Genomic DNA, 135,050 nt, shown 5'->3' with positions numbered 1-135,050 from the left:
AGGGTTTGGATATATTCCTAAGAAAGGGAAGAAGGCTTTTGTGCAAACCAAAACTACTTTTGTGAAGAGTAGTGACAAGCCATATTGTGAAAAATGCAAGAAGGTTGGTCATGTTGAGAAGAATTGCACCAACAAGAAAGTCATATCTTTTGATTCAAGTTACATGCTTATGAAAAATTCAAATGGCAATGTTAGTGCAAAATTTGTTGGGATACCTATAAATGGTGCTAAAAAGAATGCCATTTGGGTACCAAAAGTCTTGGTCACTAATGTGGTCACTAACGTTCAAGGACCCAAGAAAGTTTGGGTACCTAAAAGAGTTACTTCCTCTTTGTAGGTGAATTACAAGTCCGGAGGAAGACATTGGGTGCTTGATAGTGGATGCACTCAACATATGACCGGAGATCCAATGATGTTTTTCTCTCTAGATGAGAATGTGGGTGGCTATAGTGACATCATCTTTGGTGACAATAGTCGGGGCAAAGTCAAAAGAGTTGGTACAATTCCTATCTCAAGCGATCATTCTCTCTCAAAAGTATTGTTGGTTGATTCTCTTAAGTTTAATCTCTTAGCGGTCACTCAACTTTGTGATTTTGGATATAAGTGTAGTTTCACTAAAGATGATGTTGTAGTGATTAGCTTGGATGGAAAAGATCACATCTTTACGGGATTTAGACATGAGGATGTATATCTTGTGGATTTTGCTACTAAAGAGGCAAACTTGTCCACTTGCTTATTCACTCAATCATCCTTGGGTTGGTTATGGCATAGAAGGCTTGGTCATGTTGGCATGAAGCAACTCAACCGACTTTTGAAGCATGATTTAGTAGTTGGCTTGAAGAATGTGAAGTTTGATAAAGATAAGCTTTGTAGTGCATGTCAAGCCGGAAAGCAAGTTGCAAATACTCATCCCACTAAGAGTGTCATGTCAACCGAGAGACCATTGGAATTATTGCATATGGATTTATTTGGTCCTACAACATATAGAAGTATTGGTGGAAATTGCTATTGTCTTGTGGTAGTAGATGATTACTCAAGATATACATGGGTTTTCTTTCTTCATGACAAGGCCGATACATATGACAGATTCAAGAAATTCTTTACAAGGGCCGAAAATGAATTTGAACTCAAGGTGAAGTGAGGAGTGACAATGGAAGTGAGTTTAGAAACACAAGAGTTGAGGAATGGTGTGATGTGAAAGGAATCAAGCATGAATTCTCAACCAAGTACACTCCGGAACAAAATGGTCTTGTTGAGAGGAAAAATAGAACCTTGATTGATATGGCAAGATCAATGCTCTCCGAGTACAATGTTTCGGATAGCTTTTGGGCCGAAGCAATCAACACGGCTTGTCATGCCTCAAATAGATTGTATTGCCATAGATTTCATAACAAGACCCCATATGAATTGCTCATTGGAAGGAAGCCAAATATATCATATTTTAAAGTGTTTGGTTGCAAATGCTATATTCTCAAGAAGGGAACTCGGTTATCAAAGTTTCAAAGCAAATGTGATGAGGGTTTTCTTCTTGGATATTCATCTAATAGCAAGGCTTATCGGGTCTACAACAAAACTCATGGCATTGTTGAAGAAGCATATGATGTTGAGTTTGATGAAACAAATGGTTCTCATAATGAACAAGAAAATCTTGATGATGTGAGAAGTGATGGTTTGAGAAATACAATGAAAAACATGTCAATTGGTGATGTTAGACCAAGAGAAGAAGATGAAGATGAAGATGGTCCTTCTATCTCTATTAGAGTTAATCCTTCAACTTCTATCTCAAATGATCAAGCACAACAAATTGTACAAGATTCAAGTAATGATGATTCTCAAGTACAAGATCAAATTGGTTCATCTAGTGCACCTTCTTCATCAACTCAAGAACCCATTGTTCCTCAAAGAATTCATCATGTTCTTGCAAAGGATCATCCGGTGGATCAAATCATGGGTGATATTAGTAAGGGTGTCCAAACTCGATCTCGCATTGCTTCATTTTGTGAACATTATTCTTTTGTATCTTTTCTTGAACCTAACCGTGTAGATGAAGCATTGAGAGATCCGGATTGGGTGAATGCTATGCATGAAGAATTAAATAATTTCACCCGGAATCAAGTTTGGGATCTAGTTGAGAGGCCCAAGAATTATAATGTTATTGGCACTAAATGGGTCTTTAGAAACAAGCAAAATGAAGATGGAATGGCTGTGAGAAACAAGGCAAGATTGGTAGCTCAAGGCTTCACTCAAGTCGAAGGTTTAGATTTCGGTTAAACTTTCGCTCCCGTTGCTAGATTAGAAGCTATTAGAATTTTATTAGCTTATGCTTGCTCTCATAACATAAAACTTTTTCAAATGGATGTGAAAAGTGTTTTCTTGAATGTCAAGATTAGTGAACTTGTTTTTGTTGAGCAACCTCCCGGTTTTGAAGATCCAAAGAAGCCAAATCATGTATACAAACTCTCTAAAGCTCTTTATGGTCTTAAGCAAGCTCCACGAGCTTGGTATGAAAGATTGAGGGACTTTCTTATATCTAAGGGCTTCAAAATTGGTAAGGTTGATACTACATTGTTCACTAAAGATATTGGTAAAGATTTGTTTGTTTGTCAAATTTATGTTGATGATATTATCTTTGGTTCAACTAACCCAAGTTTTTGTGAGGAATTTGGTGAAATGATGTCTAGGGAATTTGAGATGTCCATGATTGGTGAATTGAGTTTCTTTCTTGGACTTCAAATCAAGCAACTCAAAGAAGGCACCTTTGTGTGTCAATCAAAATATGTAAAGAATATCTGGAAGAAATTTGGTATGGAAGATGCAAAACCAATCAAGACTCCTATGGCCACAAATGGGCATCTCGACCTAGATGAGGGAGATAACCCGGTTGACCAAAAGCTTTACCGTTCTATGATTGGTAGTTTGCTTTATTTGACCGCATCTAGGCCCGACATCATGTTTAGTGTTTGCATGTGTGCACGATTTCAAGCCGCACCTAGAGAATGTCATTTGACCGCCGTCAAAAGGATCTTGAGATAATTGAAATATTCTCCTAATACTGGTTTATGGTATCCCAAGGGTGCTCATTTTGATTTGGTTGGATTCTCGGATTCGGATTATGCGGGATGCAAAGTTGATAGGAAAAGCACCTCCGGTGGTTGTCAATTTCTTGGAAGATCTCTTGTATCATGGTCATCAAAGAAGCAAAATTCTGTGGCTCTTTCAACCGCCGAAGCGGAATATATCTCGGCTGGAAGTTGTTGTGCACAATTATTATGGATGAAGCAAACTCTTCTAGATTATGGTGTGAAATTTGATGAAATTCTCTTGTTGTGTGATAATGAAAGTGCCGTGAAGATTGCTTCTAATCCGGTTCAACATTCAAGAACCAAGCATATTGATATCCGCCATCATTTTCTTAGAGATCATGTGAACAAGGGTGATATCAAGATTGATGGTATTGGCACGGATGATCAATTAGCCGATATATTTACCAAGCCTTTGGATGAATCTCGGTTTTGCAAGCTAAGAAATGAGTTAAACATCATTGACATCTCAAATGTGGCTTGAAAACTAGCACATGTGGCATATGGTTCTTTCATGCACTCTTTGTTTCAATTTTCTGAATTTTTGAGGTATTTTTGAGCCATTTATGAGTTTTCATGATTCTACTCGATTTATTTTTGAATTCTTGTTGAAACTTGCTCATATGAGTCTTTTGAAGGTTTTCATGCAAGATTTGAGATTTTTGGATTTTTATATGAGCAATGATCCCAAAATTGGAGTTGGAATTGAGAAAATTGGAAAATTTCTGGGCTGTCTGAATTTTGGTACTGCGGACAGTCCGCAAGTAAAGGGTGGACAGTCCGTCGTTCATGGGACTTGTTCACCAGAGGCTCTGCAGAGTAGTTCTCAACCTCAGAAATACTTTGCGGACAGTCCGCCAAAGGACCGCGGACGGTCCGCCTGTGCTGGGCAGGATTTACCAGAGGCAGTGTCAGTCGGGTTGAAGTGTAAAAAATTCAAAGGCGGACAGTCCGCCAGTATATCGCGGACAGTCCACGAATTGACAGAAAGGTGGGGTCGGCCAGACTTGATTTATAAGGGGTGTCCCTCTCACATCTCTCCCCCAAACCGCACACATAGTCAAAAAGCTCTCTCTCTTTCTCTCTCAAGCACGTGGGGGAGACGACAAGGTCAAGGCTTTTTGGCGTGATTCCCGGACGGTCCGAGAACATCCCCGGACTCTTCTCAAGATTGTGCATCATGTCCTCTCGGTATTTTGACGAATCCCTAACTCTTGTTCTTGGAATTCTTTATTGGAAAGAGTTAGGGTTAGATGCTCTGATCTGTTTTTGGACCATGGATTCTTGAAAATACTTGGGGGATCTTGTTCCTAGTGATGAGGAGATGCTATGGTTAAAATTTGGTTGGTGGATTTGAATTGAAACTCAAAATATGGGTGAATCAAAGATGAGGGCGATTTTGTGTTCCTGCGCAGAACAGATGGGTCGCGGACAGTCCGCCTGCTACAGTCCGCCTGCTGGACGCGGACGGTCCGCAGTGGTAGTTCAGGAACCCGCGGACAGTCCGCGTTCAGAAGAGCGGACGGTCCGCCAGTGTCAGTTTTTTCTTCAGATAAATGCTGAATTGACTTATATCATTATGGTTTGATCCTATTGCTCTAGTAATTGTTCTTATGGTTAAATCTTGATCTCAGACCACCCCGGAAGATCATCAAGGTCACTGCTTCTAAAATCAAGAAGGCACTGACTTCCAAAAGACAAAGAGACAGTGATGACTCCGATGATGTGGACTATGCTCCAAATGTCAGTGAGATGGCTGCAGCTTCTTCAGTAGGAGATGCAGGTGATGAGTCTTCAGAGGAAGATACTGAGGGGGTTGATAATGATACTACAGATTTGATGGGGCTAGATCTACCTAGCCAACAGTGGACTGCAGAAAGCTATGCAAATGCAAGAGCAGTGGATCAGTTCAGCTTGCCTCGTGACACCAATATTCTCTTCTTCAAAACCGAGGTACAAAAAGATGTTTACTTTGGTCATTTAGTTAAGAAAAATGTATTCAAACATCAGACCATTGACCTAGGCTATTTGAGACAACAACAAGTCATGACTGATCTAGTAGATAGATTTCAGCAAATGGGATTAGCAAACTTTTTGCAGCATAGGTGTGATTGGAATGAAACTGTGATACGCCAGTTCTATGCCACTCTAGAGATCAACATGGTTGAGGAAACATTTAGGTGGACAACTGGCAAAAGAACCTATGGTGCTACATTTGCACAGTTTGCTGAGGCAAATCAATTAGATTATAATTTCATCACTGGTGAGCAAAGTATGAATATTGTGTTAGAAAACCCTCTAGATGAGAATGACTACCCCTTGTTTTATGAGCCTGCACATCTTGGAATTGCTAGAACCTTTGGGGCACTCAGGGTCTGAGGCATCATCCTGCAGTGATCAATAAGATTGTCAGAGTCACATTCATGCCTAAGAGTGGCAACAAGGATAAGATTAGAGGGCACTATTGGAATGTGATATCTCATATCATGAACGGAAATAGAATAAATATCATTGCTCTTATCATGGATCAGCTTGCAGATTTGAGGCTTAACATGGAGATGAACCTATATTTTGCTCCATACATTATGTCCATCATCAAGGTTAAGACTAGCTTCAGAGGGTTATGTGAATGCAAGCACACACCTTTCAGGCCATTTAAGAATGACAATGCTTTTCTTTTGAGGCCTCTGACTCCTTTCCCTGGAGATGATATGGATGCTGATGCACAGGGGAATGATGATGATAGTGATGATGATGCTCACATGGGAGCAGCTGCAGCTCAGCATGCCATGCCACCACCGCACCCTTCAGCACAGTAGCAGTGGGCTCCTCCAGCTGGCTATTTTGACCCATACTTTGCATCCATGCAGGAGAGCATGTCCTCTCAGATTGCGGGGTTGGCTAATCAGATGCAGAATCAGATGAACCTCAACTTTCAGAACATGCAGCAGCAGATGCTCCAGCCCATGATGGCTCAGATGCAAGGGTTTCAGGAGAGTTTACATTCAGATATATCAGCTCTTGACTCACGTTTTGAGGATTTGCCCTCTTCTGAGCAGTTTGAGCAGCTTGAGCAGAGGCAGGAGCAGCTAGAGCAGAGATTTGATTCTTTCAGCACAGCCTTCACAGGGTTCTCAGACCACTTCTACTCGGTATTTCCGGCTCTAGTGCCGCCTCCAGAGTTCTACCCGCACCAGCCGTTCTACCCACCGCCACCTCCTCCACCGTCGATGGATTGACTTTCTTGGCAATTGATGCCAAAGGGGGAGAAGGAGCTTTGGAGTGCTTGGATCTAGGGGAGCTCATGGATTTCTCATGGAGATCATTCGCTTTCGGCTTCCGCTTGCCACTCATGCTTATTTGTGTTGAACTATTGCTTTACATATTTATGTTTGATCGGTTTGAGACTTGTGTTTGGATTTGAACATTTGGTTTGTAATGTGTGATGAACTATGTTAGTTTGTGCTACTCTTATCTTTTTATGTTCATCTTGTGGTTGTGAGGTTGTGCTAACCAAGCAAAATTTCATATCATATATATATTGTATCTTGTATGCCTCGATTTCCACTTGTAGGGAAAACTCTGTCAAAATTCTCAAATATATATATGTGCTCTTGGTATTCATGAAAATTCATATGCACATATCAAGGGGGAGTTCTCTCTACTCATCGAACTTGGTGAATTTATTCATACCATATTCTGAAATTTTCATGAAAATGAGTAAGTTCGTCCAAAGTTCAATTCCAATTCCACCTTATGCCTAGTGTATAAAGTTGACTTGAAAACTTTTATCACTCCAAAATTAAGTGTTGTCATCAATTACCAAAAAGGGGGAGATTGAAAGCATCTAGGCCCCTAATTCGAGTTTTGGTAATTAATGACAACGGTTTGTGGATTAACGATTTCATTTGAGATGATGAGTATAGGTTAATCCACGGATGAAAGACATTTAGTTGTGAACGTATGGAGTTTTGGAGATGATGAGCAAAGCTCGGGCTCAAGGCAAAGGTATAAAATAGGGCTTTTGCATTTTACCGGTCACAAGGTGTTTAGTGGATGAAAAGTGACCGGATTTGTTGGATTGATAGCCATACTATTAAGAGGGGTTGTATACTCATGCTTGACGGGTCTTTAATGCCATTTTGCTCAAAATGTCTAGTTGCATGCATGAGGGCTAACGGCGTTTTGAAAAGATTTGAAAAAGACTAAGGTTGAGAGCTGACTGAGTAACGGCGGACAGTCCGCACCCGATGGGCGGACAGTCCGCTCCCGATGGGCGGACAGTCCGCTATCGTTCCAAAGAGCTTGCAAAGTCTCTGGTGGGCTCGCGGACAGTCCGGCCCAGGTGGGCGGACGGTCCGCCGGCTAATCTCAGTTTTGTACCATAGAGGTTGTTTCTCTGGTTTGAGCTGAAAAGTGAACTGCGGACGGTCCGCTCCTGAGGCGCGGACGGTCCGCTCCTGAGGCGCGGACGGTCCGCTCCTGAGGCGCGGACGGTCCGCAGGCTAATCTCAAAGTTGTTCCAGAGACGATGTTAGTCTCTGGTGGTGTGGAACTCTTAACTGCGGACGGTCCGCCCATGGGGCGCGGACGGTCCGCCAGGGCTTAACGGCTAGTTCTGACACGCATTAAATGCACTCTGACTCTCTGGTTTATAACGGCGGACAGTCCGGTTTTTGAACCGCGGACGGTCCGTGATTTCGCAGAAAAGAGTGTAACGGCTAGTTTTTGAAGGGGTGTCTATATATACCCAATGCCCGGCCATTGGGTGGGTCTCTTGGCCATTTGGATAGCATTCTTGACACATTAGAGCTAAGGCATCCCTCTCACACACACTTGCTTAGAGATTGCATTCTTGAGAGTGTGAGAGCTTCCTAGTGCATTGCATCAAGAGTTTGAGCTTTGTGGCATTAAGGATACTTCAAGCAAGCGTCATCAACTTGTTACTCTTGGGAGTTGCCGCTCCCTAGACGGCTTGGAGAAGTGGATTTCGTGGAGCTCCTCCAAGGAGATTGTTGAGGAGCCCCGATTTCGGTTGTGAGAGGTCTTGTGCTCACCTCACCGGAGGGGTGAAGATCAACTCTAGTGGAATCGAGGTATGGAGCGGTTCCTTGATTCAAGCTGGCTCAAGATCAAGAGGTTCTTGATAGAGGAGCGGTTGATTCTTGGAATCCACCTCAATGTGGATTAGGGGTGACCGGCAAGTCATCGACACCACGGGATATATTCTTGTGTCAAGCTTGGTTACTTCTCTTGCTCACTTTTATTCTTGTCTTTACTTTGAGCATTTTACTTTACTAGAGCTTGATTCGTGTCTTGTCACCCTAGGTTGCAAACACATCTAGAGATTGTAATAGCATGACATAGAGTTTCCTTTGTTACTAATTAAATTTCTCTAGTGTTGTTGGCTTTAGATTTTAAACCGCCTATTCACCCCCCCTCTAGTCGGTGTTCTTGATCCTACACCTATCTCCTGAGTCTAGGTTTCGAAGTCTGGGAGATTTGCGAGGACCCGGACTACATGAATCTTGCGGTCCGCACGACCGAACTTCAGGTCAGGAAACATGAGGTCAATAGCAAGGCGTGCAATGCTCTTATCGCCTGTCTCGCTCGTCCTGAGTTCGATCGCGTCAGTGACCTTCTCACAGCACGGGAGATTTGGGCACGGTTGGCCAGTTTCCATGAGGGAACCAACCATATCAAGTCTAGGTTGTATGAGACTCACCGGCGGGAATATGAGAACTTTACTCAGTTGCCGGGTGATAGCATCGACACCATATTCAGTCGTTTTCAATCGATTGTGAACAAGGTGTGGATGAACAAGCCACGGGGCATCCAGACCTACTCCGATCATGAGAAGGCTATGAAGCTTCTCTATGCTATTGATCGCAAGGTCTGGGAGGTGAAGGTCCAGACTATCATAGAGTCTGCTGGCTATGAGACCCTCACCGTGGATGAGCTTTTCAGCAAGCTCAAGGCTTCAGAGGTGGAGAATCTCTCTCGTGCTAAGATGGAAGGCAATCATGCTGATGCCTCCGCCTCCAAGTATATGGCCTTGGTAGGCAACTCTGGAGCTAACTCTGACCCTTCCCTTGGAGGTTTTTGCTTGTCTTCTCTTGTGTCTATGACATATGAGCAGTTGGAGGTGCTGGGAAATGAGGAGCTCGCACTGATCATCCACAAGTTCCAGCGCGCCTTCAACAACAGACAAGCACGAGTGAAGACCTGCTTCAACTGTGGCAAGACCGGTCACTTCACCGCCGAGTGTCCCAAGAAGAAGAGTTCCAGGGGGAGGACGACCGCTCTAGGCATGAAGAGTACCGCGAGCACCACCACAAGCACAAGAGTGGGCACTCCCACAAGAAGAATGGCGGACGCTCCAAGCGGCACCACGAGCGGAAAAAGAATGTCGACAAGTACAAGAGCAAGCAGGCGTTCATCACCCAGAGTGAGGATTCTTCCTCCACCAGCCAGCACTCGACGTCCTCATCTTCATCCAGCTCCAGTGACTCCGACTCACACCACCGCGGCGAGAAGAAGCGGAGCACCAAGAAGAAGGCCACGGAGGGCTTCACTGGCCTTTGCCTCCATGCTGGGAAGGTGGCCGGTTTCTGCACCATGGCCATCGACTCCGACGCCGACGGGACTCCTTCCACCACGGCAAAGCCTGCACTTCAGCCAGAGCCAAGCTCTGAGGTACGTCCTGAGCACCCCACTCCTCAGGATTTGGAGGATCTTTACACTGCTCTAGATAATCAGGACTTGATCATAGAGGATGCTAAGAGGCAGTTTAGAGCTTTGAGAAAGGAGCTGAAGGAAGTTAAGCTAGCTCTAGAGGTTGCTCAGTCTGCCCCTATAGTGGAGGATTGTAAGGAGGAGGATGAGTGCTGTCAGTGCATCGGTTTGATGTCTGACTTTGCCAAGCTTAGGAGCAAGTATGATGAGAACTTGCTCAAGCTCGAGGAGGGCAAGAAGGCCTTGGACGAGCTCAAGTCCCGGCCTACCCTCTTGGATGCTTGTAAGGAGTGCCCAGCGCTTAGAGAAGAGCTTAAGGAGAAGAATGCTGCTTTGAGAAAGTTAGAGAAATCTGCAGTCCCTAGCTCTTTCTCTGCTGATTATACTGTGTGCCCAAGCTTGATTTCTGAGCTTGAGGAGGCACGGATGGACAAGACCCGGATGGTGGAGGAGAACTCCCACCTCGGGAGATTCTCAGTTCGGTGTCCGCCCGCGAGCCTCAGTTGGGCATGATGGTTCAGCAGTTTAAGCGTGCTGATGGTGTTGGGGTTGGTTTTGCTTTTACTCCTGCTGACTTTGTCCACCCCTATGGCAAGATTGGTGAGATGCTTGAGCTTAGTGTGAGTGCACTTTCTTCCTCCACAGCTCCACCAGTCCCTAAGCCAGCACCAGTTAAGGATGGAATTTTCTCTGAGCCACCCAAAGCTCCACCTAAGAAACCAGTGTGGTTTCCCAAGCCTAACCACCTCAAGAATCCACTGGATACACTCCCTCCTAGTGGTAAGCCTACTCCTAAGCCCAAGGTGAGGACTCAGCCCCCTAGAGTGCCTCAGAGAGCCCCAGCTCCTACACCACAGCCTACACACAAGAGAGAGCCTTACCAGTGTGAGTGGTGCCTTAGGAGTGGTCACTTGGCAGAGTTCTGCTTTCGGAGGTTGAGGTCTGAGCGCAGGCAGCCTGAGAGGCGCGCTCCGGAGGTGTCCCACCAGCCTACAGGAGGACACGATCCAGCTCGACGTGGGCAGAGGCGGGATGCCAGGTCACGTCGTGTAGGTGGAGGAGGTGGAGGCGGTGGTGGATACCGCGCTCCTGGTGGTGGTTTCGCTGGCCCCTTTCCACACCGTGCTTTCGGTGGTGGTCAGCGTGGTCGAGGCTTTGGTGGTGGAGGCGCACCACGTTTTCCTCAGCGTGGTGGTCGCCAGCCACAGTTTTCGTTTGAGGATACTTACCCTGCTTTCGAGTAGATGGCACGACACTGGTTTGCTTCCTTCTGTGCTAACCCCAGTGTCGGGCCATTTGCCCGCTCTTTTTCTTCTTACTGAGCAGGACACTCGAGGCCTGGAGAACATATGGCTCAAGGACTCCGGTTGTTCGTGCCACATGACTGGGAGTCACAGATGGTTCTCCAGCCTCACCCCGACGAAGGACAAGGAGTACATCGTCTTCGGGGATAACAACAGAGGAAAGGTACGTGGAGTTGGCGCTGTTCGAATTTTTGACTATTTCGCCCTGAGAGAGGTTGCTCTTGTTGATAAATTTGGTTTTAATCTGCTTTCTGTTTCGCAACTTCTTGATGATGGGTATGAGGTAAGTTTCAAGAGAGGTTGCTCGCGGGTTCTTGATTCCAGAGGGGAATTTGTTTGCAGCATTGTTCCTCTTGGTCGTGTGTTTCGCATTGACTTTTCTGAATCTTCCTCTAGCACCTCTCATTGTCTGGTGACGGGTCAGTCCTCTGAGCTCTGAAAGTGGCATAGGAGACTTGGTCACTTGAGCTTTGATCTACTAGTTAGGCTCAGCTCACTTGATTTGATCCGAGGATTGCCCAAGCTCAAGTTGGACAAGGACCTTGTCTGTCACCCCTGTCGTCACGGGAAGATGGTTTCCCTTCCGCACCCACCTGTGAATCAGGTGATGACATCGCACCCAGGCGAGCTTCTTCATATGGACACTGTTGGTCCTGCTCGTGTGCGCTCTGTTGGTGGGAAGTGGTACATTCTTGTGATCGTGGACGACTTCTCTCGGTACTCTTGGGTTTTCTTCTTGGAGACTAAGGATGAGGCCTTTCAGTACTTTCGAGACCTTGCCTTGAGGTTACAGAATGAGCTTCCACATGCCATGAGAGCTATTCGCAGTGACAATGGCTCTGAATTTAAGAATGCACATTTTGATGACTTCTGTCGTGACTTTGGTCTTGATCACCAGTACTCTTCTCCTATTGTTTCTCCACAGAATGGCATGGTTGAACGCAAAAATTGATCTCTTGTGGAGATGGCCAGGACGATGTTCGATGAGCATAGGACTCCTAGGTGTTTTTGGGCTGAGGCGATCAACACCGCTTGTTATATTGCCAACCGCATCTTCCTTCGCTCATTCATGAAGAAGACTTCGTATGAGTTGCGGTTTGGTCGGCAGCCCAAGGTGTCCCACCTGCGTGCTTTTGGTTGCAGATGCTTTGTTCTGAAGGAGGGAAATCTTGATAAGTTCGAGTCTAGGAGCTCTGATGGCATTCTTCTTAGTTATGCTCTTCAATCTAGAGGCTATCGCGTTCTTATTCTTGAGACTAACCGGATCATCGAAACTTGTAATGTAACCTTCGACGAGTCCGCTCCTTCTTCGTCTGCTTCTGTTGAGTGTGCAGGTGACAATGAGCTTGGCCAGGACATCTTCGAGGATGAGGATGAGCCTGAGGCCTTTGAGGGTGATGGTGGTGTCCCTGCGCCGGCTGCAGGCCCACTTCATGCCCCCACGAGCTCGGATGATGATGACGGCCCCGACCCGACTACGTCCATCTCCTGGGGACGGATCGAGCAGGTGACTCAGCCTACACCGGTTACACCTGAGGAGACACCAACAGTGGTCGAGGGGGGGGCGACTTCGACAAGAGAAGCACCGCGACACATTCAGCGTCGTCATCCACCTCAACAAATGATAGGTGACCTCAACCAACGTGTCACAAGGTCCAAGGTAACATGTATCACTGGTTTTGCTCATTCTGCTTTTGTAGCCACCTTTGAGCCCAAAGATGTTGGACATGCTTTATCTGATTCTAACTGGGTCAATGCCATGCATGAGGAGCTAGAAAACTTTGAGCAAAACCAAGTCTGGGTTCTTGTAGAGCCTCCATCAGATTGTCATCCTATAGGTACCAAATGGGTTTTCAAGAACAAACAGGGTGAGGATGGGATGGTTGTGAGGAACAAGGCTAGGTTAGTAGCTCAGGGTTACAGCCAGCAGGAGGGGATAGATTATGAGGAGACCTTTGCTCCTGTAGCTCGTTTAGAGGCCATCCGGATCTTCTTAGCTTTTGCAGCTTCGAAGGGCTTTAAGTTATACCAGATGGATGTTAAGAGTGCCTTTTTGAACGGGTTTATAGAGGAGGAGGTTTATGAGAAGCAGCCTGTTGGCTTTGAGAGTCCCAAGTTTCCAGACCGAGTCTTCAAGCTTCAGAAGGCTTTGTATGGTCTGAGACAAGCCCCTAGAGCCTGGTATGCGAGGTTGAAAGCCTTTTTGCTTAAACAGGGGTTTGTCATGGGATCGGTAGATAAGATGTTGTTTCTCCTCAGGCGTGGCACTGATTTTCTATTGGTTCAGATTTACGTGGATGATATTATCTTTAGTGGCTCCTCTCACTCTCTTGTTTCTAGCTTTTCTGATGATATGAGCAGGGAGTTTGAGATGCCGATAATGGGTGAGTTTCAGTTCTTCCTCGGGTTGCACATCAAGCAAACCCGGGATGACACCTTCGTCCACCAGGCCAAGTACACCAAGGATATGCTCAAGAAGTTTGACTTTGGGGATCTCAGTCCCATGCCGACTCCTATGGGTACCTCTACGGCGCTGGATGAGGACAATGAAGGTGTTGCTGTGGACCAGAAGGAATACAGGAGCATGATCGGTTCGCTCCTGTACTTGACGACCACCAGACCCGACATTCAGTTCGCGGTCTGTCTCTGCGTGAGGTTCCAGGCATCTCCGCGCATTTCTCACAGGAACGCTGTGAAGAGGATTTTCAGGTACCTCCGCTACACTCCTGAGTTTGGCCTTTGGTACTCTTCTTCCTCTTCTCTTGCGTTGGTTGGCTTTTCTGATGCTGACCATGGTGGGTGATGGATTGATCGCAAGTTGACTTCAGGCACCTGCCAGTTTCTTGGAACTTCTCTTATGTCCTGGTCTGCCCGCAAGTAAACTAGCATAGCTCTTTCCACCACAGAAGCCGAATACATCGCTGCTGCTCCCAGATCCTTTGGATGAGACACACTCTCAGTGATTATGGCCTAACCTATGGCAGAGTTCCTATTTTCATTGACAGCACCTCAGCCATAAGCTTAGCCAAGAACCCCATCCTACACTCTCGCTCCAAGCATATAGACGTGAGGTTCCACTTTCTGAGAGACCATTATGAGAAGGGTGATGTCGAGCTGACCCATGTATCCACTGACAATCAAGTAGCCGACATCTTGACCAAGCCCCTAGAACAAGCCACCTATGCTCGCTTGCGGGGAGAGCTTGGCGTGTGCTACCCATTTTGAGTTGGGTAGTTGTTTCTGTAGTTTAGGTTTGGTTTTCCTTTCTTCTTTGCTTTTTCTTGCATTTTTGTACATACCATTTTGCATAGCATCTGTTCATATGCATTGCACTAGCACTTGTCTTCCTGTACAATATCTGCATTTGATTGTGCCTTGTGCTATGCTATGAGTTGTATATATACTTTGACCATGTGTAGCTAGCTCCTTTGAATATGGTGTATATTGGCTCTGAGCTTAGCTATTTTATTCTTTGAAAATCATGAAACATGGTCACCTTCAGGATGTGCTACTAGCATGTGTAGGCTTGTTTGCTTATGCTATCTTGTTTCATGCTTAGTGGCTAAGTCCTTTGCTCTCTTCATGCAACAAGATGCCCTCTTTTGCTTCATGATTGTTTTGAAATTCAAACAGTTGGTGTGTTATAATTGGTATCTAATTTCAAAAGTCCAACAATTGGTATATCATGTTTTGCTTTGAGTGAAAAGATCCAGGTGGGATTGCTTGCACCACTGATCTTGTTCCGAGACTGCTCCTCTGGAGAACTTGGACAAAGCTGTGGATGACTGAAAGTGTTGTCTTAAGCTTCTGATGGTCCTTGACCTAGACTTGACACATTCGCTAAGTTAAGCACTTGCAAGTTTTCAACCCCTGGCACCACTTTTTCTTGTTAAGAAATTAAGAGCTTTCAGTTGGTATCACACGTTAATCTTGACAAGTTTTCAGTTGCTTGAGTGGCAGTTGCTGTGATTTGCTTTGGATAGCTCACCTGTATGTTCTTGCTAGCACTAGCATACTTGTTTACCTTCTAGTATGCTAGGTCCTTTATGGTGATGCTTTTCTTTTACAAATGACAAATGCTTGCTCATGATCTGTATAGACATATTCTTATGAGTTTCTTCATGCATTGTCTTTGTATATGCACCCTCATATGCTGTGCTGTTTCGACCCTTGCAAATGCTCTTGTTATGTACCTGGAAGCTTTTAGGCACGCATGCATTGCACTTCATGTCATATTTCCAGGGGGAGCATCTAGACAGGGGGAGGTTCTTTGATGTGTGCTTTGTCAACAAGGGGGAGAAATTGGTATCAGATTGGTATCAGTTAGTGGACCTTTGCTCTAAGGGGGAGAGATTGTTGTATAATGTCTCTTGTACCCTCGGGGGAGAGTTGCATAGTGAGGGGGAGCTGCATTTCAGGGGGAGCTTTTCGAGCTTTTTCATGCTCATTGTTGGTTGTGTTGAGCTTTGCCTCTTTCTGGAGGGACCAGCTTTGCACATGCTTGGCTGTGTTGAGCCTTGCCTCTTTCTTGAGGGGTCAAACATGTTTTGGAGTCAGTGCGTCGAGCCGTTGCCCTTGTCTTGGGGGCTGACTCTTTTGGCCTTGCTATCTCAGAGTGATCTTGTCTGGCTTTCATTTGCTTTTGATCACTCGAGTTAGCTCTTTGATTTTCCCTTTTCTTTTTCGGTAATCTTATTCTTTCACCAGTGCCCGTGTGGGGTGTGGTGTTGACAATGCACTCATTAAGGGGGAGATTGAGAGGCAGAGGAGACCTGCTCCTCAGGGTGATGAGTGATTGCCAACACGTGGAGTGGACTGACAGTGGTTTAGTCGCGACTCTGTGAAGATTGCGCCGGTTCTTGGTCTGTGGTGTGCAGGTACACGGATGGCGCGGTGGCAGCGAGATGGTTTGGACAAGAGCGAGGCGCGTGCCGATGCACCATGCGGCGGCGTTGCGGTGGCAGGGAGCTCGACGACCATGCGGAGGCAAGGGACCTTGCGGTGGCATTGGAGGCCCGACCGGATGACCGTGCGGTGGAGAAGGGCGGCCCAGATGCTTGGGCCACTGCTGGGCCGCGTTGCTATCCACTCCTGGCGCCAAGGCGGGACGGTGTGGAGTTTGTTGGTAGCTCGGGAAAAACCAACAGCTGGGATGCGTCGACGTCGGCCAAGTCGGAGAGGGACGGCGATGGCGTCTGGATGACGAAGGCACTAGGGCTCCGGCGGGAGGTCGGACACGTGGCGACATCGGGCTTGGCGGATGTGCCGGAAACATCGCGCGGGAAAGGTTTGGCGGTTCCTCCAAAACCGCCCCCGACTCGGTTTCGGCAGTTTTCCAAAAACTGCCCCCTCTGAAGATTCCAGAAGGATGCGTGGCGACATCAGAGTAATTGCGTCGGGTCGAAGCAAATATCTCCAAGTTGTCACGGCCGTCGGATGGTCTTCAATGTATGTTTTCCGGTTTTGCCCCTACGGGCCTTCTAGTTTAATTTCAGCTCTAGGGGTAGTTTAGTCTTTTCGCGTTTAGAGTTAGTGGGAGATATTTAGGGAGGCAAATCACCCTCTCTCTTTCGGCTCTCTCACTTTCGGTTGCCCAGGCGCCCAGGAACGCTTGTCCCTCTCTCCCTGGCGCATGGCTGGCTGCTGTCTCCTCTCTTCCTCCCTCTTCCTCTCCCTAGAGTATGATTTTTTAGATAGATTTTTGAGACCATGTATTGAATTTGATTGGGAAAGGAGGCCCTATCCTCCTTGTGCCCTCGGGGCTTTTCGATTTCGTATCAATTCAAAACTCCATGCACTCTTGTTTGTGTTGAATTTCAATCCCGCTTTGATTCTTTGTGTGCACGAGATCGTGGTGGTTCTTAGAGCTCTTTGTGGTGAATCCATGCCCTCTTGCCTAGTGCAAAACTCCTAGGATTCACGAGCTCCTTAGGATCGACGTTCTTGAGCGTTTCACGTTTTGAGAAAACCCCGTTCTTGCTCGGGAATTCCTCGATTCCTCCCAAACCATGGAGTGATTCGTCGATTCCTTTGGTGGGTATGTTCACAAGGTCTTTGTGATCGTGTCTGCAAAATTTGGTGAGATTTGGGCTTATTTTGATCCTCCAATCGTCAAGTCTTGTATCGAACCGAGAGCAAAAACAGAGTTTCTGCGTCGGGCTGAATTTTTCCTATCACCGATTGAACCGGCGTTGCCAATGATTCAACCGGTGTTCAATTGGGGTTTTCGACCTAGGTTTTTTGTTGCACCGGTGCATTAGTATCTACCTGCATCGGATCAACCGGCGTTACCACGGTGCTTGTTGTTTTGCCCGTTCAACCGACATGTAGAGTTTCCTTAACGTCGGTTTAACCGGTGCTCAGCACTTTTTGATTTGGTGTTCCTCTGGACAACTGTACCGGTGCTCGTGAACAATCTTGTCGGTTCATCCGGTGTTCTGTTTGTCCATTTTGGGGTCGCTCTGGACAACTGCACCGACGTTGCATTTGGAATTTGTCGGATCATCCGGTGCAGTATCTCCGGTTGAACCGACGGTGTTCAAACCTGAACGTCGGATCAACCGGTGATCGTTTTTCACTGCTGCCGGCTCTGACTCATCGGTTCAACCGACGTACTCAGACTCATATACGACGGATCAACCGGTGAGTTATACCGTGATGTTTCTTGTGCTGTTTTTCGTGCTTGCTTCCACGATTGTTCTCGCTTGTTCCTAGGGCTGTTTTGTGTTGGTGTAGCTCATCCATAGCTACTCCACACTTCACCTAGGATTCTAGGGTTGGGTGTGTACTTAGGATCTTAAGCCGAGCTTCCAATTGCGATAATTTTTTATCGGCTCCCATTCACCCTCATTTGTTCGTCTTTCTCGGTCCTACAATGTTTAATCGAACCCGTCGTCTTCGACGAGGCCACTGCTTGGCGTGCGGCCGGGCGCTGCATGGATGGATGCGCAGCGCACCATGGCGTCGGCGTCGGCGTCGGCGTCGGCGTCGGCACCAACACAACAACTGGATGTGCAGATATTGACCTGAGGAAAGGGAAAGGCGAGTTGCTGCAGTGCGTGTGATTCAGGGCCAGATCAGCCGGCGTTGTGGAGCGTACGATGCTTCCTCCTCATCATGCTAGCCGCATTGCACCAACACAAAACACCGGCTGGATTGACATGTTGCCTGCTAGTGCCGGCCAGTATGGTGTGCGGGTGCAGAAGAAGGCAGGTGCATGTATTTTGGCCTCGATCTCCTTTTCAAGGCGCCGCGACGGCGACAGGAGCCAAAAGGGGAGGACGAATGGACGATACGGCGTGCCGCCGAAGACAAACTAACCCACGATTGCATCGAACTGCAAACGGTCCGACGTGGCAAAGAGTCAGACTTCCGGTAGTCAGTGAACGGTCAGGGTCCATGTCCAGGGGGTTTCCAAGCCACTCATGCACACCACAGGTAGAGAACGAGTTGCTGTTTAATCCAAAATTCTTTTTTAACCACCTGCTTAATCAGCTGCGGCCTAACCACCTGTCTTGTCTCAGGAGAGATTAGCCTGCTGCTAGTGTCAACAGTACCAAGTAATGTACTGATCTTGGAAATCAATAAAAACTTTCTTTTTCGGATTCCCTTCCTGCTTGTTCAATGTAAACAGTAAGCTTGGCGCAATGTCAGCTACCTATATCTTTCAGATCAGTGACTGATCTAGGGGCATCTAGGTAGCTACTGCTCTGCTCCCAAGTGGTGTCCCCTCCCCGGAACAAAGGACACCGTCGTCCAATGTGTAAACCACTGCGCAGATGGTACGGCATCATCAGCAATGTCGCGACTCGCGCGCGCGCGGCCTTTTTCCGCGGCGCGCATGCAATTCTATTCTATAATGGGTGCCCAAATCCCTCTTGACTTGTGCGGTTGTGCCGGCCAGCCGCGCAACTTGCTGCCCTCCATCACAACCTGCGGTCGAACTGGACGGCATGAAACGAAACGAGAGGAGAACTGAAGCCGCCGCCGCGCGCGCGGCGACGCGGGAGCGATTCCTTGGCCGATCGCTCCGCGCTCCATCGAGGTGACGAGGCGCTGCTCGATCGTGTTCCCGGCCGGTCTACTCCTATCGGACGCTTCCTCCCATCTTTTGCATCGCCTTTCGCACGCGCGTGCTCGTGCAGATGGGTATCCAGGCAAGGCATGCACCTGCTGGGTGGCCAGGCCAGGGTGAGGTGGGCACCATCGCACTCGTCAACCCGAGGGGCGCCCGGATATATTCCGCGCTCGCTCCCGGCCTATCCAGTGTACGCCACTGACGCATGCCTCATCGGGGAGGAGTTTTTAACCAAACCGGAGGCGAGGTAATTGGGCATTTGGGCGGGTAACTTTAGGAGGAGGGTTTTCTGTGGGAGGAGGAGGAGGAGGAGGACGACGACGACGACGACGACGACGGGGGCGATGGGAATCCTAACAGGAGCGCACCACGCCCAGCCCGCACGGGAGCCCGCACCAGGGCGAATCCGCGAATGCATCAGCAAGCACTACTGGCCAGCCAGCAGCTGGCGAGCAGGACGGGAGCGCTCTCCGTGCCCTGATTGCCTCCATTAGCGAGCGAGCGAGGTGGAGGTGGATGCCGTCTCTCTCTCGCGTGGTCACTTGCGAAAAGGCGCGGCGCCACCGCGATGCCGATGTGTGCTCTCCGCCCTAGCTAGCTATCTCCTCTCTCTTGGACGGATCGAGGAGGAGGGGGCACGACGACGGACTGATGATGTCTGACACTATAACGCCGCCTTTTTCATTCTTCTCTGAGTGTGGGAGTTGCGTGTCCGCGACTAATGTCTTTTTCGCTGACCCATGGACAGGCTGCACTTGTTGAACTCATGGGTGTGCGTGTGGCTCAATCAACGGTTAAGATCGTCGACTGATCGATGGATGCTGGATGCAGCAAAGGTCGATCGTAGGGCCAAATAATGGTACGAAAATCTGTATTTGAGCCAGCATTGGCATAGCCTAACGCCTACATGTATGATGTTTGAAAGCAAAAGCCCTACTAGCTAATAAGGCATCTCCTCGCAATAATGGTTCACCTGATCAGCCATCTCTTCCGATCGATTCCGTGGCTGGTTGAAACACAACCATGAAGGAAGGGGAGAGAGTGCTGCTACTAACTATATATGGATTAGTATCTGACAATCTACTCAATCTTCCTTTAACTCGATCTCTCTCCTCCACGCAAGATAAATAATGACGTGAATCTCTCTATAACTAGGTGATCCTACCTTGTTGAAGATACCCAAGAGACGTCTGCATCTCGAAAACCATGACAACGACACGCCTAGTGTTGGAACAGGAGTTGGTCAACTTTTAAGATGTAAGTACCGTCGAATATGGAAAACGAGAAATAATGTTTATGGTAATGACTTAATTATGGCCGTACTTTTGTACTATTGCAGGGCAGGCTAAAACTATAATCCACCCCCACGTGCCGTAGCACATGTAACCAATTTCAAAATTTAAAAAAGTTATAATTTTTAAACCATCAATCAGATTCAAATTCCGATTGCATAGTTATATCTCTTTCGAAGAGACCTTCAAAACAAGGCCCTCTTGTATATGTTTTGATGATATTTTTCGAAGACACCTAAATTGTTTTATGAATAATGAAAAAATACCAAAATAAATTAGTTAAAATGCTCAATTAATCTACTAAAGTTGCCTATTATTAATCATGTTATATACCTTCACCTACTACCCAACAAAGTTGTTTACCCACGTGTACTAATAACACCAAACAATCTATATTATCTTCATGATATGAACATCAATATCCACTTAATTGAAATAAGATGAGTGAAGCAATTTTTTAAAACATCATGAGCAACTACTTTAAAAGTCATGAGCAAATTAGAATATAATAAAAATCATTTTCTTAGTAAGAAAAAATATCACTAAAACATATTGATGTGGGGTCTAGTTTTGAAGCTCTTGTTGACACGAACACTATGGTGCAATCAGATTTTGATTTGGACGCTCGATTGTGAGGCTATGGCTTTTTAAAATTTTAAAATCACTTATGTGCGCCGATGTCATCCAAAATTCGTTTTTCCCTCTCATATGCATGCTTTGTTCATTTCTATCCTGTGTCACATGCATGCAAGTGCATCGGAATCCAAGCAAAAACCAATTTCTTTGCTAGGAAAGGAAAAATAATCCCGTACAATTGGTTGTCTTTCTATAAAAGAGTAGGCCGTATAGGTGGATTAAATTACGGCCCGCCGTAAGTTAGCTATGTCTAATGTTTATTCGTCCAAAATATAGGTAACCTTCTGGGTTGTTTTAGGATTCCTATCGGTGAAACTTTTTTTAACCAACCGTCAGTATAAAATTTTTACAAGGAGTGGTAAAATAATATAGATTTTACTAGATTTACCATGACAAATACTTTCGATCTGTCAATTACTATCATCGAAGACATCATATTTTCATATAGATTGTTGGTGAAAGTCTCACTTGGTAGACTTTGCCGATGTCTAAAATGACCTATATTTTGAATTGGAGAGAGTAGTATTTTTCAATATATATTGCAAGTCAAAGTGTCCATATTGATCCGTGCTTATATTTGGGTTTGAAGCTAGGGAGTATGTTCAAGAGGTGGTTTTATGAAATTGATGTCGACTTGACAAGGACCACCAGGGTGGTTATTGGAGCGATGATTATGATGAGTAGAACACTGACGGTGACCGATCACGATCGATCTGGTAGAAAGCTACATATGCAAATTAAACCAAATAAAACTCAACGAATTAATCTAGCTTAATAACCCTACCACTGGCTAGCTGCTTCGAGAAGGAAAGCCAGCAGAGATCGAGATAGAGTGTGCTTGGCTACTGGAGTCAACGAGGCATCGTTTAGTGGATGGTGAGAGTGGGGGTCAGAGCAAAAGCCTTCTAATTCGTTCTGTCATAGACGATTTGGAAAGAAAAAAAATGGAAACAACACAAGAACGACGATAAAAGCCAAATTGCCAGCCCTCACTTGAGAACTGTTGGTTCTCTCTGCCTTCTTTTCGGCGTAGCGTTCGGCTTTCGATCGAGTTAACCTGACGACGATCGAAGAGAATAACATGTCATTTGTCTGCTGGCAGCCCAGTATCGATGCCACATCTTATCAGCTGATTAATAACATGCTCCATAATCCACACAGCTCTCCCTATTATCGGCCACGATGTTGTCGACAAGCACTACTAGCCAACTGGGGCCGCCGTCAGATCTGAGAGACTGAGACCTCTACCCAGGCAGGTCCAGCTATCTCCCACAGGGCTTGACCTGACGGCTCTGACGACAGTTAGTTCCTCCTCCCTGAAGCTAGCCGCAAGTATTCGATCCGATCAACCTCCTCTTCGACAAGGCAGCTGCAAACTAAAGGATGCCTAGCTAACCCGTAGCCTCTACGGCTCAACGTGCGCCTGGCATTTTACAGGGAAAAGGTCACGCGGGGAAAGCTGGAACAGGGCGGAGGGGAGAGGAGACGAGGCCGGTGGGCTCCTCCTTTCGCCGGAAGTGGAATATTAAACAAGGAACAATTAGCTAAGCCAGCACTGCAACAGACAGCCGGGTGCCGGTGACTCGGATCCATCAATGGCTGCACTTGGCATCTCGGCTCATCCAACTTCGATAGCTACTGCTGCTGTCCTGCGCCCGCACAGCCACAGTGTGACGAGGGCGCGCGCGGCTATATAAATGGTTCGGTGAGCTCGCTGCCTCCTCACTCCGAGATCGAGCTGCTTCTCATCATCGTCTTCAGAGGAGCTCGAGAGGTAGTAGTAGCCAAAAGCTCGTAGGAGTGAGAGTGATCGAGGAGAAGAAGAGAAGAGGCTTATATTAATTAGCTTGGAGTTGTGAGAGAGATTAATTAGCATTCGATCATCAGGCAGAACAGAATGGGTGTGGGGAATGTTCTGAACGATGTGAAGCCGTACCTGGCCATGATCCTGCTGCAGGTAGGGTTCGCCGGGATGTACATCGTCGCCGTCGCATCCCTCAAGCGCGGGATGAGCCACTTCGTCCTCGTCGTGTACCGGAACCTCGTCGCCACCGCCGTCATGGCGCCCTTCGCGCTCTGGTTCGAGAGGTAATTAAACATGCATGCATGATGCATGTCCTCTCTCTCTCTCTCTCTCCATGTCATGCATGCATCCATACTCGATCCATCGTTGTCTAGCTTTTCCACTTCGTACGTGCTTCGTTCATAGACACGCATGATGATAGATGCTGCTGCATGCAGAATCATAATCGTCAGCGTTTCATGTCATGCAAGAGCATACACCAGGAGAAAAAAAAAAGAGATTTGACATTATATTCATGCACTCGCATTCATGCGTGTTCTGATGTTCATCCAGCATCACACAGGAGGGTATCCAACTTGTTAGCCACGCATATGATCTATAAGAGTAGTTAGCTCATCCATTCTGTCTGATGCAGAGCCAACGACGTAGCACTTCACTGGTCGCTTTCCAGATGGTGCAATGATCCACGACCAGCACTTCCACATTCTAAAATCGGCAACATAAAGCAGCACGTCTATTCTATATTCGCATCCTGAACAAAAAGTACATTCTCTAGCGGCCATCGCTGTCATCAAGTGTTGTTAAATCAGAATACGTGCACACTGCACAGAAGATTTTAAAAAAAATTTGCGGCCTAAAATCATAGTACACGATATACTATATTGGACCACCGTGGCCCAGATGTCAGTAATAGACAGTAGTCCATTCAGGGTGATACGATGATGGTGCATGACCTGCGTGCACAGTTGACCGTGCAGTAGCTAGTTCTGTCTTTGGGATATTGTGGATTGCATGCATGCCAGATCAGCCGCTGAACTTGCCACATGCCCTGTAGTGCCCTGTTTTACTATTTCTATTTGCATCTTTGTTTGTCCGCACCGTGATGCATGATCGATAATAATCCACACAACTATCTCTCTAGCTAGCTACTTATTTGCTCTCCGTTGCAACGTGATGCAGGAGCGTGAGGCCTAAGATGACACTCACCATCTTCCTCAAGATCATGGGGCTCGTCTTTCTCGAGTACGTGCAAATCATCTGCCACTAACTGCAGCATTACAGATAGAGCTGTACAAGTAGATCTCAATAATTAAGCACGTGCGTGGTGCACGCAGGCCGGTGCTCGATCAGAACCTGTACTTCATGGGGGCGAACCTGACCTCCGCCGGCTTCGCGTCGGCGCTGATCAACGTCCTCCCCGCCGTCACATTCGTCATGGCGCTCATCCTGCGGATGGAGAGGGTGCGGCTGCGGAGCGTGCACAGCCAGGCCAAGATCGTGGGCACGGCGCTCACCGTCGCCGGCGCGGTGCTCATGATCCTGTACCACGGCCCCGTGGTGCAGTTCCCGTGGACCAAGGGCCAGCACCACGACGCCGCCGCCGCCGCCGCCGCCGGCCAGGCCGCCGGCCGCGGCTTCCTCGCGGGGACGCTGTACGTCATCGCCGCCTGCGTCGCGTGGTCGGGCTTCTTCGTCCTCCAGGCCAACACGCTGCAGAGCTACCCCGCGGAGCTGTCGCTGACGGCGCTCATCTGCCTCATGGGCTCGCTCATGAGCGGCGCCGTCGCGCTCGTCGCCGAGCGGGGCAACATGCAGGCGTGGGTCATCGGCTTCGACACCCGCCTCTTCACCGTCGTCTACGCCGTAAGCTAGCGAGCTAGTCGCGATCTCATCCCGGCACGAGTTCTTACTGAATGATGCGCGTGCATTGTAAGTGTCGTCGTCCCCTGACAGCATCAGCCATGGACTGTGTGATTGATCCTTCCAGGGCATTGTGTGCTCCGGCGTGGCCTACTACGTGCAAGGTCTCGTGTCGAGGCAACGAGGCCCGGTGTTCGTCACGGCCTTCAACCCTCTCTGCATGATCGTAACCTCCGTCCTGGGCTCCATCATACTCAAGGAACAAATCACACTTGGAAGGTACTATAAAATTAAACGTGCAGTCCACGTGTATGCATGCTTAATTTATATCATATATATCCAGATATTTCTGAAGATTGACATGTATATATAGAAAAATTGTAGTAGTACTAGTATATACTCCTAGCTAGTGCTGATGCCACCGTCACCTTCGGCATGCCCTTTGTTCTTTCAGTGTGATTGGCGCAGTGATCATCGTGCTAGGCCTGTACGCGCTCATCTGGGGCAAGAGCAAGGACCACGAGAACCAGGTCGCCGACGTCTCCAAGGGCGGCGCAGCCGCCGGCGAGCTGCCCATCACCTTGGCGCAGCCCAACGGCAACGGCAAGCACGAGCAGCTCGGCAACACCCGCGGCCACGTCTTCGACGTCGAGACCCCGGCGGCGACCAACGGCCACTACTAGTACTCCTATATATACTCCTAAAAGCATCAACGACTCGACCGATCCATAGACCATAGATCGGCTGAGTTGGAGCATACATGTGGTGCCATTTTTCCTTCTTCCGTTCTGTTAATTCCTCCTGAAATTCCTGTGAGAGAGTGCAAGAGAGACAGACCCTTACCTGATGTAATGGAGATAAGGCCAGGACGTGACCCGGCTGCTTAATCAGTCAGCAAAGATCAGCTCTTCTGCTTACGCAGAGCTGGAATTAATTAACTACTCCACCAGTGCTTATTAATGCCCTTCCTTTAATCTGCTTAATGACGATCGATCAGCTTCGCATTTGCTTGCTCCCTTGGTGCATCCACTACTTGCGGGCTTTTTCTTATTAATTGCTGCTTGAATCCCCCCAAATGTGCTTGCTTTGAGGATGTCACACGTTGATTCCTGTCATTCTCTGCTTTAATTCTCTATGGTTACTGGTTAGTAGTGGCTGTCAAAGATTGCTTTAAAAAATGCAAGTGGAGATGCGTATCTGCTGACACTCTTATCATCTGGGGACTGTGCCTCGTGCATGGATTCAACAACCGGCGCTGTCCTCTCATGTTCTGTATTCTTCCGACGATGGCACAGGAGATAGGAATTGGGAATGTGGAAAGAGTAGGAGACGAACAGGCGTTGACTTTTTCTTCCCCGTCTGCGTCCACGTTGAATAGTCAAGTGCGAGCAGATTGACAAGACCAAGCAACGCATCGGAGGCCCAAAGAAGACCCGTGCAAGGGCCCAAGGCCCATTTCCACTCCGTGCGGACGCTTTCTTCCTCCCCACCTACGACTTGGTCAGCTCTGCTTGTTTCTCTCTCTCTCTGCATGAACTCTGCTTGCCTGTTTGGTTGGACAGGAGTCTGGATACATGAGAGAGATTGCGACCTCGTAGGGAAGGAAGCGGTCTGGCTCGGTGCAAGATTGAAGTTACCTGTGTTAATCAAGCTCCACGGACCGAGGATAAAAAGGGTATTCACAAACCCAAACTCATGATAATTAGAGGAGCTAATGGCATGCTAGGTCGGATTCAAGGACGAATGTGAACCGATTAAAATAGTTATTGGATGTTTTCGTAGTTCAGGACTAAATTAAGCCTAGGCTATAGTTTAGGTACGTTTTTAGCTTAAGAAGATTTATTTCTAGTGCAAAACAAGCATTGACACGTCATACTGGGGGCCGCTTGTCATAACCCCCGTCGGGTGAAGACGGCATCACGTGATCACGTCACGTGCTCCCCTCTTCTCTTCCCCCGACTTCTTCAGCCGTCGTCTCATCTGCCGACGCCACTACTCCCCAACTAGTCTCCACCTGACAGGCTCCCTCCCTCCCCGAGCGACCCCGGGAGGCGGAGGCGGAGATCCCTAGGCCGGCGGCCAAGATGGCGGCCACGCTGGCCCTCGCGGTTGTTCTTGCCGTCGCGTCTCTCCACGCTGAGGCGGTGTGGCTGGACGTGCCGCAGTCGGGGACCAAGTGCGTGTCGGAGGAGATCCAGTCCAACGTCGTCGTGCTCTCCGACTACTCCATCATGTACGAGTCCCACCCCTACTCCCACCCCACCATCGCCGTCAAGGTAATCTGTTCTCTTCCCGCGATTCTGTTCTTCGGCTTTCCATGATTCAGTGTAGCGAGCCTTGATGTGGATACCGATTAGTCTGGAATGCTAGAGTTTCATTCCGTGGTGATTTTTGTGCATTAAATAGGTGAGCAGTGTAAAAAATGGATTTACTGAGTCCTGGGGCTGCACGCTTTCGGATGCCAAGAATTTTGAATTTTGTCGGGAACTGAACGACCTGCCAATGATGATGCTCGATTGCTCAATTTTGTGCTGCAAATGTGCAGAAACTTGTGCCTTTTTATTTGAGTGTAATCATTTTACTATGAGTAAATTGTTCATGTCCGTTAACCTGTTTCCCGGCTGAAAAGCAAGGAATTTGTTGCCATCTACTTCTTGAGCACTCTGTCTGTATCTAGACTTGTTTCGCTTGTATGATTAGTCATGGACTTTTAGTTTGTCAAAAAGCTGGCTCTAGGCCTTCTGCTTTAAGTAGATTCCAATTGCATGATTCATGTTGATGATGTATTTTTTTTATTCTCAAACCAGGCTGTTTCATTCTGTCTAAGTAATTGTGGTTTCCACCTAGGATGATTCATGTTGATGATGCAGCGTTGATTCTTAGACTCATGAGCTGGGACAGAATATTAGGTGATTCATCTTAGGGAATCTGGATATTTCTTTTCCAGTGAACTATGTAAAAATTCCATGAGCTTAAGAAGTAGACAGTAAAACTGTAATCAATAAGAATCGTTCTAGTGCAATGGCATATGAAGCCATGGCAAACAGGGACAAATTGTATAAGTTAGAGCACTGAGGTGAGCCAGTGGGAGCTGAGCTGAGCTTTTTATATATTTTTATATTTAAAAATCCATTTATGTCTACTGTTCTAAGTTTTGTGCCTTTGTCTAAGGAAAAGCTAAGGCAACAGGCATGATAAGATACCTTAACTGACTTTTAGATCTTGTAAATTAGCAGAATCAAAAGATTATTCTTGTCCGCGTCACCCCCATAATACAGAGTAAAGAATTGGCTTCATTCCTCACCTTTAGATTCGATGTGCATTGGACATCCTTTTCTCAGCATCTAGGTACTGAGCATATGTTCTGTTATGTTGAGAAGTGCCTATAGTCATTTTGAGGATGTGTGAATGGCATGGTTTTCAAGTATAAATATATTTCAGGGTCAAAAATTTCAACTTCAGACAAGTCTCAGTATGCAATAGAGAAATGCTAGTTCATTCTGATCGAGTTTTCCAATTTGATTCTTCTGTTGTTGAGAATATCGAGACTTATCCGAAGTTGAAAATCTGATGTACTAATTACTAGTATACTGTAGAACTCTTCCTATCATTTTTATAAAAATATGATGCTTTGTGCAGGTTACTTCACCATTCGGGAACACCTTACATCACAATGAGAATGCTACAGTTGGTCAATTTGCATTCACAACTGCTGAAGCTGGAAACTATCTTGCATGCTTCTGGATAGATAGTGCAGAGAAAGGATCAGGCGTATCTGTGAATCTTGACTGGAAGATTGGGTTTGCAACAAAGGACTGGGATGCTATTGCTAAGAAAGAAAAAATTGAGGTTGGTCATTGGAATATTCTGTAGTACCAAACCACATTTCTGTCCTAGTGTCATGAACTCATATTAAATGCAGTGTTTGGTGTTGTCAGTTGAATGCAGCCTCCTTTTTTTAATGCAGGGTGTAGAGCTAGAGCTTCGGAAACTTGAAGTTGCAGTACAAGCTATTCATCAGAATTTGATCTACCTCAAAGCAAGGCAAGTCATCTCTTCCACCTGTCTGGAAACATCTTTTATAGCTATGGCCCTGTTTAGATTACAACCCGTAAACCCCGTAAACGCAAAAAAACGTCACATCGAATGTTTCGACACATGCATGAAGTACTAAATGAAGTCTATTTATAAATTTTTTTGCATGAATGGACTGCAAATCTCTAGACGAATCTAATGAGCCTACTTAATTCATGATTTGCAGCAGTGATGCTACAGTAACCATCCGCTAATTATTGATTAATCATGGATTAATTAGCATCATTAGATTCGTCTCGCGATTTACAACCCATCTGTGCAAAAAGTTTTATAAATAGACTTCATTTAGTACTTCAAATTAGTAAGATTCCATCGCAAAAAATTTTTTGCGTTTCATCTAAACACGGCCTATATTTGTTCTGGCAACCGAGTCTTCTACTTAAACATAAATTTGGCATATTGGCACTGTAAGGTGCTTGTGTCCTGGTGATATCAGTTCTGTGGATTTCAACTTCCAACCTGCTGTACAGCAGAGGGTTTGTTTTACCTTTTTTTTAGAAGATCATTTTCTAATGAACTTAGTACTTTCAAAGTTCTTCCTATGTGTGAGACAGATAGGAAGCCTACAGATTTCTTGCCCTACAGGATTTTCAGGTAGCATCCTGGCTAATGATTGCTTTGTTCTGTCCATGCAGGGAAGCAGAGATGCGAACTGTGAGTGAGAAAACAAACGCAAGGGTTGCCTGGTTCAGTATTCTGTCGCTGGGTGTCTGCATTGCAGTATCAATCTTGCAATTGTGGCATCTTCAAGGGTTCTTCAGAAAGAAGAAGCTCATTTAGATCTGCTCGTCTGATGTTGCACTGTGCCTCAATGTTGTTGATCTTTGAAGGGGGACGATTTTGTCTTATTTGGAACGTTTCACACCAGTGATGGCTGATGAGCAAGTTGTACTGCTTGTAATTTAACTACGTTTGAATGGAATATCTATGTTTCTAGGAGGTTTTGCATATCTTCAGGCTTAGGCACATAGATATATTTGTTTCAAAAAAAAAGGGCACACAGATATAACCAGGATATTCCATCCTGGCATGTTGTATAATCAGAAAGGTGAGCACATCTCATCTGCAAAATTTGTGACTACATGGGCTCTTGTCGCCTTCCAATTGTTATTACCGATGCTTGCTCTTGGAAATGACGATCCTACAAAGCGCAGGTGTGAACTAGAAAAGGGGCAGTTTTCTTTGTGCCGCTTGAGAATTTGTACAGCGCTGTGGTACACAGCCAACACCGAGCACTGGTGCCAGGAAATCTTATCAGGAGCATTGTAAGCATCAACGGAACATCTTGTTTTGTTTTTGCTCATCGCAACGTGATGCCCGCTCGCACTGACCTTACTTTGTGACATAACTTCATAACAACTGTATTGACTGTCTTGGATGCACAAAATTTAGTAATTTACATTGAGGAAATTGATAGGGATGCCAAATAAACGGAAGGCCTTCTGCAGCAGCACTTTACTGGATCGGGGATGTCGTTCTGCGCCAGATGACGCTGTTTTCATGTTTGGTTTGACAACAGATCAAACTCGTGGTAAATCCAACCAATTCGACCATCATTCTGCCGCTAAATCCTGGCGTCTCAGCGTGACGCAACTGCAACAGCTTTTAGACCAACTGTCGGAGTTTTCATGCAAGTAGCGCAAAAATAAGTATGATTCTTAAACAAGAAAAAAAAAGAGCTTTTCCTAGTGCTTCTTGATGCAACTAGATGGGAATCTGTAGAAGAACAAAAGTCAAAACAACCGGAGCTAAAACCCTTTTTCTACACTCAAAACTAAACCAACTAACCATTGACAGCCGGCCTATGTTGTTATCGTCGGGAACATTCCCATCCACCGCTCCTAAGTCCTAACACCCAAACCCGTCCCCATTCACGTCGCCGTTGCGGCAACGGCGAGCACCAGTGCCAGCTTTCCGGTTGCCCCCCAACGCTACGCCGCTGCCGCCAGCCTAGATGATCTCTCCACACTGACGAGCCGAAGAGAAACGAGTGCCAGATGCGCTCGCCATGGGCAAGGCCCGTCGCGCTGAGCCTGAGCAGGCCTTCCCCAACGCTGCGCTGGCGACCAGGGTCAGGCGCTGCCGGTGCGGCGCAGTCGTCGGCAAGGTGGCCAGTGGAAAGTGCGTCTCTGTGCTGCTCCTCGCTGTGGGCGGCTTCCTCTCGGCCTTGTTCATGCTGCTTCATCTCCGGGCATCAGGAGGAGGGGTCCCTGATGACCCCGACATACTCGCAGGTAAGTCCAGGGATTTCACTCATTCCGAAGAACTAATTCAAAAGCTACATGATTACAGTTCCTCCAAAGAAAGCAAAAGGAAAAAAATCTTCAGTAATAGAACATGAAAAGACAACTTGTGTATAGCAGAACAGCAGTTCGTTCAGTTCTCCCCCATTCTTTTACCTTCTAACACCCAAAAATTCGTTTCTCAAGCAGAAATCGAGGGAGGATTCATTTTGTTAGTGCCACAGTCACAGATAGCTTCACAAAGCGGGACACTTGAAAAAGAGATATATAACCAAATAGGAGTGCCCAATAGCAAGGTATGAAGTTCACTTGAGTACCACAAACAATTTGCCAAGCAACTGAATATTGGATGAAAATTCTGCAGGTTTCAGTTTCCATGCGTCCATACAATTACACAAATACCACTTACGTGAAATTTGGTGTTCTTCCAGACCCAAGAAATACCTCCATGAGCATAAAATCCATCAACGCACTGAGAACGTCTTTGATAAGACTTACACTTCAGCAGCTGAATTTATCTCTGACGCCATCTGTTTTTGGAGACCCACTTTGCTTAGAGATCCTGGGATTCCCAGGAGGGATTACAGTGTTGCTTCCACATAATGCTTCCCATTCAGACTCAATTCAGCCTATTTTCAGCATCACATTTGACTCGACAATTCGTGAAGTAAGGGGATTTCTTGAGGAGATGAAGAGTGAGCTTGCATTAATACTGCAGCTGACGGCAGATGAGGTCACCCCACTCTATCCCCTCTCATGCGCTAATTTTTTTTTCTATAAAGATCTTGCCATGAAGGCACAGCATATTTATACAAAAATGCAAATGCAGGAATTATTTGTCAGGTTAACAAATACAAATGGCTCAACGGTTGCAACACCAGTCACAGTCCAAGTTTTCATTTCCCTGATAGATCGCAGCAATTTTCTACAATCTTACAGGCTGAAACAGCTAGCCCAAATCATCACAGAATGGAGTTCAAGGAACCTTGGTCTAAATACCTCAATTTTTGGCCGAATTAGAGATCTGAAGTTGTCTCCAGTCCTAGAAGCTTTCCTTCCATCCTGTGCTCCTAGCATGCCTCCAGCACCAACAGCATCCCTACCCTGGCCTCCAATATCAGAGCACCGAAAAACCAGTACATACGGGGATTTTTCATGCCCTGCTTTGGTGAAAAGACAAAACGAAGCCATTCCACATCGCAGGTTAATGCATGTACCTTCCATGGTGATTTCTCCACAATTATCAACAGGCTTCACAGGGAATACGCATCTGAAGGCAAGAAAAACAGCATTGCAGTGGTAGAACCAACATTCATTGCGCCAGTACCAGAACCAAAGAAAGTAAGTTGTTTTAGGTTTTACCAAGACAGCTCTAAATTTATTTTGCTATAACTTATAAGAGTGATTTACATCTTGTTAATGAAAAACACATAGCTTATCTTAGCATTGTTGCAACTGCTTCTGCTTGAAATTACCTCAAAATTAGTGCATGGCGTTACATGGATACAGGACTTTGGATATACGCATGTTGGTTGCTTATCTGAAACTCTGAATACTGTTTCTGCAGTGAATGGTCCTTAGTACTTCAACAGTTGAGTAAGTTTCCAAAGCTCTGGTGTGTTCATGCAGTCTATACCACAGCATGATCCTTCGATGCAGTTTTCTGGTTACACCAAGGTGGGTACGAAGTAGTTGTGCCTAGGCTAACGTTGTAAGGAATTTCAGTCAAGTGTAAATAGAAAATGGGAAGTTGTATACCAGAAAGCTGGATAACTCCCAGGCTCCAGGTATAATAGTGGGGCAACAACAATTAAATGGCTTCCTATCTGTCAGTTAAATTAACTTTGCCCATTGCCCCCAGCATCTCATGCATTCTTGTTCACGTATGTTTACTGGTGAATCTTGTTTCAGCATTGAAGTTTCTCTATACTTCTGGTTTTATGCCCTTCTACTTCTGTCTGCCTAGATTTCACTCCTTATTCCATATTTCCATGAGGTGGTCAGTTCAATTATCTGTATTTCCCTATAAGATCATTGACCATCATGAGTATATTTTTGGGGATCCAACATAAACATTTGGATGTCACTATATATGAACTATTTTCTCAAAGCAAAGCACAAACCTAAAAGAATTACTTATGGAGTGCAATTCAGGAAAAATGAAAAGCATGTATGTCGGGTACCATAATTATGGGGCACCCTAACCCTGGGCTAAAACACCCTCAACGCGCGCAAAACAGGATTCGGCACCCGGGCCGGATCCTTCCCGAACTCGGACGCCCGAAGCCACTTCAGGCACGGAAAACCCAAGTCACGCTCGGCCCACGGCCCAGCACCACGATACGGCCCTCCTAAGGCCTCGCTGACCGTGGAAGAAATCTCCGCCTCGCTCGAGGGCCCCCTGCCGAGGATCCTCGAAGCAAAGGCAATCTCCGACTCGCTCGAGGGTCGCCCGTCAGGGCCCCTCGATGCGAGGACAGACTCCGCCTCGCTCGAGGCTCCCTCAGCCGAGCCCTCTACGGGGCCTTGGCGCAGGAGCAATCCCCGCCTCGTTCGAGACCGCCCTCGGCGGACTGGAGCGACGGCCCAACCACCCGACGGGACAGACGCATTTACTCGCCAACTACTCCACAGCACGGGGCGGGAATCGGGCGGTGTCAGGCGGCGTCAGCTGGCATCGGCCATCATGCTGCACAGCGGATATGACCGGCATCTCATCAACCTGCGCCCGCTACTGTGCCGCTGTTCCCAGTACAGGGCGGGTCTGCAGAGCTCTGTGCGGACTTGCCTGACGCCTCCACCACTGTGCTGCCTACTCCTTATACTTTTTTCCCTTGCAGGACCTTTGGAGGGCATGGGCAACGACCCTCGAACACAGTACGAGCCTCGACCGAAGCCAGGCTGGCACCTTCAACACCCTCGACGCCTCACCTCATCCGACATGGGGTTCTGCGCACTTCTACAGCTATCACCACGCCGTTGACTGGCGCCACAGGACAAGGACGCGCTCCGGGCATGGGCGGAAGGATTCGCAAGGACGATGACCATGACTTGTGCCATGCCCCACAGCGCTCGGCGACAGGGAAGACCAACTGTTCTCCCCCGGACCACGGGGGAGAAGTAGACGACCTCACTAATCCCCATGCATGTAACCCTACCTCCTTGAGTCTATAAAAGGAGGAGGGGGGAACGGATCGAACAAGGACGGTCGCACGCTCATCTCCACACACACACACACACACCACTCGATATTGGCACTTGCCTCAATCAAACCCTAGCGCACCAAGGGACCTGGGAGCATCCCTCCCTCTCTCGCCAAAGCTTGTACCCCCTACTACGAGCACTTCGGTGCAAGTAATACAGTGCACACTCCTCTGCTGGATGTACGGCCTCATCGGCCGGAACCAGGATAAACCCGGTGTCATTGTGTTTCTTCTTGCATCAACAATCTAGAGACAGGGACACGCAGCACATTTACTAGTTGGTGCTAGACCGCGAGGTCCGGACACCGACAATGTATCTCAATCAAGAGAGTTTACGACACACATAATGGTATCAACTGATGATCTTACAGCTGGATTTATCGATTGATAAGATAAACATATTCCTTTCACCAAAAAATGTCTCCTTAGTCCTTACTGATCAAACACAGAATAAATTTTCTTCTGTATGAGCTCCACACTCAGACGGGGCGATAATCTGGGAAGTATTTCCTGCAATGTGAGTATGGGACGACAAAAGGATTAGGGAGGAGCTGCACTAAACAAAGTACTTTCATATAACGAGTGGGTAGAGGCGAGCAAATCGAATCAGAGAATAATGCAATGATTGATACCTCGGTCCCATCGGGGAGCACCTTGGCCAGCACTGGGATCTCGTACTGGTACAGCCGCTCCCACTCCGGATTCGTCGTGATGTCCCTCTCCTAAGTGGCACCCGAAATCCTAGTCGAAGTTAATAGAAGTAACAGAAGGAACCAACTAGCTAATGCATGGTCGGTCGAGCAAATTGGCTTGCCTGGAGCTCGAGGGACGCGAGGGAGTAGGGCGTTCCGGCGAGCAGGGAGGCGGCGTGGAGCTTCTCCTTGAGCCCGTCACAGAGGCAGCACCCCGGCTTGGTGTACAGGACCAGCCTCCGCTTCGGGGCCTCGGCGGCCGCAGCTGCGGCGCAGAGGGCGCGGAAATTAGGCCGGCGGCCACACGGCGCGAAGCGGGAAGCGGCCCGCGGGAACGCAGACAGCGCCGCCGCCATCGGCTCCGCTCGGTTCCTTACTTGCTTTGCTCGGCGGCGGCGAGCTATTGCCGACGAGGCGGAAGAGTTGGCCCTTGGCCGCGCGGAAGTGGTGACGCCGTGTCGCGCGGCGCGGGTCAGGTTGGGGTAGGGGACTAGGGGAGATTGCTTGTCCGCGGGCCGGGCCATGATCCGAACGCCACGTCAGCAGAAATGGGCTTTATATGGGTTTAAGTTGGGCTAGTCGTTTGCGGGCCATATTAGAGGCCCGGTCGCGATTCATCGTTAAAACTTCAAACTCCTCGTCGCCTCCCTCTCTCGGCGACGGCCGTCAACTCGGCAAATGTTATGAATTGCTCGGGCTACTGACAGTCAAACTATCGCACGGCCGAAACAAAAATTTTTTTATTCCCGAACAAATTATTTGCATTGCTAGAACAATTAAAAAATTATTTCGAAACAAAATAAATTTATTTTAAAACAAATTTGATTATAGACCAGTTTATTGGGACAGTTTATGCCCAAAACACGAAATCTGGAGTAGGAATAGCTTGCTGCGATGGATTGCATCGGCAGCATCGCAGTCACCCGCGTAACTGCGAGCACCACCCTGCCAACTCGCCTGCAGCGCGCTCGAAGTCGCCTCCCGCAAGGCCGCAATCCCACCGACCTCGCTAGAATCTCGGTGGCTTCATCGCTAGAGAACTAGAGGTTTTCCCCGATGAAATCAGTGTGTGGTTTTAGTGAAGTCATAGGAGAGATCGTGTTGCGAGTAAAATGCTGCGAGAAAGGATCAGTTACGCCAATGGCTTTACATTAGCTCATCTCTCAATAATATTGCAGCGAGTAGCGAACTACAACCGATGAAGATTGTTTTTGCAGGATGTTTCGATTGCAGGCATATATTAGGTTAACACAATGCACATCCTAATGCTTTGGTGTTCTGCATTGGAATAACTGAATAAGCCACCACCATTGCGGCCATGTCTCTGAAAGTGGAAAGGTTGCTATTGCAAAATTTAATCCTGATTTGGATGCGTTTTTTCGAATATGGATGGTCATCCACCATTGAATAGTTATCTAATGTCTCTGTAAATCTCCAATAGTCCAATGTCTCTGAAAGTGGAATGGATGTTCCTGATCCGCCCTTATGTTTGCAGGGAAGGGTTTATGGGCTGTGGGCTTGGTTGTGATGAGATGGTGGTACTTCTCTGTTTGATGTTAACCTGTTGATGCGATGTAAAAGAAAACTAGTTTAAGGTAAAATTTTAGCAGCTGTTTATTGTCATTAGCAAGATTTATCAGAATGCTCCCTCTAATTGGTAATTTGGTATGTTTTGTTCACCTGCAAGCTACCGTGTAATCTTTTCGTAACCAACAGTATGTATCATCTTCACTTACTCTGTCATAACCATTTTATGTTGTATTCAGTTAAAGGTATGAATGCAATCTTACTTTCACTATCATTTGAAGATTGCAGAATATATGCCTGCAGCAATCCATCTGCTGTTAAGCACTATCAACATTCCACGGGCTGGGGTGGGGGGTGGGGGTGGGGGGGGGGGGGGGAGGGGAGGATTGCTGCAGGGTAGGTCTACTGCTCCAGAAAAATATGCAGGTACCCTTTTACCAGAATATCTGGGTAATACTGCACTCATCCTGTGGTTTTCTAAACAGTTGAATTATACTAGTTTTTACGATGTGATCTTATTTCATAAACATTATTCATCCCTGAACTGATAACATAAAACTAGAAATACACGGTAGTTTGATCTGAGCCGTTGGTTTGTAGTTCTGTGGCCCATATCAAGGTGGAGATGGAGACTAGTCATGACTAGCATTCAGTGATTGTAAAAGGCAGATCACTGAGGTGATATTTGCAAGCACTATTAGCTCAAGTAGGTAGTAGTTGGAATCTCTTTATGTAAAAAGTTTTTGCAGGATAGCTGTCGCTAATTCCTAAAACTTTGCAGCACATTCCTTCTTTATTCCCAAATCTTCTTGCAACATAGCCTGGTTTAAGTCTGAAACTTTTGAAATGGTCTTGAATACTGTTGTCGGTTGATGTGGATCTTAAAAAGTAGAAAAGAACCGAAGATTCTAATGACCCAGATTCTGCATCTTGATGGGTGTTGTAACTTGTAAACGATGATCAAGTAAGTCTTGACTCCGGCAAAACGTTTGCTCATTTGGCAAAAGCTATCCCTAACATTGGTCAGACAGCACACATACACAAGTAGAAGAAACCTGTGGGGCACAGTTATTAGATGGTCCTTCTTTTCTGGAGCAAGAAGGGGTTGCAAACTTTTCTGAATAAGTGGACATAAGATTTTAATCACCCTACCATCAAGTACTAACCCAGAAACCCATATACAGCAGGAAACTTCGTTTCAAAAGAATCTTTTTTTCCGTTTCAAAACATAAATAGCAGGAAATAGTAACTGCAGAGAGTTGGGCAGGAGAACTGAAACCTAAAACTAAGCTACAAAAACGCAACCTCATGCACCAGGAATCCCAACTGTTAGGCAAGCAAGTAGGTAACTGATACCCTGCAAGTTCTTCAGGCGGCAGAATTCTCATACCTTTAGCTACTACTAGTCAGGTTAACACCCTCCCCTCACATGCACAATAGAAAAAACCCATCGCCCAAAAGGCAAGGCGCTTTCTTTCAAAAAAAAAAAAAGGCAAGGCGCGAATCATCTCGCACGCTCGCACGTAACGGGAAGCTTCCCAACCCATCCGCTGTCCCCTGCTCCTAATGCAGTCCAGCTCCTTGCCGGCGAGGCCTGAAAGATACGCCTGCAAGGGTTAACCACTCCCGCTGTCCATTTCCGTCCACTTTGACGATCCATCCGACGAGCCCCGAAAAGAGAGAGGGGGGAAAACAAACACGAGCTGATGGATGGATGGCTCTCGTAAAGCGATCGCGCATCATATCGGGCGATTTTTTTTCTTCTGCGGGCTAGGCTGTTAAACCGCGTCGCGCGTGGGCCTCTGACGGCAGCTGATCCGTTGGCTTGCGCGCGCTTATTTATGAGAGCAGTCTGCTGACCCTCTCTGAGACCTGTTCCTGCTCCTCTTCGTCGCGGGACACCTGTCTGAGGCGGACGCCTGCTGCTGCATGTTGCGAGATGAGGGAAAGATCTGAAAGCAATGTCGCCCAATTTAATGTGGCGCTAGCGATCGAGTATAGTATCTGATCAGGATGTGATGTTAATTCTGTTTGAAAAAATGGGGCGGGGTTTTTGGTCGCTAGCTTGCCTCCCTGGATTTTGACCCTCCTGAATTTCAGGTTGTCCATCGCAGTTACAGAAGACCGTCTTTTCTCTATCTCTCGCTTGTTAGTGTATGCCATCTCTTTCTTGTAGTAGTATGTATATCGTGGCAAACAGGTAGTCGAACATTACTGGCACTAAACTACGGAATAGTCGTGGTCAGGCTGGATATCATGAGGTCATCATAAGCAGCATGTTCACTGCATCTTTTCCTTGATGGTTGAAAGTTGCAGCACTCAATTTGATAAATGTCACCGAGGGATACTCGTCGGCAGGCTGTGCCTTTCACACGTAATGTGCTCCCAGAGAAACACTGATTCATGACGGTCATCTCTTTGTTTTGTGTATTTCTTTTCTTTTTTTTTTTGAAATAAAAGTTTTGTGTGTTTCCTTCGATGCGATGACAGGTGTCTTAGAAAGTGAGTGCAGGTTGGTCCGTGTAGTACAATATTACCATGTGTGATCTCACGGTAGGGATTCCTTTCAGAATTCAGAAGACAGCACATTCAGAGTTCCAGTAGCAATGGTAAAGCACCCACCTGATCATAATGTTTCGCTTTCTGACCACATTTTTTAATTAGTTGTAAACCTTAATCAAGCATCGCATCGCGTGAAAAAGGCTAACTAAACATCGCATCATGCGACCACCGTTCACTGACTTGACTGAGAGACTACACGTACGCACTTACAAATTACAATCATGTCTGGACGCCATTTTACCTATCATTTTCTTTCCTCCATCATATAGTACGATTAAGCCAAGAAAGAAAAAGGACCACAGCCCTATGCAGCCTACTTTGACCAAACTAATGTCCTGGTCGGTAATTAGATACTCGCACACTCCGGGCGGCATCCTGACCAATTAGAGGCAGTATAAAACTCCTGCAGCCATGCCCTACCTGCCCCCCTGGGCCAACAGAACCCCAGCCGGCCGGCCAGCCCAATGAATGCATTGCACGTTGCACCAAGAACATCTTCCCGATTAAACAAGTACACGGCCGAGCCCGCAAGGTATCTTCCCGGAGGAGGGATCTCTTTCTCACCATTTGCATCGCTAAACAAGCTCATCCTGAACAGGTCATGGGGAATCCGTAGTAGTACTATTGTTTTACTACTACTAGTAGCCGTGGCCACCGTAGCTTCCTTAGACCAATCACATGACATAGGCACACACACGCGGAGACCACCAGCTAGCTGAGCATGAGATTTTTCTGCGTGCTCTGTGCGGCTGCTGCTTGCTGCCTGCTACTAGCTTCCCACTAGCTAGGTTCAGAGTTAAATGGCGACGACGGCAGCAGCAGCATGTCAGTCGGATCGAGCAGTGCCGAGCCGCCGAGGGCACGATGGCATGGCGTGGCCGTGGTCCGTGGAGTGTGTGTGTGTGTGTACGGAGGAGAGGAAAGTGAGGGCATGGAGGATTGGAGGGGACGCCCCCAAGTCAAGATCGGGCACGCGGTGGGGCTCGGATCCGGAAGGCAGCAGCTGGTGGCCTGGAACCATGCGGCGGCGGCGGCGGCGGCGTCATGCCGGGGACCCGGAGTTGGACTAGCCGCCCAATTAACCACGCTTTTCGATCTGGACTAAAAATGACCATTTCTCTGCGTGCCTATCGCGGTGTACGGCTTCCTGTAGCAATGGCTGAATGCCTGGCTGGCACCGGCCGTGTGGAACGACGCAGACTACTGATCTGGATTCTGGAGCTTCAGGGCCTTGGTTAGGCAGCATTGTTTCGCGTTTGCGGTGCAAGTTGATCTGGAATCCCCACCAACTTATGAGTATCGATCGTTCAGTTGCATAGCTGATGCGATGCAGTGATGTTCAGTGCGCGACTGTGAGCGAGCTCATTCATTGGTCCCTGCATTTGCATCAGTACGCGAAAGCTACGCGCCTGTGTTCATCAGCAGCAGTCGGACGGGCAATCTTAACGACTGACGATGCCGTTAATACGTTTGTTTGAATCCTGAGGTGAGAAAGCATGGCGTTTGTGAATGCGAGAACGCTGGTGCTTGGCAAGACTCGCTCGCTGACAGTGCCGACGTATGCATTACATGCATTGCGTCGATGGACGAGGGTAGCTTTGCGTTCAGACAGGCTGAACTCTTCAAGCAACTACCTGAAGCTCTGAACCAAGGATGCTTACGCTGGAGCGATGCGCTCACCGTCACTTGTGCTCTGCCAATGGCACATTTTTGTCGTTCCTTCCGTGGATTAAATGGGCACAGCAACTTGTTCGAACTGGTTGTACTAGCTCACATGTGCTCGAGTCTCAAGCCGTCCAGTTCGATCGCACGGCAGCCGGTGCCAGCCGGATCATGTACTGAGTACTGACCGATGCGATGCCCCCAGAGAACCCAGCAGATCGTGGACGAGGAGAGTGTCCTACGCAGAGCTACGTCAGCGCGACCAAAGCATGGAAGGAAAAGGAAGCATCGCTATCCCTATCCCCCGGAGCGGAGAGGAATCCCCGGGCCAGGCCAGGCCAGGCCACCACACCACCCATCATTTCATTCCCATCGGCTGCTTGCCCGGTCGCGCCCGCCCATGGGCACGGACGCACGGTACCTGATCGATCTCGAGGCCATATCACCCTCATCGCCTGTCCGCATCAGCTCGACGCGGTTTGTGGTCGGAGGCCAGTGCAGCTCCAGCTAGCAGCTGCCCCGCGACTGACCAAAGCTAAACCCAAACGCTAGCGGAACCCACCACCACCTCCGTACGCGCCGGTTGGTTGGTTGGTTGTTGTGCCGGGCGCGCCCAGGCCAGGGCTCCCCGTCTGCTGACGCCGCGCGCGCCCGATGATGCCCTGACGGCCTGACCCCTCCTCCGCCTCGGCGCGGCGCGGCGCATCCCGCTGCTCTCCGTCGCTATATCCAACGATCGGGTCGCCGTCGCGGCGTCGCCCCCACACCGTGCGCCAGCGCCCTCGGACGAAGCTGCGCGCGAAGGCGCGCCGCGCATGTTACCGGGCGGTGGCACGCGGCGCTCCACCTGGCACCGGGGTTCGATCGAGGCGCGCGCGCGCGTGGTTTCTCACTACTGTGCACGCGCGCACCTCGGCATGCATGTCCGCGGTCGTGCGGGCTGCATGCCAGAATTCCGCCGCCGCCGGGGACGCTGGTCGGAGCGCGTGCCAGGCTGCCAGTGCTCTCTGCGCCCTGGGCGCCACCGCGCTCGTGTGCCGTACGGCCGGGGAGACGCTGGGGGATGCTCGAGAACATTGCGCAGCCCGGCCGGCCGCCTGGTTATCTTCTCTGCGCGGAGCGGAGGTAGAGGGGGATGGGCGGCGCACAGTGCGTTCCTGTGCGTGGTCAACCGGGCGGCTGTTCACGGCGGGAAGTAATTCCGGCACATGGTTAAGTGATGGGACTTTGCGGGGGTGATGGGCGTGTTAGCTACTACTAGTGGTAGCTTAAAATCTAAAGCGATTAGACTTTTTCCTCAGGTTGTCTCGCGTATCGCTAAAACGGACGTCGACGGTGTGCCGTGGCTAGCCAATTGAGCGTGCTTGTTGATCTGATGAACAAGTTTTTGAGTACATGGTTAGCGTGACGACTGATGACGTATTGAGTGTTGACTGCTGGTGACTGGTGACTAAACTCTCTATGTTAAGAGCAGTAATTTGTCAGAGCCGCAGCAGTGTATACGAATCAACCTTCAAAGACATGGTAAACACAGACAGAATGCTAGAAAGAAGACCAACAACCCCATCTATAGCAGTAGCACTGCACGATCGTTGGTCTACTAGCACCATGACACCAACCACCAGAACCGGCAAGACGACCAGGCGAGTCCGGTTTGTACATCTGTCCAACACAGAATTCACTGTGTTCGGCAGCCAGCTCCAGCTCCAGCCCAACAGTATTTTCCTCTTACACCACTCCAGCCACCAGTTCCAGCTCCAGCTCCAGCCAGCCCAACAGTATTTTTCTCTCATACCATTCCAGCTCCAACCTCCAGCTCCAGCCTGCCGAACACAGTGAAATGATGATCGATTGCGATTCCCTGATGATCGATCGATCACTGTAGCATGCGAGCCACTGCACGGCACGCCAACACTAATAATCATACTTATCATGTACTTATATCATATCGTGTATGCATGCTGATGCCTGCTGCTGCTTGTGGCTTATCCACACTTGAGTAAACTCCAAGCATACAACCTGTCCTCGCCGAGCCGCTGACATGCTGCGTACGTCGGGATGAGTAGGATCCTTCGCTCTTCTTCTTCTTCTTCTTTTTTTAAAAAAATAAAAAAATAAAAGATCCTTAGCTCTTCCCTTCATGCATATCCTAGTATTTTCCTCTGAATTATTGCAGAGAGGGAGTTGTACGATCGAGTACCGACGCCGTATTGTATTGTATCTTGGACCGTCAGAAAAAAAAAACACAAATAGATACGGGCAATATCAGCGTGATGTGAACAAAATCGGTATAAAAATTCGCATCACACGCACAGCCGCTAAACGAGGCGAGACAAATAATCTGATGCGTCCGCGTCCTATAAATAAGCCATCGGACGCTGCGCTCCGCACCAGCCGGTAGCCGCACACACCTACCCCAGCTAGCCACTGCCGCGCCCGTTGCATTTCCTCGACCGAGCTGAGCTCTTGCGCTCCTAACCGTCGACATCATCACGCATCCAACTCTGCTGCTAGCAGCCAGAGAATCGATCGTCAGGGGTCCGCGACATGGTGAAGGGCGGCGCGCATCAGCTGCAGACGGACGCGGCGGCCGAAGCCAATGCGGCGGCGGCGGCGAGGCAGCACGGCTGCGGCGGCGGGAAGCGGCAGTACAAGGGCGTGCGCATGCGGAGCTGGGGCTCGTGGGTGTCGGAGATCCGGGCGCCCAACCAGAAGACGCGGATATGGCTCGGCTCCTACTCCACCGCCGAGGCCGCCGCCCGCGCCTACGACGCCGCGCTGCTCTGCCTCAAGGGCTCCGCCGCCGACCTCAACTTCCCCGTGCACCTCCCCTTCCACATCCCCGCCGCCGCCATGTCGCCCAAGTCCATCCAGCGCGTCGCCGCCGCCGCCGCCGCCAATGCCGGGTGCAGCCCGCTGCAGGCCGGCGCGCCCTACTACCCCGCCGCCGCGGCGATCAACTCCGCCACGCCGCCCTGCAGCTACGGCGACGCCTCGTCGGGCGCGAGCTCCCCGGAGACCGGGAACGCCGGCCAGTACTACGAGACGGCGCACGACGACATGGACGTGACGGGGGACGCGGACTTGGCCGCGCTCGCGGACATCGAGGCCTTCTTCCAGTCGCCCAAGTGCATGGAGTACGCCATGATGGACCCATGCAGCTCCTTCTTCGCGCCAGCGCCCATGGCGACGGACGCGGCCAACGAGTGGGAGGAGGAAGGTGAGATCAACCTCTGGAGCTTCTCCTCCGTCAACTGATCGATCAGCTGCTAGCTCCTCCACCAGACATCAGCTCGGTGGTCAAACCTCAAGTGATCATCATCATTCATCATCAACTCAACACTGACTGATTAATCACTACCGCAACAGACGTGATCAAGAATTCATCACGGTACAATAAACAGTATTATATATACGATCAAGGATTATTTGATTCATATAAACTACTAGAAGTTAATTATTGTACTACATACTAGTGCTAGGGTAATTGTGCAATGTGGGGGAGCTCTCATGGAGCTACATGTTTTAAGGCAGCTTTCCATGGAGTCAACCTGCTCTCATCAGTTGCATGCCATGCTATGTGTAGAATCTGTGTTTCTGCAAGTGCAAGTAATGAATTTATGATGATGTACTCCTACTTGTGTCCAAAGCATTGTCCCCTTTACTATTTCAGCCATCGGATGATACCATATACTAATATACTATCTACTAGTAGATGCAGGATTTCTGGGATCCTTGTGACTGAAAATTTTGTGTGGGTCATATATGACTTATGGGCCCTTTTATTTTGTGATTATACTAATATACAGTGACAATACTTCTCAACAGCATGTTAAACCTGAACATCAGGCGTGAGATTTTTATGCTTTAAGCTAGTGCGGTAAAGAAAGGAAAAGAACAGGATCTGTTACTAACTAGAAGTCTGATTTGGAAAAGGAAGAAATCACGATCAGGCGTCTCTTGGACACTGAAGATTCAGGCCGCGTTGCTTCCACAGTTCTACTGCTCCTGTCACTAGATTTAAATGATGAGGAAATACACAAATGAAGTAATTGTCGGTGCAAGTTCAACAACACATACTCACAAAGCAGTACAAGGAGGGACGAATTCCAGTAACAACGCCCCCCCCCCCACCCAAATGAACAGAAAAGTCACTTTGTACAGCTACTATCTGATTGGGTGGTATATATATATATAAAATTAACACAAAATAATATAAATATAAAATTGCATCGAAGAGTTCTCATCTCCATTCGTCCACTAGAGTTTGAAAAATGCATCGGAAAAAGTGCTGAATGGCGATGAATTAACTTGAGGAGCGAACACGAGCTGCTCGAACTAGGCTCCTCATCACATACCCGATTCGAGATCAACTCGTTTGAAGAGAAATTTGCAAAAATGGGACCGCAATGAATTGGGCCCAGCTCATGCTCACTCTAGTCTCTAGGCTGGCGAGCCGAGCTCGAACTGGTCGGCAACGGCAAGCTCGCAGGACGCTGGCGTTGCAGAAGCACGTCTGACGTCATACTCCTATATTATTCCTGGTCCAATTCGTGATGATCGAGCGCACATCCAATACCCCCAAGACTCCAAGGCCCAAGAGGCTTTTATCTCGAATCGGACCTTACTCATATCTTCGGGCTTCCTTAACCTCGAATTTTTTAAATTTTTAAATTATTTTTTTTCCGATTTATCAAAAATATATGCCGAATTTTTTTTTGCAAAAATATATATATAAATTCGGCATATATTTTTGATAAATCGGAAAAAAATAATATAAAAATTTAAAAAACTCCTTAACCTCGACGTCAACCCTTCCTGCAGCCGGCCCACCAGATTCACCCTCCAATCGATCTCGTGCTCGAGCTCGGCTCGTTCAGCCGTTCAGCCGGCCCCTCGCATCCGCAATTCCGCATCCGAGAAGAGACGCCCTAAGCGCTAGCAGCCGGCCTTCCCTCTCCTCTCCCGCCGCCGCCGCCACCGTCGCCGTCGCCAGGCATGGGGTACACGAAGGACCAGCTCCTCGCGCGCCTCCAGGTCGGTACCCGCTACCGTAATCGGCATCATCCTTCTATTGCTCCCAGCCTCCTCGGACTGTTTACTCGCGTGGCGCCATGGCCACGGAGATCTGCCGAATCGGCGCTCCTGGACGGACACACCAGTGCCCCGCCGCCGAGCTTGAATTTTCTGGGAATTAGCTTAGCCGTAAACCCAGCGCTAAAAGGCGCGGATTTCTCCCTGAATATGCATAAATCGAAGTGCGAATAGCAGCACAGCGCAGTTATATCAGATGACTGTCTCTGGATGTCGCAACCTGAAAATACTTTGCTTCCTGGCATCACCGTGGAACTTGCGAGTTAGATTTCAGTTTGGTGCTATTTGTCTTCTGCAGGAGCTCAAGATTGACTTCACGTGCTACGATCACCCTGTTGTGTTGACGGTGGAGGAGCAGGTCAGTTAATCAAGGAGTCCGTGCTCTGCTCTGCGGTGGTTACTGATAAATCATTCAGTGCTAATTGACCTTTTATTTTGGTTTTGCCAGGCCAAACATGTTGGCCATTTAGGAGGTGCTTTGAGTAAAAATTTACTCTTGAAGGTATGTTTGTTGCAACTGATGGCATATAGTTCTCGCTGATTCACATGTTGTGATGCATTGATATTTCTGAATTCTGAGTTTCAGGACAAGAAGCATCGGTTATATGTTGTTTCTGCCCTTGTTGAAACCAAAGTTGATATGAAAAGTAGGTAGTTTTGCTGATGATTACATCTTATTATTGCTTATTTCGGCACTGTGTTAAATAATTTTGTTTTCATTAAACTTCTAGTTCTTTCTCAACGTCTTGGTTTGGGAAAAGGCGGTCTACGAATGGCTCCTGAGGAAAATCTTCTACAAGTACTTCAGGTCAACCACTTATACGCTGTTTGGAACTTTCAATTAATCATAGGAGAAATGAAGCCAAAATAACACGGTGCATCTTTGAGTTTCATAGTTCATGAGTTTGCTGCTACTATTTGTTGAGTCAGGACCTCCTCTGGTGTACTCTTAATGTTGTTTATTTGTTGGAAGATTTACTTGATAAGTTCAACAACATAATTTTCTGTTTGTATTGAAGGTTTCTCCAGATGATAAAATTTCTTATTAGTGATTACTGTTTATTTGGTTCAACACATGAAGAAAACTTGCTTTCTCTTCATTTTTAGTGAGGTGATTACTTGGCTTAGGTACATGTGGGTTTTTGTTAGTATTCCAATTGAATGGCTCAGTTTTTTACTGTTTTCCTTAAACAACATGCTAATCTATTTTGCCTTTTTATTATTTCCAGGTGCCCTTAGGGTGTGTTACTCCTTTTGCATTAATAAATGAGTCTGCAAGGTATGGAGTCTTGCTTTGGCTGTACGATTGGCTCTGTCTCTTATCTTTATCAATTATGATACCCTGATTGATGGGAAGTTGTTACCTACCATAATTTTGTGCCAAATGTGATATGATAGTAGTGGGAGTCTGGCCCATCGATTTGTGAGTCATATTTCTGACAGCGTGATAGAATCTGTTACTGTTGAAAGATAGATTGCTTTAGTGTCTTCAGTCTCCTTGTTTCTTCCCAAGATGTTTTCTTTTTAAAAAAATATAAATTACTTCTGCTTCGTAGTGCTCTACAGTTCTTTGTTCTGATGTAGCGTCCTGCTATCTTTCTACGAACTTCATGCTATTTTTCTACAAACTTTTCAAGTACTCCATTTAACTGATTCACGCAATTATGTTCTTGTGGGCAGTGCTGTTTCACTATTACTTGATAAAGGTTTCAAGTCTAAACAGAGCTGCTACTTCCATCCACTGACAAATGATGTGACAATTGGTATGCTTCAGATGACAAAACTTCTTTTACTTATGGCATTCCACTGTCTGAACTACTGATAATTTATAGCTACTGCTATTCTCGAACGAAAACTGTATGTTAGTCACCCATGATGCTTCTGTGAAGTTGCGCAAATGATATACGCTGACGTTAATGTTATATGCATATCCTTAAGTTTGTTTTTTGATATCTAATTTACTTCATCTCAGCTCTTAGCTCAAGCAATCTGGACAAGTTTCTCATCTCCATTGGAAAGCAACCAGCATATGTGAACTTCGAGGTAATACTTGGATCGCCTATGTTTTCATTTTTAATTGGAGAGATATGTTGATATCAATTCTATGATGCAGGATGCACCAGCTGTTGGTAAGGATAGTCCTGATCTAGCACATCTGGTGCCATCTGGTGTCCCAAATTCCTCAGTACAACCAGTTGAGAATACGGCACATACTAATGTTCCTCATCAAAATAATGTGCCCAAAGTGACAGGTCAGCTATTGATGCATCCCGTACTTCTTTCAAATTTCATCCGTTGAAGTTATTTGCTTTATCTTCTATTTATGTAGAGTGCGCTAGCAATTCTCAGCTGTATGGTGTTCTGTTGAATAAACAAAATTGACATGATTTGGCCACCATGCTGTGCATACCTCACATTTGTTTGTATCGGTGGCCAATTGAGAAAAGTTTTTCTTTAGTACTATGTATTATTATATCATATTTGACAGGAAAAGAGAAGTGTTTGGTAGCATAAAGCCACTAACATGTCTTCTTTGGGAATCTGTAATTATGCTTGTATATCATGCTCTCATCGCTGCTAAGAGCTCTGTACTTTAATATGGTAACTGTCACGAGATTTTTTTTCTCTCTTTTAAAAAGTGTGCAGGAGCACTGCCATGTCATTTAGGAAGGAAGCATGCGAGTTATTATGTGACGATATTACATAAAAGGACTAAAACTTGTACAGTATGCAAAGAGCTAAATATCATAGAAATATCACGAAATAATTTTAGCGATTCTCATTCACATAAGGTGCCATTTGGATTAGGGAATCAGGGTTAGATTCAATCCCCTATTTGGATATGGGATTTGGGTAACAGAGGAGGGTTCAGGAATAACAAATGAGCTTTTTTCTCACCGATCCATTCCGGGTGGAATGGATGGGGTTATGAATAGGCTACTGCAGAATTACAAAAAATGTCCATTAGCAATTAGCATATGAATGCTTGTCATTTTAGAAGGTGGCAAGGTGCACTATGGTCAGATCCCAAACCCAATCCATGCCAAACAGGGGAATGGGAAAAAGGCATCATAACAGACCCATACCCCCACTCCCATCAACAATTTGCTATCCAAACACTATCTAATAAGCCATTGAAGTAACCAGTTTGATCCTTGGGGAGTGTATGTGTATCCTGTATTATCTGACATGTATTTTGTACTGGGATTGTTGCCACGAAGCATTCAATTACATGATATGATCATTTCTGGATAATTTTGGCTCTTGCAGAAAGAACCGGTTAGATTCTATTCTTTGTCCTTAGCTCATAAGTCATAACCATCAGTGTTCAAGGAGGTTGCAAGTTTGCAACATCTTGTTGCTTATTGTTCCTTGTGTGCTTATATATACATGCATTTTATTTGTAATTTTTTACTGAGCTTAGGATATCTTAAATTTCAATAGTTAACCATGACAATTTGTCCATGATCAGAAGTGAAGGCTAAGCCCAAAGTTCAGAGCAAGGGGCCAGAAACGTCGCAGAGCAAAGTAGATAAACCTACTAATTGTACCAATGTTGACGCCTTTGTAAATGATGTGTTTGACATCATCTCTCCATTGTTCTTGTCTGAGGTAAGCCAGAGAGCTTATCTACAATACCCTTCAATATATTGTGTGCACTTTTCTGTTGATATTATTGTTGTGCAGGCATTGAAAAAATTGGATGTTAAGAAGGAAGAGATTTCTTCTATCACAGATGGCATTAGGAGACGGGCTGCCCCAGATTTGGAGATTATAGCGGTTCGTTTCTCTACTGCTGTTTTTAGAAGACCTCATTTTTTTCATGCATGATTAAACAAATTAAAATTCTAGTTTATTCTAAGGTGTATTAAATTATGTATGCTGCGAAGAGGAACTTCTTCGTTTGAAATTTCCCAGCTGAACTTAAGCTGAAATAATTCCCCTACTCATGCAATGCAACTTGACTTCATTTCTAGGTTATAAGGCTCTATATTAGGTAATCTCAATACCTGTCATGTTGGAAAACTTATTAAGCCATGATTCACGAGAGCTCATTTGGCTACATTTGTGAGGGGATCATTGGCCCATGTCAAGTGGGAAAAATGAAATTTAAGCTTCATTATACATTTGAACACATAATTATGGACAGGTTTGGTCCAATACGACAATGTAAAGCTGATGGTTATTGATATATGCACGCTTTCATTTTAGTGTATCCACTAATAATAACAGAGGAGCCCATTTTTTGTAGCATGCAAGGCCTTCGCCTTTAACTTCACTAAGCATAACTAACCTGGATGTTTTCCTTGCAGACGAGTCTGAAGAATGCATCATACACCTCAGGGTTTCACGCTGGCTTCGAAACCATGCTGAATCGTGGTTTAAGTGGCCGATCCTCACGTAACTAACTGGATAGTTTGATGCAAGAGACAGGAATATGATTTTTACATTTTTTGTATGATATTGACGATTGAATTAAATCGACCTGTTATGTTTGAGGCTCCCTGTTCTATGACGTCCACACTCGTGTTTTCTATTTGTTCAATTTGTTTCTGAGAAGTTGATAGATAAATGAGAAAAAATTCACCACACCATGCGGTTCCATAGAACATGTTTTTACAAGATCCTGCAACTCAATCTGCCAACATCAACCACATCACGTAGAACGTCTGCTGCATGTTCAGAAACTTGTGTTACCATGATGTATGATACATCATCATTAACTGTACATGGAGCCTGCCTTGAATTTGGCATGCTCCTTTAACTATGTGCAAGTTACACGCCATTTACAGCGGGACTCCACTTCATTTTCACACGAGCGCATGCTTACATCTTCACAACAGATTTGCACCATTCACATCGAACTGGCAGAATAGCTGCAGAGTTTACCTGCAATTCATCAGTTTGCTGTTAGGTTCTAGCACGGCGGCATTATCTGAAGTAGGATGAGAACCTGATCAGACCACTTAACTGGGATATATACGATTACGTCTCCATCGAAGCAGTTAGAAGAGAAACAGAGAGCGCCACCAAGCGTAGAATGCTGAAAGCAAATGCAAGATGAGAAACAGAGCAACGTTGATTAGACAGCAAGTAGATCTATGCACACAATCAACTTTGCGTGTTCCTCCGTTGTGTCGTCGTGGTACAACGTCCATGAAAGACGTTTTGAGCTTTCGACACGGCTCAGACCAAGAATGAGAAGAAGAAAACACAGCTTGCCACGAGAAGGAAAGACTGGAGGGCCGTCATGTCATTACCGCCGGCGTCGGCCGCGTCGTGCTGCCTGCCGCGCCGCCCGTGCTCCCACGCGTCGTCGGGGTCGTCCAGCTCCCGCGGCGGCCACAGCCACGAGAACGGGCCCCACCGCACCAACGTCGGGGGCTCCCTCTCCCTCTCCCTGTTCCTGGTGCCGCCGCGAGGTGCGGCGGCCTGCTGACTGCTGCCGTTGGAGGAGCCCCCGCCGCCGGGCAGCTGGTACCGGCAGACCGGGCAGGAGTTGTGGAGGCGGAGCCACGGCACGATGCAGTCGGAGTGGTAGACGTGCTTGCACGGCAGCTGCCGCGCCGCCTCCCCGATCTCGAAGTCCTCCTTGCACACGGGGCACTGCGGGCCGTCGGACAGGTGCGCCCCGGTGATCCGCACCGTCGGGAGCGAGTCGATGGCCGACGGCGGCGCCGGCGCAGGACCCGGCCGGTCGTTCTGGGTGAGCTCCTCGATGAGGTTGTTCAGGTTCGGCCCCGTGAAGTAGTTCCCGGGGTCGAAGGCCGGCGGCGTGGACGGCCTCCGCGGCACCGGCGGCGGCGGGGAGGGCACGCGCCGCCGAGGCGGCGCCGGTGCAGGCGACGGAGCCGGAGCGGGCTGCCGGAACGCGCGGCCTGGTACTGTTGCCGGCTCCCCGCCGTATATGACCCAGCGGCGCGGGTGGCCGTCGTACTGGTGCTGCGGGTGGAACGGGTGCGGGAGGAAGTGCGGCGGCGGCGGGAACGCGGCGGGGCGCGGCGGCGCGTCGATCTCGTGGAGGAAGCGGCCGAAGCAGCGCGGGCAGAAGACGTCGGTGGACGGGTAGGAGATTATGCGGAGCGCGCGGGCGCACTGGTAGCACCAGTACATGCGGCACGTCCGGTGCCGCGCGGGCGCCGCCGTCGCCATGGGCCGGCGGTGCGCGGTTCCTTGCTTGCGTCGCGTCGGGTCGGATGCCTATTGCCTGATCAGCTGTAGCTCTCGGAAGATCGCTTGGGAGCTTTGCATGAGGTGAGGCGGCGCTGGTTTTAAAGCAACGGCAGGGGGTTTGATTGGTTGGGAGTCCTTGGAAATTGAGGCACGGGTGGGAAAGGATGGCTTGGCGGGGAGACGAAAGCGATCCTGCAGCGAGGTGAAGTGAGGTGAGGTGAGCTCGTAGGGGGCGTGCGGTGCGGTGCTGTGTTCGGCGACGGTGACTTGTGCGTGGTGCCAAAGCGCGAGTTGCTTGCCGGCCAGGAGGCGATGGTGATGGCGCGAGGGGGTAAGTACTGTGAGACGGTTGGCTGGCTTGGGCGTGCGAGCAAGGCAAATACAGCTGCCGGCAGGAGGGTGTGATGGGCCTGGCCCGAGTAGGCCATTTCTTTTGGTAGTGCCCAAGCCAGTCCGGGCCCAAACGTGCCCAGCTAAGTTGGTTGCCAATTCGCCACGCCATTTGTGCGCGTTTTTCTGTGTCTCAAAAAAAAATTGTGCGCATTTTTCTGACCAAAGCCAATCATGCGGGAGTGGAGCTGACCGTTGGTCCATCAATCGGGCGGCCCCCTCTTGGAAGGCCGCAGAGCCGCAGAGGCATCTGCCCTGGCCCCGCGAATCTACATGAGTCAAGGCGACGACAGGCGCAAGACCGTCCCGGTGGAACATTCAATCCCTTCCGAGTCGTCGTCAGTCGTCACAGCTCACGGCCACGAGGAAGGCCCCAACGGCGTGCGACATGCATGGAAAAACAAGAGACATTAGGTAGCCACCGACCATTTCACCGCCAACATATAAATGTGGAATATACGTCTCGAAAAAACATATAAAGGGGGTTTAAATTCAAACTTTGAAATGGTTACAACGAAAGAAAACCGAGAGAAGGCACTTCGAAAATTGCTCATTTGATCTTCGCAAACATCAAAACGTAAAACTTTAGTCAAAACTTTCAAAAAAAACTTTAGTCCATAAAAAATGAAAATTTAACGGCAGCAAGAGATGTTTAACACGTTTGCATAAAGTAGGCCGTTCACACCCCAACTCCAGCCACAAACGGCGCCACCAGCCGAGCGCTGGGACCTCAGTCGCTGGGCCCCCACACTCAGCGAACCCCGCTCCGCCGCCGCAGCCACCAAACCACAGAGGTCGATGCCCTAGCAAGTTGGAAGCCCGCCCCCTTCATATTCGCCTCCGCCTCCGCGGCTCCGCCTCCTCGTCAAACCCACGCGACCGCGAGAGCTCTCCGAGAGCACCACCACGAGAGAGACGAATCTTCCGAATCTCTCGGCGGCGATGGCGCTCTCCGACCGCTCCCGCGAGTCGCTCCTCCCGAGCTTCCTCTACGCCTCCTCCTCGGCGCGCTCCTTCGCCGCCACCCCCTCGCGCCTCTCAGTCCCCGTCCCCGCCCCGGCCCCGGCCGCGGCTGGAGCGGGTGGCGGCGTGCCCTTCACGATCCAGGCGCCCAAGGAGAAGATCGAGCTCTACTCGCCGGCGTTCTACGCCGCCTGCACGGCCGGAGGGATCGCCAGCTGCGGGCTCACCCACATGGCCGTCACCCCGCTCGACCTCGTCAAGTGCAACATGCAGGTGAGCCGGGCAGCGGTCTAGATCTGCGGGCTCGATGCTCTCGGGGCACCATTTCACGGAAATCTCGCGCGGATCTAGCGGTGCTTGGTTAGCGTTGTGCGGGGCTAGGTAGTTGTGGGCTTCTGATCCCCCATTTCCGCACTTCGTGATCAGATGCGTGAATCTGCCGCTTCCTACTAGTCACTATGCGTGAAGTTTTGCATTGCGCTTTGTTAGGTCATGTAGGAGTTTGTGAATGCTGATGTTTGCTAGTGGACGAGTATCTGTTAGAGTGGATGGCGATTACAGCAGGCTCCAGTTTGAGTTTAGTAGTTGCTTCAGGCAGATTTTTGAAGGTGTAGCTAGCCCTCCGAGCTTGATCACTGTGCTTTACCCCTTTGAACAGCCCATGTTGTTAATAGCCACACCTTTTGTTTTGTCTTGACATGCTCTTTGTTTATTCCAACACAAGGTGCCTTTTGTTTTCTCTCTGTTGGAATTGGTGCCTAGGAGATGCTAATTCTCTAAGAGCACAGCTGTCAACATTTCTGTTAATTATACCTTTGTAGCTGTGTTCATGTCTTCCTACTAAAATCATTTAATTGTAATACAAATCAAATTGATGAATTTGTTGTTAAATGGCTATCAATTAGGATAGGCATGATCAGGTTTGGAACCAAATGAACCATAATTGTGAATTGTGACAGTTTGCCTGTTTGGTGGTTTAGGTTGGTTTCAATTCTGCCTGTCTAAACTTGTGAATACTTTCTATTTATGGATTTATGCATGTGTTCTGTGCAATTTTGGTCCAGTAGAGGAAGCGTTCAAATAGCAATGGCACTAACAAACTTTTACCAATTTAACTCATACTGTAAACAACTGTTTTAGTTTGTAATCTGGTATCTGCCTAGCTAACTGTCTAGTTTCGCTAACCCATAAAACTTCACGCCCTGTTCAGTGGAGTGTCATTTTCTCTGTTCCTCTACTGTGCCATTTAATGAATAGTTTGAGATTGATAGATAATCAGCACAGTCATTAACTGATGCATTGTGTGAGAAGCTAATGATGGCATGCTTGCATTAAGGATTTGGTAATAACACGTTTTGGTTTTATTTTGCAGATCGATCCAGCGAAATACAAGAGCATCTCATCTGGATTTGGTGTCCTGTTAAAGGAGCAAGGGGCTAGGGGCTTCTTCAGGGGATGGGTGCCTACCTTGCTTGGTTACAGTGCTCAGGGGGCTTGCAAGTTTGGCTTCTATGAGTTCTTCAAGAAGTACTACTCAGATATTGCAGGGCCTGAGTATGCCCAGAAGTACAAGACTCTAATCTACCTGGCAGGTTCTGCTTCTGCTGAGGTAATTGCCGATGTGGCTCTCTGCCCCTTTGAAGCTGTGAAGGTACGTGTGCAGACGCAGCCTGGATTTGCTCGTGGGTTGAGCGATGGGCTCCCCAAATTTGTCCGATCTGAGGGTGCTCTCGGGTAAGTAAACGTGCTTGCTCAAAATCATCATGATTTGACACATCCTTGTCCTCTATGTTAACAGCTCTTACTGCTTAATATTTTTAGGCTCTACAAGGGACTTGTTCCTCTCTGGGGTCGTCAGATTCCTTGTAAGTTCATATCTGTTATCATCTTGGTAAATTCATCATTTGCATTAAGTGTTTGCTGTGGAAATGCTCTAGAACTAATCTTGTCTGTGTGGGACAACTCTCTTGATGTCTTGACACCTTGTGAACCGACTATTTTTTTTTAATGTCTCTGTTGTTACACCAAGCATTTCAGCTTTATGATAATTCCCTATCATTATTTATTCTGTAGAAAAATTTGTTATACTTTTGTTCACCCACTTTATAGAGTTTCTTCACCTTCTTTTTAGTGGTTTTCACTAGAGTTCACCTTTCTCTAAAATCCAGGACACAACACATATTTTGCCAAAAATGCATGTATTGTACTCTGTATTTGAACTATAATGTATTGAACAATCAATTTATCTGTTGCACGTGACCCAACAAGAAGAGAATTTATACCACTCTGTTTCAGTTTTGGTATCTTCCAGTCTCAGCTTTAAATGTTTGCAATTTTTATTGGGATTTTCATTTTGATTAGAAAAGCATGATAGCCATTTATTAAAAAGGCTTTGGTTGCTGTAGTTGTCTATCAAGTACTATGAGCTTTAGTGGAGGTTTTCTTCAGGCAAATCGATTGCTTCCTAGATTGTTCCATACATTTTATTTATGTATGTAGAATTGCACGACACCAACTAAAAGAAAGCATTGGACGTCTGTTGATATTTTATACCAGGAATTCCATCGTCTCACCGTAGTTAGCAGCTGTAGTCTTGACATTTCCTAAGCAGAAATTGATCATTGATGTAACTTTAAACCTTTACCATGCAGTGTGGAGCTCCCATGCCTTGTTTCTTAGTGATTATCTTCATTTTCTTAGTTGTATTATATTATTTGCTCTTATATAAGCTATCTTTTCCTGTTATAAGATGTACTCATAAGTTGAATTCTGCATGATGCATGCAGATACCATGATGAAGTTTGCTTCCTTTGAGACCATTGTTGAGCTTATCTACAAGCATGCTGTGCCTGTTCCCAAGTCTGAGTGCAGCAAGTTGACCCAGTTGGGTATCAGCTTTGCTGGTGGCTATATTGCTGGTGTCTTCTGTGCTATTGTTTCTCACCCGGCTGACAACCTTGTTTCTTTCCTGAACAATGCCAAGGGTGCTACAGTGGGTGATGTAAGCATATTCGAGCTTTTGCCTCAAACCTTATTTTCTTGTCATACTCGCTAGTTGGTTAACTATAATATTGTTTTCTGTTAATTGACTGTATGTTGTTGCTAGCTGTTGTTTAACTGTATATTATTGCTGTATTCTTGCAGGCTGTTAAGAAGTTTGGTCTCTGGGGTCTTTTCACCAGAGGACTTCCTATTCGTATTGTCATGATTGGTACCCTTACTGGTGCTCAGTGGGGAATTTATGATGCTTTCAAAGTCATGGTTGGACTGTGAGTATCCCCTGCTTCCCCTTGAAGGCTGCAACAGCTAAATTCTTTTGATATATTGCCAATTAATGGTTTACTTTGTTTCCTTTTTCAGCCCAACAACTGGTGGTGTTACACCTGCCCCAGCAGAGGCTAAATTGAAGGCCAGCGCTTGATTTTTCTGTATCCCCTGTGATGGTATTTGGTGGATGGAATTGTATCAATCACTCAAGAGCTTAGTTCCCAATCTTTTGTTTTTTCTTAACGGATGATTTGTCCGTCACCCTTCTGATGAGAGGAACTCATTAAACATTTAAACAAGCGAAATAGGTCTTTTCTTACCCCCAGGAAAAGTTTATGCGCAATGCATAATAATTTGTAGGACAGCAAGACTGTTAGAGCGAAGATTTTGTTTACCTCCTATAGAGGAATACTCACAAGTCAAATCATGGAGTTTCCGGAAGCACGCACAGCTCTTAATTTTGCCTTGTTCTGAACTACAACTCATTTGCTCCTTTTTTTTTTAACTATTGCTCCATTTTACTCTTTACTCTGCATCACTGGCTCTATTTGTTCAAAATTTTCAAACCGAACATTATTGTTGCCATTTTCATTTGGCCATTTAATGGTGTCGGTTGAGGTATATCATTCTTAGAATCTCAGTTTCATCTCTTGACTTTCTATCAAACAGATCACTGCATTTTACAGGCAGAGATATCTTGTCGATCATCTCTTTAAGAAATTTTTTTGAAACTAAATCTCTTCAAGAAATTTTATGCTGCCACCAGACCATTTCCTTGAGTTGTATAGCTGTTTGGATTCTATCAGTGAGCTATAATGTATACATAAAGATTTGGGTTTCAAATGTACTCTACAACTCCATATTACAGTACCGTATATATATCATTCGCTGGTCTGACTCCAATTCAAAGGACAGAAACCTGTAGAGTGACTTTGTGGTATATCTATCATTTGCTGTTCTCTGGCACCAATACCTGGAGGAACGAGCAGGCTTGCATCTGCTGCGGTCAAGGGTCAATGCGTGAGGGTATTTCGGTCGTTTATCCTCATCCCTTTTGAATTTCCTTTCTTTTTTTATCTGTCTGTTATTATAAAAGGAGAAGATTGGGAGAGTCGAGTTTATTCATTGTCAAATAGTATTCGGGTCCGTCCGGTTATGTGTAGTGTTGGTTCTGCTCGACTCGAGCTATGCGTCGGTTCGTCTAGAGTGTTTGGTTCTCTGTAGAGTGTCGGTTCGAGCTATACGGCCGGTTATGTGTAGCGTTGGTTCTGCTCGAGCTATGCGTCAGTTCTTCTAGAATGGTTGCCTGATTGATTGACTGCAGGATGAGGTGGTCTATAGAGTGTTTGTCTGAAGTATTTCAATAGCTTTGCGATGGAATGTTAGATCTCTTGTCCAAAAGTGGCTCGTGACTTGCTTGTAATGGCTGCTCGATCTGTTTTTTCTGTTACGTGGTCTAGTTTTGGAGCAGCCATCCAAAACAGAACCATTTTTTTCCTTCTGGGGCTGTGACATGCTGAATTGCTGATGCTATCTTTTCATCATGTGCATGGCCTAAGATCTGAAGTCTGAACACTGCACCCTTTGCAAGTTTAGTCCTGATGCTGACATTCTGTCGTGTCGTAGTTGACTTTCTTGCCACCATAAAGCCGGCGATCGGGAAGGTCAAATCGTCATTAGCTTTATTAAGTTTTGTGGCACTTGCATAATACTACTAGTAAACTGTCTTTATCACCAACTGTCACAGGCTTCCCACCGTTCACCAACCTGAACGGAACAACTACGGCAGGTTGGTCTGCCGGACTTCCGTGGTTCCGCCGACTGAGCCACTGAACCTGCCGGAGCCGCACGAACGCCGGCCGCTGATGCACACGCCACCGCCCAGCTCACTCCGCTGCCCGTACAAGCATCTGCCGCTCCTGATGCATGCATCTGACCGCATCAATACACGTAATAACCAGCTCAGCTCAATACCCTGGTATAAACTATAGCGCATCCATATGCTTCCGAAATACAATTGCAACTTTGCAAGGAGATAAACAAAAACAAGCCTCCGAAGCCAAAAGAAAAATGGCTTCGCCGTGTCCCCGACGAGCGCATCAGCGTTCCAGAATGGTCATTGTTTAACTAACTAGCCTACGAGTTTTTTTGTATGTGGTGAAGGTACGAGTTGGGCAGTGGCCTACATCTCTGGGCTCTGCCGGCAGAGTGAGCTGAAGCCATGGCCTTGAGAGAACTGCCAAAGCTCTGGGAACCAGCCAGGCGGTCCAATTCTGCATGCTTAATTGTGCAGTAACACCCGCGATCAACAACTTACAGGTTCGGTCAGTGAGCTCGGAGGTTTAGTTTTTAGGCCCACTTGCACGTACGCCAATTGCCTACCGGCGGGGGCACAGCTCGTCATGTGAGCTCCGCGTCATCTCCCGCGAGATCTGGGAGGGGTGGCCGCGCGGAATCGTGCGTGCTTGACTCATGAAGAGATGCCGTGGGCGGGCAGGGCGGCCGGCCGGCCGGCGCGCGGGGAAGCCGCATGAGTGCATCATGGTTGTAAACGCGCAGAGCATGATGGCATCCACCAACCAAAGATCCAGCACATGTTTTCAAATCAAATGATACTATTTCATTGGTGCTGCAACTGACAGCACACAGCAGATGAGCAGAACAAGCAAAATAGTACGCTGCTGTCACTTTGCCTCGTTTCCAGCGGGCAATCATTAGAGATCCATTTTCTTTGCTAATTTTAAGTGAAAGTACAGTCTCGATGTTCATCATTTGGCTTTCTGAATGGGGGAAAAAATAGCGCATAGAGCCGCAGAGGGTTAGGTTTTCTGAATATAACAACACAGCGTTCTGCTGTTTCGATCTCTGAATAGGTGATCGATCCATCGATTACTCTTTTTATAATCCTAGATCCGGACGAATAGCCGTTGAGCTGGGTCGTTTCTTGGACGGTTTCCATGGATGAAGAAGCCTTGCTGTGCTGCTGGCTCCTGGTAGGACACCAAGCGCAGGCCCCGCAAACAATCTCATCCGCCCGCGCTGCCGCCGATTCGCGCACGACGTTCAAGTTCAACCTCGCCACCATCCCGTGGGCTTCGAAAATTTATTCAGCGGAGACGAAACAGGCGGCGGCAGGCGGGCAGCCGCACCTGCGCCCGCCTGCACGCCAACGACGCGGCACGCCAGCACCGGCCGCAAGTCGTCGTCGCGTTGCATTATTTTTACATGTCCATCCAGCACCCCCCACCCAGATCCCAGCGCGGCCAATGGCGCTCGAGTCAACTGCCCCGCCACAAACCCAGCCTCCCCCGGCCCGCCATGCCTTCGTCGCGCACGCCTCCGCCTCCCCCATCGCCGCGCGCCCGGTGCCAATGCCATGAGCCCGCCGATCCACGGGCGCACCGATGCCGACGCGTCCCCCACCCTCACTCGCCGCCGTCCTGCTCTTCCTCCTCGGCGCCGCCACGCTCCGAGCGCGCGGCGGCAAGATCGCCACGGAGGTGCTCGCCCCGGACTTCTCTGCGTCGTACCTGCTCTTCATCGACACCTTCGGCGTGTTCCTCGCGTCCCGGAGCGGCGCGTTCCAGGCCGTGGTGTACAACCCGGAGGGGCAGCAGGAGCGGTTCTACCTCGCCGTGCTCCACGCCCCGTCCAAGACCTGCGTCTGGGTCGCCAACCGCGCCGCGCCCCTCACCGACCGCGCCGCGCAGCTACAGCTCACCGCGCGGGGGCTCTCCGCCGAGGACCAGAACGGCACGGCCATCTGGTCCACGCCGCCGTTCGGGGAGCCCGTGGCCGCGCTCCGCCTCGACGACCGCGGCAACCTCGCGCTGCTCGACGCGAGGAACGCCACGATATGGCAATCGTTCGACCGCCCCACGGACACCATCGTGTCCTCGCAGAGGCTCCCCGCCGGGGCGTTCCTGGCCTCCGCCGCGTCGGACTCCGACTACTCGGAGGGGGACTACCGGCTCAACGTGACGGCGAACGACGCGGTGCTCACGTGGATGGGCTCCATGTACTGGCGGCTCTCCAATGACGCCAGCTCGACCATGGACAGGGGCGGCACCGTCGCGTACATGGCCGTCAACGGCACCGGGCTGTACCTTCTCTCGGCGGACGGCGGGGTCATCATCCAGGTCTCCTTGCCGGCCGCGGAGCTGCGAATTCTCAAGCTTGGCTACGATGGGAAGCTGCAGATCTCAAGCTTCGCGTCGGTGAACTCATCGAGGACGCCCATGGACGGCGGGTTCGCTGCGCCGAGCGACGGGTGCGCTCTGCCACTCTCATGTGGCGCGCTCGGGCTCTGCACGCCCAAGGGCTGCACGTGCCCTCCCCTGTTCGCGGCGTCGCACGACGGCGGGTGCACGCCGTCCGACGGCTCCACCCCGCTGTCCGTCTCCTCATGCGGCGGCGGCGCCGGTAATGCTAGCAGCTTGCCGGTCTCGTATGCCAGCCTTGGCAATGGCATCGCTTACTACGCCAACACACTCGCGCCGCCGACCGTGGCCGGCGACACCATCTCTTCATGCCAGGCTCTCTGCACCAGCAACTGCTCCTGCCTCGGTTACTTCTACGACGACTCCTCGTTGTCATGCTACCTGGTGCAGCACCAGCTCGGCTCCTTCATGAGCGCCAACTCCACCAATGGCTCCGACGAGGTCGGCTACATCAAGGTCCAGAGCTCGCAGCAGTCGAGGTCATCGGACAGTTCTTCAAACGGAAACCTCATCGCCATCCTGCTCCCCACAGTCGTCGCGTTTGTGCTCATCGTCGTCGTCAGCGCCATCGTAATCACGTCCTGGCGTAGACAAGGGCGGCGCTCATCGCGTTCCAGGGACCTGCAGCTCCGGCGGCAGCGCTCGCCATCGGATTCAGCGCACCTCGCGCGGGATGTTGACGACGACATCGTCATCCCTGGCCTCCCCACCAGGTTCACGCACGACGAGATCGAGGACATGACCAACGGCTTCCGCGTCAAGATCGGCGCCGGTGGGTTCGGCGCCGTGTACAAAGGCGAGCTCCCGGACGGGTCGCAGGTGGCCGTGAAGAAGATCGAGGGCGTCGGGATGCAGGGCAAGCGCGAGTTCTGCACCGAGATCGCCGTCATCGTCAACATCCACCACATCAACCTCGTCCGCCTCCGCGGCTTCTGCACGAAGGGCCAGCGCCGCCTCCTGGTGTACGAGTACATGAACCGCGGGTCCCTGGACCGGTCGCTGTTCCGGCCGGCCGGGCATCCGCTGGAGTGGAAGGAGCGGATGGAGGTCGCCGTCGGGGCGGCGAGGGGGCTGGCGTACCTCCACTTCGACTGCGACCAGAGGATCATCCACTGCGACGTGAAGCCGGAGAACATCCTGCTCGCCGACGGCGGGCAGGTGAAGATGGCCGACTTCGGGCTCGCCAAGTTCCTCACGCCGGAGCAGTCAGGCCTGTTCACGACGATGCGGGGCACGCGCGGGTACCTCGCGCCGGAGTGGCTCAGCAACGCGGCCATCACCGACCGCACCGACGTGTACAGCTTCGGGATGGTGCTGCTGGAGCTGGTGCGCGGCCGCAAGAACCGCAGCGAGCACGTAAGCGACGCCGGCGGCGAGGGCTCCAGCTCCTCGAACGGGACGACGACGGGCAGCTCGTCGCGCGGCGCGAGGAGCGACTACTTCCCGCTCGCCGCGCTGGAGGGGCACGAGGCCGGGCAGTACGCGGAGCTGGCCGACCCGCGGCTGCAGGGGCGGGTGGTGGCCGAGGAGGTGGAGAGGGTGGTGAAGGTGGCGCTGTGCTGCCTCCACCAGGACCCGCACCTGCGGCCGAGCATGGCGGTCGTGGCCGGCATGCTCGAGGGCACCATGGAGCTCTGGGAGCCGCGGGCGCACTCGCTTGGGTTCCTCCGGCTGTACGGCCGGGGGCTCTCCGGGCCGGTGGACGGCGGAGGCAGCGACATGAATCTCAAGCATATGGCATCCCCCGGGGACCGATCCGGGACGACGACGTTGACGACGGTGAGCGCATGGCCGTCGTACATGTCGTCGGCTCAGCTCTCCGGGCCGAGATAGCCAAGAATTGGCGCGAAATTGTTCCTAGCGTTAGAGTGTACGGACGAATCTATTCTTGATTTTGCTCCTTGGTACTAGTCTATTAGTAGAACAGAGGAATTCATCTGTGTACGTATCTACGAGGTATCCGGTCCTCCATGTCGACGCGACTTTGTTGCATTTCACCGCCTTCTGTGGGGTTGTTCCCTTGGCCTTGGCAGGAGTCGTACCAACTGCCAACAGCTGAATCCGTCTTCCCATACATTAAAGTCCAATTTTCACTCTTAAACTATCGTAAAAATCTTATTTTCAACCTTCAATTACGAAATCGGACAACATAGACCATCCAACTGTCAAAACCGGACAAATTTGGTCCTTGGGATGGTTTTAAATGTGGTTTTGCATTTTCTAAAAAAAATAAATAAATATAATTAGATCTAAAAAATCAAAACTAATTCACTTTAAATAAAAAAAATATATGAAACTAGTACTAAATTTTTTCTAAAAATATAACCTATCTATTATTGCTCCATTTGAATCTTAGTTATTAAAAATAATAGGCATAACTGCAAGCAACCAAATATTATGAACATAAAAAAGTTAGATCTGAATAGCTCACAAGTAATGTGACAATAGATATGTTACATTTTTCGAAAACTTTTGATATCCATTTCATAATTTTTTGACTTAAAATGACTTACTTATAAATTTTTAGTGTAAAATTGAATATTTTTAATTCTGACAAAATAGAAAACCACCTTCAATACCATCTCATGGGCCAAATTTGCCCGGTTTTGACAGTTGTATGGTCTATGTTGTCCAATTTTGTAGTGAAAGGTTGAAAATCGGACTTTTGCGATAGTTGGAGGGTGTAAACCGGACTTTTCCCTTGCATCTACGCATTGGATGAAAGAAAATTGGATGATTCAATCACACTTGACTTGAAGGTTCTGAATTTCATCTACGCATTCCAGTTGGTTTTAATTTAGTGCATCAACATCACGTTTTGCGATGCTGAAGTAGGCAATGATTCAGACGGAATAGAAAGAGATGAGATCTGGTGAAATTGTTTATGGTTTTCCATAATCCATATTAAGTACACCCTGTTTCCATCACACAATTTTTTTTCGACGAATGTTTAGATCGCTATGACACCAAGATTTGCTATCTATGATCTCTGCCGTCCTGACCAAGCCAGGCAAATAGGAACACATGAATCAGTCCGAGGCACAATTAGCGATTTTCCGAGCAGAGGAAACTGCAGCAGTGATGAATGTGGCTTCCTGCTCTGCCTGTGGTGCTACTAAGCGGAAGCGGCGGCCACGGTCTTCTCCGGCGGGCAGCTCGCCAGCGCCACCCGCAGCGACCGCACGGCGGCTTCCGGACGCCCCGCCCCAGCGCCGCGCACGCCTCGTCCGCGACCGTCACGTCGTAGCAGGCCGGAGGAGGGCGCCGGTGCGAGCGTACTCCGTGGAGGCGATGGCCACGTCGATGTGCGACATGAGGGACTCGGGCGTCGACGGGAAGCCGTGGGTCGCGTCGAAGGGGCTCCACCCCCTCCGCCCGCCGCCCGCCGCCGTCGAGGTCAGACGCGAGACAGCTGGGGTAGCAAACGATCGGAACCAACTGCGAAGCGTGGCGCGGCAAGTTCCACACGGGCTGAGCGGGATTCTTATCGCTGCCGTGTTGGAGCTCTGTCGAGATCACACCACACAACCGATACCAGGGCATCAGGGGCAGTATGCGTGCTTGTTCAGGATCACACGAAAACATTGATCGGAGTCAGAGTAAAACTTTTGATACCTATTTTTGTATTTTCTTATTTAAAATGAAGTACTTACATTTTTTTAAATTTGACCTTAATTTATATAAAAGGAAAACCACATTTGAAACCACCAAAAGGATCAAATTTGCCCAATTTCGACAATTAGATGATCTTTGTTATCCGGTTTTGTAATAAAAATTGAAAATTGAATTTTTGTGATAGTTCCAGTGTGCAAACCGGATTTTATCCCGAAGAAAATAAAAAATTGAGGTTGCGTTTGCAACTTTGCATGTCAATTGAGCCGCTGGGAGACTTGCTCATTCACTGATGACACCAGACATCCATGGCACAACAACCGGAGCGGTAGGATGAGCGTCTTTGAGCATATTTAGATCTTAACTTAGGGATTATTTTGTAGCTCATCTCATTTTTAGTCTAAAATAGTCCAAAATTCCCGAACATAAGGACGGTTCCTAGCTATTTACAAATAGTCCACCTCAAAAAATTATCTTCCAAGAGGTTGATTATTTGAGCTATTTTGAGTGGGCCCACTACAACAAGAGAGGTAGCAGCAATAGAGATAATGGGGCTCCAATGATTAGTAAATGATTGCTTAAATATTAAATAGCTCTTGATCCAAATACATGTGATGGATATTTCATTAAAGAGCTATTTGCTTGACTAAATAGCTGTAGTCCAAATAGGCAAGAGCTAGTTCTCCAACATGACCTTTGGATTCAGTTTCGGGTGGTCAGCCCGCAAAAAACGGTGCCTGAGAGAATTTTTTTTAAAAAAAAAACAGAGTGCCTGGGAGACTACAACTAATCGAGATGTTCCCGGGCAACGGCACTGCACGGCTAGTCGAGTCCCTTTCGGCTTCCGTCCGACTTGTCGAAAGAGCCGCAAGCTGAGTACCAATCAGAAAAACTAATTTCTGGTAGGTGCACTCCACGGCCAGAAAAACTAATTGTCTAGCCCACACCATTTTAGCCCGAAATAGCTCATAGCTTCTAAACATAAGGACTAGTTCTTCGCTATCTACAAATAGTCTATCCAAAAAATTATCTCCCAAAGGTAATTATTTGGACTATTTTGGGTGAGGCCAGAGAAGTAATATGGCTCCAATGATTGGAAAAAAATACATTAAAAATTAAATATTTTTTGAATTCAAACATGTGAAGAGCTATTTCATTAAAAGGCTATTTGCTTGGCCAAATAGCTCCAAATAGTTGAGAGCTAGTTCTCCAAACACGACACCAATCAATTTTTTCGGGTGGTCAGCCTCCGAGGAATAAGGAATAGTGTACCTGAGAGAATCGAGATGTTCCCGGGCAACTGCACTGCACGGCTAGTCGAGTCCCTTTCGGCTTCTGTCCGACTTGTCGAGAGACCCACAAGGGCTGAAAAGCACTAGTCTGAAATGCGCGGAGTACCAACAACCAGAAAAAACAATTTCGGGTAGGTGCACTCCACGGCCAGAAACGCGAACACGTGATCCGCGATGCCAAACGTCGGTGCCGTGCGCAGCCAACTCCGGCAACTAGGCACCAGCCACCAGCCACCAGCCACACAAAACTGTCCTTGTGTATATATGTTTGCCGCTGCTTCAATGCTCTTAGCCAGTAGCCAGTGCAGGAGGAGCAGGAGACCAAGCCTTCTGCTTCCCGGCCGAGATCGATGGGAGAAGAAGCGCATCGCAGCGTGCAGGAGCTGGCGGCGTCGCTGGGCGCGCTGCCGCCGGAGTTCGTGCGCCCGGAGCACGAGCAGCCGGCGGCCACCACGTTCCCGGGCGGCGCCGCGCTGGACGTGCCGGTGATCGACCTGTCGGAGCCCGGGTACGGCGCGCGCGTGGCGGCCGCGGCGCGGGATTGGGGGCTGTTCCAGGTGGTGAACCACGGCGTGCCCTCCCCGGTGGTGGCCGAGCTGCAGCGCGTCGGGCGGGAATTCTTCGCGCTCCCGCGGGAGGAGAAGGAGCGCTACGCCATGGACCCGGCCTCCGGGCGGATCGAGGGCTACGGCACCAAGCTGCAGAAGGACCTCGAGGGCAAGAAGACGTGGAACGACTTCTTCTTCCACGTCGTGGCGCCGCCGGCCAAGGTCGACCACGGCGTGTGGCCCCGGAGCCCCCCCGAGTACAGGGAGGCCAACGAGGCCTACTGCCGCCACATGCAGCGGGTGGCGCGCGAGCTGCTCGGCCACCTCTCGCTGGGGCTCGGCCTCGAGGAGGGCGCCATGGCGGAGGCGTTCGGCGGCGGCGACCTGGTGTTCCTCCAGAAGATCAACCTGTACCCGCCGTGCCCGCAGCCGGAGCTCACGCTCGGCGTCGCGCCGCACACCGACATGAGCACGCTCACCATCCTCGTGCCCAACGAGGTGCCGGGGCTCCAGGTCTTCAAGGACGGCCACTGGTACGACGCCAAGTACGTGCCCGACGCGCTCATCATCCACATCGGCGACCAGATCGAGGCAAGTTTGTTTTCCCCCCTTTTTCTTTCTTGCAGCGACGTGCCAATATAATGCAGGACGCAGTCACGAGCCGATGTGATGTGTCTTTCTTTGTGTCATGTTGAACATGCATCACACGGACAGATCTTCAGCAACGGGGCCTACAAGGCGGTGCTGCACCGTACGACGGTGAGCAAGGACAAGACGCGGATGTCGTGGCCGGTGTTCGTGGAGCCGCCGGGGGAGCAAGTCGTCGGGCCGCACCCACAGCTGGTCACCGCCGAGAGCCCCGCCAAGTACAAGGCGAGGAAGTTCAAGGAGTACCAGCACTGCAAGATCAACAAGCTGCCCCTGTAACTGCCCGGCCACGACATGCGCGTTGCAGGGAGCACGCGGTGCACGTTTCTCTGTCGTGTTGAATACAGTAGCTGCCTGTGACTCTGTTGTTCTGTCCGTCGTTTCGATCACACATCCGCATGGCCACGCGCAATTATCCTCTCTTTTTTTTTGCTTTGGACTGGGCCACCGACTGTGGGCAGTGGGCCGGTTATCATCTATTCTTGTTTGTAATAAAATAAGTATAGTGACCAGGCCTTGTTCGGCTTCGGTAACTGTAATAAAATGGGCCTCTTTATTGAGTTTTGAGTTTGGAAGGCAGCATGGGCTTTCGGCCCTGCATACTAGTTTTTTTTTAAAATGTTAGGAGCAGCTCGGATTATTGACAATTAAACCATCGCACACTAATTATTTTTCTTGATTCGGAATAATTTTTTTTGTATTGCTAGAACAATTAAAAAGTTGTTCTAAAACAAAAAATATTTCGAAACAAATTTGACTGAATTACATATGTATGCCAGTTTGTTGGGCTAGTTTAGGCCCAAAACAAAAAACTAGAGTGGGGGAGAGGCTAGTGCGATGGAGCGGCCGGAGGGCAAATGTTAGTAGTCGCTCGGGACAATTTTTTTTGTTCCCGAATAATTTTTTGTATTGCTAGAACAATTAAAAAATTGTTTCGAAACAAAATAAATTTATTTCAGAACAAATTTGACTATGAGCCAATTTATGTCCAAAAACATAAAATTTGGAGTGGATGACAAGTCTGCTGGTAGTTAGCCGTGTGACCCCAGCAGCCCCGTTTTTCCCCCTCATTTGTGAGCAAATATTTTTCCTCCAAATAAACACATACAAGTCAGCGTCTGTGATTCCGTCATGTATAGCTGCAGCTTGCAGCTGGGAGGCGACTGCAATAATGCACCTATGACAGCTGGTGATTGGAGCACTAAAGTGGATATCAGGCAAGTTTGGATCGTATGGATTGAAGTTTTGGTCAGCAATTATAAATACTAAATATAAGCTAATTATACCAATTACATAGATGAAGGCTAACCATCATAATGAATATATTAAGTCTAATTAGTTTATGATTTGTTCATATTATGCTACAGTAAATATGTGCTAATCATGACTAATTAGGCTCAACTAGCCCACCACCCCGTGCCCTCGAATGAGCTAATTAGAAATAATGTAAAAAGAAAGCTTATAGCTAATAATTATAATTATCTATCTCACATCTTCTTTCATCTATTAAATTCTAACACATACTATAAAATATAAATTTATTTTATCTAGTTGCAATAAATTTTATTTTGCATCACAGCTCCATGTATGTTTGATATATATTTATTAATTGAATTATTTATTTGTGAATTGATATTCTTATCTATTCCATCATACATGAATACGTGGTGACCATATTATGGGTAGTATTATATATAAATAATAACATAAATAATATATTAATAATGGTAAAAATAGTAATTTAGAATTTTATATTGGCGCACTTTAATATTTTGTTATATTATATAATTTAGATTTAGATTTAAAGTTACTTTAACTTTTTGTAATGATATAATTGGATAATTTATATGCAAGGAGGTCATTTGCATTATTTTTATAATAGCAGAGGTGGGTAATTTACACGAAGATCAGGGGGTTACTTTAGAGTTTTTATAATTTTTTAAAAAGATATTTTTTTATAATGGCAGAGTGGGCAATTTAGATACATGTTTAAGGGTTATTTTAGTCTATTTTTGTAATGATGGAGGTCGATTATTTATTAGAAAATATAATAAATCCAATAACAATTATGATAAGAGTTGTCAGATTGATTTGGTGAGAATTTTTAGGATCATCTCTCTATTTTTCTCGTATGTCCACCTAGAATGCTATGTTGCTTCATGTGTAGGTTCAAACATTTAATACTTCTAATTAGTATCAAACATCCAATGATGTAACAGAGTTTCACATTGGAGCGCCGCCCATCGCGGACCCGAGGAACATGTCGTGATAGGCAGTGTGGCCGCTTCACACGCTGGTGCCGGAGGAGAATGATGGGGCCCGTCACTGGCGGCTTGGCGGCTTGGCGAGCACTGCAGTCTGCAGACCAGAGCGCAGGGTTGAAGAAGAGTCCCAATCGTCGCATGGCGAGGCGTCTCCTTCTCGCAAGCGACGTCACGCCATCATGCCCCGCCGCCTCTTCAGCTATAGGCCTTAGCTTCATGGCGACGCATGGCGTCTTCGTGCATGCATCGCTGCGCGTCGTCGGAGGGATCTGTCGCCAAGCCCAACCCAGTAGTGCGGCCTTTCATTTCAGGAGTTGACTCGAGTGCTCGGCAGGTGTATGATGCCAATTGCCAATGCCATGCTCGCCGCATCGGTCTCGCCTGATGGTTTTGTTGCGCACGAACCGATCGAAAGTGATCCGCCCAGGGATCCACTCAGTTTTTCCACCCATCCAGCAGCCTGCGTTGTGTTCCACCGCGCCGCGTTTCTCGGCCAGTTTGCGTTGCTTCCGGCGGCCCTCTCGACACCAGAAGAGGAGTGCCGGAAAGCAGCTTGCCGGCGTGCGTGGTGCCATCGATATGTGCGGGCGTCGACCGCCCACTCGATCCGACCACCTACGTTACTGTCACGGAACAACGACCGGTCGCCAGTCGCCACCCATTCCGATGGGCGATGGAGCGACGGAAACGGAAGAAACCGCCCTGACGAAGCGAGCAGGAGGTCCCTATACTCCCTACTGCTGCTTGGGGATACAGGGATAGCTTCGACGCATAACCTTTCCACGCCATGGCTGGCTTGCTTGTGGCTGTGGCTGTGGCTGTGGCTGTGGCTGTGGCGCAATATGCATAGATCCTTCCAGCATCTGGGTTCTCACGCCTCGACTGACACCCAAGTCTCAATGGCTGAAGCTATCATGCTGCGAGAGTACCCTCAGACTAATCTACTTTAAATAATGCTGTCACAGTGGGATCATCGTGATTTAGTGTCACCATTTTTCATTTTTATAGAAGCTGATGAAAGTAACATGTGACTTTGCAAGCTTAATTATTAAATGTCGCAACGCAACCTCGCCATCACCACCTCACAAGCTTGCAGGGACAACTGTAGATGAACTCCGACAGCATGTTTTTTTTTCCCGTTGTCACTTGTCAGTTAAATTAAATGCACTGGGATTCCGAGATAGCCTCCTGGCAAAGCATGTACTCCTACGTCAGAGTCAGACGAAGTGATTGGTCCCTCCCTCTTTGAACATAGATTTTAGATTTGTCCTTCCTATTCCATCTCCAAACTTAGCTAGAGTGACGCCTGGTTACTGTGCTTTTTGTCACTAATCCAAACACTTTTGTATTTTTTTTACAGTGTAAGAAATGTGCTACAGTGTCCAATTCTCGCCTAACTGCTCCAATTGGCAATTGCCATCTTTTTTATCCTGCAATAATGACACGTCATCAGCCATCAACCCATCTATATATATGCTCGTCCGTCGTCCCTACGCTTCAATGCTTGATTCGTTGTTGACTTGTTGTTAGGTGTTCCAACGTACAGCGCCATTGTCATTGCTCTAGCTAGCTTGGTTCTTGCCCTTTTGTCGTAGAAGCATGGCCGGCGCCGATGAAGGAGACGCCGGCGCCGGCTTCTACAGCGACTTCATGGTGCTGCGACCGGACAAAGGCGGGTTATACGACATCTTCCATCTCCTCTTCTCGTGCAAGGTGTCGGAGAACGCGGCCGTGGACTGTCCCGCCGGCACGGAGATCGCCGACTGGCGGCGGCGGTGGGCGGTGTTCGTCTCGCTGGTGGCGCAGGTGCTGCTGCTGTGGGCGAAGAAACCGGTGGCGCTGCTCGGGAGGGTGACCGAGTACTGGATGAACCTCCTCGACGAGAATGGCGGCGCCGTCCTCGCGCTCGTCGTCAGAGCTCTGCAAGGTTCTTACACAATTACACTTGAATTGTTTCGAGAGGAGCACCAGAAACTCATCTGCATATATTTGCAAACCTAGATATGCATGTCGAACTACAGCAGTGCTACATCGACGTTGGATTAATATGATTCATTTATTGCACTTTAGGTGAATTATTCCATTTGCTTTGATCACACACGCATGAACATTCCTTCATGATGTCAATGATGTGCAGTAGCTAGCTTACTAACTGGACATCTATATTCATGTTGTGAAATTTTAAGAACGGAGAAAGGAGTATATTACTCATGAATCCAAGTTTCTCATCTCAATTCGTTTTTTTTAAATTTGTTACACTAATTTCTGTGCTTTCAGATTTGTGCTCTTCAGGTTTAGTTCTGATAATTTTGGGGCTTACAAAGGGAAGTCAATAAAAGCTCAAATTAAAGTTGACGCGTATTGCGTTTAGACAGATTCAAAATAATTTTTCTATACTCTGCGCTAAATCATACTACATGTTTCTCTTCCCCAACGTGTTAAGCAACTAAGCTGAATAATGTTGTCATTTGCTTGCTGCTAGGGACAAGTTGCGTGTTTTCAATACACCATTTGAGAGAACAAACTAAATGGACGATTTCCCTAAAATGAAATCAGATAAGTTGCGTGTTAAAAAACTCTTGTCAAATAAATATAGGCTTTGTCATGTCCTTACCCATTCTATTTTCAGATTGAGAAATGAACACTTCTCATAGTTTACTCTGAATTTCCTTTCAAACAATAGTTTACTCTGAATATTCTGCTCATCTTATCCTCTTGTCATCTTCTGTTCTTAAAGAAGTATGTACTAACAAACTAGTCCTACTACTAGAATAGGGAACATATCAAATACAAACCAACTCATTCGTGCAAACTGTGCAAACTTCAATCTGCCCCACCGGATCAACATCCAACTAGAATAAAAGGTAAATAAATGCTAACTGTCATTTCCAACTTTTTTTTGCAGGAAAGTTGAAATTTCCGGACAGATCATGCCCCACTTACCGCTCCTGCGTAGGACTACTCGACACTAGAGTTGAACTAGACAAGGAAATTAAGCATGGTGATAGCAACTACCACGCTGCTCTATCGATCATGGCTGCCAAGCTAGCCTACGAGAACGAGCTCGTAATAAAAAATGTTGTTGAGGAACATTGGAAGGTGAAACTTTAAGTCGATCATCTCCGCTAAATAATAAAAGGTTTTCTGACAAATTATTCTTTTAAAATTTTGCATTTCATCAGATGAAATTATTGGCGTGCTACAACTGCTGGAATGGTAAGTAGAACCACGGATCAACGCTCGTGCACACACTAGCAAATCCCATTCAAGCATGGAAAAAGTTTCTTCTTGATCTCCAAGCATGGGTGTTCCTCTCCAGATTTCCAAGGGGACTACACGACGCAGGCGTTCGTGCTCGCCGACAGGGCGGCCGACGCGAGCCTCGCCGTGGTGGCGTTCAGCGGCACGAGGCCGTTCGTCACGGAGCAGTGGTGCGCGGACGTGGACTTCTCGTGGTACGAGATCCCCGGCGTGGGCAAGATCCACGGCGGCTTCATGAAGGCGCTCGGGCTGCAGAGGCACGGCGGCTGGCCGACGGACCTCGCCGACCAGGACGCTCGGAGGCCGTTCGCCTACTACGCCATCCGCGAGACGCTGCGGAGCTTCCTGTCCGGGAACGCCGACGCCAGGTTCGTCGTGGCGGGGCACAGCCTCGGCGGCGCGCTCGCCGTGCTGTTCCCGGCCATCCTGGCGCTGCACCGGGAGGAGGGCGTGCTGGCCCGGCTGGAGGGGGTGTACACGTTCAGGCAGCCTCGCGTCGGGGACGAGAGGCTCGGGAGGTTCATGGGCAGGTACCTGGACAAGCCCAGCAGGTACTTCAGGTTCGTGTACTGCAACGACATCGTGCCCAGGGTGCCGTACGACGACTCGGCGCTGCAGTTCAGGCACCTCGGCACCTGCCTCTACTTCGACAGCCTCTACCAAGGACGGGTTGGTCTCGGTAACACTTTGGTTCAGTGAATTTTTGTTTTCGCTCTTTATTAACACTCTTTATAGGCTTGGATTTAACGCTGAATTGGTATTAAAATTTCAAGACATTTTAGAAAAAAAATTGATTTTATTTTTTACATATACTTGCAACTATTATTCCATTTCTCAAAAGCATTGGATATGTATATACATCCATAGAGAAGAATCCATATGATTGGCAATAGGTTAAACTTTGAAGGCAAGCAAGCAAGACTTGGAAGCAAGAATTTGATCCAAGATCGAGAAGCTCCTTGTGGGCACCATGCATCCCATCCAGTAGCAGATAGTAATAGAGACTAGACCCTAGAGAGCCTCCCAAGCTTCCAAAACCCGTTCTACGGCAACTGACTAGAGTTTTCTCTGCCGCTGGTTGGAATGGAAATTAAAGCAGGTGACGCAGGAGGAGCCAAACAAGAACTACTTCTCGCTGCTGACGGTGGCGCCCAAGGTGGTGAACGCGGCGTGGGAGCTCGTCCGGAGCTTCCTCATCGGCTACGTCGCCGGGCCGGAGTACGCCGAGGGGTGGCTGATGCGGCTCGCCAGGGTCGCCGGGCTCCTGCTGCCGGGGCTGCCCCCGCACTCGCCGCGGGATTACGTCAACTCCACCAGGCTCGGAGCCCACTCGCTCGGGACGCCGGGCCTGTTTAGTTTGAAAAAAAATTTCTACAGTACCCATCACATCGAATATTTGGACATATGTATGAAGCATTAAATACAGTTGAAAAAATAATTAATTACACAGTCTAACTGATTACTTTTAAGCTTAATTAGTTTATGATTGGACATTATTTGTCAAGTAACAACGAAATGTGCTACAGTACCAAAATCAACAACTTTTCGCGAACTAAACACAGCCTAAGTGCCTAGGTTCCTCAGTCCCGGTACAGGCAACACTAGACGCGAGTGAATATAGTTTGGTTTGTACCAAGAGAAATTGAACACTTTTTATCAAAAAAAACAAAAACAAGAGATAAACTGGACACTCGGTTTGAAATTGGAATTTGGATTGTAGGATGCGTTCCCACCCACTTGGCTAGGAGTACATGGGCTGGCCGCCAGCATGGGCCAAGTTGGGATGCGGCTCACTCTGACGCAGAGCTTCTCTATTTTTCTCTCTCCAGAAAGTAGTGCCCTTAGATAAAAAAGAATTATCCCTAAAAAAGATAAAAAAGAATTCCCTCAAAAAAATAAAAAAGAATTAAGAAAGAAATCAGTGCTAGCTTCATGTGCCCCTAAAATTACACCGTCGTTTGCTTGTTTTAGCACATCTGTCTGGGAGACTTTTAGAGATGGCACAAGTTGTCTCTGTACGTCAGGAAAATCCGATCATCTATGCATGTACTCGAACACTTATTAAGCTCCCCGAAGTGAAATGAGGTTAGTGTCGCGGTTAACTTAAATGCTGCAGAACGGTTACCCTCCCAGATTCTAACATAAATCTCACCTTTATCTTTTCTTTCTTTTTTTTAAAAAAAGAGCAAGTCCCGGAAAGGCGAAAAGTACCATAGAATCTTTGATGCACTTTAAATATGCCGTTCTCGTGCACTTATATGTTCTAGTTATTCCATATGTGATCCTATTCTACATCATGTTCCCACAGTCGGAACACAACGCAAAATGCAGTCAAATGTCTACAATTTACATCCTTGTTGGCCACAAGTGTCATCTTTCTGTTCTAGTGTTTCTAACAGAACGAAAATGTTACCACACCCGAGACGTTACTCAAATGGATTAATTGAAAGGCCAATTATATATCGTAAGCCTTCATCTCACGGCTATCAGTTAAGCAAAGGCAATTCCAGTAACTCAAGACTGGTGACAAGGACAGGTCTAACCAAGCTCTTTGTTGCGACAAGATGCTGCGAGCTTCCAATACTCGGTGGTAGCTATAAATGTTCAGGGTAAAATTCAGGATATAGTTCAGAGTTGAGGATGAGTTTCATAGACTCTGAACGGTTGCCGGTATCGACAAGACTACAAAATATATGATAAGGCCTCAAACATTTCGATAAGCTCAATAATACAAAATACATGCAGTCATCCTTGTGGTAACTCATAAAATATAGGCTCCCTACAGGCTGCAGATCATTGTAAAATAACCAGAAACATAGCGAAGGACAGTCAACATGGCCAGCGGGCAAACTTATCGGCTATTGTTGTCAAGAAAGCAAGCATAACCAGGTATCTGTGTAAGCTCAGTTCTGTCAGTACCAGAAAAAGGACAGAAAGGGCAGTATCACCAACTCTGTTTCCTCCAAATGACAATCAATGCTCAAGTCAACTCAATTGAGAGAAATATTGATTACTCATACTCTACAAATAACTTGAAGAGCAATCAGCGCCTCTCCAATATATAGTCTGCCGACGGTCTCTTCCCCTAACTGATCTTGTAAGCATGGTTCCACTAACAGGTTTGCTGAGGCCAACATCAATCACTGAAGTAACTTTTCTTTTCTCGTAATCCTCATCAAAATGCATGTCAAACAGCATAGCCAGGCACATAACTTGGTGAGTCAATATATAATCCTCACACGATGAAGGCAGGCTTCTAAGGATGTGAAGATTTACCTGCAGGCCATAATAGTAAGCTTAGCTCTACTCTGAGAAGTGCACTAAATGCAAGAAAATCTATTAGCACAATTGCACAAACCTCAGTTTCCATCGCACGGAGGTCATTGTGCCACTTCAAAGTTTCCGACTTTTCTGAGAGCAAACATAATATGAAAAGGGGAGGCCTGAGAGGATATTCCATGCTTATCTTAACCTGTGATAGAAGTTAAACTATCAGAAACCAAGATTATGAAAGATGCATGAAGGGTAGAACAAATAGTCATGGCATAGTCTACCTTGGCTTCCAGCATAACTTTTGGACCATTCTTCATAGTTTTACTCAAGACCATGGTAAACTCCTTGGAAGCATAATCCTCCCAGGATTTGTATATAATTAGGTTACCTTTTTGAGTTTCTTCCTGAATGAAGGGCTGGTCCTCCAACTCACTGTCACTATACATCAAGAGATCTAGATCATCCTCATTTCTACCAAAACTGTGTGAGACGCTTAGCTTAGATGGTGTTGCACTCTTTGATATCAGGGATAAGCCTCTAGAATGGCTCCGAACCTCAGGTGACATCTCAGAGGGCAAAATTGCAGAACTGTTTGTCTCGTTCTCAGCATGAATGACAACTGGGAGCTCCCCATCCTCTCTAACACTTTCAGTTTCTTCCCAGTTTGTCACAGATCTTCTCTCTAGATCACTGTCAACACTGCCTGCAGCCCCACTTACCATCAAACTAGAACGAGACAATGGCTCAGGAAAAGAAACTGTCAATGACCAACTATGCAAACTACACAATGGGGTGCGTGATGCCCACGGTGTATTCTTATGTTCTATTCGAGGCCACTTCAGCTTTGTCAAATAATCAAGTTGCCACCTGTAATCAAATAGACTCGAAAACTTCAAAGGGATGCTACCAATCGAACAAGTAAAGCTTAGCAGTCATATGTAATTTCAGAAAGATGGTTGCTAAGAACTAGAATCATTTGAAAACATATGCTCAAGCTAGAGGGACGTTTCACAAACTCAGCCTGTTAAATGATTCATTAAGTATTGCCATATCTCAGAACGACATATGCAAAGAAGCAAAAGCATTATTAGCATAAAGTTGTCAGCAATTACATTCTATATTGAACTACCATCCACATTTTCTCACTGATGTCCCAAGCGGAAAATACTGTAGACTCACATAAGAGCCATCTGTGCAACTTTCCGCGAGCGGATTCTCTGCAAAATAGTCTGCGCGCGGTTCTGCTGACGGTATAGAGCAAGCCCAGATGACAAATCAGAGCTGCTCAATGCTCTGTTTGAATCATCCCCAACAGATGGAGGGACTTCTGGCAAAAAATCGATACCAGCCAGATGCTGTGCCCACTTGTATGGTCTTGAATTCTTATCCGTAAAGTTTGGAGGCTCCCCAGCATAAATCTTGGCCATCTGCACAAAATCGATAATACAGTCACTCTTTCAGCTACAATGAGAACCACCAAGAAGGTAAAAACATAGTAACACAAGATTTCACTGCAAGTTGGAAAAAAGCCCCACATTACTCATACTCCCTACAACTTAGTCCCTGTTTGGAACTTTGGATCCATTGACTAAACTTTAGGCATAAAAGGTAGACTAAAAATTAGTTCCACCTCAACTAAACTTTAGTCAATTAGTCCTCCAAACCCATCTAATTTGGACTAAAATCAACCTAAGGCCTAAGCAATCATCAGGCTGCAAAAATACCAGAATACCCCCCGCCTCTCTTTTCCTTCCACCTTATCCCCTTACCCTATCCGCCCGCACGCAAGGGCAAAGTAGACATTTCTGCATTCTCATGGGTCACCCACATATTTTTTAGTCCTAGGGTCCAAACAGGCAGACTAATTTTTAGTCACCTAAAGTTTAGTCTGTCCTGGGTGATCCAAACGGGACCTTACAACCACACATATAACTAAAGACCAAGACCATCCAGCTCATGAATAATTGTTGTTGCTACATAAACAGATAACAAAACTTTCAATAGGAAAGGTGTGAATTCAATTAAAATCACCTGCCTTGGATTTTAAACTACATACCTGGTGAGGCAGCTCTAAACCAGTGTCATCTGGAAATAAGTTGCACAAGATATTATTGTCCAGGCCCTCAGATTCTTCAATTCCGACACAAACAACATTCAACTTTGCCAAGTATTCAAACCTCAGGGTGATGAGTTTACGACGTTTAGCACCAGAATCTTCAGTATCGTATACATGGACAATAAGTTTAAGTGGATGAAGTTGATATGCCACTGCAGGACTATTAGCTTCCTTCATGACATTCTTTTTGGATCTTGATCTTCTTCTCTGAGCATCTTCATCATCATCAATTACATCATCGTCCATTCTGTTGTGGTCACCATTTGATAAGGTGCCTGCTATTACATAGATACAAGGCATGGTGCATGAGGAAGATCTCGAAATTTTGGCAATCCTTACCCATAAGGGAAAAGCGACTACATGCAAAACAAACAGACATATGATACTGTACATTGAGAAGCCATGCCAACTTTAACGATCTTTGCTGTCACAGTGAGAAATGCTATATTAAAATCAATAGAGAATCGAGCAATGTACCTCTAGTCTCAGATTTAGACAAATAAATAAGCAACTGTGCACTACATGCATGCTGTTATAATTACAAATATTAAAAGAACATGCCCTTCCAGAAAAATCTTGCTAAGCGTTGCTACGCAGCAGTACTGAACACAAACTGATTTTCTACCTTTTTCAATAGAAAGATGCACATTGCCATTGAATGCCTGAGAACACCAGACTATCTTTGTGAAAAAAACTCAAAAAAAGAACTTGTACAGACTGCAGCCTTGCAGGAGACATCGAAAGAGATCAATTTGTTCTCAAGGACATCAGCAATTCAGTATTTAAAAGCAGGAATGGTATGCAACATAAGACTAATTGCAACTTCGCAAGTAGGCATAGCTGTGACATATATCAAGAAAATGCACACGCACCATTTTCCTTCTTGGCTTGCTGTTGAGCAAATATTTGGGCATCCTTTGTGCTTCCCATGATCTCTACTTCAATATTCTCTCCAAATGCTTCTTTCTGCCCTAACAACTGAGTGTATGCTATGTAAAGTGGGGTTGGAAGCAACTCGGCAGCATGGTGTTGTTTTAGTTTCTTGGTATGTTGCATGCCCAGCTGCTGCTGCACTGGCAACGATGCTTTCTTCAGTGATTTCAAATGTGATGGAAGGCTTGAAAGAAACTTTTTCTGACTAGCAATTGTCTCCAGCAAACTGCTCCTCTGGAGTTCCAATTTCTCATGTAGCTTGCACAACTCTTTCCGCTGGTTCACAGATCAAATTTATTTTAGAAGCCAGAAATGAAATAATGAAAACAACATAAATGATAGCAGGCTAGCACCACCTCACAGGGACATTAGACTACCCTCCTGGACCCCAAATCATGTGGGCAAGCAAATAAGGAAAAGGTGAAAAAATAAACAGGATCCAAGCCTCCAAGGTTTACCAACTTAAGATATGAGAATAATGGAGATGATGTAAATACTGAGATGGATGAAGAATATATGCACAAACTTCACGAAACAGGTTACAGGAGATATTATTATAATCCTACAAGTGATAGCTGGAAGTTGTGTGAAAATCCAAAAACAAGTTTAGTAGGTGCATGAAGTAAACAGGTCTCCTAGGATCCTAAAATTAAAACGATGTTCAAAGGCAGCACAATCCAATTCGTCAAAAAAAAGTGACACGATCGACCTGACAAAACAATACTAAGTCTGGCAGATGGAAGTTCCATTAGCTTGAAGTGCAGCTATTTCTTTCAATCACTACCAAGAACATTCCAAAAAGCTCAACAAATCAAAGTTGCATATGCAACCCTCAACGTTCACATGTATGCCCCTCAAACATTGAACTGAACAGGGCAAAGTAGCTTAGTGATAAGTAGAGTTCTCACAGTGTTGCAACAAGTAAGAATACACAACCTGGACGAGCTCAAAGTTGAGGCGCTTGAGCATGAGGTCGTGGGACGCGTCAGCAGCGAGGGTCTTGTCGCGGATGTCCGCCGGCGCCGCACGCTGGAACTCCTCCTCCGGCACGAGCTCTATCCCCGGGTACTTCGTCTGGAAGTCCAGGCACGCCCTTATGGCCTTCACGTAGTGGTTCTTCTCGTACAGCAGGTTGTGCAGCTGTAGCGTCGTGGAGTCCACCGGCGCCTTCGCGGCCTCCGTCTCCGCCTTCACCCTGTCCTCCTCCATCAGTATCTCCCTGTTCACCTGCGCAGATGAAACCCAAATTAGCACCGTAGATCTAGAGATAGAGCTTTTAGGGGGAGGGGGAGGGGGTGGGGGGCTAGGGTTTTGGAGCGTGACGTTACGTACTTGGCGGAGAGTCACGAGGAGGAGCGACATCTGGGTGACGAGCTCGCGGAGCTCCGACTTGGGGACGCCGTCCCTCTTGATGGCGAGCATCCGGGCAGCGACCTTCTCGATGGAAGCGCGGGTCTCGGCCAGGAGGTCGTGCGGGGAGCGGTACTTGGTATCCGAGGCGGTGGACGGCGGCCTAGCCGGTGCCTCGACGTCCATGGCCTCCGCCTTCGGAGCCGCCGCCATCGGTTCGCTGGCGCGGGGAGAGAAGACGCCCGCGGCCTGAAGTGGGAGAAGCGGAAGTGAGTCGGGTTGTGGGCTTGTGTTGTGGCTAGTGGTGGTATTGGCAAAATTTTGAATAGAAAATTTAAGAATTCGTTTTTAAAAAAAAATCGGATTTTAATTTTATATAATTTTAAATTAAAAATTTTAAGAGGTTTTTTACGTAAGGGAAGCTATATTAAAACATGGAATAGTACAACTCCCCTTTTACAACTAGAACCCCGAACAAAAAGAAACAAAGGAGTCCCTAAAACTCCTGTTCATCTTCCTCAATCGCACGGGGCAACTGGTCAGAAGCAGAAGCTTCGATCCGCCAACACTTGGTCCAGAATCGAAGCAGCAGCCTCCCAATCCTCCATCATCAGACCCCATAGCATGGTTGGGCTGCAAAAACCACCACCCCAGACCTCCCATCAGGATGGATTTGAGCCGTTGAAAGACCATCAACGATCTGACCGACGGAAAAGAAGGAGAAGCAGTCTCCAGCAGATGGCGCGCCAGGCCGCCGGAGACAAAGATGGCGCCACCTCCTCCGAAACGAAGAAGGAGCCCACCAGGAAGTCCGCGGCCGGCGATAGCGACACCAGCCCGGAAGAGGGAGCTCACGGAGGAGCACAAAAGGTCCTTCCCCAACGCAAAAAGGAAGACCAGTACTAACCTCGCACATATCTCGCCGGAGACGACACCACTGATGCCATCGTCGCCGGAGAAACGCCGAGGAAACCTAACCATAGCCGGCGATATAGAAGACGCCGGCGGGACGGAAGAACTACTAGACCTAAGCCTAAAGCTATACAAGGCCCTCCCGCCAAGGAGCCGGGCACCCCTCTCAGCTCCGCCGCTGGCAAGGACGTCGGAGGAGAGGGGGCCGGCAGATCGACGGAGGGAAAAGCGAGCCGCCCTCGAAATCGCCTTGTGGCACTGTAGGAAGGGGAAAGACAGTATGAGACGACTCGCAAAAAAATAGTTTAAGAGTTTTGCCGGGCTATGAAGAGGTCAGCCGTGTGTCTAACCAAAACGGCGGCGATCGTCGTGCTAAGAAATCTGGGCCGTTAATTCAAGAATCAAGTTGGACCCCCACTTGGAAGAGAGATACCCAGAAGTTGGCCCGTAAAGGAGAATATGTCGGCCCACAAAGGCTCATTGTTCGTGTAGATAGGTAGGAAGTGACTTTCCAGTTGCTACTGCAACTTTCTCTGAAAAAAAAAGGCAGCAAGTACAGCACCTCTAGGAAAAAAGCTTGCAATCTCCAAAAAAAAAAAGTTGCTACAGGAGCGAGAAACAGTGCTGCTCCTTCGTGGCCTCACAGTGTACGAGTAATCTTTATTTTGACATCATGACTGTAATCGTGGGGCTCTTGTACAGTTTCAACTGTTAAAATCTAGCCAGGGCTTTTCCTTCAAAAAAAAAAGCCAGGGCTTTCCCGTCCAAAAAAGCTGCCTACTTTGGCGTGCCAGATCTTGAAAATAGAGCTATTAATTGTGGTACCAATTAATCCAATGACGTGGCTGGAAATGCAGCAATCGCCCCTACTACTGCATGCCCTGTTTAGTTTCTAAATTTTTTTAAAGTATTCATCACATCAATTTTTTAGACATATATATATGAAACATTAAATGCAGTTGAAAAGAGTAATTCAGTACACAGTTTAACTGTAAATGACGAGACGAATCTTTTAAATCTATTTAGTCTATAGTTGAACATTAATTATCAAATAATAACAAAAGTGTTACATTATCAAAATCCAAAAAATTGACGAAATTAAGGCGTAAGCTATACGTGGAAAAGACACCGTCCTTATCATGTCTGCACCTAAGTGGTCCATGCGCGATCAGTAACCTCTCACTGATCTCACGCTATCAATGCCTAGCCCTTTTCTTGCATCAAATCACATTCATCCATCCATCCATCCGCCATTAATACAGATATGACAAGAAACGAGAACGGGTATTACAAACGGCCGTGCTGGATGAAGAATCAGAGAGGACGGCGCTGAAAGAAATGAGCATCAAGCCGCACGTACTGTACTCGTTTCCCGCCACACAGTAATCATACTAATCAAGTCCTACGCCGCTGGTACTGAACTAGTGATGGTCACCGAATCGCTACCAGGGTTTTATTTCCCAATCGGAAACCGGTTACCGCCGCCCTCCGGTACCGGTTTACCGGATCGGTTAGGCCGGTAACCGGTGGAAACCGGTTAAATTCAAATCCAAATTCAAATAAATTCAAATTTTCCCGTGCAACCGATTCCGACCGGTTTACCGACTGGTTTGACCGGTTTACCGGCCGGTTTTACCGGTTTACCGGTCGGTTTGACCGGTTTGAAATTCAAAAGCTCCCGTGCAAACGGTTTACCGGCCGGTTTTACCGGTTTACCGACCGGTTTGACCGGTTTGATCGGTGGGACTTCATGGGCCGGCCCATTTTTTTCTTTTTCTTTTTTGATTTAACTTTAAATTCCCACAAACTATACTAAATGAATGAATTTTTGAGAAAATTTGACACCATTAGATTCATCACACCTTGAAGTATTTTTAGGAATTTTTTAGGAATTTTTCATTTTTTGAATTCAAATTTAAAATTTGAATTTTGGCCGGTTGGGTACCGGCCGGAACCGGAACCGGACCGGTCCGGTCAAACCGGACCGGTTCCCACCGGTTTGACCGGTAACCGGTCAAACCGGACCGGTTCCCACCGGTTAGGTTAACCTTATCGCTACGCGACTTCGTTCTTAAAAGCATCGCCGCGCGCTCATACTCTCTCATACACGCTGCAGAAGTGCAGCCTGTTTTTTTTTTGAGACACTCTGTGAAAGGAACAGGGGCCATACGGTGCAATGATCGCACAGCAGCATAGGCTGCTCCGCTGTTTACCACCTTCTTCTGTGTCCTGTAACCCCATCATGCGTCCATGTCACCACATGTGCACGCGACTACTAAGTCCGTATAGTTATCAAAAAATAAAAAGTCCGTATAAATTTTTACTGATCGTTCAGAATGTAGAGTACAAACATTGTTGTGGTTTCAGCCTGGTGGCCTCTCATCCCCGTAAAATACAACCACATGCAAATGCAGGTATAAAAACAGTTCAACCAAAAAAAAAGATAACGATGCAGATGGAGCTATAGGCTGCAACCAGAGCGGAATCTGGAGGAGCTACAGTACTGAGAAGTCCCAGGTCACCAAAAAGTTACTGCGAGGAGACGCAGAGGGGAGAAAGCAGACACACACCCACGCGCGCACGGTGAAAAACTGAAAAATGATGCCGCACAGCGGCACAAGCGCATCGCAGCAGCCAGCAGGTAGCACGCGAGTACGCGACTGCGGCAGCCGGCAGCGCACCTGCGCTTCTGCCCGGCGAGCACGGGACGAAAAAAAAAGGGGTGAAATACACTGGCGACGCCGGGCCCGCCGGCCTCTCACTCTGCTGTAGCCCGTGGACCCTGTGCTGGTGGCTTTTTTTTTTTGACGCCTCGACCCTTGTTAGTATCTGAACGCACGCAAAACTCACACCACCACACTCCCGCCTACACGCACACACGCTGTGCATAAGCTAGATATACAACCTATACCTAGAAAACATCACATGGCTGAGAGGTATCCGAAGTCGACACTAGGCTTCGAACATGGCGGGCTCGTCACCCTTGTGGCGCATCCAAAATGAGACAGCAGCTGCAGTACCTGCAGGAGAAGAAAATGGGAGAAAACCCCCGTGGAAATCGTGAGTTGAGACCCACGACCGGCAGCTCCACCACCCGGAGCACTTGGCAAACGAGCTACGGCTCGTTCCCCCTGTGCTGGTGGCCTGGTGGTGCCACGGCCCACGGCTCCCAGCTCACCACCTCGTCCCGTCCGGCTCCGGCCGTCCGTGCACGCACGACGGAGCATGACGAACGGGCCCGAACACGGGCAGCGACCACGTGCCGGTCAGGGCAAGCGTAGGCACCCCCCTACCCGGCTCTCTCCACCTCCGACAGAAAGATTCGCACCAAGTAAAAAACTCCTCCGACGCCCAGGGGACCCGCCCCACCTGCGCCGTGAACAGCAGCGGCGCTGACGAACGGGGCGGCGTGGCCCCGAGTTCGCGCATCAGGCGGGGCCCAGGCGGTCGCCGCCGCGACAGAGGGTGTTTATTTAAGAAGGTGTTTAGTGAAAATTTTTGGTTTAAATGTCACATCAATTGTTTGACTAGATGTCGGGAGGGTTTTCCGGACACTAATTAAAAAACCAATTTCAGAACTCGCTTGGAAACCACGAGACGAATCTTTTGAGGCCTTTGACCGCATCATTAGCACATGTGGGTTACTGTAGCACTTATATCTAATCACGCACTAATTAGGCTCAAAAAATTCGGCTCATCGTGTACATTCAAACTGTGCAATTAATTTTATTGTTTAACTATATTTAATGTTTTATGCATGTGTTCAAAGAGGAGACAAAATTTTGGCCAAAAAATTTTGGGAACTAAACGGCCCCAGCCGAAGTTCGGGCATTGGAATTTGAAAGCATGCTTCGTTCGTTAATCCCAGCCGAAGGAGATGAACATGGAGAGAACTGTTGGCTAGCGTGGCCAGGCCCTGTGCGCCCTCGCGTAGGCACTGAGCACTCTGCAGGCACGGGCACTGAGCACTCTGCAGGCACGGCACGGCACGGGGCACGCCAAAACGAAGGTAGCAAGGCTTGCGAGGGAATGTGAACTGTGGAAATGTGGAGGAGGGGGATCGAGGCCCGCGTGATCGCAAAAAAAAAAGAGGCCCGCGGCCGCGTCCATTTTTAATCCCGCGAAACCCCCGCCGCGCCCGCTCCACTCCGCTGCCTGCCCCCCACTGACGTCGTCTCCTTCCTCGGGGAATGCGACCGCGCGCCCGAGCATGCCCCGCCCGGAGCCCGCGCTAGGGTTCCCCGCCGCCGGAGGCCACGGAGGCGCGACCAAGCCGCCGCCCGAGCGCCGCCGCAAGAAGCAGCAGCCGCCGCCGCCGAGGCGGAGGCGACCCGCCGGCGCCGCAGTAAAACCTCTCTCCCTCCCTCCCTCCCTCCTGCATTCAGTTCCCACTTAACCTCCACATGGTCTCGGCATGGCGAGTCTCGATTAATTATAAGCTAAACTATTTGCCAAGTAGATGAGGGCGCAGTAGAAGTCAATAGATCCAAATCCAAAATTCCAAACGCGCGCTTGTCTCCTAACCCACATGGGATCCGAGGTTGGCGATGGCGTCCGCTCCAAACCCTCCCGCTAAGCAAAGGCATAAAGCCAAATCAGCGGAGCGGATTTCGAACGAACGAAGCAAAAGCGGAGCCTGCGCGCACTTCTCTCGCCTCGTCGCTTTACTATCATTGCTCTTTTGGTCGGTTCCGGCGGCCTACAGGCTACAGGATCGCGCGCGCCGCTCCACTCCGCTCGTCGTGGGGCGCGGGCGCGGCCCACCGTGAGCCGCCGCGGCCGCGCTCACCGTCTCGTTTCGTCTTTGCTGCCGTGCGGTGACGTGACGCCTTTGCCGTTGGCGCTTTCTGCAGCAGCAGCAGCAGCCGGTGGGGACACGCGGCGCGGCCGATCCAGATCCGCCGCCCGCCTCCGCTCTGCTGCCCCTCCCCAGCAGCGGCAGCGGCTACGCCACGCGGGGAACGGCTGCGCCAGGTGCGTGCCGTTCGCACAGCTCAAATCCCAGTGCTCGCACGCTGCTGCATTTTTGTCGCCGTGCGTTCTAACCGCTCTCTCGCGCAGACGAGGAAGAGGGCGGCGCGACCTCGGCCGGGTCGGAGGAAGAGGCGGAGGCATCCAATGATTCATTCGCCTACTCGCTAAGGGGTAATCCCGTTTATTAGTGTTAGATGTCTTGAGGTGAACTCGTGGAAGTGATTGCTTATTGATGGTTGAATCTGTTTGTCTGTTTGGTAGAGTGCCAGAAGCAGCGGCGGCGGCTTAAGTCAGAGGGGTCTGGGCTGGCGCGGCCGCCGGCCTCGCATGAGCTCAACGGTGGTGGAGGTATTGAGCTTCTAGTGCTCTCGCCCAGGTGTTTGATTGGGGGTAATGTCGGAGGAATGAGCAAGAGCTCGACGGCATCATCCCGGAGCAGATCAGGCACAGGCACAGGCACATTCCCGAGCCCTGGGACTCCGAACTACAATCGGCATTGTGCGGGCAGCATGCAGTACTCTAAGGGTTGGAGTTCAGAACGTGTGCCACTGGGTACAGGCAGCAATAGGAGGTATGGGGGCAGTGGGGTTGTGCTTCCTTTTAACAATGGTAGGAAGCTGCCATCAAAATGGGAGGATGCAGAGAAGTGGATCCTGAGTCCGGTTTCCTGCGATGGGGTTGGAAGGATGTCTGCACCAGCTCCGCATCATAGACGTCCCAAGTCGAAAAGTGGTCCACTTGGCCACCCAGCTGGTGTTCCAGGAGCTTATGCAGCTGTTTCACCGCTTGTTCCCTGCTTTGATGGTGTTCTTGCGGCAGCTAATTATGCAGTACATTCACCTTTCTCTGCTGGGGTTCTCATACCTGAGCACGGTCGCATTGGTGACTTCAGCAGTGGAAGAGGCAGGTCTGGTGATGATGGCAGCAGCAGATCCTACTCTGCCGAGAAGGAGCCATACATATTGAGGTCGGCGAGCATACATGCATGGACAGAAACGCTTATGGAGGCGTCTGCTTTTGCTAATTCAATCTCAGAAGAAACCACACGAGGTTTGTTTTATTCTTTTCCTGGCAGTACCCATTTCCTTATGAGTTGTTCTTCTTTCATCATTGTTTTTCCTTTTGCTGTTTTGTTCGTTCTAGTTCATTCCTTGGATTTGCAAGCAGTTGAGCATGCTTGATTTTGATTTAGCTACCTGTAAAGTTGCTTGTCTAGTACAATCTTTATATCCCAATATTCATTGTTGGTTGGCATGTGCTTTACACCTGTTTTGTTTTGTACTGAATCAGTAACTATTCATCGGGATAGGCTAGTTCACTTGTTTAAAGTTGAAAGTTGAAAAGTCAACTGCTACAAGTTCAACTCCAAAAGTAATTTTACAATACCTAGTTAAGGATTTCTCAAAATAAATATGGTCAATATAGTGCCACTGCAGCCTTCACTATGTAACTTTCCACTACTTTGTATTTTATCTGGCCATTCATAGACATTGATAAAGAAAATGATTGCATGTGTACTGCATGGTGTGTCAATTAAACTGCCAACCAATAGATGCATCACAAGAGTGGGAAATTGGAAAACATCCACCTTCTAGTCTGCAAGATGTTACTAACCCTGCTTCTTCAAAGCTGGCAGAAATGCCCGTCCATTGTACTTCAACATTTGATGTTTTCTGTGTTGAATTTTGGCTCATTGTTGTTTCTATGAGGTGAGCTTGAGAACTTGAACATAGCAGAATTAGTTTCCACCATATGTTTCATTATATCATCTTCACTTTTGACATTGTCTGCGTAATAGAGGACTTACAGCCACTTTTCCAAAAACTAAGCCATCCTATCCAGCAGGTACCACTTTTTATGACACTGCTTGGAACCTAGGAAAGCCGAAGCATTTGTCGATGTTTGTTTCCAAAAAATCACTCTATTCATATACTTTTGTCTTGCATGCTGTGAGCAAGCAGGAAGAAATTTTAAAACGAAAATAGAATGGTTATGCCATTTTATATGCTACAAGTTACGCATAATTTAGTTGACTAGCTTCATTTTTTTTCTCTGGGACATCTATTGGTTAGTTTTCTTTTGATATTGAGGAAAATCAATTTTAACATCTTTCCACCCTGAACACAGATGATAAACTGCAAGGCCAGCAGGAAGCAACTTCAGTTATTTCCAGTCCAATCATAAAAAAAGATGTTGCTACACAGATGAGCCCTGAGGATAAAATATCATCCCCTTCAAAAGCGAGGCATTCCTGCTCTAGCCTGCCTTCAGGACATCTGCTAAGAGAAGCAAATAGTCATACACATAAACCTGAAATCAGGGACGTGCAGGTAGATGATCAAGTAACTGTGACCCGGTGGTCCAAGCGACATGTAACACGAGGCTCTGATAAGCGGTCAGCAAATATTATTGAATGGAGGAAGAAGACCACGGAGACTCGGGCTCCATCTTTTGATGAAAAAGAAAGAGAAAGTTGCATGTCAAAGTAAGATGTTGTTTACATTTCCATGGTGCCTTCTAACAATCTTCACCGATGCCTAGTTTTTAATTCAACTAATGCAAAAGAATATGGTGATTCAATAGTCTTCAAGTGAAGCTAGTATGGCTGTAATACCTGCATCAAACTGAGAGTGCTGCTAAATGTAGATTTGACTCTTCTTATATGATCTGCTCATAAGGTGCTTGTGTCATTAGTGATAAGCAAGAAACATATCGTAATGTAGGTTCAGAGAAAGTTGCATACCTTGAAGTCAGGGTCAAATGGAATACACTGCAGATAGCGGACTGAGGTGGCACTTGAAATATTTTGCCGGCTCAAGTGCTAGTTGCTCAATTTCATTCTATAGCTAATGGCACATACCAAATTGTTAACTGCTTCTCCACTCCATCAGAAGAACAACCTATAAAGAGCTAATCTTTTTTTTTTTCTGGCTGGCAAGGTGGTAATACAAAAATGGAAAGCACAAAAGATGTTTGTGTCATTTGATAATATTTATTAACGTAGCTCATAGTGATGTTATAAAACTGCTATGTTTTCTATTTTGATTTTTGAGGCCTGGTTTTTGTGTTAAGGTGCAAAAGGGAGGAAGCAAAAATCACTGCTTGGGAAAATCTACAGAAAGCAAAAGCTGAGGCTGCTATACGGAAATTGGAGGTATTGTTTGCGATCCACATGACAATTGCTAAAATGTTCCAATTTTTCCTCTGTTATTTTTTTCATGAAGATTACAAACTAAAATCAACATATTATTATCTAACCCCCTTTTCTTCAGATGAAGATTGAAAAGAAAAGATCATCATCAATGGACAAAATTTTAGGCAAACTCCGCTCTGCTCAGAAGAAAGCAGAAGACATGCGAAGTGCGATTTCTTCTAGTGAAGATCAGTGTGGTGTGAGGGCAAAAAAGAAGGCATCCTCCGTTGTGAAGACTGGCAAGCCCTTCAGCTGCTGCTTTACCTACCGTGCCTGCTAGTTCCTAGTTCTGGCGTAGTTTTTGTGGCTGTGGGTGCAGCAATGGAATTTGATCTATTTGGTGAGTTTCTTCAGCATTCATATAATTTAACATCTAAAACTTCCACTTAGTTTCCAAGTTGCATATAGTTTATTCTGAATCTTATCCACTAAATTGTTGTTTTCTTGAACTAATTGCTAATGTTAGAAGTGTATGTCTCTTATGAGCGTTACAGCTCTTGTCAACCAACAGATATGGAACTTTTAACTTCAAATTTGGGAGAACCAGTTGGCCTTCGTACTGTGGAGGTAATGGAGCTGTTAGAGTGTTCGCACGATGCGATCACTGATGCGGGACAGCAGAAGTTGAAATCGTTGAGGAAAACTAGCCAAGTGGATCTGGTACTTATTCTGCTCGATGTATATCATTCCTGTAATTGAGCATGTAATGCAAATCATAGGGACTTGCATTGGCACGGTATTGAAAGAAAGATATTAGAGTTGCCGGCTCTTTGTCTCCTCTCTTTCGAAACTTGTCTGGTTCAGTTCTGAGCCTTGTGACGATTTCAGATATGGAGCTGGCCAACGTTTTCGCCGGTGCCAAACTTTTGTATCGAGCAAGCAATTCAGTTTCCTAGCTTATGCAGAGTCGGTCACTAGCTTTATTCAGATCCATAATCCTGCGTTCGCGTCCGTCCGCATGTCACGCATTCAAATCCTTGCAAAATCTCCCTTTGTGAATTGTGAATTGTGATGATGATTATTCAGCGTCGGGGCATTGGAACATCCTTTCATATTCCTCCAACAAAACAGGCGCCGCCCGTCTCTTAATCTCCACACACAAACGCGCGCGCACGCACATTATTTATGAGGTAAATGTTTGTATTATTCTTTAGCAGAGGATTCCACTACCCCTACGCATGGAGTTAGTTTCATGGGTGGGCTCTTCTGGCAGGTGATGGAGGGCTAGACCGACGGCTACGACGTCGTGGTCGGCCGCTGCCCGTCCACGGCCGCCGTCGTCAGCCGCGAGTGCGCCCGGATCACCAGCCTCAACCAGGTGTCCTAGGTGCAGTCACGGGCCATTTGATATGTTTGCAATAATTTACGTCCAGATTTTTGTAGGAAGAAACAAAATTGTAGTAGGAAGGTCGTAGGAAAGGCAATCATTTTCACGATAGAAGTTTGTCGACAAAATCAAACCCCAAATGGCCAAATCCAATTAAAAAATGCTCACGAAATCTAGAGCGCTTCTGTAATTTTCCGTTTAGAAAAGCGGCTGAGCTTGGTGACTGGAGTACAAGAAAGTAATAAGGGTGACGTCTGAACCCCGAATGGGAAGCGACAAAGAAAGTCTCGCCTAAATTCTTACAACTCCAAATTACTTGTTGGCACAAGATAGAGCCTCAGCCTCACCTAAAGAAACATCAAACATCTGTCTAGATAGCTTAAAGAAATGGTTCCTTGACGAGATGTTGCATCAGAAGAAACATGCAGGCGCCGTCGGCAGCAGGCAGTAATGTCAAACAGAGCCTCTAACCCCGCATCACAGTTCTCTCGAGGCGACGACACGCGTGTGTCTGTGTTTTGGACGAAACTTAACTTGAGGCGTCGGCTTGATCACATCACCCCAGACGGCCAGACGTCGACGTGAGCCTGATCCATTTGTGCAGCCAGGGCAGTGAGATTCGGCCCTTGTCCAGGCCGGGCCGGGGCGCAGCGCCTCTGCGTGCTCGGTCGTCGGTGATCGTCGGAGAAACGCGGCGGAAGCAGCCCGGCCCACAGCCACCAGAGGAGGGGTCGGGGTGGCTCGCGTCGCGTCGCGTCATGGGCTTGGGCGGTGGCCGGTCGGGGGTGGTCTCCGGCGCCGATCCGGCCGTCCAACCAGTTTGTCTGCGCGCGCCGGGATGCTCCCACCTTGCGCGACCCCATTGGGTGGCCCGTCGCGTCGCCAGCCGTCAGCGTCGTGCGGAGGCCGCCACGTTTCGCGCTCTGGAGCCGGCGGAGCCCACCACACCCCATGTTCGGTCCGGCGAGCGGGGATTGAAAAACCCTTTACCCCACCCGCACGTTGCACCCAGCAGATCCTACAGAACACTGACAAGTGGGCCTTCACGGAAATTCGATTCCCATCCCCTCCGGCAGGAGCGCGCGAGATCTGAGGCCGCCGCAGGGCTGTGTACGGGCGCCGGGTGCGCGAGGCGGAAGGGGTAGAAGGTGGAGTACTTTATTACCCGGCGCGCACCTAACTCGTTGAGATTTCGTCGTGGCCTCGGGGCCCGGCGCCGTTTTAAACGCCTCCACACGGCTCCTCCGGGGCGACACCTGTCCACCATTCCCGTCTCCCCCTGGCCTTCGCCTCGCCTCGCTGCCGTGGCCGCGCAACGCCTTCCCGCACCCACCAACGCGCGTCTTCCACCTCGCGCGCCCTCTCAGGTCTCCTCCAAATCCCGCCTAATCCGCTGGATTTCCCTTGCTAATTCTAGCAGCTCTTGTCGCTGCTCTGCCAAACCCCTGCTCTGAGCTCATCCGATTGGCGGCTCCGGCCTCTGGGCGAAGCGGGTGTTTTGAAGCACGGGTTGGTGGGCGACGGCGAATCAGGGATGGAATTCCCCAGAGGAAGCGGGAGGCGGCCACAGCAGCAGCAGCAGCCGGAGCCGGAGCACCTGCAGCCGATGACGCCGATGCCGCTCGCGCGGCAGGGGTCGGTCTACTCGCTCACGTTCGACGAGTTCCAGAGCGCGCTCGGCGGTGCGGGCAAGGACTTCGGATCCATGAACATGGACGAGCTCCTCCGCAGCATCTGGACGGCCGAGGAGACGCACGCCGTCGCCGCCGCCAACGCGTCGGCGGCGTCCGCGGCCGCGGCGGACCTCGCCGCGCGGGCGGCGTCCATCCAGCGGCAGGGATCGCTCACCCTCCCCCGCACGCTCAGCCAGAAGACCGTCGACGAGGTCTGGCGCGACATCATGTGCTTCGGCGGGCCCTCCGCCGCGCAGGCCGAGGCGCCGCCCCCGCCGGCCCAGCGGCAGCAGACGCTCGGGGAGATCACGTTGGAGGAGTTCCTCGTGCGCGCCGGCGTGGTGAGGGAGGACATGACGGCACCACCGCCCGTACCACCGTTGGCTGTGGCGGCGCCACCGCCGCCGCCTCCTCCGCAACCGCCAATGCTATTTCCCCATGGCAATGTGTTTGCTCCCTTGGCGCCTCCACCACTGTCGTTCGGGAATGGGTTGGTGTCGGGAGCTGTCGGTCAGGCAGGTGGTGCCGCGCCCTCGGCGGTATCGCCGGTGAGGCCGGTTACGTCCAGCGGGTTTGGCAAGATGGAAGGAGGGGATTTGTCCTCCCTGTCGCCATCACCGGTGCCGTACGTTTTCAACGGTGGTCTGAGGGGAAGGAAGCCTCCTGCTATGGAGAAGGTGGTTGAGAGGAGGCAGCGGCGGATGATCAAGAACCGGGAGTCCGCCGCCAGGTCGCGCCAGAGGAAGCAGGTAACATTCTGTCTACAAGCATCAAATCGTTATGTCTCCTACTTACTGTTACGGTGACGTTTGTCACATGTATACTATTTTCGCTAAACATGTTAAGTATTTCGCAAGAACAGTGTTAAGAAAGGTATATCACCATGATGATCGTTGCATCAGATTTGATTACAATAAACCAGGATATGTCTTAGTAGTGTGTGTTGTTACAATACCCTGTACTTCTATACTGATCTAAGTGTACTCAATTATTAATTGTACATGTCTAATTGTCTATAAGAATCTCTTTTGTATATACTAATATGAATTGCTCAAGTTGTTTGGAGAGCTACTGAGGGTGTAGCTGTCTAAATGAAAGCTATTTCTGAATGAATCTAGTATCCTTTCTGTGAGGCTTCACACAAAACATCTTGCAATTTTAAGTAGATTTATATATACTTTCTTATATGCATCAGGCATATATGATGGAGTTGGAAGCTGAGGTGGCAAAACTTAAAGAGTTGAATGAGGAGTTGCAGAAAAAACAGGTAGGCTCATATGCTGTTTGCGTATCATCGAGTCATTGTTTTGATCGTGTTCATGTTTTACTTATGCAAAAATGTATTTGGAAATAGTGAAGTTCAAGTAGTTTTATTGGTGTCTTAGGTTATACCTTGAGTTTGAAAGTGTCTCGGATTTCAGTGAACCTTCTGTACTTTGGCACACTGTCACCTCCTGTTATCAAAACTAACATTATTTACTTTGTTTTTTTAAAAAAGGGGGGGTTAACCTATCATTTTTTTCATTTAGGTTATTCACCACCTGCACATTTTGGTTCCTAGCAATAAGCAAATATTGATCAGTTTCTTTATGGTCATCTTTTCAATGACAATCACCATGGAGCATTTGACTAAGTGAAGGAAGCCAAAGTCCACCAAATAAAACAATAATAGAATCTTTGCATCTACAGTCCATGTTCACTAAGAGTGATCATTTTCTTCTATAAGTTCCTCTCAAAATTAGGTTATCAGCTAAGCAAGTTCCAAATCTGCCACTTATGAGCAGTTGCTTCATTGCTTGGGTGCTTCCTATGATTTTTTTCTCTAATTCTGATGCATGTAATAGCTATAGCTTATTTTTAACCATATTTGTGTTAAATTAGAATTTATGTGCTCTGCACCCTCTTTTGCGACTATTTTATATTGTGTAGTACTATCACTCTTTATGTATACTGCTCTAGTAACTGAACATCATTTCTAATTTTCAGATTGAAATGCTGGAGAAAGAAAAGAATGAGGTAATATCGTGCTTCCCATTTTGAAGAAACTATTTTTGCTCTGGTTACATGCTATGGGTCCACCTTTCGTATTACTACTAGTAACAAACTTGGTGGATGTTAAGGAAATTATTTTCTACAAAGTTATTCTATAATATGTTAATACACTTGTCATGAAGTATCACAGTCAACCCTATCAACATCACGAAAATAGTGTAGCTCTATGATTGTAGCAGTTGCCTCATTTCTTTACTTGACTCGGAATACAAGGTTTGAAACCTCACCTATTATTGGTTAGAAAATAAAAGTTTTCTAAACTTGTGGTTTTGATTACTTCTTGGAATGAGAAATGTTTCGATTGACAGCTAATGATATCCAGAGAGTTCTGCCTTCAAACTATCAGTCTATCATGCCCATATTGTTGACTTAAGCAATACCTTATATGTAAAGTAAAACTGTACTCAAATGGAGAAATGATAAGGCCAGGACCGATGTGGATGTCATTAATTATATTTCCATACAACTGCGGCTAGATGGTAGCATTTAAGTGGCCAACTTCCATCACTGTTGTTGCCCATGTGGTCTACTATTTTTTTCTAGTCCAGTTCACCTATTTTAACAGCGGGACTGTTTTTATGTATACGCTTATAATACCTAAGAAAACCGGCAAGGATGAAGAAATACACAAGTGCTATTTTGTACCGCCAGATGTTAAAAATGTATGCGTAGATAAATATTGAGGCTTCTGTCATGGATTGCTGATGCAGTGAGAAATGAGAACAATAAGATTGACGGATAATTGCCACTTCCCAGTTTCATCTCTAAACTGTCCATATCGAAGCTTCATTGTTAATTTTTACTTGCATGAAAAAATTTCACTGGATGTCACACAAAGTAAACATATTTTTTCTCTATCCAAGATTCCCTAAAATTTGTGGCCAGTTTTATTTACTTTATTTCGGTGAGGGCTGTTTTGTTTTTGCCATTGGGCTACCTTTGTAAACTCATGGAGGAAAATGTTATCTTCACCGGTCACTGGATAGATTTTGGTTCTTAAACTAAACATTTTGCATACGTTTTGAGCTGAATGGGGCTGTTTTGGGGAACACTCTGTTTTCATGCATGTTAAACAACTATTTGTTAGTTTTCTAACAGAACCTACACATTCAGACTTTTGCTGTTATTACCGAATCACTATTTCTGAACAGAAAAGCGGACCTTAGTTCCTGTACAGCTTCTATAATTCTTTGGTATACCTCAGGGACTCTTGGCCAGCTTATTATCTCACAAGTTTTGAGAGTTGTTGGTTGGTGTTAATGAATTTGTGGCATATGCATTTGAACTTTTACTGTCCTGCTTTAGAATTTGCAAGATGTAATTACTGCAACGTTGCTCTATGGATATTGCCATATGAAGCTATAACCTTTTTGATGGCTTGGTTCTTACAGTTCGGCACCATCCTGTTTGCTCGAACATAACAATTTCTCGATGGTTTCTGGCTTTCTGCAGGTCCTGGAGAGAATGAGCCGGCAAGTTGAACCAACGGCAAAGAGAATTTGTCTGCGGAGGACATTGACAGGTCCTTGGTAGGCTGTAGACATGTACCTAGCAGTATCTCTCGTCTGGAGGACAGGAGTGTACATAGTAGGCGCACATGAACTCACCATCGCCTCGCTGCCGTTGTTGACACAGCCAATAATCCAGAGCTTCAGTCTCGTAGGCGGATAGATTGCCTGTAATTTTTTTTGAAGTAAAATTGCCTGTAATTTTCACTGCATAGGTTTTGGGCCCTTTGCAAAAAGAGTTCCAGTGAGTAGAGGAGTTTGTATGTAGTCGGGTCAGTTTATTGACCCAAGGAGCGCGTGCTTATACTCCATTAGGCTTTTATGGTTTGGTGTGATACCATGAATCATTAGTTCAGCATGTTAGATGTTATACATCCGGCGAATTTGTATGCATAAACCATATAGCACTCTGCTTTGTAAAATCAAGTTGCTTATGCTGTAGATCTTCTGTAGATGTTCGTTGTGCCCAACTTACAGGAGGACACTGCTGAAACAACTATGCTGTTGTATACTTTATTACAGTTGAAGATGGTCAGTTTGGTGCCCACATTTTCCTATGTACTAAATAAGCATATTTTCTTCATTAGCATGGGTGTTGTCAATTAACAACTGTCAAACCTTCGAAATCTAGCTGCTGCGAGTTGCGATGGGTGGTTGACAAATTCCAACCAAATGGAACAGTATCTTCTAGAAGCTTCCGCAGTAGGCTGTGAAGAGCCTGCAACTGCGAGTCCATTCGGGCCACCTATGGTGATGCTCCCCGGTCGCGGCGGTTCGTTGTGCTTGATGGGAAAAGGGAATCAGTGGGGAGTCACACAGTGCCTTCAATCAGACGACGCTACAAAAACCTACGCATGGTGGTGGTCTCGGTGAGCGCCTGGCCAGGAGCTGCGTGCGGTGGTTCGACTGGCCAGCAGGGCGCAACGCGCAGCCACGCAGGCGGTGCCATGTTCGCCGTCGTGGCCGTCGTGGTCGCAATTAACTGGACCTCGCCGTCAAGGCACGTGCAGTGTCGGAGGCATCTCTGTCGGATCGTTCCGCCGTCTCGGCCCCGTGTGGAACGCATGCGTCGCAGGACTGACCCCCTGGGGGCTGAAGGCGTCTCACCTCACGGCGGCGCTCATGGAACAGATCCTGAAGACGCCGGCGGCGTTCCGTTACGGCAGCAAAGACAGCACGACCAGGAGACGCAGTACGACTCGAGTTCAGACTACAGGGCTGCAACAGACAAGTTTGGGAGCTGCCGTTGCTCCAGTGCCTACAGTGTCTCCCAACGAACCCGAAGACTGAAACGTCTGAAACGGGTCGAGTCGAAGCATCTAGGGCGCTGTTTGGTTCTTCCTAGCGCAATTTGCGCTATAAGAAAATCTTGTATGCATGAAGCACTAAACAAAATTTATTTGCAAATTTTTTTTATGGATAGGTGCAATTTTACGCGATGAATTTAATGACGGTAATTAATTCATAATTAGCTACAGTAATGCTACAGTACCCATCCTCTAATCATGTGGTCAAAGGCCTCATTAAATTCGTCTCGCGAAGTAGCGTAGAGTTCTCAAGATGATTTTGTAATTAGATTTTATTAATACTCGTAATTAATAGTCAAAGTAGCACTATTCATTAGCACAAACCAAACCAAACAGAGCCTGGAAAGAAGATTTGGGACCACATTGGTGCTGGCTTTGATTACTCGAACCACACTGCGGTCCTTGATTATGGTTCATTGGGCCCGGGCTGCCATGCTGGACAGGGGCGGAGCTACATGGAGGCACCGGGGTCGTCGGACCCCAACTGATTTCGTCAAAATTAAGGGAAAATCACTATTTAGTACTGTTCATATGTGTGGTGGACTCCGGCGTCGAATGCATCGGACCGACGCAAAAAATTTCTGACTTCGCCCCTGGTGCTGGACCAAGGCCGAAATGCACAATTTAACAGACTCCACTCCACCCAGCCAGCATTGGCATTGCTTGCAATTGCAAGTGGTTTCAGTGCCTCCTGCCATTAAGATCGAGAAGCCATGAGATTTCCATCAAAGAAAAGAGGAGCCACGAGAGACGAACTTCACGGCGCCCAGCACTGAGCAGAGTCCGGTGCGGTTTCAGAAAAAAAAAGGAACGCTGAAGTGGTTAGCGCCGGACCCCGAGCTTTGAGCACAAAAGAAGCTGCGTTACTGGTCATAGGTTGGTTAACGGGAATTCGTGTAGCTCCCATGCCGAGCCCCCCTGCTGTTGGGGTAGGCGGCAACTCAACGTGAGATGGGTTGCCGGGGGCATGGCGCAGGGTGGAATGGAAGGGAACGAGGGGCCGTCACAGCTAGAGACAGCTCGCCGAGCCGAAACGACAGAAAGGGACAGCCGAACTCCAGACGCCCCCGCCCTCTCCTTCTTTCCCACTCGTCCAGCGGACCACAGCTTTGTCCTCCCATCAATCACCCGTGACTCCGTGAGAAACAATTCTCTGCAACGCAACGGAGAACAGTGCAGGGATGCGGCAGCTACGTCAACGACCAGACAGTTTTCCCAACTCCCAACCGGTCCAACCACAATGAATGGATTTCTTTCCAGACCTTGCAGAGGCTATGTGTTTAGTTCCAAAATTTCTCTATCTAAATTTCACTATTCACCTATTACATCAAATCTTTTACCTCATACATGGATTAAATATAGGTAAATAAAAAAACTAATTGCATAATTTTGATGTACACGACGAGACGAATCTTTTAAGTCTAGTTAGATCATAGTAGGACAACAATTACCACAAACAAACGAAAAGTGCTACAGTATCCGATGTAACCATTTACGGATCTAAGTGTTTTGACGAAAATTCATCTCCATGCTGTTGATCCGCAGGCTCTGGAATGGCAGATTCCATCAAACGACCAGAAAGTCCAGGAAATGAGCAAGGATCTGCGAGCAATTCAGTTGCAAAAGAGAGGGAAAAAGAAACATCTGTGCGTATTCACCAATCATCAGTGTCATTGAGTGTGCAGCAATCATTTGGGAAGAAAATTAATCTGCCTCTTGAAAGAAATCATGTACATACACAGACGATAAACTGCTATGGATTAGGGGAAGCAATATGATTAATAACCAAAGTAATTAGGCATGTGTTTTTGTCTTTGGCACGAACGGAATTATGGTGAATGAAAGTTGATTAGCAAGCGGTCCGAGATAGGATAGGCCAAGGCGGAAGGCGGCGGCCCACCAAACCCTAATAACAGAAATTCTTTTCTCCTCCTTTTTTTTCTGCCCGACGCGGCCGGGATTCCTTTCTTCTGCATCTCGGGCGATTTCTCTCCTCCCAATGCAAGATAGCTGCGGCGGCGGCATGGCCGTCCCTGAGTTCAGTGGCGGCTCAGCATGGATAGCGCGACCACCTGCGCCCACTGCTTCAGCCGCATCTTCACCGTCTCCGGCGTGTCGCCTGCATGAACGAACGGGTCAGAGATCGGAACTCAACGATCTATAATCACGTCGGGCCTCGTTAATGAATGAATGAACTAAAAAAGAATCGAAACTCCGATCGTGTTTGAATCGATAATTCGATATGCAGTACTAGCAAATTACCGTACAGCAGCCTCACATGGCACAGAAAATGTACCGTACCATCGGATTGGATGCGAGCACGAGAGGCTGGGGGCTTTACCTGGAGAGAGTATGGACATGGGGCTGCCGAGCGGCGACTCGTCGGAGGACACCTCCGACGCGGCGCCGCACGAGCACGCGCACCCCTCCGCCCCGGCGGCGCCGCCACCGCCGTGGACGGCGTAGTAGAGGTCGAGCGCCGGGAGCGTCTCGAGGAGGCGGCTCCTCCCGGCGCCGCCGCACGCCGCGCACCCGGACCCGGCGGCGGGCGGCTCGAACCCGAACCCCAGATCGATGCACCCGCGGAGCTCGTCGAGGTCGTCGTCCGTGACGCTCCGCACGCGCCGCAGCGCCGAGCCCCCGCGGCGCATCCCGCGGCGCCGCCGCTCCCACGCCTCGTCGCGCTCGATGTCGGGCGACCACGAGTTCTGCTTCTGCAGCCCCATCGCGGGCGCCGCGGCCGGGCCCATCTTCCTCCCGCCGCCGCCGCCGCCCAGAATCTGGTGGTGCCCCGCCTTGGCCATGGCGCGGCCTTCCCCTCCGCCCCCTCGCAAGGCGAAGGGGGGATTTGGAGAAGCGAGCTTCGCGGTGGGTGGAGGCGGCCGCGGCGGATTTTATCTCGCGAGCGCCGGCTGCCTAGCGGATGCGGGCGGGGTCCGCTGCGTGACGTCTGCCGACGTAAGGAGCTCGTATATATAGCGAGTCCCCGCCCGGTACACGGAATCGAACGGTGGATTTTCGAATTGGAAGGCCAGGGAGGGTAATTATCAGGCATTGATTTCGGTCACGGGGGACGGTGGCAGGAGCGAGAAAAGGACGGGCAGAAATTTTGCACTGGACACTTATTTCGGTTTTAAATGGCACACTTTTGAATCAGCCGAGAGTGTTTGATTTGAATCCTTTTGTTTGCTTGTTTACATGGCTATTTTTGGTTGTGAAAAGAAACACTGAGTTGGTCAGAACAATGTAAGATTGAATAACGTCATGGTAGATTGTTTCGCTACTTGTGGTCCAATACCACCAACGGCACTACACCGGCATGAATTTCCAATCTAATTCAAACTGGTACCATCTCCGTTCTCGAATATTTAACTAATTCAATCCATCTTAGCATTTGAGGTCGCATTTTATTCGTGTGATGCACAGAGAGAACCCGATTCAATTGATGGAGCAGTTCGCGGGCGGAAAGGCGACAAGGACACGCCGTAACTGCTACCGGTACATGACAGTGGAGAGGGTGAAGTGCAGGTGCAGCTTCTTTTTCCCCCTCGGCTCCGTGATCATGTGATGAGCTAGGGCATGAGGGCTTCGCATGATGATTACGGGGATCGTCTTCTTATCGCACCCCTCGCCATGAATCGCGATCTCTCGACAAGATCGCACACAAATATCTGCGGGTCGATCCCCGGATTCACCACACGCATGAAGATTTCAATCCAGGGCAAATGATCGGAGTGAGATTCAGACAATCAGACCTCACAACAAAGTATCTGCCCGCCCAGATTCATTGCTCGCAAAATCACAGTTATCGATCACGGGTTATCACTGATCGACGCCGCCAAATGATTTGCATCAGCTAATGATGCGTTCGTTAATTTCGAGCTCTTTACTTCCGTGGTCCTTGCAGAAACTAAAAATGTTTTTCCTTTGCTAAAAAAACAAAAGGCTGGCAGGCAGAAGAAGAAACTAAAAATGTTTTGAATCCGGCTTTTGCCTGAAGCAGGTCCTGGCTGCCAGCCTTTTGTTTCTTCTTCTGAACCTCTGACCGCTCTTCTTCGGGGGCAGTAGTACGCATGAAGCCGTCAGCCACGAGCAGATTTGGAGGCAAAGCATGGAAAAAATACAAGGCGTGTCCCGTGCTGAAGCGAAACTTGCCTGAAGTAGCAGATCAGTGAATCACATCTCTGTAGTAGCGTGCCGTGGACAACGACAAATGCCATAAATTCCACGGCATGCCTTGCCTCTCGCTTGAGTTTCCAGCCATCCAGACGGCTAACATGGGAATTAAGCAAACTGAACTTTCTCCAGGGATTCTGATTTCTGAATCATCTTTTTTCCTTCAGAGAAGCAAGTACAGATCCTCCAGAATTACTAGGCAAGTCCCGTGGTAGAGGTAAGGATGAACTTTTAAAAGATAGGCCAGGAGCAATATCCGCGTCTCGGTGATCCAGACAGATCAAAATGTTTTTTTGTCAAATTACGAGATCCAGACGACCGTATTCACTCTGTTCGCTGTGCTATGGCTGGTGACTGGTACTGATTTGTTGTGAGAGAAAAATACTGCTGGCTGGTGTTGGTTTGGTGTGAGAGAAAAACACTGTTTGCTGGATGCAGCGAACGGAGTGAATATTGTGATACAGCCTAATTAGAACCAATTAAATCCAGAAGTTCTCTGCTGCGATTTGATTTTGTATGACTAAATTCACGGAGACTGTTTCCAACTCTATCACATTTATTTAACATCATGGACTTCCAACAACTTGTAGAACCAAAATTATTAGTATATATTGGTGCGCAACATATTATGAATATAAAATATTGGCAACTTGTCCTGTTGCTGGATCGTCGATCCCATGGCGAAGCAAGCAGCTATATCAAACTAATATAATGAGAAGGACAACGTCACGTTTCAATAATTGTGCTTCTTATAATATAAAATAAATAAATGGTGGGTATTAGCAAGGAGATCCCACGGCATTGGCAGGCCAAGATACGCATATGCTCTTATCATTATTTTCCTGTTGGGAGGTTGTTAAGTCTAGATGAACTACCATCTGCCCTGCAGATGAACATAAGTCAAATTCATGCTCCGTTTTTGATCGATTGCTTGTATGTGTAGCAGTCTGAATCAAAAGAAAAAAAATCCGTGTTTGCCTATGAAATTAAACAAGCCTTTTACTGGGAAAAAATCTGGAATTATGAGTCTCGATACTAGAGATTTTGTCTGTTTACTAATTCAACCTTCTCTCGAATAATCTTATTCTGTGTTCAGAGTATTTGATCGTTTGTTAGTTCCATCTAGTGGCACGATGACCTGTTGCGATTGCTTTTTCTTTAGAAGAAGTGTATGCATCCGGATAGCTGACTCGAGTGTCTTCATCTTCTCCCCTTAGTAGATGATAACAGAGCTTCCTGGAAGAAGGCAGTCCCTGCTCGCAATTTGCTATAAAACAACATCACATTCGATAGCAGTACGTACTGGTTTTGTCGTTGCCACAGAAGACTTGACCCAGGTTAGTTACTGACACGGCCGGAAACAGGACCTCACTAATCCTCCAGCGCGGGCTGAGTGGACGCAATCTCTTGTGCTAAACATCTAGATTTGCCGACCAAACCCTGCCGTCGTCCTGGACGCTTGAACTTGTGTCGAGATCTCCAAAGTCCAAGTTGCCTGCCTACAAGTTGTTTGAACATGTCAAGATACATGACGCATACGCTGTCAATCCTTATACAATGCGTCAATGCCGTGAATCGCGAGGTATGCATACCTTCGAACGCAGGGCACAACAGTATCATTATATATTAAACTAGCAATAATGGGAATGGGCCTACTCGCCTGTCACCACCACCAAGACTCTCTCCCGGAGATTGTCGTCGATGGTTTTTAAAAGGACGGTAGCAATGGAGAAACATGACAGCAGCCAGTACACTACTAACCTTCCAATCTGAATATATGATCTAATACAGTTGTACTCCCTCCGTTCCAAATTATAAGTCATTTCAAAAATTTTGGAGAGTCAAATCATTTCAAAATTTGATCAAAATTATAGAGAGAAATATAAAGATTTATGACATTAAATATGTGCACTATAAAAATATAGCTAACAAAAAATCTAAAGATACTTAATTGGTATCATAAATATTATTCTCTTGTCATATAAATTTGATCAAACTTAAAAAACTTTGACTTTTTAAGATTTTTAGAATGACTTATAATTTGTAACCAAATGAGTATATTGTGTGTATATATATATATATATATATATATATATATATATATATATATATATATATATATATATATATATATATATATATGCTACAGGTCAGTGTGTGGATGGCGGCACAACCGGGGCCTCCCGCACCGACTCCGACGTGGATGGCCGGAAAAAAAGAACCGGCGGCGGCGGCGGCCGGCCCCACTCACCTTTTTGCAGCGCTAGCTGACTAGGGTTTACGTTACCGACCGGTCCGGCCAAACCGGCGGGGTCCGGTACCGGTATACCGGACCGGTTTGGCCGGAAACCGATCCAAACCGGTCGAAGTCAAATTTGAATTTAAAATCCTCTGTGCAAACGGTTCGTACCGGTATACCGGTCGGTTTGACCGGTTTACCGGCCGGTTTGACTGGTAACCCGTCAAATTCAATTTTTTTTTCTTTTTTGGTTTAAATTCAAATGCCCACAAAGTATACTAAATGAATATTTGTATAATATGTTTTAGCCTAAATGAACCTTCTAACCCTCTTTTGGACTACTTTTACATTGTATTTGTATACTTTTATATGCATGTTTTTTTTTGTTTAACTTCAAATCCCCGCAAACTATACTAAATGAACGAATTTTTGAGAAAATTTGACACCATTAAATTCGTCGAAACCTTGAAGTATTTTTAAGAATTTTTTGGAAATTTTTCATTTTTTAATTCAAATTTGAATTTTGAATTTGACCCGGTTTGATACCGGCCGAAACCGGAACCGGACCGATTTGACCGGTAACCGGTCAAACTGGACCGGTTGCCAACGGTTTTGTTAACCCTGTAGCTGGCACGCCAAAAAGCTTCTCCGTTCCCGGCCCGCGCGCATGCCTTCGGGCGAAAGATATCCCCGATTCCGTTCGTTGCCGCCCGAGCTCACCTTTGCCCGGCGCACGCTCGACGGACGGAATCAATCGCCGGCGGGTCAACGGCCGCGAACACGAGCGGCAAAGCTTTGGGGCTGGACGCAGCTACTCGGACCCACCTCAGAGCACGACCCGGGTGGCTGCCGCCGGCCGCCGGGCTGGTCATCACGGATCTGCTGGCCGCTGCTGGCGGTTGAGCCGGCGCGGACGCCGGAAACCTGGACAGTGGATACGGCGCGGGGGTCGCTGCACGCCACGCACGGGAGCACGGGCACCAAGGATGGCTGGCCCGTCCGTACCCCCGCGCTCTGCTGCTGGGGCCATAATGCTCCGCTTTAGCGCCTGATTGATGGCCCGTGTCAAAGCCTTTCGGCAGGTAGCAAAGGTTTGGAACAAACGCCCCCCCCCCCCCCCCCCCCCCCCTCTACCATAATTGTCGTTTTCTAATCCTTTTACTTGACTTGCTGGAAGATGATCGCGCCTTGTGTGCAGGAGAACGGCTCCTGCGCTCCCTCTGCCAAGACAGATTGGCTACCTTTGTGCAACAGCGGGCTGCATACTGGAAACAACGTGGGAAATTCAGAGCAACCAAAGAGGGAGATGCAAATACAAAGTTCTTCCATGCCCGAGCTACCCTGCGTCTACGTAGAAACAAAATTCAGACCATCGAAGTGGATGGACTGAGATATGTCACTCATGCTGCCAAGGTTGCCGCCCTCACCGCGCACTACTCCAACCTGTTGGGAGACCCAAGCTACACCTCTTGGGCTTTTGACGTGGCCAGCCTCTACGCTCACACCAACGGGCGCAGACACAGCCCCTGGTCGCCCCCTTCACTGAAGCAGAGGCGTTGCAAGCTGTCTCCTCCATGTACTCAAACAGTGCTCCGGGCCCGGATGGCTTGGGGCCTGGATTCTACAAAGCTGCATGGCAAACTGTGGGAGATGATGTGATGCAGTTTCTCCATGGCTTCCATGCTGGCGACATTCAACTGGATAGCATCAATCGCGCCCACATTGTGCTCATCCCAAAGAAAGCAGGTGCAACATCCCCCAATGACTACCGTCCAATTTCTCTCCAAAACTGCCCGATCAAGGTTCTCACCAAAATCCTGACTACCCGGCTTCAGCAACAAATTCATACTCTCGTGTACGTGGATCAAACTGGGTTCATCCGTGGGCGTTCCATCTCCGAGAACTTTATTTATGCGACCGAGCTAGTTCAGTGTTGCCACCGCCGCAAAACGCCCACAATTGTCCTCAAGCTCGACTTTGCCAAAGCATTTGACTCCGTCAACTGGGACAGCTTGCTTTAGATCCTGCGCGCTCGTGGTTTCCCCCTGCAATGGCAGAGTTGGATGGCGCAAATCTTGGCGACCTCCCGGTCTGCTGTTCTTGTCAATGGCTGCCCCGGTCCCTGGATCAACTGCAAACGTGGTCTGCGGCAAGGCGACGCTCTGTCGCCTTACCTCTTCTTGCTAGTGGCTGACGTCCTGCAGTGTCTAATCAAAGATAGTGGTACCGTCCGCCATCCACTGGCTGATGCTCCATGCCCGGTGCTCCAATACGCCGACGACACCCTTATCGTCGTCCAGGCGGCCACTGATGATGTCCTCATCCTCAGGTCCATCCTCGACTCTTTCTCTGAAGCAACCGGTCTGAAGATCAATTATCACAAGAGCACAGCTGTGCCGATGCATATTCCAGCACCCAAACTCCGACGCCTGCTAAAGATACTCCAATGCCAACAAGCTGGTTTTCCTCAAGTTTACCTCGGTCTCCCCCTCTCAAATGTGAAGCTGAACCTTGCTGCCTTTGCTCCCCTCATTTGCAAAAGTGGATAGGCAGCTCTCTGGCTGGAAGACTGTTCTGCTCAACCACGCCGGGCGCCTTGTCCTGCTCAACGCGGTGTTCGACGGCATGCCTGCGCACCTGATGTCTGCCCTGCTCCTCCCTGCCGGCATTGTTGATGCCTTAGACAAAAGACGCCGCGCTTTCCTCTGGTCCGGGCAAGACAATGCACACGGCTCGCAGTGCCTGATCGCCTGGGACAGAGTCTGCCTTTCCAAGCAAGAAGGCGGCCTTGGGGTGAAGCAAATCTCGGTTCAGAATGCTTGCCTGCTCCTCAAGTTGCTGCACCGCCTTCACCACCCAGCCGGGTCGTCTTGGGCCGGCTGGGTGCGGCAGCATGTGGACATCCATACATTGGACGGCGACGTGGTAGGCGCTCACTGGGACGACCTCCATTCACTGCTACCGGCTTACCGCCAAATCACACACGTTGGTGTTCGCGATGGTGGTGCCACGGCTTTCTGGGAAGATAGATGGAACGGCGAGGCCCCCCTGTGCTCAACCTACCCGGTTCTGTACAGCCATGTTGCGCGGCATGGCGCAAGCATTCAAGAAGTTGCACACAATGGGCTGACTAGCTACCTTGTCCCTCGCCTCAGTGTACAAGCTCGCTCTGAACTTGCCTCGGTCCAGGAGAGGCTATGCTCTTGGGTGCCGCAGCAAGGTGAGGACGATCGCGGCAGCTCACTAGAGGGCGATGGCCACCGACTGATTACCGGTAAAATCTACAAGCTAGCGACCTCCTCCACAATCTGGTGTGAGTTCTACAGCTTCGTGTGGCAGTGCCACGCTCCGCCCAAAGTCAAGTTCTTTGCTTGGCTTCTCCTCCAGGAACACATCCAATGCAAAAGCAACCTAAAGAAGAAGAATTTCCTGGACTCTGACACATGTGAGATTTGCAACTGTGCCGCTGAGACGGCCGACCACCTGATCTCCGGCTGCACCTTCGCCCGGCAGTTCTGGCGACACCTCGGCTGGGATCCACTCATCATCCCGCCCGTTTCTGAACTCTGGAAGTTCCAAACTCAACCAAGCACTCCCACAAGATCGCTACCTACGCTGATCCTACTATGCTGCTGGAATCTGTGGAACCACCGTCATGGGGTGGTCTTCCGTCACCAACAACCAAACCTGCAATCCTTGCTGCTATCCTGCCGCGAGGCAGCTGCACTTTGGCGCTGGCGCCTGCCTGCCTCCTGGCGGGCAGATACAAACTGTTGGAGCAACATGTTCACTATGTCTCCGGTAACATCCTGATATTTTTGCCCTGTGCGTGGACACCGTGACCAATTTGGCCATGGCACCGCCAGAGCGCAGGACACGCCGCGTGTCACACGCTGCTGCTGCTCGACCGCTGCCCCTCTTTCTCTCCCTCGCCTCTCTCTCTGACACGCGAGCGCCGCTCGCTTGCGCTGCTGCTGCCTGCGCTGCTGCCGCAGCGCCGAGCCCGCGCACGGCCACCTGCCCGCGTGCCTTGCGCCGTCGCCTGCTATGGCCGCGCGGCCACGAGCCGAGCCGACGTGTGCCTCTCCGCCCCGCTCGCCGCCTCGCATCGCCACCGGCCCGCCTCCACCTCACCGACGCACGCATGAGGTGCGCCTCGCGCCCCTGGACCTCCCCACGCTGGCCTCGCCGCCGACCGGCCTCGCCGCCGGCGAGAACGCTGCCGCTACCGCCGCCGCCATGGCCGCCGCCGGCGAGAACGCTGCCGCTACCGCCGCCGCCATGGCAGCCGCCCGCACCTCCACGCCGAGCCGTCGACCGAGCTCGTCCCGCCCTCCACCAACCCCTAAATCCGCTTGCTCTCATCCCAACGAAGCCCCTGGGCCCGGCCATCACCTCCATGCCTCGCCGGAACATCGCCGGAGCGGCACAGCACCGCCGCCGCCCGCCGCCCGCCACCCGTCGTGGAGCCGCCGCCATAGACCGCCTCCTCGCGCTCCAAGGCCACCTACAGGTCCGCGCCGATCTTCTCTCGCTCCTCCACCCCTCCCTCGCCACCAGCAAGCCCTCCCATGGCCGGAATCGCCTTTCCCCTTTCACCCTTCCCCTGTTTTCGCGACCAAGGACCCCATACAGCAATAGAAAGAATTCCATGGTGTTTTCTGCGAAGTCTGTGACTCATATGAATAGTGCTACGAAGGGTTGTTTTGCAATAATTGGCTGAATTTTTGAAAAATCATAGTAAATTATAGAAAAATTAGAAAAATGCAAACTAAAATTTGTTGGATTCCTTGTCCTAAGATCTACAACTTTTCTTACAGGTTGATCTTCAGTTTCTAAATATTTTTTGCTCTAGTTTAAATGTTAGTTTAAGTGGTTGCAAGATTTGAAAATGCATAGTAAATAGTAGAAAAATGGTAAAAATGTAAAACCAATTGGATTAGCTTTGATTTGGCATGTAGAACTTAGGAAAAATATTTAACCTGCTATTTGTTTAAATTTTTCATGATGTATTGATTTAATCATGGTTAATGCTTGTTTACGCTTGTCTATTTAATATCTGTAGTTTTGGATGTTCAAAAATTATGAAATTTATGCAGTAGTTTATTCTTTGCATGCTTAGTTCATTGTAAAAAATTCATGTCCGGAAGCTATGCACATGTGTGTAAATCTATTTTTGTTCAGTTTGTCTTGTTGAGGATAAAATAAATACTTTATGTTATCAATAAATGTTGGTTAATTATTTTTACACTCCTTCTCAGTAGCATATCATGTTGGTAAAATTTGGTTACAAGTTTAAAGTTGTAAGTCGTGTTTCTGTTTTTGATTAGTTGCTAGCCATAGCTTTCCTGTTATACTTGTTGTTAGGCAATCTTTCTATGCAGGTTTAATTTCAATAATTCATATTGATTTTGCATAATTGAAGTTAATTCCTAAGATCAGATTGTGGGTTACTTGCATGCCACTTGGTCTTATGTGCTTTTTAGTTGAATAAAAATCTCTAGTTACCCGTCTTGCTCTGTGTATTTGTTTTGTCGTTCTAAGCAAGTTTAGTAATACTTTTTGAAGGAAATACTTCAGGCTAAAATAAATTAAATGAACTCTAGTATTTCAGCACCAACCCAATTGCCTTTTGAGTTTGTTTGTTGTGTTTACTCAATAAATGATTGCCCAGTCATGTCTTTCTTGTAATCGTATCGCATTACATGGCATTATGCTCGTGTCCATGCAATCGTGACATTGTGCCAGCCTCGCTTGTTCTTTTTGCTGTATCATCTACTATACTGTCATGCATTCAGACATCCGCATTGGTGCATCTCATCTAGGTACGCTAGATGTACAACGCATGGAGGTGAAGCACATGATTTTGAAGCCGAGTCAGAAGACGGTGTGTAACGACCCGGCCCGGGATAACGGCTAAAATCTACTCTTCAAGTTGAGTAAACCACACCTACTAATTAATCCTCTTGCGCTTTCGTCCTCGCTTCGCGCAAAAAGGATATCCAGAATTAACTAGCTTCCCGCGACCGGCTATTTAAGCTGGTCTGTTCCGTTCTCAACTTTCAGTATGGGATCATCATTCCGAGCTACAGTGTTCCGCGATGAACAGTACCCCGGGGCTACACTACCAGGCGTGATACAGTACCCGAGCTACAGTACCCGAGCTGCAGTACCCGAGATTGGGTCCGGCCCAATCCAGCTACAGTGCCCGAGCTACAGTACCCACGTCTGCTACAGTACCTCGGCCCAGCACTATTCATTTTTGACCCACTGGCCCAATGGGCTGATCTGTTACAATCACCCACCCTTTAGGATTCGACGTCCTCGTCGAATCATCGAACCAGCTTACCCATACGGGACAGGAACAGGATCTCCTCTCTTGGCTCACGACTGTATGTCCTAGTGCCAATCAACACATGTACACGTCTGTGCGTCCAGTGCTAACGGCGCATCCTCGATGCCCGCGCGCACTGACCCGCACACGCCCGTGTACATGCTGGGCCCGTGACCCACACCTACCCGTGAAACCGCGAGAGTCGGCTCTGATACCACTGTAACGATCCGGCCCGGGATAACGGCTAAGATCTACTCTTCAAGTTGAGTAAACCACACCTACTAATTAATCCTCTTGCGCTTTCGTCCTCGCTTCGCGCAAAAAAGATCGATCCGGAATTAACTAACTTCCCGCGACCGGCTATTTAAGCTGGTCTGTTCCGTTCTCAACTTTCAGTATGGGATCATCATACCGAGCTACAGTGTTCCGCGATGAACAGTACCCCGGGGCTACAGTACCAGACGTGCTACAGTACCCGAGCTACAGTACCCCCGAGGTTGGGTCCGTCCCAATCCAGCTACAGTGCCCGAGCTACAGTACCCCCCCGTCTGCTACAGTAACCTCGGCCCAGCACTATTCATTTTTGGCCCACTGGCCCAATGGGCTGATCTGTTACACGGTGAATGGTGGACACATCTAGAAGATGGATGAATGGATCCCGATGTGCATGACAGAAGGAAGGTACTTGCCAAGCGAGTATCATCTAACTAACACTGACTCAGTGTTAATCCCAGGCAAGCCCCGGTGCACATCCTATTATTTGAAATTATGACACCTATATATGTATTTATTACATGTGCATTACGTTTCAGGAGTTGATTGGAACCCTAGTTGTATGATCCCGAGGTTTTCCTGAATTATACTAGCATGTATATGACGATAGAAATGCTATGCTTAATACTTCTCGATAGAAGTCGAGTGACTTTTTGCACTCGCGAGATATAGGATATTTAGAAGTCGAGTAATTTCCGGTTACTCGCGAGATATAGGTTATATACTTATATACAGTACCTGAGTTGTTGAAATTGATATGAAAATATGAGACCAGGCGGGGAATGATGATGATGTATAGGTATGGCAGCAAGACAGGGTTCCTGGGTGTCTTAGCCCCGTCCGAGTCGATTGATGACCGTACCGTTGTTGGCCCTGCTGATCATGTTTGAATTGTACTAACCACATACCGGGAGTAGGAGGTAGTCGAAACCGGTAAACCTAGTACTGTCTTGTTTCGAAAGTACAGAACTTCTACCCACCCCTTAGGGCAGTCGAGTGGCCGCGGAGAATTGGGATGCATATGTTTACTTTTGGTGGTCTCTCGTAGGGCTCGGTTGACTATATGCAGGTGGGGCGGTTCTGTAGTTCGAGGCGGGGAGGGGAATGGTTGGTTCGTATTGTCCGACGGGGCAAATATGTGCCGTGTTGGTTAGGTCCACCTTGCAAGGTTAAATCAGATCGATTCGCCGTCAGTCGCTCTCGGACATGAGCACCTTGATCTCCGAGTCACATCGTAGTAAGGAAATGAAACGAAATGATATAATACATGTTGATGTTATTTAATCAATTATGTTTTCACATTGATTGTTATAGATCTGCAAATCATAGATGTGTAGCAACTTTATAACTATAACTTGTAGCTAAAATTTTGAAATTAAGAATCTACCCTTAGATGCTTTTCTGCAAATAAATCCACCAGGCAGAAAGCTTTGCATGTCTAAATATGTGGGCTAAGTATACCCAAAAGTCGGGTAAGTCTTGCTGAGTATTAGTATACTCAGGGTTTGTTGTTTACCATGTTTTAGGTATAGAAGCTAACCAGGATTCGCATCAGTGGGCTCGATGTGACGTCCTCACATGTTCTTTGTTATCGTTTTGTTTTATTGGTTCTCAATCAAATTTCCTTCTCTCAGGTCATATTCTCTTCCGCTGCTGTCATTTATTTTATGTAAATTCTAAATTTAAAGTTGTTTTGTAAATATTTATGTTATTATCTATTTTTGTGAAATTATATTATGCTGGTACCGTCTGTGCTCGCCGTCGCGCGAGACTTCTGGTGTGTTTCGATCGGCCTGTGGGTTGGAAACAGGCTGTCAGGTTACACTTAATTAAGCTAATGCGCCTGATGCGTTGAAATGATGGCCATTATGCTTAATTAAGCCATTTAACTTGGCGGTTCTGTCACATCTCCCCCCTAGCTAGCTTCTGGCTTTATCCTCTTGCAGTGCCACACTGCTGAAACTGTGCCTCTTGTAACCTCACCGGGTTCTCCCGGCATCTATGAAAGTTAATTCAGGTGGGGACTGTTCGTCCCCCCCCCCCCGTGGCGATACATGTCGGTTGGCCGATCCATCCATCGTCGTATCGTACTGTGATGCTTTACTTTGTCATTACTTGCATGGTAGTGTTTGTTATAATCGCTGGGGTGATGATTGGTTTGCATGGTAGTGTTTGTTCTGTTTGGAGTAGTTCGGATACACCTCGTGTTTGTAATATGTGTGCTCATGAACTAGCTCGTTCAGGCCTAGATAGGGACCCGGATCGGCCAAACATATGGTTTGATCCCCTCTCAGACTTTGTAACACGTCTTGTGGGTCGCGATTCGGCTGTCCCAACGGATGAATAAAGCATGAGCTGAGCATGAGTCAAAAAACAGAGAGATCCTCTTAGGATAGTCTCGAGCTTAGGCACAAGACCGTGCGTGTGGGCCGAACTGTCGTCGATGCAGGAGACTCCAGGGCTTTTGCACCATCGAATCGAATGCCCAGCTTTCATAATAGCACGGGCAGCAAGTCTTCCGGCCCATGGGCTACGCCTCGTCGTAAGAAGAGCTCGTTTGGGCCGCTAGCTGCGTCAAGCTAGCACAAATCCGGGTAGGAATCTCCAAAGCCTGAGCCCACAAAATTAGTTTGGCCCAGAGGATGTGCATTTAGGCCGAAATGTACTACACATGCTCTCCGAAATATCACTGCCTCCTTTCCGTTCGCCGCTGAGCAGCCGGGGCTCGTGGCCTCGCCAACGAGGTCTGGGTCTGGGTCTGGCGCTCCCTGCTCTCCCGTTCCCGTGTCCCTGACTCCCTGGGCAGGAACCGAACAGAACCACAGGGCACAGACCTATCCACTCCTCCATGCAGCTCCGCGGCTAACTTCCCAGCCACTACTTGCGCCATCCCCACGCGCCGCGAGGCTCCACCCAAAACCACCGCCCCCGTCGGATTCGCAAAACCCCCGACGAGCCGCCGCCGCGCGACGCCTTCCACCCACCTCCGCCGCGGGAGGCCGGGCCCGTGACACAGCGCGCGCCGTCCGTACCATGCCGTGACGCCCGGACCCGCCCACCCCCGAACCGGCCCACATGCACTTCCCCTCGCCGCGCGCGCACGCCATGGCCGCGCCGGCCCTCGCCCGCCCTTGTATCCTCCCCGGCTCTCACCTCGCCTCGACCTCTTGCCTGCTGCTCCTCCGGGGCCGGGGGCGCGGGCACGGGCACGGGCACGCGCACGGCCGCGCGGTGGCGGCGGTGAGGGCGCGCGAGCAGGGCGCGGCGCCGCCCGACCCGGCGGCCATCCTGCGGCGGCCCGAGGTGGCGACGACGACGTCGGCGGAGGAAGAGAGGGACGTCGACGCGGGCTCTTCGCTGGATGGCCCGGTGGAGGAGGAGGCGCCCGAGGAGGTAGGGGTTCGGGGCAGGGGGAAGGCGCCGGAGAGGGAGTGGGTCGACTGGGAGGACCTTATCCTCGAGGACACCGTGCCGCTCGTTGGCTTCGTCCGGATGATCCTCCACTCCGGCAAGTACGCAACTTCTCCTCTCGACGCCTTTTGCTTTGACGACTAGCACCAGGAATTCATTAGTAATTTTGTCATTCAGCCTGAATTTTAGTGTAGTCACTGGAATTATTTTTGCTGTGCACGTACGCCCGTAGCCAAACGCAATTCATCGAACAGATGGTGTGTGTGACCTATGCTTATGACACTGCAATGCAAATGACTATTAACCATTGATGGAGACACAACTGGACCAATTTACATTGCAGTGTCTCCATCGACCCTAAACCCTAAACCCTAAACCCTCATATAGTGGCGGCATCTAGATTGGTATTGGACAACACAATATGCCCTATGCTGAGAAATCAATGAATGAGGGGAAATTGGCTGAATGGGGGTTCATTTAATTGGTTGGATGAACATATCACAGATTATACGTTAATATAAATTATATATTGCAATTTGAGGGGAAACCACACAATAACAGGTTTCAAGCAAACTGACGATATCTCCCACGCCTCATACATGCTTGTACGCTTACGGCTTACCCTTAGCATATCCTCTTTCTTATTACCTGATCAAACTTTATTACCGTCTTAAGTTAATCGGGCAACTGGCAATTTGTGACGGCCTATATGCTAACAATGTCTGAAATACAACTTGTTGTGGAACCATCTGAACTGTACAGCACGAATAGGTGATTAATGCTGAAATGTGTACCCTTCCTGATTAGGGTCCACCTTTTCCTCTTCACCATCCTTTTCACATTTCTCCGAAGACCTTGAAATCTTCCTAGTTACTAACAGCTTTGCATCATTTCTACAAACACTCAGTTATAGTGTATCAAGCTAGCTCATTCAGTCAGCAGAACTGGTTCATGCGCTCACTTCTTTTGCTGCCTGTGATGGAATGATTTGGGTTTAGGCAACTGATTGAGTCATGATGTTTGCTAAGATATCATGCAACTTGTGTCATGACGTATAGTTGAATTCTACTCTTTTTTTCATCCTGCAGAAGAAGGCAACTTTGCAAAATTCAGTTAGTTTCACTCTATCCAAGTTTCTCATAAAAAAATGAGCTCATTGCATTGTGTAGAACATGAAACTGTTCTGTAAAATTTGGTCCATTCTACTATGCTATTAATTTACCATGGCCTTGCCATGTGAAACATAGCATACTTATGATTACTATGTCAATAAATAAGAAATTTGCATTGTTACTTGCAACATATGCTGTTTGTTATTGTGGCTCCTGACTAATGGACCATAGTAATTTAGCACTTGATTTGCTTTATGATAAGTCCTTTATGGTACTGGCCTACTAGGCATGCCATGTGGTTCCACAATCATCCAACAATCAGCAAGATTCAATTTTAAAACAGAACTGACTACAGAAGCCTGAGGATACAACAGTGTGTTGTTAGGCTGAATTGGACTTTCGTTTGTATCCACCTTTTACCATCAGGAAGTATAACTTTCTTCCTAAGCTAGTTGTTGTAACTTGCAGTCTGTGCTATAACTTCATATCTTTATATTGTTAATTTCACCTAGAGAAATTGTTGCAGGTATGAAAGTGGCGATCGGTTCAGTCCTGAACATGAAAAGGCGATCCTGGAAAGGTTGCTTCCATTCCATCCACAATATGAGAAGAAAATTGGATGTGGTATTGACTACATCACGGTGAGTTGTCTTAAACCAGCCTAGATATTATCTTTAATAAATGGAGCTTAAGAAAATAAATCAGCGACCATCTCAGCATCCCTTGTTGCTTCTGAGTTTTGACTTTGTTTCGCAGTATAGTCACATGATGGCAATAAATATCAGAGTTTTTTCTATTATGGATAGAGATGTATTTTGTATTGTATACTATTGTTGAGAGTTGCCTTCGTTATCATCTGACTTCTTTGGGAACTAACAATTAGTATAATTTTCCAGGTAGGATTACATCCAGAATTCGAAAACTCAAGGTGTTTATTCATAGTTAGGAAGGATGGTGAGCAAGTTGATTTTTCTTTCTGGAAGTGCGTCAAAGGTCTCATCCGACAAAAGTACCCCATGTATGCAGACAGTTTCATTCTCAGGCATTTCCGCAGGAGACAAGATTACTGAAGTAGATGCTCGAGTGCTTGTTTCCGTGTAACATTTCTGTGATATTGATTTGTCCACATGGGCTTTAATATCCTGCGATTTCGCATTTGTTGAAATCCATGTGGAGTGGTAGGTTCCAAAGAAGTAAAGATCGCTTGCAGATGGAATTTTGGTGCTCCAGTACTAGCTTGTTGTTATACTGTAGTTATGTGTTTATGTTATTTCTTCTATTTGCTTAATGCACAGGTGGTATCTGATCACGAAAGAATTGTCTCCTATAAATAGAGCTCTAGGAGTTGAGATGAGTGTAAAATTTTCACACTAAATCCAGTATTGGCTAAGGTCTCATTTGGATCCAACTGTTAATAGGTGAAAGTGCTGAAGTTTAGCATCAGTGCATTCAAATAGAAGTGCTAACGGGTGGACAAAATTTTAATCAAAATTTAAAAAAATAGTAAGTAAGATGTTAAAGTTTAGCACTTAACTTTAATACGTCCAAACAGACCCTAAATATTGCCACACCTATCAAAAGTTGGTAGTTGGCAAGACTATTGTTTCTGTGGTACATAATAATCGAAGTTTCGCGTTTTCTGCCAATAAGTTTCGGAATTGCTCATTTCGACATTTCGTCTTTTCCGAGTATAAGAGACAACACAACAGATTTCATGCTGGCAACTTCTCGCCCGAACGAGAGCAGCGGCAGACGCTTCCAAAATTCAGATAGGAAACCGTAGGATCCCAGCGAAAACGAGCGTGTTCGCCTCCCGCAGTCCCGTGGCCGAGTCGCCGAGACGCCCCCGGGCCAAGAGGCGCCCCGCCCGCTACCTGGCTGGCCGGCTGCCTGGCTGGCCGCTGAGACAATACGATGGATTGGATGGGCACGTCGCCCTTGTACGCGCATCAAAGGGCAAAGTCCCCCGGCCGCGGCGTGTGGCCTCCAAACGTATGGCCGTTGCTGGCTGCTCGGCCTCGGCATGTAGCCCCCGCACCCACACCGCTCGGTCCGGGTCCGGCCAGAGCAGAGCAAAGAGAAGCGAGCACACGCCTCTGTCGCCGGACCCGTGCGCGGGCGTCACGCCGGCGAGCGACACCGACCGACCCTTGAGGCGGCTCATGGGGCGCTTCGCTTTTCCCTTCGCCGGTGTACCTGGTCGCCGATTGTTTAAGTTATCGCAGGTTCGTGTGTGTGTGTGTGTGGCCTTGGCCTCGATCTGATTGGCGAGTTAACTAACTAGCGTAGCACACGAGCTTTCTTTTCTTGGTCACCCCCTCCCCCGCATGTTAGCCGCGTACCTGGGCTGCCCGGCGAGATAACCAAACTGCCCTGCCCGGCTCTTGGATGTCCGGTCTGGGTGGGATGGAGGGACGCCTTCCTTCTCTGCCTGCTTCAGGCTTCAGCGATAAGCGAAGCGCCAAGCGGGGCCTGAAACCGGGCAAGCTTCGCCTCTCCTTTTGCTCCGAATCAGCTGATCGCCCCTTGGTTTCGTAGCCGTCTAGTCCACCTGAATATGATGAATTGATGAGTATGTATGTCATCTCCAGAAAATTTAGTTGCACAACTTCTTTTGTTCCAAAAAAAAGAGAGCAAAATGCAGCATATGCCATGTCAAGCAGATTGAAGTATGAGTACTTATCCTTCCGTTTAGGGTAAGTTAATTAGTTAAAAAAATCCAAAAAAAGTTAATTAGTTAAAAATAAGTTTTAACTATCTTATGATAAATGTTATATTTCTAATGCAAAAGTACATAAAAGTGCCAGCTCCGTTGTAAGAATAGAATGTAAATGCGTGAGGAAAAAAAAACACGAGTAGAACATGGTTTGTTGGAGCCTACTAGAGCCGGACCCAGCGGGACGTGGGCACGTCGGTAATTCTGCACCCGGTGGCTGCCATTTCGCGGCGCGCGGCATCTGCCCTCTTGAACTCCCCAAGGGCCAAGAAGCGGTGCGGCGCGGCCCCTCCCGCCCCACAATAAACATCCACACGCTCGCCACCCATGGCCACCACCACCGCCGCAGCACAGGCACAGCAGCCGCGGCAGCAGTGCCACCGCCACCGCCACCAGCAGCCATGGCCTCCTCGGCGTCCCTGCAGCGCTTCCCCCTGCCCTCCGCGCACGCGGCGTCGTCGTCCTCGTCCCGCCGGCGCCCCGGCCGCGCCAGGGCGGCCGTCTCCGTGCCGTCGCCCACGCCGGCGGCGGGCGAGGTCCCCGCGGAGCGGCTGGAGCCGAGGGTCGAGCAGCGGGCGGGAGGGTACTGGGTGCTCAAGGAGAAGTACCGCACGGGGCTGAACCCGCAGGAGAAGGTGAAGCTGGAGAAGGAGCCCATGGGGCTGTTCATGGAGGACGGCATCAAGGACCTCGCCAAGATCCCCATGGAGGAGATCGACGCCGCCAAGCTCACCAAGGACGACGTCGACGTTCGCCTCAAGTGGCTCGGCCTCTTCCACCGCCGCAAGCACCAGTGTACGTCCGTCCCCTCTCTGCGCAAGCGCAATGCTAATCGCTTACTTGCCGTCGCCGGCAATGCATTCTGTTGCGATTTGGTTTCAGGCGATTATCAAGAATTTGCTTGTATATACTCTGTTCTTGATGCACTACTAGTTACGTACTTGTTCGCGGTAGATGATTGCTCGCTTATGGTGGATAATGGTTTATGACTGGCCTGCACTGTAGTCTCACTGCACGTTCGATGCTTCCATCTGACCATCACCATGTGCTCAACTGCTCATGCTCCTTTTGGGCTTGATCTGCATAGTGTTTTTTTTTTACCCAAGGGGCTCTGTGTATGGTTTATTGCGTGAATCACAGCGTCAGGTAGTTTTTTCTTTCACGGCTGAATAATGCGTATTGGGGGGATTTACCAAAATGTGTTTGTGAATTGGTTACTCATTTGCAAATGTGCGTGTACTTTGTTTGGAGCCTCAGGGTAAGGTTTGTTTGAGCTTCCTGGCAGCTTCTCAGTGTGAAAAGCCAGCAGAAGCTCAAACAAATATCGAACTTCTCTCGCAGCTTTAGGAAAGCTGGAAGTTCAGAAAACCTAAGTTTATATGAAAAACTCAATTCTATAAGCTTTTTGTTGCTTTCGAGCTTAGAAAACTAAATATATTTTTGTAAAAGCTAGTGTTGGATTTTCAGAACTAAAAACACAACAACAATTTTTCAGAAAAAGCTCAAAAGTCTTATGTAGGATGAAAAAAAAAACTTTCCTTGCGACCCAAAATCCCAACTCGATCTCAGACTCATCTTGGAGACTTGGACTTCATTGGATTTTTTTTTTCCTTAAAAAAGGCTCAGCTTCGACTTGTGAGTAGGCAATACTAGAAAATTTCTTGGTGGCATCAAGGGATTGGTTGCAACAGTATACTGTGAGATTCTTTTATATACGACGCCTGTACTAAAATACACCTGAAGGGCCAAAGGTCAAGTATCCCAATCGTGCAAACGAAATGACACGTACTAGCTCTCTCAACGCTTGGGAAGTGTTTTCATAATTTTTTTCCCCTTGTGGCCTGTTCCTTGTTAAACAACACAACGTGCCTCCTAGTTCAAAACCAACTTGTGGATTCCTGATTCGTACTGTATGGTAGTTTCGTTCCTTTGCCTTTTCTTTTGGAACAATTCCGTTTCTGGGTAGAACCGTCAGACTTAAAGTTCTTTGGTGTCCGATATGCAGCAGAAACTTTGTTTGTACCTTCCATATACAGAGCACGAATATGCTTGTTTCCAGAGTTTCCAGTTCCGTTGTTGGCTTGGTTTATCCCAGACCGATGAGGATAGAGACGTGTTCTGGGAGAACATTTCTTTCTCCGATTGGGAAGATACTAACCATGTTCGGCTGGGCATCATGAACGGCCGGTTGATTGATGCGTTGCCCTCCTGTGCTGTGGTGTCCTGCAGACGGGCGGTTCATGATGCGGCTGAAGCTGCCCAACGGCGTGACGACGAGCGAGCAGACGCGGTACCTGGCGAGTGTGATCGAGGCGTACGGTGCGGACGGGTGCGCGGACGTGACGACGCGGCAGAACTGGCAGATCCGCGGGGTGACGCTCCCGGACGTGCCCGCCATCCTGGAGGGGCTCCGCGCCGTCGGCCTCACCAGCCTGCAGAGCGGCATGGACAACGTGCGCAACCCCGTCGGCAACCCGCTCGCCGGCGTCGACCCCGACGAGATCGTCGACACGCGCCCCTACACCAACCTGCTCTCCTCCTACATCACCAACAACTCCCAGGGCAACCCCACCATCACCAACCTGTGAGTCCTCTTCTTCTTCTTCGCATTGCGATGCCAATCCTCCTGGACACGCCTCAGTCTCAGTGACACGGCTAGCTGCTGCTTCTGGTGATGGCATCGCAGGCCGAGGAAATGGAACGTGTGCGTGGTCGGCACGCACGACCTGTACGAGCACCCGCACATCAACGACCTGGCGTACATGCCGGCGCTCAAGGACGGCAAGTTCGGCTTCAACCTCCTCGTGGGCGGGTTCATCAGCCCCAAGAGGTGGGGCGAGGCGCTGCCGCTCGACGCCTGGGTCCCTGGTGACGACGTCATCCCGGTCTGCCAGGCTATCCTCGAGGCGTACAGGGACCTCGGCAACAGGGGCAACCGCCAGAAGACGCGCATGATGTGGCTCATCGACGAACTCGTAAGCAAGGCCTCCCTCCTTCAATTTGAATATCCGATTCATGATGCTTCAGCAGCTGACGACGAGAACACATTGCTTATTATGCAGGGGATGGAGGTGTTCCGGTCGGAGGTGGAGAAGAGGATGCCGAACGGGGTGCTGGAGCGCGCCGCGCCGGAGGACCTCATCGACAAGAAGTGGCAGCGCCGGGACTACCTCGGCGTGCACCCGCAGAAGCAGGAGGGCCTCTCGTACGTGGGCCTGCACGTGCCCGTCGGCCGGCTGCAGGCGGCGGACATGTTCGAGCTCGCGCGCCTCGCCGACGAGTACGGCTCCGGCGAGCTCCGCCTCACGGTGGAGCAGAACGTGGTGCTCCCCAACGTCAGGAACGAGCGGGTCGGCGCGCTGCTCGCGGAGCCGCTGCTGCGGGAGCGCCTCTCGCCGCGGCCGTCGCTTCTGCTCAGGGGCCTGGTGGCGTGCACGGGCAACCAGTTCTGCGGCCAGGCCATCATCGAGACCAAGGCGCGGGCGCTGCAGGTGACGCGGGAGGTGGAGAAGCGGGTGGCCGTGCCCCGGCCCGTGCGGATGCACTGGACCGGCTGCCCCAACAGCTGCGGCCAAGTGCAGGTGGCGGACATCGGCTTCATGGGCTGCCTCACCAAGGACGGCGACGGCAACATCTGCGAGGCGGCGGACATCTTCGTCGGCGGCCGCGTCGGCAGCGACTCGCACCTGGCGGACGTGTACAGGAAGGCCGTGCCGTGCAAGGACCTGGTGCCCGTCGTGGCCGACCTCCTGGTGGAGCGGTTCGGGGCCGTGCCCAGGGAGAGGGAGGAGGACGAGGAGTAGGAGCAGAGCACCCACCGGGACGTCTTCAGAATCAGAGCCGACTTGCCGTTCCTTCTTTCTTGTAAAGTAGACGCTGCTGCCTTGTTCCATGGCACGATTTGTTTTTGGTGGTGTTGTAGCAAAAAAGCTAAGGTTCCCTTATTCACGTTACAGAGAATGCCGATAAATAAGAATCACAATGCTGCATGTCACCGATCCTGCTGCCGCTGCACATTGCCTGCCCTCAATTTCACCTTAAGTAGCCCAGCAATAAGATACATGCTCTGTTGGTACCAAAAGTCATCACAGTAGAACCTCAAGTCTTTGTGTAGATAAAGCCATTTCCTTCCAGTACAAGTGCATTGGAGTGAAAAATGAATTAATTTCACACTCTCACCCCTTCCAGTACGTATGGATTGGAGTTGTTTGTTTCCAGACAAAGCCTGAAGGAAAACCAAGAAGCCACTTTATGATTCCCAGTCATGCATCATTCATAACAAGAAAGTCTGTATTGGGTATTCATAAAACCGTACAAAATGTATGCCATTCATCCTCAATTTGTTTACGGATGAACTTAATTTTTACTACATTGACAGTTTTCAGAGTATGAAGGTCAAATCTTCTAAGGCTCTGTGTGCCGGGCGTACGGAGGCATAAATCTGTCTCAGATTTTCTCCCAGACGGCGTAGCCATCGCCGTGCGCCACAACCTGGAAACCTGCTGGGATGAGGTTCCCACAATCGAACCTTGATCCGATCTTCACGATGACCTTGCCGTCGATCTCAGCGAGGTAGAGGTCGGCGTCAGCCTCGATGATGCGCAGCTCGCTGTCCGGCTGGATCCCGTGGCGGTCCCTGATGGAAACCAGTTGCGCGATCTCGTTCTTGAGGCCCCAGTCGAAGAAATGATCGTAGAACTAGGAGAGGAAATCCAAAAATTTCTTCAGTGATCACGATCGTGTGCGTGTCAGTTTAGAGCTTAGAACATAGAAGTATTACTAATGTAACTCACGATCATTGGGGTGCCGGGGTGCGTGAGGATGTAGGCGTAGCCTTGCATGACCTTGTCGGCGGGGAACGGCCACATGTGCTGCGTCGAGCCGGTGTCGTGGTTGTCGATGAAGGTCACGGCCTTGGCCGGCCACCACCCGTTGAAATACTCCCTCCATTTTAAATCTAGATACATAATTTTTTCCATATATCATAGTGTTTATATACGTGCATAGCAAAGTCTATGTATTTAGATTTGCCAAAATGACTTACAATTTGGAGCGGAGGGAGTAGATCTCAACAACACTTGGAGAAGCTGGTAGCATAGATTGCTAGGATGGCGTGCAATTGGTTAATTCTGTGTCCAGTGGATAAAAAGAGATGCATTAGCAAGTGCCATCTCAAGATCAGGGAGAATAGCTTACTGAAGAACAAAATTGGCAAAGATTCGGAGGCGTTTCTACTGAAAAGTTCATCAACCCAAAGTGATGGGTCAGATCCCTGCGCATGGAGAAATGGTTCAGATCTGACAAAACCAGGAAGCCGTCGGTGAGAGATTGGTTAATAAAGATAAGAAAGTGTATATTTGACTTTTCTTTTCTTTTTTTGAAGAGTATGACTTTTCTTTAATTACTAGCTCGTGCTAGATCACAATGTGTTATACTCAGTTATGGAACTGGAACACGGTGAATGAGAGTCATGTTCTTCAGGAATCTCAAGTTTTGCAAATAAAAGGAGATGCAAATAAAAGGAGGATTTTCTCTCAGATAAAGGTTATCTAACCAACACTGCAGCATCGAAGGGTACGTAGCTCATATGGTAGAGCGCTCGCTTCGCATGCGAGAGGCACGGGGTTCGATTCCCCGCGTCTCCATTTTTTTGGTCGTTTTTTTATGGTACTTTTTTTCCTTTTTTATGGTACTTATTTTTTCCTTTTTTTTTTAACTGTGATCAGGTATTCAGGTTATCAAACATTCCCTGATGAGTGTGCCATCCAAACTCTTGTGCGCATTCAGTTGAGAACTTTGAGTTGGTGCGGTTCACTTCAGATTTCTGAAAACTGAAATGGCATCTCACAACTTATCAGACAATTAATCCTTGCAGGCAAAGGGAGTGTGCATATGGCAAGTTCGACTGCTCGAGCAATGGCCAGGAAGGGTACTTTGGATTCGAAAAGGATGCGGAGAGTTGCAACCGCCTCCATATTTCTTTTTCTCCTTGGAGTACCAACCGAATTAAATCGGGCCAATTTTTGCTGTGCCTTACGTTATCCTCGCCAAGAAATCGACGTGGATCACTTATGGTTCTCGAACGAATACAGCTCTGGATAAACTCCACCAGTTGCTTTTGATCCGGGTATGGTAGGGTACAGTAGTCGTCGAGTGGTTCAGATTGTCTGTTGGAAATTTCTAGGGCTCCTTTTCAAAAAAAAAAAAACTTGGGCTCGAAGCTCATCCCCTAGAGTTGTCCGCTTCGAGAGATGCACCATATCCTGAAACGAACGTGTAGATCCTACTACCGCAAGTGATGGAGAACTACGGCTTGCATAGTACTGCATGTCGATTGCTTCTCCTGTTCTGAACATTCGTGCAGATTTCTTTTGCAATTCGCAGTCGATTTTGATCAGCGTCGTCGTCGGAAGTCGGAACTCACGTCAAGCAGGCAAGCAGCAAACGCCATCACTTTCTTTCCCCGCCAATGGCGTGGAGGCAGCTCCGCCGCGTAGACGCTTGAAGATCGCTCACGTTATCTGCAGGCCGCAGCAGTAACTGAAATACGTATTGACCGGTGCTGCCTTTCGGATCGGACAGGGCTCCGTCATTGGCCGTTAGGTCGCCTACGGGCTCACCGGCCGATGACAAATTCCGGCGGCGTTCGGCCGGCATTAATGCGCTGTCCCGAAGCACCGATCGAGCTCAGGCACGCCGCCGCAGAACGGCTGCAAGTTGATCGCTGGGGCTCCGGCATGGTCACCTATAAATACCCGGCCAGGCACACCGGCAAGCAACATCCAGCCATCTCCTCCATTTCCGATACACACCCGCAGAGCTAGAGAACATGGCGAACAAGGGATTCTTTCTAGTGGCTCTGTTCATCGCCCTTATTGGCCTGTCGTCCAACTCGGCAGCCGGGCAAGTCCTGTTTCAGGTAATAAGAATTAAGATCGTTGTCACTCGTCACTCTTATCGGTGCTGTGGTAGTCTGGACTGAGCCTGAATTCTTGCTACCTCCCGTCAGGGCTTCAACTGGGAGTCGTGGAAGCAGAACGGAGGATGGTACAACTTCCTGATGGGCAAGGTGGAGGACATCGCCGAGGCTGGCATCACCCACGTCTGGCTCCCTCCGGCGTCGCACTCTCTGGCCGAGCAAGGTGCTTTCCTTAGCTCTGTTTTATTCTGCAGCTCCCATCTGCATCACAGCAGTAGAGAAAAGTTGTATGTATATATAGCTTGGGTGTGCTGACGTGTCACTCTTCCACGTCTCCTTTGCGTGGTTACGTCCACAGGCTACTTGCCGGGTCGCCTGTACGATCTTGACGCATCCAAGTACGGCAACGAGGCGCAGCTCAAGTCCCTGATCGAGGCGTTCCATGACAAGGGCGTCAAGGTCATCGCCGACATCGTCATCAACCACCGCACGGCGGAGCACCAGGACGGCCGCGGCATCTACTGCATGTTCGAGGGCGGCACGCCGGACTCCCGCCTCGACTGGGGCCCCCACATGATCTGCAGCGACGACCGGACCTACTCCGACGGCACGGGCAACCCCGACACCGGCGCGGACTTCGGCGGCGCCCCGGACATTGACCACCTCAACACGCGCGTCCAGCAGGAGCTCATCGGCTGGCTCAACTGGCTCAAGACGGACATCGGCTTCGACGCCTGGCGCCTCGACTTCGCCAAGGGCTACTCCGCCGACGTCGCCAAGATCTACATCGACAACACCGAGCCCAGCTTCGCGGTCGCGGAGATATGGACCTCGCTGGCCTACGGCGGCGACGGCAGGCCTTACTACGACCAGAACGCGCACCGGCAGGAGCTGGTGAACTGGGTGGACCGCGTGGGCAGGTCCGGTCCTGCCACGACGTTCGACTTCACCACCAAGGGCATCCTCAACGTCGCCGTCGACGGCGAGCTGTGGCGGCTCCGCGGCGCCGACGGCAAGGCGCCCGGCATGATCGGGTGGTGGCCGGCCAAGGCCGTCACCTTCATCGACAACCATGACACCGGCTCGACGCAGCACATGTGGCCGTTCCCCGCCGACAAGGTCATGCAGGGCTACGCCTACATCCTCACGCACCCCGGCACCCCAATGATCGTGAGTCATCGCCTCTATGTCTGTTATTCGCTCTCTAAGTTGCCGTGCATGGCCGTGATGAACTGAAGAATTTTTTTGATTTCTTCCCCAGTTCTACGATCACTTCTTCGACTGGGGCCTCAAGAACGAGATCGCGCACCTGGTGTCCATCAGGGACCGCCACGGGATCCAGCCGGACAGCGAGCTGCGCATCATCGAGGCCGACGCCGACCTCTACCTCGCTGAGATCGACGGCAAGGTCGTCGTGAAGATCGGATCGAGATTCGATTGCGAGCACCTAATCCCCGAAGGCTTCCAGGTCTCGGCGCACGGCGATGGCTACGCTGTCTGGGAGAAAATCTGAGCCAAATCTGTGTCTCTGGCACGAAGAGCTTTTGCAGTTTTGATCTGCAAGTTTTTCTTACCTAATACGGGATAATTGCCACACCTCTATGCGAGATCAAGTACTTCATCCGTAAACAAGAAAGGATGAGGCATATATATTTATATAGTTGAGTAATAATGACATGTACTAATTTTTTTTCACTAGATATGAAATGGTGCATGGTTCTTACTATACGTCTACGGTCTAGTATCCAGCAACTACTGTACCACATAGTTTTTCAGGATTGCTTCATGACACCTGGGTGCGGGACTGCTGGCTCCTCTTGCCCGCCCATTTTTTTTTCCTTTTTCTTTTTCTTTTTCTTTTTTGTCCGTGTTTGTTACTCCTAAGTAGCATGTTTGGAAGGTAATGAAATAAAATTCTGTGGTTCTTAAGGTCTTTGGCACTTGAAATTCTAATTGCAGTGAATTTATCCTGGATTTATAATTAAGTTAAACTAAGGCCGCTTTTAATTATTTGGTGAACTAATTATCTTGTCTTAAACATTTTATGTCATGAAAAGGACGCAGCATCATAATTACAACTATTTTTATGCGATTCCTGAGTCTAATTGGTGTAATCAAAATTCGTTTTTGAGCTCCTTCGATGTACGTGATTTTTGCAGCACATTTAATCGAGATGTTCAACGCTAAAAATACCAAAGTATTATTTTATAAAATTCGGATATTGCTCGTACTCCGTATTTGTTTGTGAGGAAGCCTACAATTTTATTTTGGGGCCAAATTCAGAGATAGGCCGACAAAATTTAGAAATTCAGAGACAGGCGAGCAGGCGACTGACAGCGCTACTTGGTCGACGGACACGAACTCGTGTACTAGCTAGCTTTGGATCAGCCCCGGTCAACATGACAAGTTGAGAAGCCAGGACCCACCCGCCGGCCGACCTGACAGGGACGGGCACGCCGTGCGCCCGCGCCTATCCAAACCTGATCATTTTTTTTTTTCCCACCGGCTTCAACCACGGCGACGAGCCCGCCGACGAGGAGGACGCGACGCGCAGCGCCGGCCTCGCAGCCATGCATAGCTGTAGTCGGCTGTTAGCTGGTGGGGTGGGCCTAGGCCGGCCGACCTCATCGGCCCGGCGGCCCCTAATAAATACTAAAATTCTCTCCCACCGCTGATCGGACATGCAAGTGGGGTCCCGCGTGGGCCCATGCCGGCGCGCCACGGCGGGCCCGCTCTGACTTCTCTAAGTGGAGTGGTTTATTATTCAGTTCAACGCCTGGTCAAGGCAAGGGGTCCCCTCTCCTCCTCCCCACATGTGCAGATGGGTTTTCAGCGTTCGGTCCGCTAGGGCTAGGCTAGGGGGGCCAACCCCAAGTCCCAACCCCAAGCGGCGCACCGGCTGTGGAAACAGGCTGGGCACGAAGAGAAATGACTCGGTCTCAATCCACACTGACTAGTTTTTCTACTGAGTTTCTTTCTACACATGACGAAGAAAACAAGTAGAATGTGATATTGTTTGGACGAATTTATGTGGTGCTTTCATCTAGTTCCAGACTCAGCCCTGCTAGTGACGCTATTAGCGCTGTACTTCTCTGTTATTTGGGCACCAGCAAACGTTGACCCGGATTAACTAAGAACGTTTTTTCTACTACAAGCATCCAGAGATCGGCATACTGCTGATCAAAGATCGAAATGGTTTCAATGGCAGTAATTAATTTGAACACAAAGCTTGCAGTGCGGCGCACGAAATGAACGTGTGCCGATCGGGCTCATGATCTGCGCTAATCATAAGATAAGAACGCCAGATTACATGCACTATAAGATAGTAGTGTGTGAACTCTGCCAACAGATTAGATTAAGATACACTTTTCTCCCAAAATTAAAAAAAGGATTAAAGCGCACCACTATATGGCAGGGCGCCCGCTCGCTCCTCTGCTGGTAATCCGTATCTTAATTAATTAATTGTTCTTCGCCTCCGTTCCCACCCCATGACCGGAACGTGCGGCAATCCCCCGCCGCTTGGACTCCGCGTGCGCCTCGAGCCGGTGGCTCGCGGGCATGCCATGACGTCGTCTCGTGCTCTCACGGTATATAAAACCCATGGGCGCATGGCACCCTGAACACCAGGAGGCGAATCATCACGAGACAAAGAGAGAGAGAGGTTGACTCAGCACGTCGCTCGTCGACACTTTCGCAACACGAACCGGGCGCCACGTCGTCGCAGGGGCAGAGCCACAGCCGTCACCGCTACCCGGCTCCCGCCATGGCGCCGAGGCTGGAGCGCGGGGGGTTCCTCCTCCCGAACGCCGAGCAGGAGGACTCGCTCATCCTCCGCGCGCTCATCTCCGTCGTGTCCGGGGACAATGCCGTGCCCGCGCTGCTCCCGGAGGCGGCGCCGGCGGCGGTGGCTGCTGCGGCTCCCGCTCCTGCCGTGGCGTGCGCCGGGTGCGGCGCGGACGGGCCGTGCGCCGGCGGCTGCGAGACCATCGCCGCGGCGGGGACCGGGTCGAGCAGCGACAGCGAGGACGACGCGGGAGAGTGCTCCGCGAGCCGCGCGGCGGTCACCGGAGGCGTGGGCAAGCGGGGGAGGAGGAGGAGGGTGAGCAAGTACCGTGGCGTGCGGCGGCGGCCGTGGGGCAAGTGGGCGGCGGAGATCCGCGACCCGCACCGCGCCGCGCGCAAGTGGCTCGGCACCTTCGACACCGCCGAGGACGCCGCGCGCGCCTACGACGTCGCCGCGGTCGAGTTCCGGGGCCAGCGCGCCAAGCTCAACTTCCCCGCCGCCCAAGCTGCGGCTGCTGCTGCCGCGGCCCCGGCGCCGGCACCTTCCTGGGTGCCGGCCTCGACGTACCACCTCCTGCCGCCGCAGCCGCTGCCCGAGAGCCTCCACGAGAACTGCGGGTCGAACGCGGCGTCGCCGGCGCCGGCGCCGGCCTGGCAGCAGGGCACAAGGTCCGCGGCGAAGGAGCAGGACATCTGGGACGGGTTGAACGAGATCGTGATGATGGACGACGGCAGCTTCTGGTCGTCCATGCCATGAGCCAGCAGCATCGTCATTCGTCAATTCTTCCTCTTGCTTTCGCTCTCGCGAGATTCCTTGATTTCCCATTTGGTTGTGATTATTAAAAAACGAGTTGAAGAAGAAACAAACACTAGCAGCTAGATCCTACTGCACCTTTCGCGAGATCTTTTGCCATGGATGCGTAGGTAAAGTGAGGCCGATCTTTACAGGTTTTTGCAAAAAAGCCGTAAACGCATTAAAGTGAAACGGAATCTTGCTAATTTGAAGTACTAAATGAAGTCTATTTATAAAACTTTTTTGCATGCATGGGCTGTAAATCGCGAGACGATTCTAATGAGCCTACTTAATCCATGATTTGTAACAGTAATACTACAGTAATCATCCGCTAATTATTGATTAAATATGAATTAATTAGCATCATTAGATTCGTCTCGCGATTTACAATCCATCTATACAAAAAGTTTTACAAATAGACTTCATTTAGTACTTCAAATGCCCTCTTTACATCTTTACACAATTTTGCAAAATGAACTAAACACCCCTAAGTTTTCGTTGCTTAGCTGACAATGGCGGCAGGCAAGCGGTCAGCTGCCTGTAATGCTTGGTCGATCTGTTCGCCACCGTCGCTTTCATACGGTTTTACACTGCCTTTTGGGTTTTGACCACGACTATGGGCGACCGCCATGTTATCATTGTGAAGGTGGTCCTTATACATGTCAGACTCTAAAGCCACCTATAGCGATATAGCCTATTCATAAAAATTAAAAATATAATATCTTCTCTCTCTTAATGATCATCTTTCTCACTGCCCAATGTTTTGCGGGACCCACTTATAAAGACTATTTTTGCCACAAGCATTGTGGGGTGAGAAATAATTATTGACTGCTTTTGCTTTATACATTGCCCTTGCCCTGTCTAGCTATGTGAGGATGCTCATCCGTGGATCGAAACAGAAACTGCCGTTGGTCTCACTCGTTCACCGTCGTTCCCTTTGACCACGCCACCGGCACTGAAGAAAAGAAAAGAAAGGGGGAGAAGGAATGTGCTGTACAGGGATGCGTGCGGACAAGCAACTTCGATCTGTCCTCCGTTCTCTGCAAGGTACGCGCAGCACCGCCCAGAGCTGGCAACAGACTGCAGATTGGATTCGGAGTAGTATTGTTGCAAGTACAACAGCATATAAGATACAACCAAAAATACCTAGATTCTTCCTCTTTTTTACGCGCACGTACGGCGGTTCGCGGAAGGCACGTCTCGCGCTCCGCGAAGCCGATCGGCGTCCGGCCAAGATATCAAGTAGGTGGATCATCAATCACAATCAGGAGGTTCTCTTGACGTCTCTTTGAACTTTTAAATTAACTAGATTCTTCTAATTTTCTATTAGAGCTTTTGATTGAAAAACAAAACATTTTTCTTCAAGAGTCAGAATCCCTTGTGCTTCGCTCGAATCATTCTTGCAAGTAGATGGCCGGTGGAGCTTGCAACATTAGTATCACTAGTTTAAAATGCGTATCAACTCGGATATACATGTGGGTAAACTTTCGCAGCTTCGGAAGGGGAAAAAAACTTGGCAACCGGCGAAAATCTGTAGAAATTTTTTTAAGAAAAATTATTGCAAAAACTCTGCTATTTCATGAGGGGAAGCAGTCAAGCTCTGTCGAAAATAAAGTGAAGAAAATACCCAAGGCAGCGCTGTCTCCTTTTTTTTTTTTGAGTGGGCACCGCTGTCTCCTTTGCAGACCAGAACGGCCCAATCGGAGGCCCATTTTCTCTTACCGTGTCAGCCTGCCTGCATAGCAGCAGGTCGCGTTTTTTTTTTACATTTTTCAAAAAAAAATTTACAGAAATATATTTTGGTTTTTAAAATTTACAGTTCTATACCCCTACCGCCTGTTTGTAAACAAAAATAAAATTTATTTGCGAATCAGGCCTTGGTAGGGGCCTGCCGCCCCCCTGTCGGGCGGCAGGCCCCCTGCCGCCCTACCAGTTGGCGGCAGGGGGGCGGCAGGCTCTCTCCTCAAATATAAAACTCCGCCACTTTCCTCTGCGCCCTCATTTTGTGCCCACGAGATCCAGAGAGGGGAGAGGGAGAGAGGAGGGGTGAGGGAGGTAAAAAAACCGGCGAAGCCCTGCAGGATTTTGGATCCAAACCGCAGGTAACCAATATTTCTCAACTTTGTCATTCCAGTTTTTTTTGCATGTATAATTTTATGATTAGTATTTTTTATTATTGTAATCACTTAGGGTTCGGATTAGTGGTTATAATTGAAGGCATAGTATATTTGTAGATATTAGATTAACTAAAATGAAGTCTTTGCATGGCCAGATATGTCGAGCAAAGCGACATTTCAAGTTCATTACGGTGACTTCTATAGAATTACTCATGATTCCTATGGAGTAAATCTATCAGCATTGGAAAGAAGACAGTGCAGTCTAGACAAACCCCTAGAGAGGAGTTTTGAGTCCATACGGAAATGTCTTCACAGGATGTTCAATGTGAATTTAAAGACCCATTTGCTTACGATTCATACCTTGACTTTCTGGGAAGCTAAAGGGGATTTCTGGGAGTTGACGCATATAAGTAGTACGGAAGAATGGCAACATTACATGCACGCAGCTCTTGAAAGTGGGTGGCCTCTCGCAATGGTAATTCAGATTCACCAGAAGACCGGTGATTTAGGTGAAGGGTCAACACACACAACATCTGACTGCAATGAAGAGATGGAAGAGGATAAAGAAGAAGAGAACATGCAAGCTCCAGAACAAGAACCACAACCACAACCACAAGGTTTAGCAGATGAAGGCGAGCGGATACCTGGAATTGTGGAGGACATGGAGAAAGAAGACCAGGATGCACAAATAATAGAGCAATGTGGGGACTCATCGGACGATGAGGACGATGAGCGCTTCCCAGTGTTAGGTGAATGGCGTAAAGAGGGTTTTGGTAATCCAGTGGTACAAGATATTAGATGTCCAGAGTTTGAATACAGAGTGAATGAGGTCATACAAGGGGCAAAGTATCGTACCATTGAGGATGTGAAGGATACTGTGAAACTCTGGGCTGTATCTCTGAGGAAGGAATTCAGAGTACTGAAGTCTAGCAGCAAAGAATACGAGGTGAGGTGTGCAGATAGAGACTGTACATGGCGAGTGCATGCATATAAGGGAAAGTTCAAGACACACTGGGAATGTTCAATTGTTACACCACATACTTGTAGATTGACAGGTGTTGTGGGACATCATCGTAATATCACATCAACTTTCGTGGCTAAGAAGATGTATGGGGTGATTCTTGACAAAATGGATTATGAGCCTGCATTGATAATTAGGGACATTGAACAGAATTTCCATTATGTGATCAGCTATGCAAAGGCTTGGCGGGCTAAACAAAAAGTATTTGAGATGAGGTTTGGCACTTATGAAGCATCATATGACAACCTACCTCGTATGCTTGAAGCTATTGTGCACAGAAATCCTGGAAGTGCTTTTGATACATACAGTGTACCGAGCTTGTCAGGGGGGCCAAGCATTCTGCTGCGAGCTTTCTTCTGCATTGGAGCATGTGTGAGGGCATTCATTTACTGCCTTCCTGTTCTGTGTATTGACGGCACTTTCCTGACAGGGAAATATAAGGGAACAATATTGACGGCAATCGGAATTGATTGCAATAAGCAGATAGTTCCCATCGCCTTTGCCTTTGTTGAGAATGAGAACACAGAAAGCTGGTACTGGTTTCTTCAATGTCTGAAGATTCACGTTGTTGCTGGAAGGCCTAATGTTTGCCTTATCAGTGATAGACATGCAGGTCTACTTGCAGCTATAAGGCAGCTCCAAGAAGGTAGTCAATCTTCACGTCCTATATGGCCAGATGTTGTCAATAGGTGGTGTGTGAGGCATATGGCTGCTAACTTTTATGAGCGGTTCAAGAATAAAGATCTGATGAATTTGTTCAAACGATTGTGCACTCAGAATCAGCAGAAGAAGTTTGATGCTTTGTGGGGGTATAATTGATGACATGAGCGCTGAATTGCTTAAGAGCCAGGCCTCATCATCCAGCAGGAGACGTTCTACAGATTCATTAGTTGGACATGCTAAGCCATTTTCACAGTGGATTGATGATGCTCCTAAAGAGAAGTGGTCACTTCTGTATGACACAGATGGGAGACGTTATGGGATCGAGACGACCAACCATGCTGAATGTTACAATATGGTAATGCGTCGTGTTCGTGGATTTCCTCTTGTTGGCATTGTTGAGTTCATCATGTATGGATGTATAAGGTATTTTCGGGAGCGATACGCATCAGCCGCTCCCTTACTTAATGATCCAGGAGTGCATTTTTGCAGAAGGGTCAATGAGTACATGGAGAAAAAAATTGAAAAGTCTCGATTTCACTCAGTCATATCGATGGGCACAAAGGAGCAAAGATTTGAGGTATCATGCAGGGACAGGACCGGACAGGGTGTCCGCAGACAAAGGGTAATTCAAGAAGTTTTGATAACCATTGACGGGAGGGTGTTCTGCCGATGTCAGAAGCCAAAGGTGCATCACTTACCATGCTCCCATGTCATCGCGGCTTGTTCTGTATCTGGGTTAGATGATGCGTCCTTTGTTTCTCAATATTTCACAAAAGAAGCCGCAGCACAGACTTGGTGCCATGAGATATACGGCATCGGTATTCTAGGCCCATTCACTCAAAAAAATCCCAATCCAATGCTCATCCCTGATGCAGCTACGAAGCGGGGCATAGGCCGACGGCAAACATGTCGGATCCGGAACGGAATGGACGAGTCGGAGGCTGGAAAGAGGAAAAAACGTTGCAACTTGTGTGGAGCGGATGGTCACACTTACAAGAAGTGCCCACAACTTTCAGTACCCACTGCTGCTGCCGAGGCTGGACCTTCCGGGAATCCCATGGATGGATCGGCTCCACCTACAAGAATTCGCCGCATCTAGTTGTGCACATAACAGCTTGCAATGTATTTGTGTGTACGAAACTAAGTATATTATGTATTTGTCTCGAATTTGGTTGTAACGAATGAAACCTTTAATGTAATATGTTATGTGGTTTAATGAAGGACAAGTTAGGTGCGAGTAGGAGATCACAGGTTGCTACTGCTCAGCACGGCGATCACGGGTTTCCCAAATGTCGCATTCTTTGCCCAAATATACGTGACAAAAGACGACAACCCAATAGCAGTGCCCTTCCACCATATCAAAAAGATGTGACAACACAGCTACCACACCAGCTCATCTTTAAAGCAGTCTCTCTGGTGAGGACGACGGACCTGTCATTCTACAGTGAAGGTCTGTGGCGTGTAGTGGGGAAGGCGGAATGTAGGCGCAATGCAGTGCTGTGAGTCAGCATGCACAGAGATGCATCGAGTAGTCATTTCGAGAATCGAATCTAGCCTTTTCAGTGTTAGGTCATCTAGCCTATTCACTGTGTTATCATGTAGGCTTTTTAGGTGCATTTACACTCCACACTCCGAGTATCAGACCATTGTGCGCCTATAAATACTCCGAAGTTTGTGAACTCCCAGCAGCACTCAAACACCAAAGCTCATTTTATACCCAATGTCTGGAGGTGGGTCTAGCGGGAAGAATTACTACGGTTTTGGGAAAGGAAAAGGGGGAAGAAAGGGAGACCCCATAATATAGGAGGGGCCTCTTGGACCTGATTCCTTTCCGGAACCAGTGTTTGAGTTTCCGCCACAGCAAAAGAGTGAATTTACCAATGAAACTCCTCTTCAACAATACGATAACCGTAGAGAACCGTGGCCAAAATGCAGACATGGTGAGGACTGCTTAGTGCAGATGTGCACTGACGGGATGGATGACGGTCGGCGTTTCTTTAAATGTCCACATGCACGGATAATACTGGGTTGTTTTATTTCTTTTTATTCAATGAGACACCTTACATGAAATTTGTTTTGCAGTCTTCCGATGCTCCAGAAAACTGTGGTTTTACTAGGTGGGTCGATCCGGCACCAATTGATTCTGTTCAGGAGTTCATCGAGTACCTCCAGATAAAGATCTTTGATTTGGAATGCAAGGTGAACCATTATGAGGAAGTGAGCGAGGGTAACAAAGACGATGAAGTTGATGATACCAGCAATGCTGCCGGCTCACAGGACGAACCATGCACTATTACTTACTGCAACTGCCCTTGTCACAAGAAGAAGGGCCCTGCGCCTCCGGCACCACCGCCTGCACCACCTGCAATG

At 48.4% G+C, this 135,050-nt stretch overlaps 19 protein-coding genes and 1 non-coding gene across 28 annotated transcripts; 15 read left to right on the top strand and 5 right to left on the bottom strand.

The window, feature by feature from the left end:
• Positions 1-22,838: 22,838 nt before the first annotated feature.
• LOC120643068 (WAT1-related protein At1g21890-like) lies at positions 22,839-25,758 on the top strand. The gene is made up of 5 exons (XM_039919602.1): positions 22,839-23,212; positions 24,108-24,170; positions 24,263-24,791; positions 24,916-25,067; positions 25,243-25,758. Exons 1-5 carry the CDS (start codon positions 23,022-23,024, stop codon positions 25,469-25,471), a joined length of 1,164 nt encoding a protein of 387 aa, XP_039775536.1. The 5' UTR covers positions 22,839-23,021; the 3' UTR covers positions 25,472-25,758.
• A 958-nt stretch (positions 25,759-26,716) lies between these two features.
• On the top strand, positions 26,717-29,996 carry LOC120643058 (transmembrane emp24 domain-containing protein p24delta3-like). Its single transcript, XM_039919593.1, has 4 exons — positions 26,717-27,064; positions 28,428-28,637; positions 28,756-28,832; positions 29,519-29,996. Exons 1-4 carry the CDS (start codon positions 26,873-26,875, stop codon positions 29,661-29,663), a joined length of 624 nt encoding a protein of 207 aa, XP_039775527.1. The 5' UTR covers positions 26,717-26,872; the 3' UTR covers positions 29,664-29,996.
• A 1,936-nt stretch (positions 29,997-31,932) lies between these two features.
• Positions 31,933-35,494, bottom strand: LOC120643038. Of its 2 annotated transcripts, XM_039919585.1 has the most exons (5): positions 35,144-35,492; positions 34,962-35,051; positions 34,766-34,839; positions 32,344-32,396; positions 32,090-32,230 (listed from the first exon to the last, which is right to left on the bottom strand). In XM_039919585.1, the coding sequence occupies exons 1-5, from the start codon at positions 35,375-35,377 to the stop codon at positions 32,226-32,228; spliced, it is 456 nt and encodes a 151-aa protein (XP_039775519.1). In that variant the 5' UTR covers positions 35,378-35,492; the 3' UTR covers positions 32,090-32,225. The 2 variants fall into 2 exon arrangements, with proteins under 2 accessions (XP_039775511.1, XP_039775519.1); XM_039919577.1 differs by having other exon boundaries at positions 31,933-32,396; positions 35,144-35,494.
• A 7,682-nt stretch (positions 35,495-43,176) lies between these two features.
• On the top strand, positions 43,177-44,437 carry LOC120643026 (ethylene-responsive transcription factor ERF014-like). The gene has a single exon (XM_039919570.1). It carries the CDS (start codon positions 43,320-43,322, stop codon positions 44,028-44,030), a length of 711 nt encoding a protein of 236 aa, XP_039775504.1. The 5' UTR covers positions 43,177-43,319; the 3' UTR covers positions 44,031-44,437.
• Positions 44,438-45,603: 1,166 nt separating this feature from the next.
• LOC120642997 (prolyl-tRNA synthetase associated domain-containing protein 1) lies at positions 45,604-50,456 on the top strand. Of its 2 annotated transcripts, XM_039919551.1 has the most exons (12): positions 45,604-45,809; positions 46,165-46,224; positions 46,315-46,368; positions 46,453-46,513; positions 46,598-46,674; positions 47,096-47,145; positions 47,547-47,629; positions 47,839-47,909; positions 47,980-48,118; positions 49,339-49,478; positions 49,554-49,646; positions 50,180-50,456. In XM_039919551.1, the coding sequence occupies exons 1-12, from the start codon at positions 45,771-45,773 to the stop codon at positions 50,273-50,275; spliced, it is 963 nt and encodes a 320-aa protein (XP_039775485.1). In that variant the 5' UTR covers positions 45,604-45,770; the 3' UTR covers positions 50,276-50,456. The 2 variants fall into 2 exon arrangements, with proteins under 2 accessions (XP_039775485.1, XP_039775480.1); XM_039919546.1 differs by having other exon boundaries at positions 49,339-49,646.
• A 67-nt stretch (positions 50,457-50,523) lies between these two features.
• Positions 50,524-52,153, bottom strand: LOC120643015 (E3 ubiquitin-protein ligase RZF1-like). Its single transcript, XM_039919560.1, has 3 exons — positions 51,128-52,153; positions 50,839-50,910; positions 50,524-50,756 (listed from the first exon to the last, which is right to left on the bottom strand). The coding sequence occupies exons 1-2, from the start codon at positions 52,017-52,019 to the stop codon at positions 50,873-50,875; spliced, it is 930 nt and encodes a 309-aa protein (XP_039775494.1). The 5' UTR covers positions 52,020-52,153; the 3' UTR covers positions 50,524-50,756; positions 50,839-50,872.
• A 1,091-nt stretch (positions 52,154-53,244) lies between these two features.
• On the top strand, positions 53,245-57,121 carry LOC120642988 (mitochondrial phosphate carrier protein 3, mitochondrial-like). The gene is made up of 6 exons (XM_039919538.1): positions 53,245-53,666; positions 54,766-55,127; positions 55,215-55,258; positions 56,180-56,394; positions 56,538-56,662; positions 56,754-57,121. The coding sequence occupies exons 1-6, from the start codon at positions 53,373-53,375 to the stop codon at positions 56,812-56,814; spliced, it is 1,101 nt and encodes a 366-aa protein (XP_039775472.1). The 5' UTR covers positions 53,245-53,372; the 3' UTR covers positions 56,815-57,121.
• A 2,687-nt stretch (positions 57,122-59,808) lies between these two features.
• LOC120642975 (G-type lectin S-receptor-like serine/threonine-protein kinase At5g35370) lies at positions 59,809-62,828 on the top strand. The gene has a single exon (XM_039919529.1). The coding sequence runs from the start codon at positions 60,065-60,067 to the stop codon at positions 62,711-62,713; it is 2,649 nt and encodes an 882-aa protein (XP_039775463.1). The 5' UTR covers positions 59,809-60,064; the 3' UTR covers positions 62,714-62,828.
• A 3,237-nt stretch (positions 62,829-66,065) lies between these two features.
• LOC120642963 (flavonol synthase/flavanone 3-hydroxylase-like) lies at positions 66,066-67,547 on the top strand. The gene is made up of 2 exons (XM_039919520.1): positions 66,066-66,923; positions 67,047-67,547. The coding sequence occupies exons 1-2, from the start codon at positions 66,135-66,137 to the stop codon at positions 67,257-67,259; spliced, it is 1,002 nt and encodes a 333-aa protein (XP_039775454.1). The 5' UTR covers positions 66,066-66,134; the 3' UTR covers positions 67,260-67,547.
• Positions 67,548-70,743: 3,196 nt separating this feature from the next.
• Positions 70,744-73,980, top strand: LOC120642945 (triacylglycerol lipase OBL1-like). 2 transcript variants are annotated; one of them, XM_039919513.1, is made up of 5 exons: positions 70,744-71,171; positions 72,150-72,343; positions 72,427-72,460; positions 72,564-73,174; positions 73,605-73,980. In XM_039919513.1, the coding sequence occupies exons 1-5, from the start codon at positions 70,844-70,846 to the stop codon at positions 73,923-73,925; spliced, it is 1,488 nt and encodes a 495-aa protein (XP_039775447.1). In that variant the 5' UTR covers positions 70,744-70,843; the 3' UTR covers positions 73,926-73,980. The 2 variants fall into 2 exon arrangements, with proteins under 2 accessions (XP_039775447.1, XP_039775442.1); XM_039919508.1 differs by having other exon boundaries at positions 70,761-71,171; positions 73,602-73,980.
• A 1,097-nt stretch (positions 73,981-75,077) lies between these two features.
• Positions 75,078-80,472, bottom strand: LOC120642915 (THO complex subunit 5A-like). 4 transcript variants are annotated; one of them, XM_039919496.1, is made up of 8 exons: positions 80,160-80,472; positions 79,764-80,054; positions 78,767-79,103; positions 77,835-78,172; positions 76,958-77,205; positions 76,060-76,645; positions 75,864-75,977; positions 75,078-75,781 (listed from the first exon to the last, which is right to left on the bottom strand). In XM_039919496.1, exons 1-8 carry the CDS (start codon positions 80,388-80,390, stop codon positions 75,527-75,529), a joined length of 2,400 nt encoding a protein of 799 aa, XP_039775430.1. In that variant the 5' UTR covers positions 80,391-80,472; the 3' UTR covers positions 75,078-75,526. The 4 variants fall into 4 exon arrangements, 2 of the variants coding, with proteins under 2 accessions (XP_039775430.1, XP_039775436.1); XM_039919502.1 differs by having other exon boundaries at positions 77,835-78,169; positions 80,160-80,465; XR_005662804.1 differs by having other exon boundaries at positions 75,097-75,781; positions 76,891-77,205; positions 77,835-78,169.
• Positions 80,473-85,072: 4,600 nt separating this feature from the next.
• Positions 85,073-90,155, top strand: LOC120642882. Of its 2 annotated transcripts, none has more exons than XM_039919483.1 (8): positions 85,073-85,434; positions 85,946-86,063; positions 86,151-86,234; positions 86,325-87,113; positions 88,191-88,548; positions 89,136-89,217; positions 89,336-89,596; positions 89,751-90,155. In XM_039919483.1, the coding sequence occupies exons 1-7, from the start codon at positions 85,300-85,302 to the stop codon at positions 89,534-89,536; spliced, it is 1,767 nt and encodes a 588-aa protein (XP_039775417.1). In that variant the 5' UTR covers positions 85,073-85,299; the 3' UTR covers positions 89,537-89,596; positions 89,751-90,155. The 2 variants fall into 2 exon arrangements, with proteins under 2 accessions (XP_039775417.1, XP_039775413.1); XM_039919479.1 differs by having other exon boundaries at positions 85,204-85,434; positions 85,943-86,063.
• Positions 90,156-91,766: 1,611 nt separating this feature from the next.
• LOC120642903 (bZIP transcription factor 23-like) lies at positions 91,767-96,363 on the top strand. The gene is made up of 4 exons (XM_039919490.1): positions 91,767-93,005; positions 93,452-93,523; positions 94,243-94,272; positions 95,761-96,363. Exons 1-4 carry the CDS (start codon positions 92,118-92,120, stop codon positions 95,839-95,841), a joined length of 1,071 nt encoding a protein of 356 aa, XP_039775424.1. The 5' UTR covers positions 91,767-92,117; the 3' UTR covers positions 95,842-96,363.
• A 2,451-nt stretch (positions 96,364-98,814) lies between these two features.
• On the bottom strand, positions 98,815-100,073 carry LOC120642870. The gene is made up of 2 exons (XM_039919474.1): positions 99,465-100,073; positions 98,815-99,242 (listed from the first exon to the last, which is right to left on the bottom strand). Exons 1-2 carry the CDS (start codon positions 99,925-99,927, stop codon positions 99,163-99,165), a joined length of 543 nt encoding a protein of 180 aa, XP_039775408.1. The 5' UTR covers positions 99,928-100,073; the 3' UTR covers positions 98,815-99,162.
• A 12,919-nt stretch (positions 100,074-112,992) lies between these two features.
• Positions 112,993-115,977, top strand: LOC120642857 (protein DCL, chloroplastic-like). The gene is made up of 3 exons (XM_039919468.1): positions 112,993-113,657; positions 115,195-115,309; positions 115,565-115,977. Exons 1-3 carry the CDS (start codon positions 113,221-113,223, stop codon positions 115,736-115,738), a joined length of 726 nt encoding a protein of 241 aa, XP_039775402.1. The 5' UTR covers positions 112,993-113,220; the 3' UTR covers positions 115,739-115,977.
• Positions 115,978-117,515: 1,538 nt separating this feature from the next.
• LOC120642833 (ferredoxin--nitrite reductase, chloroplastic) lies at positions 117,516-121,378 on the top strand. Of its 2 annotated transcripts, XM_039919453.1 has the most exons (4): positions 117,516-118,179; positions 119,614-119,968; positions 120,071-120,359; positions 120,447-121,378. In XM_039919453.1, the coding sequence occupies exons 1-4, from the start codon at positions 117,531-117,533 to the stop codon at positions 121,185-121,187; spliced, it is 2,034 nt and encodes a 677-aa protein (XP_039775387.1). In that variant the 5' UTR covers positions 117,516-117,530; the 3' UTR covers positions 121,188-121,378. The 2 variants fall into 2 exon arrangements, with proteins under 2 accessions (XP_039775387.1, XP_039775377.1); XM_039919443.1 differs by having other exon boundaries at positions 120,071-121,378.
• Positions 121,379-121,661: 283 nt separating this feature from the next.
• On the bottom strand, positions 121,662-122,267 carry LOC120642846 (alpha-amylase type B isozyme-like). Its single transcript, XM_039919458.1, has 2 exons — positions 122,178-122,267; positions 121,662-122,082 (listed from the first exon to the last, which is right to left on the bottom strand). Exons 1-2 carry the CDS (start codon positions 122,250-122,252, stop codon positions 121,831-121,833), a joined length of 327 nt encoding a protein of 108 aa, XP_039775392.1. The 5' UTR covers positions 122,253-122,267; the 3' UTR covers positions 121,662-121,830.
• Positions 122,268-122,956: 689 nt separating this feature from the next.
• TRNAA-CGC lies at positions 122,957-123,029 on the top strand. The gene has a single exon. It is a non-coding gene; the product is annotated as a tRNA-Ala (tRNA).
• Positions 123,030-124,034: 1,005 nt separating this feature from the next.
• LOC120642822 (alpha-amylase-like) lies at positions 124,035-126,236 on the top strand. The gene is made up of 4 exons (XM_039919431.1): positions 124,035-124,303; positions 124,394-124,526; positions 124,662-125,473; positions 125,565-126,236. Exons 1-4 carry the CDS (start codon positions 124,214-124,216, stop codon positions 125,814-125,816), a joined length of 1,287 nt encoding a protein of 428 aa, XP_039775365.1. The 5' UTR covers positions 124,035-124,213; the 3' UTR covers positions 125,817-126,236.
• Positions 126,237-127,911: 1,675 nt separating this feature from the next.
• On the top strand, positions 127,912-129,099 carry LOC120642816 (ethylene-responsive transcription factor ERF109-like). The gene has a single exon (XM_039919420.1). The coding sequence runs from the start codon at positions 128,067-128,069 to the stop codon at positions 128,841-128,843; it is 777 nt and encodes a 258-aa protein (XP_039775354.1). The 5' UTR covers positions 127,912-128,066; the 3' UTR covers positions 128,844-129,099.
• The last annotated feature ends 5,951 nt before the right edge of the window (positions 129,100-135,050 follow it).

Source organism: Panicum virgatum, chromosome 1K (assembly GCF_016808335.1).
Source record: "Panicum virgatum strain AP13 chromosome 1K, P.virgatum_v5, whole genome shotgun sequence".
Taxonomy (NCBI): Eukaryota; Viridiplantae; Streptophyta; class Magnoliopsida; order Poales; family Poaceae; genus Panicum; species Panicum virgatum.
The sequence above is the reverse complement of the archived record's forward strand: the minus strand, read 5'-3'. Positions and strand labels throughout refer to the sequence as shown.

Coding starts and splice junctions, on each gene's coding strand:
- LOC120642857 (XM_039919468.1), top strand. CDS start 113,221: ATGCACTTCCCCTCGCCGCGCGCGCACGCCATGGCCGCGCCGGCCCTC. Junction 113,658..115,194: donor ATGATCCTCCACTCCGGCAA/GTACGCAACTTC, acceptor AAATTGTTGCAG/GTATGAAAGTGGCGATCGGT. Junction 115,310..115,564: donor GTGGTATTGACTACATCACG/GTGAGTTGTCTT, acceptor ATAATTTTCCAG/GTAGGATTACATCCAGAATT.
- LOC120642975 (XM_039919529.1), top strand. CDS start 60,065: ATGCCGACGCGTCCCCCACCCTCACTCGCCGCCGTCCTGCTCTTCCTC.
- LOC120642997 (XM_039919546.1), top strand. CDS start 45,771: ATGGGGTACACGAAGGACCAGCTCCTCGCGCGCCTCCAG. Junction 46,675..47,095: donor ATCTTCTACAAGTACTTCAG/GTCAACCACTTA, acceptor TATTATTTCCAG/GTGCCCTTAGGGTGTGTTAC. Junction 47,910..47,979: donor CAGCATATGTGAACTTCGAG/GTAATACTTGGA, acceptor TCTATGATGCAG/GATGCACCAGCTGTTGGTAA.
- LOC120642870 (XM_039919474.1), bottom strand. CDS start 99,927: ATGGCCAAGGCGGGGCACCACCAGATTCTGGGCGGCGGCGGCGGCGGG. Junction 99,243..99,464: donor CATGTCCATACTCTCTCCAG/GTAAAGCCCCCA, acceptor TCGTTCATGCAG/GCGACACGCCGGAGACGGTG.
- LOC120642822 (XM_039919431.1), top strand. CDS start 124,214: ATGGCGAACAAGGGATTCTTTCTAGTGGCTCTGTTCATCGCCCTTATT. Junction 124,304..124,393: donor CCGGGCAAGTCCTGTTTCAG/GTAATAAGAATT, acceptor ACCTCCCGTCAG/GGCTTCAACTGGGAGTCGTG. Junction 124,527..124,661: donor GCACTCTCTGGCCGAGCAAG/GTGCTTTCCTTA, acceptor TTACGTCCACAG/GCTACTTGCCGGGTCGCCTG.
- LOC120642882 (XM_039919479.1), top strand. CDS start 85,300: ATGCCCCGCCCGGAGCCCGCGCTAGGGTTCCCCGCCGCCGGAGGCCAC. Junction 88,549..89,135: donor AGAGAAAGTTGCATGTCAAA/GTAAGATGTTGT, acceptor TTTTGTGTTAAG/GTGCAAAAGGGAGGAAGCAA. Junction 89,218..89,335: donor CTGCTATACGGAAATTGGAG/GTATTGTTTGCG, acceptor CCTTTTCTTCAG/ATGAAGATTGAAAAGAAAAG.
- LOC120642963 (XM_039919520.1), top strand. CDS start 66,135: ATGGGAGAAGAAGCGCATCGCAGCGTGCAGGAGCTGGCGGCGTCGCTG. Junction 66,924..67,046: donor ACATCGGCGACCAGATCGAG/GCAAGTTTGTTT, acceptor TCACACGGACAG/ATCTTCAGCAACGGGGCCTA.
- LOC120643038 (XM_039919577.1), bottom strand. CDS start 35,377: ATGGCGGCGGCGCTGTCTGCGTTCCCGCGGGCCGCTTCCCGCTTCGCG. Junction 35,052..35,143: donor TCGCGTCCCTCGAGCTCCAG/GCAAGCCAATTT, acceptor GGTGCCACTTAG/GAGAGGGACATCACGACGAA. Junction 32,397..34,765: donor ATTTATTCTGTGTTTGATCA/GTAAGGACTAAG, acceptor TCTTGCCTTCAG/ATGCGTATTCCCTGTGAAGC.
- LOC120642903 (XM_039919490.1), top strand. CDS start 92,118: ATGGAATTCCCCAGAGGAAGCGGGAGGCGGCCACAGCAGCAGCAGCAG. Junction 93,006..93,451: donor GGTCGCGCCAGAGGAAGCAG/GTAACATTCTGT, acceptor TATATGCATCAG/GCATATATGATGGAGTTGGA. Junction 93,524..94,242: donor AGGAGTTGCAGAAAAAACAG/GTAGGCTCATAT, acceptor TCTAATTTTCAG/ATTGAAATGCTGGAGAAAGA.
- LOC120642816 (XM_039919420.1), top strand. CDS start 128,067: ATGGCGCCGAGGCTGGAGCGCGGGGGGTTCCTCCTCCCGAACGCCGAG.
- LOC120643015 (XM_039919560.1), bottom strand. CDS start 52,019: ATGGCGACGGCGGCGCCCGCGCGGCACCGGACGTGCCGCATGTACTGG. Junction 50,911..51,127: donor CGACGCGGCCGACGCCGGCG/GTAATGACATGA, acceptor ATTTGCTTTCAG/CATTCTACGCTTGGTGGCGC.
- LOC120642915 (XM_039919496.1), bottom strand. CDS start 80,390: ATGGCGGCGGCTCCGAAGGCGGAGGCCATGGACGTCGAGGCACCGGCT. Junction 79,104..79,763: donor TCAACTTTGAGCTCGTCCAG/GTTGTGTATTCT, acceptor TCTGTGAACCAG/CGGAAAGAGTTGTGCAAGCT. Junction 76,646..76,957: donor GTTGCACAGATGGCTCTTAT/GTGAGTCTACAG, acceptor ATTTGATTACAG/GTGGCAACTTGATTATTTGA.
- LOC120642988 (XM_039919538.1), top strand. CDS start 53,373: ATGGCGCTCTCCGACCGCTCCCGCGAGTCGCTCCTCCCGAGCTTCCTC. Junction 56,395..56,537: donor AGGGTGCTACAGTGGGTGAT/GTAAGCATATTC, acceptor GTATTCTTGCAG/GCTGTTAAGAAGTTTGGTCT. Junction 56,663..56,753: donor TTCAAAGTCATGGTTGGACT/GTGAGTATCCCC, acceptor TTCCTTTTTCAG/CCCAACAACTGGTGGTGTTA.
- LOC120642945 (XM_039919508.1), top strand. CDS start 70,844: ATGGCCGGCGCCGATGAAGGAGACGCCGGCGCCGGCTTCTACAGCGAC. Junction 71,172..72,149: donor CGTCGTCAGAGCTCTGCAAG/GTTCTTACACAA, acceptor TTTTTTTTGCAG/GAAAGTTGAAATTTCCGGAC. Junction 72,344..72,426: donor TTGTTGAGGAACATTGGAAG/GTGAAACTTTAA, acceptor GCATTTCATCAG/ATGAAATTATTGGCGTGCTA.
- LOC120643058 (XM_039919593.1), top strand. CDS start 26,873: ATGGCGGCCACGCTGGCCCTCGCGGTTGTTCTTGCCGTCGCGTCTCTC. Junction 27,065..28,427: donor ACCCCACCATCGCCGTCAAG/GTAATCTGTTCT, acceptor TGCTTTGTGCAG/GTTACTTCACCATTCGGGAA. Junction 28,833..29,518: donor TTGATCTACCTCAAAGCAAG/GCAAGTCATCTC, acceptor CTGTCCATGCAG/GGAAGCAGAGATGCGAACTG.
- LOC120643026 (XM_039919570.1), top strand. CDS start 43,320: ATGGTGAAGGGCGGCGCGCATCAGCTGCAGACGGACGCGGCGGCCGAA.
- LOC120643068 (XM_039919602.1), top strand. CDS start 23,022: ATGGGTGTGGGGAATGTTCTGAACGATGTGAAGCCGTACCTGGCCATG. Junction 24,171..24,262: donor ATGGGGCTCGTCTTTCTCGA/GTACGTGCAAAT, acceptor TGGTGCACGCAG/GCCGGTGCTCGATCAGAACC. Junction 25,068..25,242: donor GAACAAATCACACTTGGAAG/GTACTATAAAAT, acceptor TTGTTCTTTCAG/TGTGATTGGCGCAGTGATCA.
- LOC120642846 (XM_039919458.1), bottom strand. CDS start 122,252: ATGTGGCCGTTCCCCGCCGACAAGGTCATGCAAGGCTACGCCTACATC. Junction 122,083..122,177: donor ACCCCGGCACCCCAATGATC/GTGAGTTACATT, acceptor TTCCTCTCCTAG/TTCTACGATCATTTCTTCGA.
- LOC120642833 (XM_039919443.1), top strand. CDS start 117,531: ATGGTTTGTTGGAGCCTACTAGAGCCGGACCCAGCGGGACGTGGGCAC. Junction 118,180..119,613: donor CCACCGCCGCAAGCACCAGT/GTACGTCCGTCC, acceptor GGTGTCCTGCAG/ACGGGCGGTTCATGATGCGG. Junction 119,969..120,070: donor AACCCCACCATCACCAACCT/GTGAGTCCTCTT, acceptor ATGGCATCGCAG/GCCGAGGAAATGGAACGTGT.